We start from the raw sequence: 144,179 nt of genomic DNA, 5'->3' as shown, positions 1-144,179 counted from the left end.
CTCCATCCAGCGTGTTCCCCATGAGGTCTGGAGTCCAACTGACCTGACACTGTACACAGTATCGCCACCTGAGGGCGCTGTCGTCCCTCCCACAACCTAATCCAAGATGGGGGTCTGGGGAAAAATGGTGGCAACTGATACAAACCTTTAATGAAGTCACTTGTTAGACTTGAGCCAGCAGGATGGCAGTATCTGGTAACGACATTGGAGGAGGTAAAGGCAGACCCAGCAGCTCTGGGACCTCAGTCTCGCTCAGTTAACCACCACCAGCAGCAGCAGCAGCAGCAGCAGAAGAAGAAGAAGAACCAGTCACAATACAACACAGCCCTGCAGAACAGGAAGAAACGGAAAAGTAAGTCCCTGCTATCACATCTTGGTTTGTGGTTAGCATTATTAATATTGTTGGTTTTTTTAGGTCTTGGTCCATATGTGATGCTTCCTCGTCTTTGTTCAGGAGTAGGCCGCGATGCATCCAAGCCCACAGGGTAGCGTGCCAACTTGCCGACGTCTGCCACATCCAGACCTGTAGCAACCTCGGCTGCCATCTTGTCGAGATCTGCACTGAGCTCTGGACCCCCAGCATGTCTGAACTTGTAGCAACCATGTGGGATCCTGTAGCGGACATAGCCCACTTGCTGGAGCAAGAGAATGAGCTGTTGTTGTTTGTCCCACTCATAGATTTGTGTGACGAGGGCATGTTATCTGCTCCGAACACATCGAATGTTGCTGGTGGTCTTAAACAACAGCAAGATGAAGGGCAGTACTGGTCACCAACATACGACCCATCCCTGCGGAACATCACAGTGTTAGTAAACAGAGTGCAGATGCTGCGGATAAGAAGGCATCTAGTGTACCCATGCTTTTCAGTTCTACATACAGTTTAACTCACAGTGGAACGAAAAGTGTAAATGTTGGTATAGAAGCACACCATGACTGGTGCTTGCAAGCGAGAATATAAATTGAAAATGCATCTAAGGGTGTTAAAGTTCGAATTTCTGAGTTCGACTGGGAGAAAAAATGTCGTGCAGAGCGCTACATCAATCAGCAGACGACTACAGAGTATTATCCAACTCGGCCCTCCCTCCCCCCCAGAGATTCACCTTACTGGTATGACACTATTACAACAGTGTATGATGATTCTGCATTAACTGATAAGGTAGAGGCTATTGAGGGGAAAATAGATGTACAGCATGCCTCAGTTATGAACTTCTACAGTCTGGATGCTGCACTATGTCTTGCATTGGAGAGATTGAATTGTTGGCTGCCGAGCGTAGACTCTGCATACAGTGATGTAAACTTCCTACGTGAGCATAGTGTACATGATGATTTGGAGCAGTACCTTTGTTTGCACATTAAGCTGAACCAAAAGAGAGACAGATTAAATGTGCGTGTGAAAAACCCGAGCACTGTGAGGCAACCATTAGCTTGAGGGAGATACGTGCGGAATTTACTGCATATCGAAAAGCTTTGTTTGAGAAATACTGTACAGGTGCGAAGAAGAAGATAAAGAAAGAGTCTGATGATTTTTTTTGAAATACTATATCCGATGTATGATGTTTAAATAAATGATGGATGTATATATAATCTCAGACTGTGTGATTTATTTCAAACCTCTCTCATTAAAGTCCAAGTATTATGCCTATTAATATCATTATTTTTCAGCGCTACACCTATAATAATGCACCAGCAGCAGACAGTTACCCCAAACATGTCTTCACCACTCATTGACAAAATCAATGATCAATTTATTCTTCATGGGTGAAATATACACAGCCGATTTCTCCGTGTAACCAAAACAGCTCAGTTGGTTAAGGGATGGAGCTACAGTGGCTACACATATTATTACCGTCCCTTCAAGTGTATCTTTCTATATATGCCAATTACTTGTGAGTATCTGGCGTAGTTAGTATCATGTCCGGGTGGGTGAAACATCGTCATCACAAGGGCTTCATTGTCGGTGACTGGTCCTGTGAAGATGCAGAAGAAGACCTGAAGATAAAGAAGAAAGTTTCTCACATCCAGCACACGACCCGCTGCACAGGTTGCTACTGCAAACCCTCGTTTCCGCTCCTCACTAATATTGAAGAAAAAGTGCCACTTTAGTAATTTTGCATTTGAAAGTCCGGATGGGAACAACTGAAACGCCCAGTGAAGCAGTTAATAAAGAAGTGACGCAGAAACCTGGTTCATTCATACACTGCCGCAGAAAACATGTACACCCCATATGAGGATTCCAATTCAGTCAATATCTATCGTTACAACAGTACATATGGAGTGCATGAAATGATTACATTTACAGATCAATAGCACAAGCGGTTCTGTAGTACCAAGTACTGACCTATATTGAAACACCCGTATTAGTACATGGTGTAGACTCCACGGGAGGCAGTGCAGTCCTGCAGTTCCTGCTGAAGTACAGAAGATAACTTACGACAAACTTCACGAGAGAATAACTGTACTGTGAATCAGATCGATTGGTGCTCACACGCCGAGCAGCAGGCAGGCACGACAAAAACAGTGCTTACATAAGAAGCGTCCTGCCAAATTGAAACTGTGTGGCGGACCGAGACTCGAACTCGGGACCTTTGCCTTTCGCGGGCAAGTGCCCTACCAACTGAACTACCCAAGCACGACTCACGCTCCGTCCTCATAGATTTACTTCAGCCAGTACCTCGTCTCCTACCTTCCAAACTTTACAGAAGCTCTCCTGCGAACCTTGCAGAACTAGCACACCTGAAAGAAAGAATATTGCGGATACATGGCTTAGCCAAAGCCTGGGGGATGGTTCCAGGATGAGATTTTCACTCTGCAGCGGAGTTTTAATCTGCCAGGAAGTTTCATATCAGCGCACACTCCGCTAAAAATCTCATTCTGTGAGTGCGCACATAAGTTTTCTGCCAAAGCCTTCTCCAGAAAGGAAGTAAAGAACATACACATCTATACACACAAATCTCTCTCTCTCACACACACACACACACATGACTGCTCTCTCCAGCTGTTCTAGCCAGAATCTTTTTTAAAGAGGGAAGAAAAGTGAGCAATAAATAATTATCGGAGGGAGGAATTTAGGACATGAGACACTGCACCGACAATAAGGTCAGTCACGTAGGCGTGTGTTTCGCGAGATCGAGAGCGTTGATACAGTGTGACTCCGATGTCTGAGCGTTTGCGGTTTGGAAGGCAATCAAAAATACAGGAGAGCATAAAAGTAAACAGCGCAATCATAATTCAAGCATGCAAAATAAAGTAGTGCTTGGACGGTTCCAGTTACGAAAGAAATGCAATTCCCTTAAACTTTAGATTACTACCGGATCTATTAGTACAACCGTCAACGACGCAAGGTGGCGTTTTTGATGAAACAACTACGTCTCCACACAAAGTACCAGATGCTATTTGGGATACGGCCGCAAAAGTCGATAAATAACTCCATCGGTCGAAACTGGGTGACGTTACAGGGAAGTATCACTGAGGTGAACATGGAGACATAAATGCGGCGAACTTAATGTTTTGGGCTATTTGATATGGCGAACGTCGTCTTCAAGTTAATGATGTCATAGCAACTCCTTTTTTTTTACCTCCAGGGGAGTAACAGTCAAGAAATATTACATAATGTTATGTTGTCGGTGTAACAGTCCAGTTAAATAGCCCCAAATTGGTTATAGAATGTCAAAGAAAATGAAATTTTGACAAACTTTTTTCAGAGCACTGCTCTGCTAAATAGGCTAAAATATTCATGTAAAATATATTATACATATTCACACTTAATCATGATTTAGTATGTAATACCGATTCGTCGACGTTAAAATACATTTATTTATATTTTTAGGTAGTAAAGAACAGATGATGAGCGCACAAAGAAGAAAGCTTTCTGGGGCTAAAAACAGAAAAAGAGCTGAAGACAAAATGGAAGAAGTAAATAAAGCGGTTTCTAAGATGAGAAGATATCTTCACGAAGCTCCATTGACACTTCCATTACTATGATTTCAGGTATTTCGAATAATTCTTGTAATTAGGATATTCAAGATAATTCGACTGAGCAGTCGAAGCTTCGGGACTCAAATGATGGTAAAAAGTCTTCATAGTCGGTATTATCTCAGCAGAAATATGACGTTGAGCATCTAGTCACTTACTGCAATCAAATAGCAAAGACAAAATTATACTCAGATATAATAGGTTCAAGTACATGGCCGGATCACGGAAAAGTTACAGACCTACAAAGATCATTCTTTCAGCAAACAAGCTGCATTAGTAAATGATAAACAGCCAAAGAACATAGAGTTTAGGTCCTTTTAACACAACGGTAGGCATCTAACACGTCACATCTGGTTCAGAACAATGGTAAACAGGGAAAATATTAGAAGATCCTGACTTGTTTTTTCGAAAATGAGAAATACAGTTTACTGAACTGCCTGCAATGTACAGGCCAGCGCTTCTACATCAGCCTTGTGTACAGAGAGTCTCATTAATTGGAGAAAGGCTTCAGAAAGATTACCTGCGCATGAAGCATCACAAATACATAAGGAATGCTTTGTCAAATGGAAATCCATCTGCTGTTAACGAAATCGTGTCAGGGCATCGATCGCGACACTGAACGATTAATTCACTATGAGAAAGAAAAAAAAATGGAGTAATATTCTACATGTAGTAATGGACGTTTCATGTATCTTGCTACAAACTTTTTCGACGCTATAAAGGAACACTGAGTGATCTCACTGACAATGTTCCTCAGTCTAGCCAGTCTAGCCAAATGCAATCCTACTCCAGTTCGACAACGTAAAAAAAGGACAGGTATCCTATTTGTAGAATACAATACAAAATTAAATCAGCGATATAATGGCAAACAAAGTTCAAAATGATATTATCAATGAGATCAACTATTTCATCATCGTGTTTGACTACTCCAGATGTATCTCAAGGAGAACAAATGAGGCATGTGATTCATTATGTAAAAATAATAGAAACTGAACTGAAATGAAAGAAGGCCTTATTGATTTTATAAAAGTTGACGAAAAGATAGGGGAAAATATCACACAACCATTTCTATAAAAACTGGAAGCCGACGGTTTGCCTGTGCAAAGATGTCTTCGGCAGTCTAATATGGCCGGCATATTCAGTATAAGGGAGTCGAATCCAGAGTTACGGAAGTCAACGATTTGTACCATGTCTAGCACACTAAGTCTTGTGGGCATGCATTCAGCGTCGTCATGTCCAAAACCAATTAGCCTATTTGGGCTTGTTCAATGTTTCTAGAGCAAAGAGTCTACATGAAAATTTCGCCTTTCTCAGTGGCGACGCGTATATAAATATGCCGACTGAGGACTAGCAGAAAAATGGAGCCGATTTAGCATGAAAATATTCGAAAGACTTAAATGTAGTTGATTTCTGACAGGAACTCGCCACATTTGAAAAGCTGGTAATCGAAATTAATGAAAAATCAAGTGCATTTGACCTGCTACAGTATCTGTGCAAACATGACTTACAAGAAGCGATTCATAATGTTTGTACAGCTTTAAGGTTATACTACGCACTACCGACGACATCTGCAAGATGTGAGCGAAGCTTCGGCAAACTTAAAATTAGAACGTATCAGAGTTCAATAACGAGTCAAGAACGTCTATTTGGTCATTGAAAATAAAACTGCATATGAGACGAACTTCGATGAGCATTCTTTCCCAGAAACAAAAGCACGCCATGTAAAGCTGTAACAAAATTAGAGAAAAAAATTCTGATATCTGCGCGACTGTTGTCTTTACTGATACTATGTTTCCTAATTTAATTCTATGTCACACACACGAAAAAATTATTAGATAACAGGTAACAGAGTGGAAATTTATTGAAGGGTTCTTATTCTGGGACTCACAAGGAATTCCACCTAGTATATAATTGTCAGTATTTTAAAACTGTGTATCTCAAATGTGTCAGGAATTGGGTTCCTGTATCAAGTACTGCCCTGCATCGGAAATGTAGATCCTGGGCTGATCAGACGTGGTAATATACGAACAAATTGTTCAAATGGCTATGAGCACTATGGGACTTAACATCTGAGATCATCAGTCCCCTAGAACTTAGAACTACTTAAACCTGTAGACATTACACACATCCATGCCCGAGGCAGGATTCGAACCTGCGACCGTTGTGGTCGCGCGGTTCCAGACTGAAGTGCCTGGAACGGCTCGTCCACACCTGCTGGCAATATACGAACACACAGCGGGCAAAGGCACACAACATTACGCATCGAGTTGCCTCGATCACCACCTGGTACCGCGAGGACAAAGTATTGTACCAACTTGCCCGTCATTCGGGGATGAGATTCATCAGGAACTAAAATAAAAACTACTATTAATACACACTGTCAGTCATCGAGGTCTCTCCACTCGTGCCCTCTAATCAAAACACAGTTCATTGATGCGCATGATAAACCAACTCAATGAACACGTAACTAATATGGTGCTCCCAACTAAGGGGGGGGGGGGGGGGGAACAGAGCTCCTCAAGGTAGTCAGTGATCCGGCAATTAAATACAGCGCAGTGCTATGCATTGAATTATCGCCCCCCCTCCCCCGCCCCAAAGTTGAGTCTGGTGATGGAGAGACTAGTATCCATTGTCTTTGGGGGGATAATGGTGTAATAACGTGGAGCACATCAATGGCCGAGTGGTTTCGTAAATCCACCTTGAGTGGTATATTGGGTCGGTTTTCCAAGATGGAAGTCAATGGCTCAGCGAAGGCAGCAGAATTCTACACCTGGACATCCATATACATGTCTACGATCCAGTAAATGGAGGATCTAGCTATATCAAGCTTCTTAAAGATATAGCTAATAAGCACACATGCATTAACGTCGAAAATAGAAAAGATCAGGCTTGTTTTGCATGGTCAGTCCTGGCTTGCGAAAGAAAGTACAATTACAGAGCTAATCCTGAGCGTCCCAGTACATACAATGTAGGTGATAATATTCATTCGTCAAGATCCAGGACATACCTAAATTTGAGGCATAGAATACCGGCCTATCGGTACACGTTTATTGCCTGGAGAAGACGAAAAGCAAGTCAGATGAGCTAGACAGGCATATCGTAGTTGGCAGCCTCCATTTCTCAAAATTTGCCGGTGACCAAGAGCTGCATGTAAATATGCTGCTATTCTCTGAAGGTGACAATTATCACTATGTTTGGATCAAGGACATGTCCTGGCTCCTTTTCACCCAACTATCAAAAGATACCTATGAAAAGCATATTCTTTTAAGGTGCCACAATTATTTCTCTTCAGAGGAGTTATTAGCTACACATCTATTAAACTGTACCTCCAAGGATGAGTACGTGTTATTATGACCACTGAGGAGAAAAATTCATAAAGAATGCTCACCACCAGGAGGGATGTCCGTTTGTAGTGTAAGCCGACTTTGAGTGCCTCCTCGCTCCTGTGACCCACTGTGAAGGCGACCCTACGACCTCACACACCACCTTTACAGAGAAACACGTACCATATGTGGCAGTGTACCAAATTGTATCGTCATATGACTCCAACCTTAACCGATACAAATCTTACATCGGGGACAATCCTGCGGTTTGGTTGCTCTCTCAGCTTGAAAAATTTTCACAGGAGGTTGATCAGCTTTACAGCGGCAACGTTCCCATGACGAAATCGAAGGAGAATGAAGATTTGTATAATAACGCCACTGTTTGTCATATTTGTGGGCTGCCTTTAGACAGAATAGCAGAAACTCCTCATAGGGACCATTGTTATCTTACGGGGAAATTCCGTGGCGCATGAAATTTGAAGTACCAGTTACCTAGACACATACCTGTTTTCTTCCACAATTTAAGTGGGTATGACAATCACTTTCTAGTTGAGCACTTGGTCATTTCGGTTTGGAGAAAGATCAAGTCAGTGTCCTACCTGAGAGCGTCGAGAAGTATATTTCATTCTCCAAATAAATGAAGCCAAGAATTGCGCTCCGCTTCCTTGATACGCTACGTTTTATGCAGGCACCACTACAGAAACTTGTCGAGACTCTACCTCTGGGGGATATGCATATCACTCGATCTGCATTTCCCGACATGGAAAAATTTCAACTTACGACTAGGAAGGGGTTTTCCCACATGAGAATGTGGATAGTATGACCAACTACCCGACATAACTGCATTCTCCAGCAACCTCACAGGCGACGCCATAACGAATGCAGAGTATGAGCATGCTGGGAATGTCTGGCGGGAATTCAATATTTCCACTTTAGGAGAGTACGCACGGCTTTACATGTACACAGACGTGCGCTTGCTTGTGGACGTTTTCGAGAAGTTCCAGAGTCTACGTATGACCACATATTCTCTGGCTCCCGCCTTTTATTACATAGCACCAGGGTTATCTTGGGACATAATCCTCAAGAAACCGAAGTGCAGCATCGAATTATTGACTGATCCTGACATGCTTTTTTTCTGTGAGCAAGGGATCCGTGGGGGACTTTGCCAATGTGTCCATAGGCATGCAAAAGCAAATAACTCACGGATGGGTGACAGGTTCAACGCATCCCTTGATTCAAGTTATATAATGTACCTCGATGTGAATAACTTATACAGGCATGCCATGGAGCAACCACTGCCGATTTCCGAGTTTCGGTGGCTGTCCGAAGATGAATGCAAGGGATTAGGTGGAAAAATCATGGGGGGTATGGCAGCTGATTCTGATGTAGGGTATATGGTGGAGGAAGAACTCACATACCCTATTAGTTTGCGTGATGCGCATACCGATTTGCCGCTGTGTCCAGAGGAACGAGTTCCGCGAGGAGGTTCCACATCGAAACTGATGACAACGCTGGGGATAATCGGAAGTATATAATTCACTATCATAACCTCCAGCAATGCCTCAGTTTAGGTATGGAGCTGGTTAAAATCACCCGGGCCATCTCCTTCAAGCAGTTCCCCTGGTTATACGAGACAGAGAGCTTCCGCAACGTGTGACTTTGAGAAAGATTTTTATAAATTAATGAATAATTCAATTTTCTATAAAACTGTGGAGAATTTGAGGGGGTGACGTGAAATTTTGATTAGAACCGAATGGGATGGGCGTTATGGCGTAATAAAATGCATTGACAGACCACATTTTAAGTGGGTCACCATATTCAATAAGAACTTTGTTGCTGTGGAGATGGCAAAGACTGCAGCAGTTTACTAAACCTATTTATGTGGGGATGTGCATACTAGACCTGTCCAAACTCCACATGTGCTGCTTTCATTATGAGTTCGCGAAAACTCAGTTCGCAGATCCTAAATTACTTTATATGGATACAGATAGCGTCATCTACTGGGTGAAGAACTGCAATCCATATGAAGTAATTAGGTACCATGGTAATGAATTCGACACGTCTTTTTATGCAGCCGATAATCTTTATGGAATTGCTCCGCAGAACAAGAAGATTATCGGTCTCATGAAGGACGAGTCGAATGGATTGCCGATTGTGGAGTTTGTAGGCCTTTGGTCAAAAATGTATGCATATCGCACGTTGGAAGGTGCAACCCAGAGGTGGGCTAAGGGTGTGCATCGCATAGCATCGAGAGCTCTATCTATCGAAGACTATTTGCAATGCCTATGTGGAGGTGTTCACGGGGCTGCACTCCAGCCACCGCATAAGGTACGGCAACACAGTATTCGATCGATAGTGTACGAGGTGTATACTGTACTACAGTTTAAAATCGGTCTGTCGCCTCATGACAATAAAAGGGTCATCTGTGATGACGGGACTAAAACTCGCCCATACACTACTGACTTGTAGGGATAGAAGGGGTGGGGGACTCAGAGAGAGAGAGAGAGAGAGAGAGAGAGAGAGAGAGAGAGAGAGAGAGAGAGCATCTGCAGGGTAGTAATATGACGCTTTTATCATAGTGTAAATATTGGATGAGAGTGTTTTGCATTGTGTATCAGTTTGCATGCTTCTATATATGTCTGAGTGTGCGAAACTGTGTTAAGATTGTGCGTGTGTCTAAATTATATATATATATATAATGAGTGAGTAAAAAACATAAATTTGACCAGTTCACTTGTACCTTTTATAATGAAGAAGAAAAAAATAAAAATTTCGTAGTCTGTATCTGCTTCGATCTGAGTTCTTGTTATAGAGATTAGATTTTAGTTTGTAAGCTTCACCTGCCACTAGCCATCTAGTCAGAAGTAGTTTTAAGGATGTGAGTTCCACCAATTGAATTCTATATATATCTTCAATTGTTCATTGTAGTGGGAAAAAATGTTTATATAAAAACTTACTTGAGAGAAATATATATATGTTCACATGCTTGTTGTAGTGGAAAAAATGTTTAGACCCACTTAATTGAATGAAATCTATTTTCAACTGCTTGTCATAGTGGAAAATGTTTTAGAGCCACCCACTTCAAACAAATATTTTTTTTAGTTTTTTTAGTTTAACTTCAGTTAAAACTTCACTAGCGATAGTATTTGCCTTGTAAGATAGTGTAATTACGTTCTAGTACCTCTGCATTAGTTGTAAAATTTTGTATGTATCATTTATCTGAGCAGAATGCTCATATTTCTCAATAATGTAAAGTCTGAGAAAACGTATCTTCAAACAGCATAACGTTGATATTTTTCGTCAAAAACAAATAATGTATCTGTAAACTCATATATAAATGTGAAGACTAAATCATGTTACTGTAAATTGATATGTGTCAAACACTGTTAAAAAAAATCTGAATTCCATAATAAATTCACTTATTTTATTGTAAAAATGCTGAATTTTGCCATTATTATTTCACCCTCAATCATGATCATTCTTTTTTATTAAAAATATATATATGATAAATGTACTTTTTGTATACAAAACGTGGATACAGCCACATTGCACTGCAGAGAGATCTGTAAGGTTTTACTGCTTTAAAGACACAAATGAATTCTGAATGAAGCGTCCTGGACTTAGTCCGCCAGTCGCAAACACGCAGCACTCCTCAGCACTTTCTTTCAGCCCCTGATGCCGGCAGCTGCGTGGCTGGTATCTGACGCATCGCCACGCAGTTGAGGTGAAAGCTGGTCTATAATTGACTCAGGTAACGTTACTCAGCACGTCAAGACTGTGGTATGCGCCTCAGACAGTTCCATTGGAATTCGCTTCATATACAATATCCGCCAATAAACTTACATTCTACAGACGTTGGGTGTCATAGAAAGAAAGAAAAAACAAATTTTATAAATCATTAGTTATGTATAATCCAAGCTGAAAGTAATTTTACATTCTCGTATGCAGATACAAAAGCACTTTTTTCGTAAATGTTCTTGAGTAAATGGATAGATGGACATATGTAAAATTCCAGGTCTTGAATAGAAGCAAATTTAAATATTCGACACAGCCAGGTAATCTTCGCATCACCTTTAATGTAGATGACTGTCTCCTTGTGATCAAATACTCTGAGCACTCGTGCCAAATCTTTATAAGAGTTGCCAGGGTCATCCCAGTGAATTCCATGATAAAATTGTGTTAGCCACATTGCACTTCTACATACACTAAGCTATATTGCACTTTTATATATGGAGGAAGTCTTGTAAGTTCTGGCTATACCAACCGTTATTCAGTTTGCGAGTTTTGTCAATAACGAGAAACCTGTATTGTGAGTGGTTCCAACAATCAGCACATATCTTTACAAATTCATTGTATGACATGTCAGTGCCTATGTGAGCATGGTAAATGTGCTTTAAATTGAGATTGTCTTGTTTGAAGGCCATAATTAGGTTGGTGTTATCCCTCACCAACTGTTTTGGGATCCTGGAATACGTCTGACTCAGATAAAATACATCAACACCAATATGACGGCCAAAGCAGAAATATTTATAGAACTTTTCAATAGCTACATCATCAAATATGAAGACGGTGTTAGGCTTCTCCTGTTCAGGTGGGGAGATGTCGTCGCTTTCACTGAAGGCTCTGTACATTACACCATCTACTCCATCTAATATTTTATTCAGTAACTGGTACTTGGGTTGAAAGAGTGTTTTGGAGAAGACGAAAAGGTGCTCGAAGCAGACTCCATCTATGTGTGTTAACAGAGCCAAGAGGACATTTGTCTTACCACAGTTGGATGGACCTACAATTATAGCTCGTATGCTGTCAGGAAGGAGTGCTCCATTCTTGTTGGTCTTCTGGTCTTGGTCATCACAGGACAAGTCACCTACAAAAAAGTCCTTGCAGCGAGGGTGTTTCACCTAGCCTGCCGTGATACCTACTGTGCTAGGTCGAGGCGTGCAATAGACTTTTATATGGTAAACAATATGTGTGTGTGGCCCCTATAGCACAGTCACCTTACCAACTGAGTTACAACAGCTACATGATATAATAAACTAAAAGACATGTATTTGAAGGTTGTCATACAAATGAAGGTAGGTGCCATTTTGTTTTAACAAATAAAAACACAAAAACAATTTTAAGATTATAAATATATTTATTTATAAAATGATTTACAAATATGATCAGCATGAGAAAAAATTACTCGATTCTTTTTCAAACGGTGCAGCAGAAGTACAGTATTTGGAAAATAGCTGCTTCTTGTACACTTCAGATTCAACACATATATCTCGTAATCTTATCAGTGAATTGCAATAGTCTGGTATTCCATCAGTAAATTTGAGTTCGATAGTTTCAACACTTATTTGAGGAATAGCACAAGACTTGGGCAGGTGTTATACACATACTAAAACAATTTTCTGTATCATCTATGTGGATGCTACATGTGTGAAGCCAGTTAATGATGTCACAGTACACTGCCTGAACATGTGGGCACCATCTATTTAGTCTCTCTATCGTACCAGTTACAGCCATGTTTAAATTGTAATACACTCCTGGAAATTGAAATAAGAACACCGTGAATTCATTGTCCCAGGAAGGGGAAACTTTATTGACACATTCCTGGGGTCAGATACATCACATGATCACACTGACAGAACCACAGGCACATAGACACAGGCAACAGAGCATGCACAATGTCGGCACTAGTACAGTGTATATCCACCTTTCGCAGCAATGCAGGCTGCTATTCTCCCATGGAGACGATCGTAGAGATGCTGGATGTAGTCCTGTGGAACGGCTTGCCATGCCATTTCCACCTGGCGCCTCAGTTGGACCAGCGTTCGTGCTGGACGTGCAGACCGCGTGAGACGACGCTTCATCCAGTCCCAAACATGCTCAATGGGGGACAGATCCGGAGATCTTGCTGGCCAGGGTAGTTGACTTACACCTTCTAGAGCACGTTGGGTGGCACGGGATACATGCGGACGTGCATTGTCCTGTTGGAACAGCAAGTTCCCTTGCCGGTCTAGGAATGGTAGAACGATGGGTTCGATGACGGTTTGGATGTACCGTGCACTATTCAGTGTCCCCTCGACGATCACCAGTGGTGTACGGCCAGTGTAGGAGATCGCTCCCCACACCATGATGCCGGGTGTTGGCCCTGTGTGCCTCGGTCGTATGCAGTCCTGATTGTGGCGCTCACCTGCACGGCGCCAAACACGCATACGACCATCATTGGCACCAAGGCAGAAGCGACTCTCATCGCTGAAGACGACACGTCTCCATTCGTCCCTCCATTCACGCCTGTCGCGACACCACTGGAGGCGGGCTGCACGATGTTGGGGCGTGAGCGGAAGACGGCCTAACGGTGTGCGGGACCGTAGCCCAGCTTCATGGAGACGGTTGCGAATGGTCCTCGCCGATACCCCAGGAGCAACAGTGTCCCTAATTTGCTGGGAAGTGGCGGTGCGGTCCCCTACGGCACTGCGTAGGATCCTACGGTTTTGGCGTGCATCCGTGCGTCGCTGCGGTCCGGTCCCAGGTCGACGGGCACGTGCACCTTCCGCCGACCACTGGCGACAACATCGATGTACTGTGGAGACCTCACGCCCCACGTGTTGAGCAATTCGGCGGTACGTCCACCCGGCCTCCCGCATGCCCACTATACGCCCTCGCTCAAAGTCCGTCAACTGCACATACGGTTCACGTCCACGCTGTCGCGGCATGCTACCAGTGTTAAAGACTGCGATGGAGCTCCGTATGCTACGGCAAATTGGCTGACACTGACGGCGGCGGTGCACAAATGCTGCGCAGCTAGCGCCATTCGACGGCCAACACCGCGGTTCCTGGTGTGTCCGCTGTGCCGTGCGTGTGATCATTGCTTGTACAGCCCTCTCGCAGTGTCCGGAGCAAGTATGGTGGGTCTGACACACCGGTGTCAATGTGTTCTTTTTTCCATTTCCAGGAGTGTAGTTATCAACAGTGGGGTGCTGCATGAAAATACTGTAACCGTCAGCACTTTTAACTTTTCGTGTAGCATCATCATACATTGATAGAATACTCACAGCTAGAGTGCTGCAGTACATGTCCTGGTAGGAGAGGGATGAATAATATCTGGTAGACATATGATTCTTGATGTGTGTTTCTAAATGACACAGTTCATCCCACACGTAGTCAGAAAATTTCACTTTAATATTATTGAGCACATTTTCCAGCACTAACATAGTTAGCAGGCTACCGCATTGTGAAACTTCAAGTCCTACATGAATACGCTTTGAACCACTAACTGTTAACACATAGCTTGAGGCGAATAGTAAAGGTTGAGGTGCACTGGCATTCGGTATCTTCTCATCCGCGACATCCACATCAGTGTGGTTAGCCTGCTGTTCTTGCAACAATGGCGGCATGTCTCTTGTGATATGATCAGTGGATGGTGCGTATGAAGTAGCCCAGTACTGTGAAGCCCCGTCAAGCGCAGCCTCTGCACTGACGTTAACACCTCGCTATCCTGCTCCAGCATGCTAAGAAGCTGCACTGCAGGATCCTGCGTGGACGAGTCCAAGGCCTTCATGTGTTTAGACCGGGACTGGTTGGGCCTGCTGATGCTGACTTCACAGGTGCAGCTGTTGCAGCACAAAGACGAATATTGATAAGAATCATGTGATGTTGATGGAGAAATAAAAATAATTTTGGAACTTAGTTTTCTGCTGCTTCCTCCTCCTATTCTGATGTGATGGTGACTGACGCTTCATCTTGACTGAGTGACTGACTGGAAAATAGATCAAGGAGTGCTCCATATATAGAAACCAACTATATCATGATGCTGTGTTCCTATTGGCTGAATGACGCGAACACGTGACCTATCGAAGTGACCTCTAGTGGAGAACTCATGAGCTAGATCAGTTCACTGCTTTGCTGGATCGGAGGCACTCATCTCTTGTGGGCTGGGAGCTTATACGTAGGCTTTAGAAAAGGCAGACAGTTCTAACAGTAGCAGATGTTTCCATGAGATGGGTTATGCATTTTTAAAGCATCTTGCTGCAAAGAATTTATTTGGAGGACAGAATTCTTGTTCTTGTTCTTATGTTCCAGCATTAATGAGCGCTTCCATTCCACATGTAGCAGGCTATGGGGGCAGTTCTTGGCTGTAAGCTTGCAAACTACACTACTGTTAAACTCATAGCGGTCAAACACCAATAACTCATCGGTAGAACACATTCTGCAGGATGTCTTCAATGGTATATACAGAGTATACGAATATGCTTAGACCGAAGCGAATTGGCATCAACTTGACATCTCTTGCGTTTTGGGAGAGTGAATGCTTGATGGTGAATATGACTGCAGTTTGCGCATGTGCATGGCCATGTGCTGGTTACGAGATGCATCCTGGCTCCATCCCTCTGCATTGGCAAAATCTGATTAACAGAATACTTTTGCTCATTCCCCGACACTCGTCCATCATCATACTCTTCCATACCTGATGTTGTGATGTGTGGCTACAGTCCTCCATTGAATGTCTACATGTAATGCAGTTATTGTAAGCTGCTCTATCGCCCACATTCATCTCAATGATCTAACACATGGTGAAGGTTTGACAACGGCAGTTCAGCAAAGACTGAATGTGTAGGAGCATTTAAGGTCATAACAGTAGTTGAGTGGATGTGGCCTAATTGGCTTTCTTCCCACCAAAATCCGCCATCTTGAATAACGTTACAGCAGCGCTCTCTGTTGGCAGTGGTATGAACTAACACAGTTGAACTCCGGACCTTGTAGCGAACACACGTGGCATGGTATAAATAATAATAATATATAATAATAAAAGATAATAACTGATAATAACTGATAATAAATAATAATAATAAATGGTAGTAAATGATAATAATAAAGGCAAGTACAGTTTTCGAGACATTATCCTGTTGGAGTTTGAACTTCCCGCCGTTTTCTAGGGGGTGGGGGGTTAGGTTAGTGGACATTGCCCAATTGGTCTATTTTCCTGCCATTTTCGTGGTGTGAGGCACTATCCTGCTGGAATTTGAATTTCCTGCCAATTTTTTTCTGGAGCGTTAGGTTAGTGGAGGTAGCCCAATTGACCTATCTTCCCGCCAAAATCCGCCATCTTGTATGACGTCATGCACTGTTGCCAAGTCTACATGACACCATCTTGGACGACGTCATCGCCGCCATCTTGAATAAATTTGGCAACAATGGAATGTGGGGTAGCACACAGGTAGTCCCACTACCGCTCTAGCCCTACCATCGGCTCTTGCCAAGTGAAATTGGGACTCGTCTGACCGATACGGTCACGAGCCTAGGAGAGGCGCTGCAAGCAGTGTCGTGTTGTCAGCAAAGGCACTCGCGTCGGTTGTCTGCTGCCATAGCCCAATGACGCTAAATTTCGTGTCACTGTTCTAATGGATAAGTTCGTCATACGGCCAACATTCTTTTATGCGGTTATTTCAAGGAGTGTAGCTTGTCTTTTAGCAGTGACAACTCTACATAAACACTGCTTCTTTCGGTCGTTAAGTGAAGGCAGTCGGCCGCTGCGTTATCCGAGACGAGAGGCATTGCCTGAAATTTGGTACCCTAGGCACACTCTTGAACCGTAATCATATCTTGAACCGTAATCATATCGGAAACCTTTCCACATGAATCGCCTGTGTACAAATGACAGGTCCGCCAATGCTCTGCCCTTTTACACCATGCGTACACAATATTACCCCCATCTGTATATGTGCATATCGCTATCCCATTACATCAGTCACCTCAGCGTATTAAGTCCTTTAGTGGGACAGTAGTGGTACTCTCACACTTCCTTAGAACACTTCCAACATTGTTTCGGTGTCATCACCGTACAGGACAAGCGACGAGTGTCTGCGTATCTAGGTGTCCTCATCCACTGCGTAAACGTGGTTAAAAGTTACCTATGACTGTATTTCCTGTGGTGGTAGTACAACAAAATACAGAATATCTTCTTCGTTTCCTCAGCGTAAAGTTAACCTAAGTCATGTGCGCCATTTGTCTGTAAGTCCAAGTAAACGTTATTCTGTGTGTTATCGTATCGCCGACCGGAGTGGCTGAGCGGTTCTGGACACTACACTCTGGAACCGCGCGACAGGTACAGTCGCAGGTTCCAATCCTGCCTCGGGCATGGATGTGTATGATGTCCTTAGGTTAGTTAGGTTTAAGTGGTTCCACGTTCTAGGGGACTGATGACCTTAGAAGTTAAGTCCCATAGTGCTCAGAGCCATTTGAACCATTTGTTATCGTATCTTAAATGTTTCTGTATCGTGGTCTCTGACACAGAACTTGGCGGCTAGCTCAGCATCTGCCTAAACGACCGTGGCCAGTATGTCAGCCCAACATCGTTAACCTGACGCACGAATTCGATGAGGATCTTGCTCACCTCCGTGTCTCACAAGCAGCGTCTGTTCTTTAGAACATGCCCGAAGAAACAGACACCATATTTAATTAAGGCGATGACGGCCCACGATGTCTTCAGTGCAGATGCACACCAAGCTTGACCTCTTACGGGAATCGGCGAGGTACTTCGCGTAATTAGGCTAATGAGCAGCGGTTCTACATCAGTAGTGTGTGGTATAAAATTGAGAATCTGGGTCTGACGGGAGGCGTTAGATTAGTACATGCAGTGGCGGTGACCACTGTGTCCGGATGGTATAGTGGTCAGCGCATCTGCCTACTAAGCAGGAGACCCGGCTTCGAATCCCTGTCCGGCAGAAATTTCCAACTTGTCCCATTGATTTAAATCAATGCCTACTGCCAGCTAATGTCTAATTCCTCATTCCGCGCGGAGTGGCCGCGCGGTTTCAGGCGCCATGTCACGGATTCCACGGCTCCTCCCACCGGAGGTTCGAGTCCTCCCTCAGGCATGGGTGTGCGTGGTGTTCTTAGCGTAAGTTAGGTTAAGTTGGTTCAAACAGTGTGTAAATCTAGGGACCGATGATCTCAGCAGTTTGGTCCCTTAGGAATTCACACACATTTGTTCTAATTCCTTTGTGTCTTAAGAAACTAGTGTGCTGCGCATTACGCGCTACGCTATACGAGCATATCGGATAATATACTGACTGTAAAGCCTTTGAAGGAGATGTAAACATGGAGTCCACCTGGTTTGCGTTTTCCACAGCTCTTGTGATATGTCAGGAGCGCTAGTTCGGTGTTTTTAGAAACCATGTTGATTGCTATGGAGACGGCCGTTGGGGTCATTGAAGGTGTGAGTGGTATAGTGCGGTAGTTCTGCGGACATAACTCAGGAGTCCTTTCGTACACGGGTGTGACATGAATTCTGCTCTAAACGCTGGAAACTGTTCGTGAGTAGTAGCGGAATGTTATGAGTAACAGGCGATTTACATAAATACTAACTGTCGGCGGAATGCGCTTGGTATCGTTTAGGAGAAGTAAACTACATCTCTACTGATCAGCACGGATTCCCTAAACAGTGGTCTTGTGAGATTAGCTCGCTGTCTTAATGTATAAGAACCAGAGGTCAGTAGATAATGGAACTTTGCTTGGTGCTGTGCTCCATGGCTTCGATTTCTTGGCTTCAGTATAGCATAATTTTCCCACTATCCGCTGATACAATAGACGAGCTTTGTGACTGGAGTCAGAAATTCCTTCGATATAGAACTCAACACATAGTCTTTGTCAAATGCAGAGGTAACTAGGGGTATGCCACAACAGACTGTTATAGGGCCGTTCATGTTCATGATACACAAGGTGGTCTACAGGCAGGGGACCAGCCGTTAATCAAAAATAGGTGATGAAGAGGAATTTAAATCTAAGCAGTATGAGATGGGGAAAACCTGGGAGGCTATGGTACCAACATGGCGTCCCATTTTGGACGCCGCCATTTTGGATGCAACTCGTAATTTTCAAATGGAAGGAATAGGTCCTCTGACATACCAAACAGAAAATTACACAAGAGAAAGAACGATGTCTTCCAACTCTCCATAGACTTTCACAAGGTGTCCATACTTAAAGTTCCAGTTCCAAAACATGTAGAGAGAGAACTATTGTCCACAATGACGCCAAATTTGAACAGCATCTTACTGACGCAGGGGAATACAAAAATTAACGAAAATTTCGCCTTTAGATGGCGCTGTAAGCGTCAGAACATCCACCCCAACAAACGCGAGGCACATGGCTGTTCCTCAGTTTGCGTCCGACACGTCCAACTGACTGTCTCCATCAAGAATCGCTGGATGCTAGTAAAGCTGTTCTACAAGAACGGTGACTGTATGCCAGTAGACATGTAGAAGCTCCGGACACTCAGGGGTGTAAAAAAAGGCATTGGTCCGATGTCTGCTAAGGGTCTCGAGAAAATGATTGTTGTTGTTGTTGTTGTGGTCTTCAGTCGTGAGACTGGTTTGATGCAGCTCTCCATGCTACTCTATCCTGTGCAAGCTTCTTCATCTCCCAGTACTTACTGCAACCTACATCCTTCTGAATCTGCTTAGTATATTCATCTCTTGCTCTCCCTCTACGATTTTTACCCTCCACGCTGCCCTCCAATGCTAAATTTGTGATTCCTTGATGCCTCAAAACTTGTCCTACCAACCGATCCCTTCTTATAGTCAAGTTGTGCCACAAACTTCTCTTCTCCCCAATCCTATTCAATACCTCCTCATTAGTTACGTGATCTACCCACCTTATCTTCAGCATTCTTCTGTAGCACCACATTTCGAAAGCTTCTATTCTCTTCTTGTCAAAACTAGTTATCGTCCATGTTTCACTTCCATACATGGCTACACTCCATACAAATACTTTCAGAAACGACTTCCTGACACTTAAATCTATACTCGATGTTAACAAATTTCTCTTCTTCAGAAACGATTTCCTTGCCATTGCCAGTCTACATTTTATATCCTCTCTACTTCGACCATCATCAGTTATTTTACTCCCTAAATAGCAAAACTCCTTTACTACTTAATGTGTCTCATTTCCTAATCTAATTCCCTCAGCATCACCCGATTTACACTCCTGGAAATGGAAAAAAGAACACATTGACACCGGTGTGTCAGACCCACCATACTTGCTCCGGACACTGCGAGAGGGCTGTACAAGCAATGATCACACGCACGGCACAGCGGACACACCAGGAACCGCGGTGTTGGCCGTCGAATGGCGCTAGCTGCGCAGCATTTGTGCACCGCCGCCGTCAGTGTCAGCCAGTTTGCCGTGGCATACCGAGCTCCATCGCAGTCTTTAACACTGGTAGCATGCCGCGACAGCGTGGACGTGAACCGTATGTGCAGTTGACGGACTTTGAGCGAGGGCGTATAGTGGGCATGCGGGAGGCCGGGTGGACGTACCGCCGAATTGCTCAACACGTGGGGCGTGAGGTCTCCACAGTACATCGATGTTGTCGCCAGTGGTCGGCGGAAGGTACACGTGCCCGTCGACCTGGGACCGGACCGCAGCGACGCACGGATGCACGCCAAGACCGTAGGATCCTACGCAGTGCCGTAGGGGATCGCACCGCCACTTCCCAGCAAATTAGGGACACTGTTGCTCCTGGGGTATCGGCGAGGACCATTCGCAACCGTCTCCATGAAGCTGGGCTACGGTCCCGCACACCGTTAGGCCGTCTTCCGCTCACGCCCCAACATCGTGCAGCCCGCCTCCAGTGGTGTCGCGACAGGCGTGAATGGAGGGACGAATGGAGACGTGTCGTCTTCAGCGATGAGAGTCGCTTCTGCCTTGGTGCCAATGATGGTCGTATGCGTGTTTGGCGCCGTGCAGGTGAGCGCCACAATCAGGACTGCATACGACCGAGGCACACAGGGCCAACACCCGGCATCGTGGTGTGGGGAGCGATCTCCTACACTGGCCGTACACCACTAGTGATCTCCGGATCTGTCCCCCATTGAGCATGTTTGGGACTGGATGAAGCGTCGTCTCACGCGGTCTGCACGTCCAGCACGAACGCTGGTCCAACTGAGGCGCCAGGTGGAAATGGCATGGCAAGCCGTTCCACAGGACTACATCCAGCATCTCTACGATCGTCTCCATGGGAGAATAGCAGCCTGCATTGCTGCGAAAGGTGGATATACACTGTACTAGTGCCGACATTGTGCATGCTCTGTTGCCTGTGTCTCTGTGCCTATGGTTCTGTCAGTGTGATCATGTGATGTATCTGACCCCAGGAATGTGTCAATAAAGTTTCCCCTTCCTGGGACAATGAATTCACGGTGTTCTTATTTCAATTTCCAGGAGTGTATTTTGACTACATTCCATTATCCTCGTTTTGCTTGTGTTGATGTTCATCTTATACCCTCCCTTCAAGACACTGTCCATTCCGTTCAACTGCTCTTCCAAGTCCTTTGCTGTCTCTGACAGAATTACGATGTCATCGGTGAACCTCAAAGTTTTTACTTCTCCATAAATTTTAATACCTACTCCGAATTTTTCTTTTGTTTCCTTTGCTGCTTGCTCAATATACAGATTGAATAACATCGGGCAGAGGCTACAACCTTGTATCACTCCTTTCCCAACCACTGCTTCCCTTTCATGCCCTTCGACTCTTATAACTGCCATCTGGTTTCTGTACAAATTGTAAATAGCCTTTCGCTCCCTGTATTTTACCCCTGCCACCTTCAGAATTTGAAAGAGAGTATTCCAGTTAACGTTGTCAAAAGCTTTCTCGAAGTCTACAAATGCTAGAAACGTAGGTTTGCCTTTTCTTAATCTTTCTTCTAAGATAAGTCGTAAGGTTAGTATTGCCTCACGTGTTCCAACATTTCTACGGAATCCAAACTGATCTTCCCCGAGGTCCGCTTCTACCAGTTTTTCCATTCGTCTGTCAAGAATTCGCGTTAGTATTTTGCAGCTGTGACTTATTAAACTGATAGTTCGGTAGTTTTCACATCTGTCAACACCTGCTTTCTTTGGGATTGGAATTATTCTATTCTTCTTGAAGTCTGAGGGTATTTCGCCTGTCTCATACATCTTGCTCACCAGACGGTAGAGTTTTGTCATGACTGGTTCTCCCAAGGCCGTCAGTAGTTCTAATGGAACGTTGTTTACTCTCGGGGCCTTGTTTCGACTCAGGTCTTTCAGTGCTCTGTCAAATTCTTCACGCAGTATCTTACCTCCCAATTCATCTTCATCTACATCCTCTTCCATTTCCATAATACTGTCCTCAAGTACATCGCCCTTGTATAAACCCTCTATGTACTCCTTCCACCTTTCTGACTTCCCTTCTTTGTTTACAACTGGGTTGCCATCTGAGCTCTTGATATTCATACAAGTGGTTCTCTTCTCTCAAAAGGTCTCTTTAATTTTCCTGTAGGCAGTATCTATCTTACCTCTAGTGAGACAAGCCTCTACATCCTTACATTTGTCCTCTAGCCATCGCTGCTTAGCCATTTTGCACTTCCTGTCGATATCATTTTTGAGACGTTTGTATTCCTTTTTGCCTGCTTCATTTACTGCATTTTTATGTTTTCTCCTTTCATCAATTAAATTCAACATTTCTTCTGTTACCCAAGGATTTCTATTAGCCCTCGTCTTTTTACCTACTTGATCGTCTGCTGCCTTCACTACTTCATCCCTCAGAGCTACCCATTCTTCTTCCACTGTATTTCTTTCCCCCATTCCTGTCAATTGTTCCCTTATGCTCTCCCTGAAACTCTGTACAACCTCTGGTTTAGGCAGTTTACCCAGGTCCCATCTCCTTAAATTCCCACCTTTTTGCAGTTTCGTCAGTTTTAATCTACGGTTCATAACCAATAGATTGCGGTCAGAATCAACATCTGCCCCTGGAAATGTCTTACAATTTAAAACCTGGTTCCTCAATCTCTGTCTTACCATTATATAATATATCTGATACCTTCTAGTATCTCCAGGATTCTTCCAGGTATACAACCTTCTTTTATGATTCTTGAACCAAGTGTTAGCTATGATTAAGTTATGCTCTCTGCAAAATTCTATAAGGCGGCTTCCTCTTTCATTTCTTCCCCCCAATCCATATTCACCTACTGTGTTTCCTTCTCTCCCTTTTCCTACTGACGAATTCCAGTCACCCATGACTATTAAATTTTCGTCTCCCTTCACTACCTGAATAATTTCTTTTATCTCGTCATACCATTCATCAATTTCTTCATCATCTGCAGAGCTAGTTGGCATATAAACTTGTACTACTGTAGTAGGCATGGGCTTTGTGTCTATCTTGGCCACACTAATGCGTTCACTATGCTGTTTGTAGTAGCTAACCCGCACTCCTATTTTTTTATTCATTATTAAACCTACTCCTGCATTACCCCTATTTGATTTTGTATTTATAACCCTGTAATCACCAGACCAAAAGTCTTGTCCCTCCCGCCACCGAACTTCACTAATTCCCACTATATCTAACTTTAACCTATCCATTTCCCTTTTTAAATTTTCTAACCTACCTGCCCGATTAAGGGATCTGACATTCCACGCTCCGATCCGTACAACGCCAGTTTTCTTTCTCCTGATAACGACGTCCTCAAGAGTAGTCCCCGCCCGGAGATCCGAATGGGGGACTATTTTACCTCCGGAATATTTTACCCAAGAGGACGCCATCATCATTTAATCATACAGTAAAGCTGCATGTCCTCGGGAAAAAATACGGCTGTAGTTTCCCCTTGCTTTCAGCCGTTCGCAGTACCAGTTAATGTTACAAGGCCAGATCAGTCAATCATCCAGACTGTTGCCCCTGCAACTACTGAAAAGGCTGCTGCCCCTCTTCAGGAACCACATGTTTGTCTGGCCTCTCAACAGATACCCCTCCGTTGTGGTTGCACCTACGGTACGGCCATCTGTATCGCTGAGGCACGCAAGCCTCCCCACCAACGGCAAGGTCCATGGTTCATGGGGGGGAGAAAATGATTAAAAAATTCAAAAAGACAGGTAACAGGAGTCGCAGGACTCGTCTCCTCGAAAAAATACGGCTTTATGATAAACGATACCGTCGACCAGTACCAAAAAGTCCTCTTTGCAGAATGAAGTGATACCGGATGATGTGCGTGCGGATTTTCCGTTGCCCATATTCCGCAATTCTTCCTATTGACATATGTTTCAGATGGAAATGGGCTTCGTCCGTCCACAGAATGTTCAATGGCCGTTCATTGTCCACTCTCCTGGGAGCAAGAAATTCAAGAGCTGACATCTGTCTTTCTGACAGGACAGCAGCAAACATCTCCTGAAGATAGGTAATTTTTTATGGATGGAATTGCAGGATGTTTCGTAAGATTTTATGCACCGTGCTCGCAGGCATGTCCAACGTTCCTACAGTTCCTAGTGCACTTCATATTTGCACACCACCGCTCGACCCTTCCTGCAGTACTGTGGCCACATCCTCGCCGGACTGCTTTCCTCCTCAAAAGAAATTGTCTTTTCGAATTTTGTAGTCATTTTCTCAAGACCCTCGACAGACAGCGGACCAGTCCCTTTTTTCGTACCCTTGAGTGTCCGGAACTTCTGCAGGTCAACTGCCGCTCGGTCACTATCCTTGTAGCATTACCAGCAGACCGCGACCCTCCAAGGAGACAGTGACGTTTGGCGTTCAAATGGTTCAAATGGCTCTGAACACTATGGGACTTAACATCTGTGGTCATCAGTCCCCTAGAACTTAGAACTACTTAAACCTAACTAACCTAAGGACATCACACACACCCATGCCCGATGCAGGATTCGAACCTGCGACCGTAGCGGTCACGCGGTTCCAGTCTCAAGCGCCTAGAACCGCTCGGCCACACCGGCCGGCGACGTTGGGCGCCTCGTACGCAGTCTGAGGAACAGCCGTGTGCCGTGCATTTGTTGCGGTGCATATTCTGAGGCTTACAGTGTCATCTTATGGTCAAATTTTCCTTAAATTCTTTTCCAAGACGTTTCCGGCTGCATCAACAACACGCTGTTCAAATTTTTACGTCATTCTGAAAAGCGGTTCTTTTTCTAGAGCGTTTTGAAGCTAGATCTTTATTTATGGACACCTTGTATAAGGCTATGAAGAAATGACAAGCACTATAGTTTCCCTCAAGTAATTTTCTGCTTGGCACATCAGAGGACCCCTTCTTTCAATTTCAAAATTACGAGCTGCGTCCAACAGGGCGGCGCCCAAAATGGGAGGCCATATTGGTACCATAGAATCTCCTGTTTATACCCTTTTTTTGATTAGACGGCTGGTCCCATGCCTATGGCCGACACTGTATATCGTGAACTTTAACGATTCTCTAGCAATCAGTTGACGCACTACCCGAAGTTGTGAGTCTTTTAGCACAAAGTCATTCCAACCCTTCAACAGAGTGGATGAGCGGGTAGGATCACATTGCCAGCCTGTGAAGCGACTGCTGTAGAGGTATTTCGGAAATGCTAGAATTATCAGCCGTCATCGCTCTACAGCTTCACTGTCCGTATCACCTGATCGTACGAGTAAGTCATGTGATGATGTGTTCAATGCTCCAATTACAAACGTAACTGAATTGAAGGCACGCATTGCGCAACGTATTCTTAATGTGACCGCCAAGATACTCCAATCTGCAGCGGAACATGCTGTTTCTTGATTTCAGATTGTGGCAGAAAACGGTGGGCAAACGCATTGCGCAGGAAACTGCCGTAAATAGTATGTACATAGTATGTAAGGTAAGGAATGAGGAGGTGCTCCGCACAAGTGCAGAGTAAAAGAATATACGGAAATCACTGACATAATGATAGGACATCTGTTAAGACGTCAAAGAATACCTTACATGTTACTAGAAGGACTGTAGAGGTCAAAAACTGAAAAGAAAACATTGGGATACAACCCACAAACAATTCAGGACGTAGTTTGCAGGTGTTACTCTGAGATGGAAAGATTGGCACAAGAGAGGATTTCGTGGCGGACTGCAGCAAACCAGTTAAAATATTAGTGAAAAACAAAAAAAAAAAAAAAAAGAAAGGCACGCAAATCGACAGTTAGGCTATGTGCGTACGGGAGTTCTCGTCGGCCAAGTTCAGCCGTTTTGCCGCCACTTCGACAGAAGAGACGAACAATAGAAATACAACTACCGTTAAGATGTAGATACACCGGTTTTTCGTTGACTGTAGACGCTTTCGCTATGGAATTGCCAGCCGCTAACGACCTAGTGGACTAACGCGTCAACCTGTTACACTACTGGCCATTAAAATTGTTACACCACGAACGTGACGTGCTACAGACGCGCAATTTAACCGACAGGAAGAAGATGCTGTGATATGTAAATCATTAGCTTTTCAGAGCATTCACACAAGGCTGGCGCCGGTGGCGACACCTACAACGTGCTGACATGAGGAAAGTTTCCAACCGATTTCTCATACACAAACGGCAGTTGACCGGCGTTGCCTGGTGAAACGTTGTTGTGATGCCTCGTGTAAGGAGGAGAAATGCGTACCATCACGTTTCCGACTTTGATAAAGTCGGATTGTAGCCTATCGCGATTGCGGTTTATAGTATCGCGACATTGCTGCTCGCGTTGGTCGAGATCCAATGACTGTTAGCAGAATATGGAATCGGTGGGTTTAGGAGGGTAATACGGAACGCCGTAGTGGATCCCAACGGCCTCGTATCACTAGCATTCGAGATGACAGGCATCAGATGGGGACGCTTGCAAGGCAACAACCATCTGCACGAACAGTTCGACGACGTTGGCAGCAGCATGGACCATCAGCTCGGAGACCATGGCTGCGGTTACCCTTGACGCTGCATCACAGACAGGAGCGCCTGCGATGGTGTACTCAAACACGAACCTGGGTGCACGAATGGCAAAACGTCATTTTTTTCGGATGAGTCCAGGTTCTGTTTACAGCATCATGATCGTCGCATCCGTGTTTGGCGACATCGCGGTGAACGCACATTGGAAGCGTTATTCGTCATCGCTATACTGGCGTATCACCCGGCGTGATGGTATGGGGTGCCATTGGTTACACGTCTCTGTCACCTCTTGTTCGCATTGACGGCTCTTTGAACAGATGACGTTACATTTCAGATGTGTTACGACCCGTGGCTCTACCCTTCATTCGATCCCTGCGAAACCCTACATTTCAGCAGGATAATGCACGACCGCATGTTGCAGGTCCTGTACGGGCCTTTCTGGTTACAGAAAATGTTCGACTGCTGCCCTGGCCAGCAGATTCTCCAGATCTGTCACCAATTGAAAACGTCTGGTCGATGGTGGCCGAGCAACTGGCTCGTCACAATACGCCAGTCACTACTCTTGATGAACTGTGGTATCGTGTTGAAGCTGCCTGGGCAGCTGTACCTCTACACGCCTTCCAAGCTGTGTTTGACTCAATGTCCAGGCGTATCAAGGCCGTTATTACGGGCAGAGGAGATTGTTCTGGGTACTGATTTCTCAAGATCTATGCACCCAAATTGCGTGTAAATGTAATCACATGTCAGTTCTAGTATTTGTCCAATGAATGCCTGTTTATCATCTGCATTTAATCTTGGTGTAGCAATTTTAATGGCCAGTAGTGTGGAATTATCAGCCGTCATCACCCTACAGCTCGGCTGTCCATATCACATGACCTTAATTCATATGATGATGTGTTCAATGCTCAAATTACAGACGTAGCTGAATTGAAGGCACGCATTGCGCGGCGTATTCTTAACGTGACTGCCGAGATACTCCAATCTGTAGCGGAACATGCTATTTCTTGATTTCAGATTGTGGCAGAAAACGGTGGGCAACCGCATCGCGCAGGAAACTGCGGTAAATGGTACGTAAATGGCATGCTGGATAACAGCGGAAGTGGAATGACCACAAGAAGCCAATCTGCTCAGAAGAATTAGGGGAACATAAGTCTAGGCGTCTGTCATACTCCACGGATCAATAATTGAGGAGTGGGTATTTTACCAAGCTATATCTTCATAGAAAGAAAGTTTCACTTCCTGGCACATTAAAACTGTGTCTCGGACAGAGACTCGAACTCGAGAGACTCCGCTGCAGAGTGAAAATTTCATTCTGGAGATCCCCTAGGCTGTGGCTAAGCCAAGTCTCCGCAATATCCTTTCTTCCAGGAGTGCTAGTTCTCCAAGTTTCGCGGAAGAGCTTCTTTGAAGTTTGGAAGGTAGGAGACGAGGTACTGGCGGAAGTAAAGCTATGAGGGCGTGTCGTGAGTCATTCTTGGGTAACTCAGCCGATAGCCGGCACGGTAGCTCAGCGTGTTCGGTCAGAGGGCCGATTGTCCTGTGTAATAAAATAACAAGACCAAACAAAACGAACAACACCAAACAAAATATATTTAAAAAAGTCGGTAGAGCACTTTCCTGCGAAAGGCAAAGGTCCCGAGTTCGAGTCCCGATCCGACACATAGTTTTAATCTGCCAGGAATTTTTATCTCTTTATGTTTCACCAATTAAGTTCTCAACAAAACATTATTACATTCTCGTTCATATACTTAAGAAGAACTGTAACGTCTGAAAGATGTGGAAAACAAAGTGGAAACAATTATTCATCCCTTCATCCTGGGTGCTTTTCATTGGACACAGCGTCGATTACGTGTACGCCTTCTGCGAGAGTTTATCACCTCCTAACGCCACGAAGTATGTACTGTGTAAGTCTGCCAAGGTCACCCTATGGTGGCTGTCTCCCTTTATCAGTTAAGGTTCTTGGCGAGTCTACGGTGGAACAGGACGACAACGAACACGTCTGTCAAGCATGTTCCACACATGCTGGATAGGGTTTAGGTCGAGCCTCACTGCTGGTCATTCCATTACTTCAGTGTCCATGATTCGCAAAGAAATTCCTGGTGACACACGCTAGATGGGCCCTGGTATCAGAAGGAATTAAGTGCCACTATCGCATACAGCACCCACCACGTGGTCCAGCGCGATCTGATCGATGTACTGTCGGGCGGTAAGGCCACCGTGGACAACAATAAGATCCGTAAAGCTGTCAACACTGACGCCTTACCACACTATCACAGAATCTTAGTCGAATACATCGATTTCCTGAAAAACGTTTGGTAGGTGCCACTCACTACAGAGTCTACGCACGAACACGACCATCTACATCTACATTTATACTCCGCAAGCCACCCAACGGTGTGTGGCGGAGGGCACTTTGCGTGCCACTGTCATTACCTCCCTTTCCTGTTCCAGTCGCGTATGCTTCGCGGGAAGAACGACTGCCGGAAAGCCTCTGTACGCGCGCTCGAATCTCTCTAATTTTACATTCGTGATCTCCTCGGCAGGTTTAAGTAGGGGGAAGCAATATATTCGATACCTCATCCAGAAATGCACCCTCTCGAAACCTGGACAGCAAGCTACACCGCGATGCAGAGCGCCTTTCTTGCAGAGTCTGCCACTTCAGTTTCCTAAACATCTCCGTAATGCTATCACGCTTACGAGATAACCCTGTGACGAAACACGCCACTCTTCTTTGGATCTTCTCTATCTCCTCCGTCAACCCGACCTGGTACAGATCCCACACTGATGAGCAATACTCAAGCATAGGTCGAACGAGTGTTTCGTAAGCCACCTTCTATGTTGATGGACTACATTTTCGAAGGACTCACCCAATGAATCTCAACCTGGCACCAGCCTTACCAACAATTAATTTTATATGATCATTCCACTTCAAATCGTTCCGTACGCTTACTCCCAGATATTTTACAGAAGTAACTGCTACCACTGTTTGTTCCACTGTCATATAATCATACAATAAAGGATCCTTCTTTCTATGTATTTGCAATACATTATATTTGTCTATGTTAAGGGTCAATTGCACCAAGTGCCTATCCGCTGCAGATCTTCCTGCATTTCGCTGCAATTTTCTAATGCTGCAACTTCTCTGAATACTACAGCATCATCCGCGAAAAGCTGAATGGAACTTCCGACACTATCTACTAGGTCATTTATATATATTGTGAAAAGCAATGGTCCCATAACACTTGAAACCCTCTGACTCAAAAATCCCTACAAAAGAATGGCCCTGACTAACAATAACCTATGCCTTTCATGAATGACTTACCTCACAAAAATCTTCGTTACTCAAACTACTGCAATACAGCGTGCGCCAATACTGCCAGCTGAATAAAAGATTCTAACTACTGATAGGCATTGTTAGCAAATGAAAGATTTTGATGAAGAACAAACAATGTACTTACCTTAATAGTGTTCAAAAGTCATAATATATATCAGTTCATGATATCCAGTATTACAAATTTACTCTTTCTGGCGCACACACGTCCAGATCGTCCGCTCTTAAAATTCTGTCATCTCTCTCCCCACGTCCACGACTGCTGGCGGCCCACCTCCAACTGCGCAACGCTACGCGCTGTTAACAGCCAACTGCCCAACACTACAATAGCAAATTCCAACAATGCAAACCAGCCACAGACTTCACACAGCACAGCCAATGATTTTCATACAGAGCGCTACGTGGCGTCACCAACATAAAAACCTAAACAGCCTACTTACACACTCTCCTGTGGCACGCCAGAGGTTACTTTAACGTCTGTAGATGTCTCTCCGTTGAGAACAACATGCTGTGTTCTGTTTGCTAAAAACTCTTCAATCCAGCCACACAGCTGGTCTGATATTCCGTAGGCTCTTACTTTTTTATCAGGCGACAGTGCGGAACTGTAGCGTACGCCTTCCGGAAGTCAAGGAAATTGGCATCTACCTGGGAGCCTGTATCTAATATTCTCTGGGTCTCATGAACAAATAAAGCGAGTTGGGTCTCACACGATCGCTGTTTCCGGAACCCATGTTGATTCCTTCAGAGTAGGACCTTCACCTTGCGTAGGAGGAAATGTGGACTGTTCTGTGAACAACATGTTTCACCTCTGACTAAGTTGCCAGTTAATATGTAAATGGCACAACTGAAGCCGAGCTGCGAGATGATGTAGCGTCAAGTGAGGTACTCTAACAGGACGTCTGGATCGTAAGGTCCTTTCTCGTAACCTGATCCTTACAGTCTGATCCGCCACTACGGCTCCAGTGACCTTTCTGAGATCGTACTGCAGTGCTATGGCGGTAACCTTACGACGCTGCAACGCAGAGATGGCCAGATATCGGTCTACACGTGGGACTGTCATGTGTCGGAGATCTTGTCGAATTAGCCTTGTGTACTCACCTGTCTCCCTGTAGCATGTCCACAGCCTATGGATGACAGATGGAGAGAGAATGGCATCTGCTACAACAGTACAGGAAGTCCATTCTTCTTAGATCAAACAGACTGCCCTTGCAACTTGCACTTGATTAAGACGTCGCATGGCATGCACTTGGATACAATGTCCACAACTGATAAGTGGCGCCTATGTACCTCACTAGAGAACACTGGTGCATCAGTACTCAGTTCCTTCTGTGCGTCATCTGATACTGTACTGCATAATACATCCGTTGTTGTTGTGGTCTTCAGTCCTGAGACGTTTGATGCAGCTCTCCACGCTACTCTATCCTGTGCAAGCTTCCTCATCTCCCAGTACCTACTGCAACCTACATCCTTCTGAATCTGCTTAGTGCATTCATCTCTTGGTCCCCCTCTACGATTTTTACCCTCCACGCTGCCCTCCAATACTAAATTTGTGATCCCTTGATGCCTCAGAACATGTCCTACCAACCGATCCCTTCTTCTAGTCAAGTTGTGCCACAAACTCCTCTTCTCCCCAATCCTATTCAGTACCTCCTCATTCGTTATGTGATCTACCCATCTAATCTTCAGCATTCTTCTGTAGCACCACATTTCGAAAGCTTCTATACTCTTCTTGTCCAAACTATTTATCTTCCATGTTTCACTTCCATACATGGCTACACTCCATACATATACTTTCAGAAACGACTGCCTGACACTTAAATCTATACTCGAAGTTAACAAATTTCTCTTCTTCAGAAACGCTCTCCTTGCCATTGCCAGTCTACATTTTATATCCTCTCTACTTCGACCATCATCAGTTATTTTGTTCCCCAAATAACAAAACTCCTTTACTACTTTAAGTGTCTCATTTCCTAATCTAATTCCCTCAGCATCACCCGACTTAATTAGACTACATTCCCTTACTCTCGTTTTGCTTTTGTTGATGTTCATCATATATCCTCCTTTCACGACAATGTCCATTCCGTTCAACTGCTCTTCCAAGTTCTTTGCTGTCTCTGACAGAATTACAATGTCATCGGCGAACCTCAAAGTAGCCGATAGACGATGAATGTCTGGTTGTTGTAAGCATAGCTCTCGGACTATGCAATAATACCACAGGTACCACCTGTTTTCTAAAAAGATTTAACATGCCAGACGCAGACACACGAGCTCCCCTAATTCTTTTGCTCCCCTAATTCTTTTGAGTAGTGTAATTATGTGGAAAGCAGATACCAATAAAATTTCATTGGAAAAATTCTAAAGAAACGTAAATCAGCCAAAAAACTGGTAGCTTGCATAATCGTATTCTTCCGGCTGGCTCTTGAGTAGTGCTGCTTAGCCTGAGACCGTTACCCAGTATGATTCGTAGTGGTGATACAAAAGACGAAGAGGATGTGGTGTTACACCTTGCCTGCCCCCTGCTTCCGCTAACAAAGGGCACCCAATGAAGGTGACGCCATACCGTGTGGCCTCGGAAACATGACTCCATTCTACTTCCAGGTGTGAGTGAAGTAGCCACTTTGAACATTGATTAAATGAAGCTAATCGTGCGTATGTAGGTGAGCAGATAGTGCAGTACTACAATCTTAACAATGGGAAGAACCCAAATTCAAGTCCACAAGTGCGATGTATTCTACATTCAAGATTTACAAGGCAACATAACACTTAATTCAAAAGGGTTCAAATGGCTCTGAGCACTATGGGACATAACATCTGAGGTCATCAGTCCCTAGAACTTAGAACTACTTAAACCTAACTAACCGACGGACATCACACACATCCATGCCCGAGGCAGGATTCGAACCTGCGACCGTAGCGGTCGCGTGGTTCCAGACTGTAGCGCCTAGAACCGCTCGGCCACCCCGGCCAGCAAAACTTATATTAAGTACTGAAATATAAAGGAAAGCGTGCGCTACTGGTCAATGTCAAGCTCACAGGTAATCAAGCATCAGTTGTAATAAAAATTACAGAAATGCAGTCGTAGCCCCTCTAACGTTGAGGAGAGAGAGAGAGAGAGAGAGAGAGAGAGAGAGAGAGAGAGAGAGAGAGATACTAGCTGTGAGGAACAACAGCGTAGCATGATGGCGCGTTACCTAGACTGTAGGTCTTAGCGTCTCGCCGTGTTGAACTGACGGCGACTGGCAGTCGTAAACGAGGTCCCCTATGATGCACACGGACGCTACGTGTTACCTACGCCAAGCTACCGATAAACGTGAGACTGAGTGACCCTGCTGGGTCGTACTTAAGAGCTTGGTCCCAGCAAGAGAGCAGCGGACTGTCTGGGTGGGCACTATTTTCCACTGCCACCCTAAATGGTCGTTCCTACACAAAACTATGTGCCTTACCAGCGAGTTCCGTAGGAACCCTCCAGATGTGTTAGGTTGCCGTTACCTGACTGGTCCTAATCGCCAACTGTCCTCCAGGAACGTTTCCCGAAGCTCGTGGCGTCCTTCTTCAAAGCAGAGTCACCGCCATCTTTGTGATCACGAATAATCATAGTTTGAAATGCATTGTCTTAAAATTTACCTGTCCCAAAATTATCCCTACACGGAGAGAAGTAACTTCTGTCTCAGTCTCGTCTCGTGGACGCACAGAAGAGGCCGGCTTTAGAGCTAAATTCCCTAAGCGAATTATCACAAGGAGCAGCACGTTTCGTCACGGGTTTGTTTAGTTAAGAGCCACATGGAAATCAGTGCCAGATTCTGTAAGAATAGTATTGTGCATCACGGAGACGTATAAATGCCAAGAACGTATGCTCCGTGAGGAGACGGGCAACATATTACTACCGAGCGAGGTGGCGCAGTAGTTAGCACATTGAACTGGCATTTGGGAGGACGACAGTTCAAACCCGCCTCCGGCCGTTCTGACTCAGGTTTTCCGTGATTTTCATAAATCGCTTGAGGCAAATGTCGAGATGGTTCCTTAGAAAGGGCACGGCTGACTTCCTTCCCAGTCCTTTCCTAATTCGATGTGACCGATGACCTCGCTGTTTGGTCCCCTCCCCAAAATCAACTAGTCAACCAAACAACATATTACATCTTAGCATGTTCATTCAAGCAGACACGGTAATGGGAAAATCAGGGAATCTGGAACTTAAACGGAGCCTTACCGACATTCGTTGTTCCTGTGCACCATTCGCCAATGGAACAGAAAAGACAGGAACTGAAAGTAGCCTCCGCCAAACACCGAATGGTGGCTTGCGAATACATACACTTTTTGTTTAAAAAAGTATCTGGACACCCCTGTGTAGGGCGGAACTGACCATTAGATGTAGGCGGACCCGCCAGTACCGTGCTATCGGCGGAAAAACTGTAACAGCAAAATCGGTCGGTCGGCAGAGTTCAGCGATTTCGAACCTGGAATAGTTATTGGATGTCACCTGCGTAACAGATTCATCAGGGATATTACAAACCCTTCTAAAGTTGCCCAACTCTATTGTTGGTGGCACGATTGTGAAATGGAAACGTGCAGGAACAACAGGCCTCACGTACTGATGGACAGAGACCGTAGAGGAATGCAGGGGGTCGTCGTAAGCACTCCCATGAAACCACCCTCCACATGAGTTCCACGGCGCTACCAGCAGTCCGCTAGTACAATGAATGTACGTAGGAAAAGAATGGAGTACAATGGTGTAAGATTCTCAGTACCCACACATTTATGCAGTCATTTATGACACGTGAGGTGGTGTGAAGACGTTACTCGGCAGTGGATGACTGGAAGTGAGTGACTTGGAGTTATGAATCACGCTGGAGCCTCTGACAATCCGATGGAAGGGTCTGACGAACGCCTGGACAACGTGGTCTGCCGTCGTGTTTAGTGCCGACAGTGAAGTATGGAAGAGATGGTTTTGTATAGGGGTATTTTTCGTGGTTAGGTTGTGTCCCCTTATTGTGCTTAAGAAAATGCTAAACACGGATGGATGTGAACACCTTTTACAGCACTGTGACTGTACAGCAGAGGGACAGTTCAGAGACGATGACTGATTTTTGTGAGCACGACAAAGGTCTGTCATAAAGCAGCATTTGTGAGACAGTGGTTTGTGCGCAACGATTCTCCTGAAATAAATTGGTCTGTTAAGAGTCTCTATCTGAAGCCAATGGAACTCCTTTGGGACGAGTTAGAACGTAGACTTCGCTCCAGGCCCTAGGAGGAAGGATGGGCTCCCATTCCTCCACAGACCTGGAGATATTTGGCAGGTAGTGTCCCAAGCAAACTAAGCCGTAACAAACCCAGTATTAATGTGTCCGGATACTTTTGTTAGCCGCTACGGTCGCAGGTTCGAATCCTGCCCCGGGCATGGATGTGTGTGATGTCCTTAGGTTAGTTAGGTTTAAGTAGTTCTAGGGGACTGATGACCTCAGATATTAAGTCCCAAAGTGCTCAGAGCCATTTGAACTTTTGCTAGACAGTGAATGTATAGATGCAGATGTAGTTCAGTGTTAGCAGTTTTCGCTGGTATGGGTATCAGTTTAAGATATCTTCTTAAAATTGTGTGGCACAGCTTCGTAGAAGATGTTCTGTTGCAAATTAACCACACGAAGCTGTTGACCGCTTGGTGTCATTATTTTACAACAAACTGTCTTTAATGCAAATTGTGCCACACCGTTTTAAGAAAATGTCTGAAACTGATATCAAACTATTACAAACTTGATTTGGTTATTTTAGGACAAAAAATTAGAAATTTGTGGTAAGGTGTTATGGGACCTGCTGAGGTCATCGGTCCCTAAGCTAACACACTACTTAATCCAACAAACTAAACCGCGCGGGGTAGCCGTACGGTCTCAGGCATCATGTCACGGTTTGCGCAGCTGCCCCCGTCGGAGGCTCGAGTCCTCCATCGAGCATTGGTGTGTGTGTGTTGTCCTTAGCGTAAGTTAGTTTAAGTTAGTTTAAGTTAGATTAAGTAGTGTGTAAGCCTAGGGGACCGATGACCTCAGCAGTTTGGTCCCATAGGAACTTACCACAAATTTCCAATGTTTCACTTAAACTAATGCTAAGGACGACACACACAGCCATGCCCGAGGGAGGACTCGAACCTCCGACGGGGGCAGCTGCGCAAACCGTGACATGACGCCTGAGACCGCGCGCCTATTTTAGGACACAATGAATTTCAGGTATCTTTATAGTGTTACTGCAGTGATACAAATATGCCTTGATTTTTATTTTTGAAGGAATGAGTGAAGGCAGAATTTAGAATTTAGACTTCCAATAACATTTTGTTTATTTTGATCCCTGTGTCCTACGGTAGATACTGAAATTTTTATGCATTGCTCTTGCGTTAGCCAAATCTTTGATTAAGACTGTAGATCCAGTGAAATCAAACGATCACCTCATTATTCACATTTACTGAAAGTTCGCAGATGACATCCTACTTGTTGATACTAGATCTTTTAAACGGTAGTCAAGGTCTTCCGTAACATATGTGGAAACAGTTTGTCAGTGGTCCTCACAACAGCGTTAATGGGTTCTCTGAACTGTTCCAGCATTCTTGGCAGTGGGGTACGTAAACGCGGAGTTTAATGGAAGTTCGTGTTAAGTTCTAAGTTCTATGCGACCAAACTGCTGAGGTCATCGGTCCCTAGGCTTACACGCTACTTAATATAACTTAACCTACGCTAAGAACAACACACACATCCATGCCCGAGGGAGGACTCGAACCTCCGCCGAGGAAGGGGGGGGGGGGGGGCGCTCGGACCGTGAAAATGCACCCCAGACTGCTCGGCTAACCTGTGCCGCGCGGGCGCCTCGTTTAATGTTTCCCCAAAGGAAAAGGTCGCAAGATGTCAGGTCAGGCGATCTTGGGGGCTAAGGGAACAGAGCCATACCATCCTCATTACTACGGCCAATCCAGAGATGCGGATATTCGTTGTTTAGGTAGCGACGAACATCAATGCTCCAATGACGGGGTGTCCCTTCTTGTTGGTAGATGAAATTCTTGGAATCAGCGATCAATTGTGGAAACAACCACAACTGCAACCTATCAAGGTAAATGGTACGGGTCACAGTCCTCTCACAGAAGAAAATCGATCCGTACAGCTTCGTCTATGAAACTGCTAGATAACAGTCTTCCGCGAATCTCGTTCATGCGCCAAAATTTCATGAGGATGTTAAGTGCCCCACACTCACACTGTGGTAATTAACATTTCCACATAAATGGAAGGCTGATTCGTCGCTAAATTTCATTGTGGAAGCTAAATATTCGTCCTCGAGTGATTCCTGCATTGTGATTTCAGTTGTAGCACGAGCTGCAGACGACACGGTATGAAATGTAAGCGTCGTCGCAAAACGTTCCACGCAGTTTACTGCGATATTCCAAGTTCGTGGCTTCTACGATCTTTTGATTTTTTTTGGACTATGTACTAAACTTTCCCTCGGCCTCCCCACGGTTGCATCTGGCACATCTGTTTCTGTTTACAGAGGTAACCAGTGTCCATAAATTGTCGATACCAACTTCAAAATGCTCTATTTACATGGCGATTCTTTCCCATACTTCCCTCTGAAAGCACGCTGCAGTGTTATGACTCAAACATCTCTCAAGTTCTAACACACAAAATCTCTTCCTTGGCTTGTTGCACTGCGCTCGTAAAGCCTACAGGCGAGCACAATACGAACGCTGTGAGTTTACTGTTCCTGCATCAGTCGTATTTGGAAAATACAGACCTCTGAAAACGAATGAATCATTTATAGTAGCCCTGTAACACTGACGTTCCAAAATGAGAGTAAGCATAAACCACTACATTTCACGTTCGTTAAGGAGAAGAAAGAGGAATTTGCACTTTAGGAAATGAACTAAGCAGACGAAACGAGAGCATAAGAGCAGACGGGTAAATACTACGTAGAAGAAGGCTTTCATCACTATAACAAATTTTATGGTGTCAATCACAACGCTAGAACTGTAGATAAAGTTTGGACAGTAGTATTGTGTGGGAATGAATGATTCCCCTCGGAAAATCGGTACATAGAATGTAGAAGGACATGAATTTTACTGCCGTTGAAGGAGGTATTAAGCGGATAGTTAATGAAGTGGCAGGTAAAAATAGCCTATGAGTGAGGTCAGTTACAAATGTTTGTTAGAATTTCTTTGCACATTATTTATAATTATAGCTACGACGAACCAAATTGCACTTCTCATAGGCTGTTTGTACATTTTTCGAGTGGGTCATGGAAAGCACTGAAAATGTTAAGTATCTATTTTCGAAAATCATCTTGCTCTGGCTATATCCCTCAATGATTCGGGTTATTGTTGCAGAAGAAAACTTCCTTTTTTTACCAATAAATAATTGACATTTGCAGTGTTTTGCATGATCTAATTGAAAATCGGTTAGCAACGCGAAACGTGTTACGGAATCGTATGACGTTTATGGTACGCTTGGAATTGCTTGAATTAAAGTTGAAGATAGGACATGTTGGTACTGCACTATGATTCGTACACGTGGAAACTGATGACGCTGTAGAAGGAAAACATTGTAATGACAAAAGGGACTGAAATATGTGGCAGAGATGTACGTAGAAGAAATGTCAACACTGTTTTAACTACTAGCAATACACAGTTACGCAATTTGTTACAGCGATCAGAACACTCGCTCTAAATTAAAATGAGCGTTGAAAAAACTAATTGTAAGCGGTTTTTAACTATCCAGGAAGTTATTCGGTTTGACAACAAATAACGGTAATTTCGAATTCTTTTGCTGCTATTAATAAGTTTCACTCGGATCCTGGAAAGGAACGAGGAAACTAGCGTTCATGTTGGTGGAACACCTACAGCAAATTATTTACACACTTGACAAATGCTCCAATATTAGCATCGCACAGCGTTCCAAGAATGTTAAGTGATAAACATGTATTTAATCTAATACAATTATTTTTGAAAACATTGGAGAAAGTCTGCGATCACAATGTAATTCAGTATTTGAAATGTTACATATCTCGCGAGGCACGTTTATTAAAACGTGACCAGTTTCGATCATCGCATTATCATCTTCAGACCACCAACCATACTGATTGACAGTGCTGTGCTTGGAGCAGGAACCATTGAATGACAATAGTCAACTGCTCATGACTATCGTCATTCAGCGGTTCCTGCTCCAGGCACAGCCATTGTCCACCAGTATGGTTGAAGGTGTGAAGATATTCATGTGGTGATCGAAACCGGTCACCTTTTAATAAACGTGCCTTACGATCTAGACTGTTTCATAATTTCAAATATGACAGTTACTATTGTTACGTGCTTAGTTAGGAATAGCAGTGATCGTCTACGATGAAAATAAACGTGTTGCAGAAAGGACTGCACAATTTCACTCAGACTGGTACAAAAAATACAGTATTCACTTCCATAGGTTACCCAAAGATGCCTCAATTTGCCTGTGCGTGTTATTGTTTTATGTCTCCAGCAGAGAGGAAAAGCTGCCAGACATGAGGATTGTAATGAATTCTGTTCGGTGTTTTTCTTGAAGCAAAAAAGACTTTCTGAAAAGTAACATTAGCAGCGACATTAAACTAAGTAACTGTAAGAGGCTACGATTACATCTGTGTGGTTCCCTAAAACTAACTGAAAGACGTTTCCTCGCTCGTTTTCTTTATCAGACCTACGGATTTCCTCTATCTATATTGTGTCAATCCTGATTAAACACGAATCAATGGATGACCATAAAGAAATTTGTATTTATATGTGATATGCTCTCTTCTATTGTATAACGAACACACATCGCACGAAGGTTAAATTTATTAATCATGATAACCGTTTGAAGTTTCATTATAAGACAGCATAGCTCAAGCAGCTCAAGCGACTCAAGGCTAGAAGTCCTACGTACGAAGCCAGCAGTATGAACTTTATAGTAGCAATATTTGGTCTCCACTAACAATGGACGTTCCAGACAATAACCAGTTTCAACTGATAGGGTTTATCTTGTAGGGGGAGGGGGCAGTACACCTTTAACAAAGCATGACGCTGGATTCACATGCAGATATATGATTACCTAGTCACAGGACAAATAAGAGTAGTAAACAGAGGTACAGGGTGGTTATAATAAACTTTCGCTACTTGCAAGGACCCTCATGAAAAACGATTGGTTGCAGGACAATGATACTTTGTGGAAACATTTGTAAGGACATGCGGAAGAGAAGTAAAGAATAAATTATTGAAAGATACAAATTTTAATTTCCACGAGAGTGCGTAACATTTGTCAACTGAGTGCTATTTTTACGTTCATGGTTACAAACGGTGCTCAGTATGACATCTTCCGCGTCCACGACAGCCCGGATACCATTCACAATTGTTCGCAGCACTTTTGGAACGGTGGACTATAGAATGTTTAGTTATCATGACTCAGCTCATGCACTGCTTGAAAATCTCACATTGCGTCCAGCATTCTCAGCCATTGTAACAGTAACCTCAACAGTTTGTGGCGCAATTGGCCGTCGGCCTCTCCGAGCTAATTCGAACTTAAGAATCACGTTCTTCAAACCCGGTGCGGAAAGAGGACTCTCCGTACTGATTTAATGCGTAGATACTCGGGAAAAGCAGCAGCACTATTGCTTTTGTTTTGATAAAATGCACACTGATACTATTGTTTCAACCCTACGTCGCCATACCACTACGGGGGCCTAACGGTAAATCATGGTACTAACTACGGACAACGCGAATTCTGTAGCGCATAGTATGAACATCATTCCTATAAAGGTGGGTACCCGTTTTCCATCTACAATGGCTGAAGTAGCGGAAGTCTAATTATAACTAACCTGTATTATACCCCTGGTCATTGGTGCCACATTGGGCTTTCTAAATTTTGAAGAATATCACACCTTTGTATAGAAGGTGATGTTATGAACCTTCAGGGATCATGGAAGAGGTGAATGGTATCAATATGAGGTAGAGAACATGGTCCGTAAACAACCGAGTCGAAAGCTATAAGCAAAACTCGTTCTGTTATCTCTGACAGAGGGATATACGTGCCGGCACCGCTATTGCTAAAATCTTAGGCTAGGCAACTGTCAGAGGAGGCAGTATGGACCAAAACAAGGGCAAAATGTCTAGTAAACATGGACTGTAAAATGCATACCTTAAGAGCTACTAGCACTTGTTCATCTTCGCTACTGTGAAACACATTCTTCCTACTGAAGAAGTGCTCATAGCTCTTACGGTATGCGTTTTAGTGCCCATGTTTACTAGACTTTTTTTCTTATTTTGGTCCACACTACCAACTCTGAAAGCTGCCTACACTGCAGCCTTAGCAACGTCGGTACCGCTAGGTCAGTGTGCGATTTGCAGGGGGGGATGGGGGGGATTTCCCCCCCCCCCTCTGCATCAGACCATCCCCTCCTCTGGTTTTCGTTCATGCGTCCCAACCTGGGATGTTTATTTCCCAGACAGTGGGGTAAAACTTTACATATAATTTAAATTTATGGAGCCGAACACTGAAAGTTTTTAATAAGTCTCACTATTAATACTATTAATATGTTCTAGTTTTCTATCATCAGAAAAAGTACAGCTTTTCACAAATGTGCCTCTACTTTTTGAATTCCCCTCGTATACCTGTATGTAGACGATTTTGTAAATAAGCTTTACCAATAATGTACTTTTAAAAATATAACAAGGAATGGCTTTTCTGATAGTGCATACGCGTGAATAGTGAGTTTTGGCATTAACATCTATTTATAAATAGCTGTTTAACCATGCGTAACGCCACGGTCCAAGCTAGTAACATACTTAATTCTAATAACCCCCTAAGACATCCCCCCCACTGGTAAAAGCACAAATCGCACCCTGCGGTAGGTGTATTCCACTGTCAGAGATATCAGAACGATTTCCCCATATAACGACTCTGCCATTTCCGGACCAGCGTCCCTTATATCAAATAATACATTCACCCGCCCCCATAATCCCTGAAAGTTCTTAACGTCACGAAACCGCCGTTTAATATTAAGGACTTGGAGGGAGACCTAGATATCTATCTGTACATTATGGACTCTGGAGCAATGAACAAGTATATTAATGTATTTAGAAAACTAGAAAAAAGTAAAAGTTATTATCGGGTCAAACAACTCGCACAGATGAAATCTCAATAATGAACATATTGGGAATGTGGTTTCCCTTCTTCTCGAGGCCTCTTTTTAAGCGTTCATTTAAAATAATGGAGATATCTTAAGAATTTCTATAAGTAACGGATTGAAGTATGGGACAGAAACGCTAGCCGTTAAGCACTTTCTCGTAGCGGGTTGTTCAGTAAAGCACTATATCCCGGGCGGAGTTGCTAACGAGTTAAAGTAGACGGTACTTTTGTACGACATTCTCTCTCGGTACTGAGGCAAGTTTCAGTAGCAGTTAGAAAGTTAACTCGTAAGTACTGGCGTATTTAGTCTCCCATCAACGTGAATTGAAAGTACGACAGCTTGCTAAAACATGTAGCCAGTGAAGCTCAGCTACGGCAATTAACGTGAGCGGTAGCTTCCAGATTACCTGCAGAGAAAGCCACAAATAGTCATCCGCGGCTGTTGCCTTGTGCATATGCCGACACTGCACTAACGCCGGTAGTACCAGTTCTTTTCTCAGACCTTGCCTTTCTCCTCCTCCTTCCCCTCAGTCACCCCCACTACCACTCCCAAAAGACCGAAGGCACCGATAGCAACCTACGTATTAAAAGATCCGATAGTCTAAACAGATTAAGACGTCTCATCCGAAAATAAGCGAAGCAGCGTACACAAAACCAGCCGTAAGCGAAAATTCCCGTAGGGATTACTCACGTAATGCAAGACTAATTTCGTAGTGTCCGGGAAGCGAGCGGAACGGCGCAGCCTGGTCCCTCTCGCGGACGGTTATTAGCCTCGCGCGAGGCGGTCGCGGGCCGTGGCAAGTGCGGGCGGAGTAGTGCTTCGCGGCGCGGCCGCAGCCGGCGGCGGCGCTGGCGTCGCGCTTTGGCCCTGCCCTTCACAACGGCCCGCCTTCAGCCTGCTGTACTGGGCTAGCACGCACGTGAGCCTCGCGTGCCAAGTGGCTAGGCATAGGGCCAACAGCCGAGGAACGCCTGACCGCTGCCGTCTGCGCCTCGCTGCCTGCAAGGTCGATTACGTCCTGACTCAGTCGCTAGGCCTGCTGCCGAGATCTCGCCACTGCAAACAAGTGTGCACAGCTTTGGAGATTCACCATTAGCGAACAGGCAGCAATACTTCGTTTATTTTCAGCACCGCAAACACGTCCCTTAGAGCTCAATGGGTAGCGGAAATACGAGGACTTTGAGACTTCGTTACGTTTCCCATGCTCTTGGAAAAGAGCATTAGTGAGTACCTAAATTTTAACTACAAAGTTTTTTCAGCCAGTACTCACACATATCGTTAATAATAGTGGCTATACCGGTTTCAACCAACTTGTCATTTATTAACTGAAGATATAAAGTCTGTACAACGAGAGATCATATCTGCCACTTTTCATAAATTGTCCGCTAGTCTTGGCCTTCATAAATCACACGCGAGATTTTCATACTCTCGCACATTATGCGCAGACTATCAGGCCTGCAGAAAAAAAGATCAGGGTCTTTTTGTAGGAAACCTGATTTTGTACTGTGATATGTTTTCGCTGAAGGCCACGGGTTTCGGGTTATTCAAGAAAAACGTACAAAAGTGCAAATGCAAGTGCACCCCCACACTCATCCCTCACCAGTCAAGATTTCTAGTATGTCGTTCATGGCACTCTTCAGACCGGGTTGACCTCTTCCCCAAACCAAACAACCAACCCTCAGACCACTGTACAAAAATTTCCGACTACACGAACTGTTCTCGAGATTTGAACTTTTTGTTGACTGAGCTACTTCGCTACCAGCATAGTCCGTTATTTCGTTAATATTATTAGCTTAGCCTAGCCCGTGAGGGAACAAAAAGAGAAACAACTTCTGTAAACATTGCGTTAAAACTAATTATGTTGACAGTTCGATTCAAACTTTGCTCTTACAAGCACAGTAATTTCGTAGACAGAAGGCCTGACGAATGCAATGATGTAATTGTTTATTTTATGCGTTAAAATTCACAAAATCGTTATATAAAATTTACGCAAACGTCAGTTTTACAAGTTGATCGACTAAACCTGTGGCATAATGTCAGTCAATGAATGAAAACCAAAGAAGGTCGAATGTGGGAAATAACTAGGAATACTGACCGGTGGGAGTTGACTGTTGGATTAGTGGTGCGTTAGACGCTCACATGTCTAAGTTTTTCTTGAATAACTTGAAAACTATGGTCTCTAGGGAAAACATATCCCTTACAAAATTTAACTACACCAAATTTCCTATAAAAAGTCCCGCTCATTTTTTTTCTCTAGGGCGAACAGTTTGTGCATAGCAAACGAGAAAGTACGAAAAAATCTCGCACAGATATAATATTGGGCGTTGCATAAAACGACAGCGGTAGGGGCAGCTGAATCACGCTGTATAATGCACAGTATCCCCGGTTTTGGCTTTCCAACATCAACAGCTCTGCTAAGACACAGTGAAAAACAACCTATAAAATATAATACGCACAATATGGAATAAGCCAAAGTCTACATAAAAATCCCATAACTCTTGTGTAACATAACATGGCTGTCAGCCATAACATCTACATTCATACTCCGCAAGCCACCCGACTGTGTGTGGCGGAGCGTACTTTGAGTACCTCTGTCGGTTCTCCCTTCTATTCCAGTCTCGTAGTGTTCATGGAAAGAAAGATTTTCGGTGTGTCGGCGGGCTCTAATCTCTCTGATTTTATCCTCAAGGTCTCTTCGCGAGATATACGTAAGAGGGAGAAATATACTGCTTGACTCCTCGGTGAAGGTATGTTCTCGAAACTTCAACAAAAGCCCGTACCGAGCTACTGAGCGTCCTCTTGCAGAGTCTTCCACTGGAGTTTATCTATCATCTCCGTAACGCTTTCGCGATTACTAAATGATCCTGTAACGAAGCGCGCTGCTCTCCGTTGGATCTTCTCTATCTCTTCTATCAACCCTACCTGGTACGGATCCCACACCGGTGAGTAGTATTCAAGCAGTGGGCGAAAAAGTGTACTGTAACCTACTTCCCTTGTTTTCGGATTGCATTTCCTTAGGATTCTTCCAATGAATCTGTCTGGCATCTGCTTTACCGACGATTAATTTTATATAGTCATTCCATTTCAAATCACTCCTAATGCCTACTCCCCCCCCCCCCCCCCCCATGAACCATGGACCTTGCCGTTGGTGGGGAGGCTTGCGTGCCTCAGCGATACAGATGGCCGTACCGTAGGTGCAACCACAACGGAGGGGTATCTGTTGAGAGGCCAGACAAACGTGTGGTTCCTGAAGAGGGGCAGCAGCCTTTTCAGTAGTTGCAGGGGCAACAGTCTGGATGATTGACTGATCTGCCCTTGTAACATTAACCAAAACGGCCTTGCTGTGCTGGTACTGCGAACGGCTGAAAGCAAGGGGAAACTACAGCCGTAATTTTTCCCGAGGACATACAGCTTTACTGTATGATTAAATGATGATGGCGTCCTCTTGGGTAAAATATTCCGGAGGTAAAATTGTCCCCCATTCGGATCTCCGGGCGGGGACTACTCAAGAGGACGTCGTTATCAGGAGAAAGAAAACTGGCGTTCTACGGATCGGAGCGTGGAATGTCAGATCCCTTAATCGGGCAGGTAGGTTAGAAAATTTAAAAAGCGAAATGGATAGGTTAAAGTTAGATATAGTGGGAATTAGTGAAGTTCGGTGGCAGGAGGAACACGACTTTTGGTCAGGTGATTACAGGGTTATAAATACAAAATCAAATAGGGGTAATGCAGGAGTAGGTTTTATAATGAATAAAGAAATAGGAGTGCGGGTTAGCTACTACAAACAGCATAGTGAACGCATTATTGTGGCCAAGATAGACACAAAGCCCATGCCTACTACAGTAGTACAAGTTTATATGCCAACTAGCTCTGTAGATGATGAAGAAATTGATGAAATGTATGACGAGATAAAAGAAATTATTCAGGTAGTGAAGGGAGACGAAAATTTAATAGTCATGGGCGACTGGAATTCGTCAGTAGGAAAAGGGAGAGAAGGAAACATAGTAGGTGAATATGGATTGGGGGGAAGAAATGAAAGAGGAAGCCGCCTTGTAGAATTTTGCACAGAGCATAACTTAATCATAGCTAACACTTGGTTCAAGAATCATAAAAGAAGGTTGTATACCTGGAAGAATCCTGGAGATACTAGAAGGTATCAGATAGATTATATAATGGTAAGACAGAGATTTAGGAACCGGGTTTTAAATTGTAAGACATTTCCAGGGGCAGATGTGGATTCTGACCACAATATATTGGTTATGACCTGCAGATTGAAACTGAAGAAACTGTAAAAAGGTGGGAATTTAAGGAGATGGGACCTGGATAAACTGAAAGAACCAGAGGTTGTAGAGAGTTTCAGGGAGAGCATAAGGGGACAACTGACAGGAATGGGGGAAAGAAATACAGTAGAAGAAGAATGGGTAGCTCTGAGGGATGAAGTAGTGAAGGCAGCAGACGATCAAGTAGGTAAAAAGACGAGGGCTAATAGAAAACCTTGGGAAACAGAAGAAATATTGAATTTAATTGATGAAAGGAGAAAACATAAAAATGCAGTAAATGAAGCAGGCAAAAAGGAATACAAACGTCTCAAAAATGAGATCGACAGGAAGTGCAAAATGGCTAAGCAGGGATGGCTAGAGGACAAATGTAAGGATGTAGAGGCTTGTCTCACTAGGGGTAAGATAGATACTGCCTACAGGAAAATTAAGAAGACCTTTGGAGAGAAGAGAACCACTTGTATGAATATCAAGAGCTCAGATGGCAACCCAGTTCTAAGCAAAGAAGGGAAGGCAGAAAGGTCGAAGGAGTATATAGAGGGTTTATACAAGGGCGATGTATTTGAGGACAATATTATAGAAATGGAAGAGGATGTAGATGAAGATGAAATGGGAGATAAGATACTGCGTGAAGAGTTTGACAGAGCACTGAAAGACCTGAGTCGAAACAAGGCCCCGGGAGTAGACAACACTCCATTAGAACTACTGATGGCCTTGGGAGAGCCAGTCATGACAAAACTCTACCGTCTGGTGAGCAAGATGTATGAGACAGGCAAAATACCCACAGACTTCAAGAAGAATATAATAATTCCAATCCCAAAGAAAGCAGGTGTTGACAGATGTGAAAAATACCGAACTATCAGTTTAATAAGTCACAGCTGCAAAATACTAACACGAATTCTTTACAGACGAATGGAAAAACTGGTAGAAGCGGACCTCGGGGAAGATCAGTTTGGATTCCGTAGAAATGTTGGAACACGTGAGGCAATACTAACCTTACGACTTATCTTAGAAGAAAGATTAAGGAAAGGCAAACCTACGTTTCTAGCATTTGTAGACTTAGAGAAAGCTTTTGACAACGTTAACTGGAATACTCTCTTTCAAATTCTGAAGGTGGCAGGGGTAAAATACAGGGAGCGAACGGCTATTTACAATTTGTACAGAAACCAGATGGCAGTTATAAGAGTCGAGGGGCATGAAAGGGAAGCAGTGGTTGGGAAAGGAGTCAGACAGGGTTGTAACCTCTCCCCGATGTTATTCAATCTGTATATTGAGCAAGCAGTAAAGGAAACAAAAGAAAAATTCGGAGTAGGTATTAAAATTCATGGAGAAGAAGTAAAAACTTTGAGGTTCACCGATGACATTGTAATTCTGTCAGAGACAGCAAAGGACTTGGAAGAGCAGTTGAACGGAATGGACAGTGTCTTGAAAGGAGGATATAAGATGAACATCAACAAAAGCAAAACGAGGATAATGGAATGTAGTCAAATTAAATCGGGTGATGCTGAGGGGATTAGATTAGGAAATGAGACACTTAAAGTAGTAAAGGAGTTTTGCTATTTAGGGAGTAGAATAACTGATGATGGTCGAAGTAGAGAGGATATAAAATGTAGACTGGCAATGGCAAGGAAATCGTTTCTGAAGAAGAGAAATTTGTTAACATCGAGTATAGATTTAAGTGTCAGGAAGTCGTTTCTGAAAGTATTTGTATGGAGTGTAGCCATGTATGGAAGTGAAACATGGACGATAACCAGTTTGGACAAGAAGAGAATAGAAGCTTTCGAAATGTGGTGCTACAGAAAAATGCTGAAGATAAGGTGGGTAGATCACGTAACTAATGAGGAGGTATTGAATAGGATTGGGGAGAAGAGAAGTTTGTGGCACAACTTGACTAGAAGAAGGGATCGGTTGGTAGGACATGTTTTGAGGCATCAAGGGATCACAAATTTAGCATTGGAGGGCAGCGTGGAGGGTAAAAATCGTAGAGGGAGACCAAGAGATGAATACACTAAGCAGATTCAGAAGGATGTAGGTTGCAGTAGGTACTGGGAGATGAAGAAGCTTGCGCAGGATAGAGTAGCATGGAGAGCTGCATCAATCCAGTCTCAGGACTGAAGACCACAACAACAACAACAACAACAATGCCTACTCCCAGATAATTTATGGAATTAACTGCTTCCAATTGCTGACCATAGCATTAAGACTATTCTGATACGAGTATAATCGTCAACTGCTTTGCACATTCAGGTACAAGATCAAGTGCTAACAAACGGCTTGACGACGCCCTACACTTTTGTGAAACCGAGTCACAGCCAGTGGAGGGGAGAGTCAATAGTTCAAAAGCTCTCTAAGCCTGATGACTCATATACAGTTGACAGTTGCAATGACCGTAGTGTAGTTTGAAATGTGGTACTACAAAAGAATGCTGAGGTCAAATGGGTAGACAACGTAACAAATAAGGAGGTGCTGACTAAAACTATAGAGAAAAGAAATTTGGGGCATAACTTGACTAAAAGAAGCGATCGGTTGATAGGGCTCATTCTGAGACAGCAAAGAATCGTCCGTTTAGTGTTGGATGGAATCGGAATGGGGGGGGGGGGGGAGGGGGGATTGTAGGGGGGAGTTTAACAGACGAGTACAGTATGCAGGTTCAAATAGAAGTCGTTTGCAGTAGTTATTCGGAGATCAAGAGGCGTGCATAGAATAGAGTTGCGTGGAGAGCTGCATCAAGCCAGCCATCGGACTGAAGACCACAACAACAATGTAGTTCGGACAAGAGACTGATATCCGAAAACTGTTTTATGAGCAGCAAAGATCCCAGTTAACTACGTATTTTTGAATTAGGTTTTATTTACCTGTAAACATTATTGTTGTTGTAGTCTTCAGTCCGAAAACCGGTTCGATGGAGCTCTCCAAGCTAGTCTATCCTTGCAAGCCTCTTCATCTCCGAATAACTACTGCGACTTACATGTATTTGAAACTGCTTACTCTATGCAATGCTTAGTCTCCTTCTACAATCCCTCCCCCCCCCCCCTCCTCCCTGCCTCCTCCCACTCCACCTAACACTGCCTTCCATTACCTAGTTGACCATTCCTTGATGCCTGAGCATGTTTACCATCAACCGAGCCACTTTTTAATTCAAGTTGTGCCATAAATTTATTTTCTCTGCAGTTCGATTCAGTATTTCCTCATTAGTTATTAGACGTATTATATTCTCTTTTTGTCCGGACTGTTTGTCGTCCAAGTTAAATTTCCATACAAGATTACACTCTACACAAATATCTTCAGAAAAGACTTCCTAACTTTTAAATTACTATCTCCAGTTTGGCCATTATCTGTTATTTAGCTGCCCAGTTAGTGAAACTTGTCTGCCGCTTTTAGTGCCTTATTTCGTGATGTAATTATATCAGAATTACAGGAAAGTAGTGTTTCGCTTTTGTTAGTGTTCATCTTGTAACCTCTATTCAAGACCCAATCCATATGATTAGCTGCTACTGCGGGTTCTTTGCCGTTTCAGACAGAATTACAGGGCAATCGGGAAATACAAAAAAATTATATTTCTTCAAAAATGGTTCAGATGTCTCTGAGCACTATGGGAATTAACAACTGAGGTCATCAGTCCCCTAGAACTTCGAACTGCTTAAACCTAACTAACCTAAGGACATCACTCACATCCACTCCCGAAGCAGGATTCGAACCTGCGACCGTAGCGGTCGCAAGGTTCCAGACTGAAGGGCCTAGAACCACTTGACCATATATTTTTTCTCCTTCAGCTTTAATATTCCATTTTCCAATTTCTTCTTGGTTCGCTACCCACGTAGCTCAATGTATAGATTGAATAACATCGGGAGTAGGCTACAACTTTATCTCACGCCCTTTTCAAATGCTTTTCTTTCAAGTCCTTCGAATATTTAAATGCGGTATGGTTTCTGAACAAGTTGTACGTAACCTTCCGCTACCTGTATTTAACCCCTACTTTCTTCAGGATTTCAAAGAGTGTGTACTATTTAAATCTGTCAAACGCCTTCTATAAATCTAGAGCTGATATAAAAGAAGGGTCGTCTTCCTCCGGTCTATCCACTGAGATGCGTAATACGATTAGTATGGCCCCACGTGTTCCTAGCCTACATTTTTACCGAATCCAAACGGATCTTCCCCAACGTAAGGCATCTGCCAGTTTTTGTATTCTTCGGTTAATAATTTGTGCCAGTGTTTGACAAGCATGACTTATCAAATTGATGGTTCGGTAATATTCACGCTTGCTTTCTTTGGGATTGGAATTGTTATATTCTTGTTGAAGTCTGAGGACATTTCTCCTGTCTCGTATATCTTAAAAACCAAGTAGAATGGTTTTGTCATAGCTGGCTCTCCTGAGAGTCTGTAATTCGGAGGAAACGTCGTCAACACCAGAGGCCTTGTTTTGACTTTAAGTCTTTCAGTGCTCCTTCAATTCTTCTTGCAGTATCATATATCTCATCCCATCTTCATCTACTTCCTATTCGTTTTCTACAACATTATCTTCAAATTCACTTTCAGTATAGCCCTTCTATAAATTCCATCTGTAAGTAGGCTGTTTATATGTTTGTATGTTGGTAGCGCTATGTAGCGCTCTGTATTAAATTTCTGACTGCGCTGTCCGCAGTCTGTAACAGACTCTCTGTGGCTGGTCGGATTTGCAGTTGGAGGTGAATCGTCAGCAGTGATGGAAGTTGGAGGTGAACAGCCAGTAGTGATGGAAGTTAGATGTGAGTAGTCAGTAGTAATGGTGGTTAAAGGTTAATAATTAGCAGTGTTGGTGGTTTGCAGTGTTAGCGTGAGCGGACGATCTGGACGTGTGTCCGTCATGGAAATGTAATTTATCGACGATTATATAATTTTTGTAACTGGATGTCATGGACGATTATATAATTTTTAACTGGTTGACACATTATTAAGGTAAATACACTCCTGGAAATTGAAATAAGAACACCGTGAATTCATTGTCCCAGGAAGGGGAAACTTTATTGACACATTCCTGGGGTCAGATACATCACATGATCACACTGACAGAACCACAGGCACATAGACACAGGCAACAGAGCATGCACAATGTCGGCACTAGTACAGTGTATATCCACCTTTCGCAGCAATGCAGGCTGCTATTCTCCCATGGAGACGATCGTAGAGATGCTGGATGTAGTCCTGTGGAACGGCTTGCCATGCCATTTCCACCTGGCGCCTCAGTTGGACCAGCGTTCGTGCTGGACGTGCAGACCGCGTGAGACGACGCTTCATCCAGTCCCAAACATGCTCAATGGGGGACAGATCCGGAGATCTTGCTGGCCAGGGTAGTTGACTTACACCTTCTAGAGCACGTTGGGTGGCACGGGATACATGCGGACGTGCATTGTCCTGTTGGAACAGCAAGTTCCCTTGCCGGTCTAGGAATGGTAGAACGATGGGTTCGATGACGGTTTGGATGTACCGTGCACTATTCAGTGTCCCATCGACGATCACCAGTGGTGTACGGCCAGTGTAGGCGATCGCTCCCCACACCATGATGCCGGGTGTTGGCCCTGTGTGCCTCGGTCGTATGCAGTCCTGATTGTGGCGCTCACCTGCACGGCGCCAAACACGCATACGACCATCATTGGCACCAAGGCAGAAGCGACTCTCATCGCTGAAGACGACACGTCTCCATTCGTCCCTCCATTCACGCCTGTCGCGACACCACTGGAGGCGGGCTACACGATGTTGGGGCGTGAGCGGAAGACGGCCTAACGGTGTGTGGGACCGGAGCCCAGCTTCATGGAGACGGTTGCGAATGGTCCTCGCCGATACCCCAGGAGCAACAGTGTCCCTAATTTGCTGGGAAGTGGCGGTGCGGTCCCCTACGGCACTGCGTAGGATCCTACGGTTTTGGCGTGCATCCGTGCGTCGCTGCGGTCCGGTCCCAGGTCGACGGGCACGTGCACCTTCCGCCGACCACTGGCGACAACATCGATGTACTGTGGAGACCTCACGCCCCACGTGTTGAGCAATTCGGCGGTACGTCCACCCGGCCTCCCGCATGCCCACTATACGCCCTCGCTCAAAGTCCGTCAACTGCACATACGGTTCACGTCCACGCTGTCGCGGCATGCTACCAGTGTTAAAGACTGCGATGGAGCTCCGTATGCCACGGCAAACTGGCTGACACTGACGGCGGCGGTGCACAAATGCTGCGCAGCTAGCGCCATTCGACGGCCAACACCGCGGGTCCTGGTGTGTCCGCTGTGCCGTGCGTGTGATCATTGCTTGTACAGCCCTCTCGCAGTGTCCGGAGCAAGTATGGTGGGTCTGACACACCGGTGTCAATGTGTTCTTTTTTCCATTTCCAGGAGTGTACATTGTTTGCTCTGCAACAAAATCTTTCCTTTGCTAACCACATGCCTATCAGTAGTTAGTTCATTTGCTGCACTTTTATATTTTCTCCTTTTGTTGTGTATGACTTTGTACAAGATGGCAAGAGAGGTGGGCTATAAAGTGATGCAGCAACTGTCGTCGTAGGACAGCTGGACAGGAGCAGAAGCTTTATTTAGCTGGCGGTATTGGTGCTTGCGGCATTGCTGTAGTTCGGGCAATGAAGATTTTTGTGAGGTATGTGACTTATGAAATGTATAGGTTATTGTTAGGATTTCTACTAATTCAGGGCCATTCTTTTGTATTAATTATTTGAAGCCAGGTTATCAATTTTAAAGCAGTCAGATCGTGTTATCATTGAATATTATTAGTAATTAATGAATACCATAAGTCTGAGCTGTATTGATCAGGGCAAATTATGTAGGTCAGTGTTGAAACGATAAAGACAAGCAGGTTTACAGTACTTCAGTTTCACTCAGTAGTTTAAGAATATTGAATAAGCAAACAGCAGTTTAAGTACAAACTTAATAAAGAAGTTTAATCTTCTCAGTTATTTCAGTGTAAGTAAGTAAGCAATTATTTAATAAAGCAGTTTCACATCTTTCAGCTTTCCCTCATTTTCTTAGTACTAGCTTGCCATCATAGCTTTTTATATTCATACAGCAACTTCTCTTTGCTCCAAATATATCTTTTCCTGTAGGCAACATCTATCTTTCCCCGTCAGGTATGGTTCTAGAGCCTTGCATTTGTCCTCTAGCCATTTCTGCTCAGCATTTTACACTTCCTGTAAATCTCAGTTTGTAGACCTCTGTCTTCCCTGTTGCCCACTTCATTTGCTGCACTTTTATATTTTCTCCTTTTCTTGTGTATGACTTTGCACAAGATGGCAAGAGAGGTGGGCTATAAAGTGATGCAGTAACTGTCGTCGTAGGACGGATGGACAGGAGCAGAAATGATTAGCGAACAAGCTAATAGAGTGTACAGAAGATATTACTTATCTTGTATTTATCCAGGCGAACGAAAACTCATTCCAAATAACGCAGCTAGAAATAAGAGTCCAAGTACCAATGTCAACAAGGAAGATGCATTCTGTACTAAAGCAGGAATGATGGAGTCGGAGCTGCAACAAGGCGATATCTGTGTAGCATCACATAGCGAAGAAGGTTCAAGTGCGAGTGGGCCGTCTGGCTGCCCTCCTATATTGCGATGGCAGAGGGCGCTCGTAATCCAGAGCCACTGGAGGTGTGGCTCAGTGGGTGTTCTCTATTGGCTCCGCCTGATTTCGCACGACCACTGCCCACGTTGACGCCCGATACCACACCTTTCGTTAGTAAAATTAATCAATTCCTGTCTTATTCTAGGATTCATTCTCTGTTTCCATTACTATTTCATCTATTTCTTCTGTCTCATTCGATAGCTTGTATTGCTTTTTTTGACGCTCTTACCAGCCTCTGGTCGAGTTTCTTAATTTCCTATATTTCTGCAATTCTTTCAGTTATAATCTGCAGTTTCTACGCAATAAATTGTTAGAGTCCACATCTCTCAGTCGAAATGCTTTGATTTGGGGCAAACTTTTATCAAGTGACTTCAACTTTTATTCCTTTTCCGCAGGCAACGTCCTCCTATCGTTTTTCGTTCTTTCCCTTTTTCTGCTGTCGAATTCGAGTTAAAATCATAATTACATTTTCATTTCCTTTCATCTTATTTCTTGTTCACCTTTATCCTCTATCTACACAGGATCAGCATCTTTGTCTGGATTTGGCAGTATTAGCAGATAGAGGATGGTCGGATCCCTTTCTGTCGTCATCTCTTCCCTCCAGGGACGGAATGTGTGTACCCCATCTGGCTGCTTCTACTGTTACCCCACGTGAAAGTGTGAGAACGTTTTCAAAATGTTTGCGAAACGTGTAACTGAGGCAGAACACGGGTATTAGTCCGGCATTCACCCAGTCGGACGGGGAAACCGCCTAAAAACCACAGCCAGGCTCACCGACGCTCGTAATTAATCTGCCACTGATTCGATCTGGGACCAGTGCACTTTTCCGGAACAGGGAAGCGCTGATCTAAGGCGCCCAGCTATGCGTGGCAGGTCGTTTCGTCGCCCTTAACTGCCTGACTCATTTATTTTACTTTATCGAGCATTCTTTCAATCTCTTCCTCCTCTATGGAGCTAGCTGACCATTTTAAGGTATCAAATATTTCGCACTCTGGTCCGTAGAAAGCATATTTCGTTTTTCTTGATGACAACGTTCTTCAGAGTAGTCCATCTTCCTCGTCTTTGGAGGTCTGAATGAAGGTTATTTTATCACCGAAATATTTTACCTAAACGGATGTCATCATCGTTAAGCCGCACAGTGTAGCTGCATGCTCTCATACTTATTTTGCAGTAAGATCGATGCTTTAATATTACACGTTCTTGCCCTACTTTTACACATATATCTTGTTAGTAACAGCAATTCTAAAAAACTGTGGCTGCCACAGATGCAAATCGAAATACGTCAAAGGAATTAAACAACTTTTCATAGGCAAGGACAGGAAATCTATAATTATAGTTACCATACTACCAAGAAAACTTTATGTGTTAAAAATGTCAAGACGCAGTGTAATAACGAGCTAATATCATGTGCCTAATTTATTTTAACTTCTGTGTTTACAGTTACGAAAAAATCGGTAATGTGCTGCCAGTCAATTCACTGAATTCATATACATTTCGAGCAATGTTCCTCCGTAGATAATATTGATGTGACAGTCTGAGTCATTTATCCATATTTCCTAATTACTGTGCTTATATCAGTATTAGTGTAGAGTGGTTTTTTTGTTAATTGCAATGTCTCTGATTCGTGGTTGCCCTCCCCAGAAAATTGTTTGTACTACCAGTAGACCTACATATGACACGGAATTTGAATACACTGAAGTGACGAAAGTCAAGCGATTGCAACATGCACATATATAGATAGTCGGTAGTATCGTGTACACATGGTAAACAGGGACGGGGAATTCAAAATGTTGACATCCACTGTATCAAGAAAGTGCCGTTAACGACCGAGAGCAGCGGCGTTTGCGTAGAATTGTCAGCACTAACCGACATGCAAAAATGTGTGGAATAACCGCAAAAATCAGTGTGCGACGTTCGTCGAAAGTGTCTGTTCGGAGAGTGCGGTGAAATATGGCGTTAAGGGGCTATAACAGCAGACGACCAATGTGAGTGCCTTTGCTAACACCACGACGTCGCCTTCGGCGTCTCTCATCGGCTCGTGACCATGTTGGTTGGCCCCTAGACGACTGGAAAACCGTGGTCTGGTCACACGAGTCCCGATTTCAGTTGGTAAGAGCTGGTAGTAGGTTTCGAGTGCGGTGCAGACGCCACGAAGCGATGGACCTAAATTGTCAACAAGGCACTGTGCAAGACGGTGGTGGCTCGATAATGGTGTGGGTTGCTCTTTTATGGTATGGACTGAGTTCTCTGGTCCAACTGAACTGGTCATTCACTAGAAATGGCTACGTTCGTCTACATGGAGATCATTTGTAGCCATTCATGGACATCATGCGCCCAAACAGCGATGAAATATTTATGGATGACAATAGCTATGTCACTAGGCCACAGTTGTTCATAGTTCGCTTGAAGAACATTCTGAACCATTCGAGCAAATGATTTGGCCACCCAGATCATCCATCGTGAGTCCTATCGAAAATTTAAGGGACATAATCGGAAGGTCAGTTTGTGCACCAAACCCTGCGCCGCTAACACTTTCGCACTTATGGACGACTATGGAAGGCTATATATTTATGCAGGGGACTTCCAACGACATGTCGAGTACATGCCACGCCGAGCTGCTGCACTACATGAGGCAAAAGTAGATCCGACTCCGTATTAGGAGGTATCTCATGATCTTTGTCACCTCAGTGTATGTGCAAATAACATTTTTGTTTCCTTTTTTCCGGGTAACATTAGTTCTGTAATAGTGATCACTTACTCATAAAAGGCACAATATAAATCAGCAAAATGTAAAATACTGGTCATCTCTATTGTTGTTGTTGTGGTTTTCAGTCCAGAGACCGGTTTCATGCAGCTCTCCATGCTACTGTATCCTGTGCAAGCTGCTTCATCTCCCAGTACGTACTGCAGCCTACATCCTTCTGAATCTGCTTAGTGTATTCATCTCTTGGTCTTTCTCTACGATTTTTACCCTCCACGCTGCCCTCCAATACTAAATTGGTGATCCCTCCATGCCTCGGAACATGTCCTACCAACCGATCCCTTCTTCTAGTCAAGTTGTGCCACAAATTTCTCTTCTCCCCAACCCTGTTCAGTACCTCCTCATTAGTTACGTGGGCTACCCGTCTAATCTTCAGCATTCTTCTGTAGCACCACATTTCGAAAGCTTCTATTCTCTTCTTGTCCAAACAATTTATCGTCCATGTTTCACTTCCATACATGGCTACATTCCATACAAATAGTTTCAGAAACGACTTCCTGACACTTAAATCTATACTCAATGTTAACAAATTTCCTTGTCATTGCCAGTCTACATTTTGCATCCTCTCTACTTCGACTATCATCAGTTATTTTGTTCCCCAAATAGCAAAACTCATTTACTACTTAAAGTGTCTCATTTCCTAATTTAATTCCCTCAGCATCACCAGATATAATTTGACTACATTCCACTATCCTCCTTTTGCTCTTGTTGATGTTCACCTTATACCCTCCTTTCGAGACACTGTCAATTCCGTTCAACTGCTCTTGCAAGTCCTTTGCTGTCTCTGACAGAATTACAATGTCATCGGCGAACCTCAAAGTTTTTATTTCTTCTCCATGGATTTTAATTCCTACTCCAAATTTTTCTTTTGTTTCCTTTACTACTTGCTCAATATACAGATTGAACAACATTGGGGATAGGCGACAACCCTGTCTCACTCCCTTCCCAACCACTGCTTACCTTTCATGCCCCTCGACTCTTATAACTGCCATCTGGTTTCTGTACAAATTGTAAATAGCCTTTCGCTCGCTGTATTTTACATCTGCCACCTTCCCTATTAAAAACAGAAAAAAATTAAAGAATAATTTTCAAAGGGCATTTGGATTCAGTCGGTTAAAATAACTTTGTGACTGACGCTTCAGCAAGTCGAATAGTGGAGACTTGACCGCCAGTCAATCCCAACCGAGTGTCACAAACTGGCTGATTTGCCTGTTCTGAAAGTTGGACACGCATTCGTGAGGACGACGATTGAAAACCCCGACCGGCCCTCCAGATTTAAGTTTTCCGTGATTACCCTAAATCATCCAGGCAAATGTCCGGATGATTCCTTTGAAAACGGCACGGCCAATTTCCTTCCCCAAACTCTCGTAATCTGAGCTTGTGTTCCGTATCTAATGACCACCCTGTCGGCCTGTCGACGATATGTTAACCTCCAATATTCCTTCATTTTTTTCTGTAGGCACACGCAGTGCCTCGTCAGGTGTGGCTGCGTGCAACAGGTTACTCCACCCCCTCGCTTCTTCAATCCGTCACCACAAAATAATTTTTTTCAAGCTATATACTCCACGATATTTCAAGTGCGCACTTGCCAGTCAAATAATCGATAAAATATAATCGACAGGCACGAATCACTATTCCAAATTCAGTGTTTTTGGATCCTTTCACTTCGTGTTACTGGGAAGCCATTTCACAAAGCTACTCAAGAAAAGGAATAGTGTAGTCAAGTGTTTTTCTTAAAAATATATTTTAGTCAGGTATCTTTCTCTCAAAAAAATTATTTACATCTACATCTACATGGATACTCTGCAAATCATACTTAAGTGCCTGGCAGTGGGTTCATCGAAACACCTTCACAATTCTCTGTTGTTCCAATCTCGTATAGCTCGCGGAAAGAAGGTCTCTGTCAACAAAATATTTTCGCATTCGGAGGAGAAAGTTGGTTATTGGAATTTCGTGAGAAGATTCCGTCGCAACGAAAAGCGCCTTTCTTTTAATGATGTCGAGCCCAAATCCTGTATCATTTCTGTGACTCTCTCTCGCATATTTCGCAATAATACAAAATGCGCTGCCTTTCTTTGAACTTTTTCGATGTACTCCATCAGTCCTATCTGGTAAGGATCCCACACCGCGCACCAGTATTCTGAAAGAGGACGGACAAGCGTAGTGTAGGCAGTCTCCTTAGTAGGTCTGTTACATTTTATAAGTGTCCTGCCAATAAAACGCAGTCTTTGGTTAGCCTTCCCCATAACATTTTCTATGTGTTCCTTCCAATTTATGATGTTCGTAATTGTAATACTTAGGTATTTCGTTGAAATTACGGCTTTTAGATTTTACTGATATATCGTGTAACAAAAGTTTAACGAGTTCCTTTTAGCACTCATGCGGATGACCTCACACTTTTTCGTTATTTAGGGTCAACTGCCACTTTTCGCACCATCTTTTCTAAATCGTTTTACAGTTTATTTTGATCTTCTGATGACTTTATTAGTCGATAAACGACAGCGTCATCGGCAAACAAAACGGCTGCTCAGAAAATCGGTATTAAGGAAGTTTTTAATAGGGTTGGGAACAACTTTTTATGGCTACTTGTAAGTCCCCAGATCTAGTTCCCCACCCTCTCCAAACTATCGTATAGGCTCCCTTGATGCCACCTGAGCATAAAATATTAAAAAGAGAACTCTAGATACCAAATGTACTTTCTTAAGAAGATTGTGAAACATGTAGAGGAAATTCGTGGTACTTTTGAACAGTATCTGTCTGTGCTGGTGATTTAATGACACTCGAAAATGGCAGAACGCTTACGGGCAAACATCGTATCTGCGAGATCACTTCATAGTCCTGTTCTATCGTAAGGTCTTAAATGACTTTTAACACGTCTGTTTCATTGAGCTCCAAATACTTCTCACATAAACCGTGCTGGCTAATTAACGGTTACGTATCTCAGCGTCCCAAGTTACTACTGTCATGTCGCCGTTCTGTTGTTTTCGTTCCAAAGAACAACAGCAGCAAAGACATGCCAGTGGCGGCTGCCAACGACCGCTGAAGACACCCTGCGGGCAGAGCGTTATCGAAGACTTTTCTCCACCACGACTGATAAGCCAGCTGCTATCGCCTGCTGTTTGAGACTTTCCATTGCAATATTTGAAATCGTAGCTGCGCTCGCTAATACCAAGATTACTTTGGCTACTTACGATCATATTACAATCTTATGCTCGTTCGATGTGACTATCTGTTAGCTATATTTTCTAACTAGTCAGCAACTCAGGCCAGTTTCCTTGCAGACTTAAATATGTTCTAGTAACATTCCTCTATAAAACAGGAGATAAGTAATACACATGTAATTTCGTATTCATTTCCGTCCTTCCATTTTTCTCAAGAGTGTTTAGGAAAAAAAGTCATGTAAGAGGTCACGATTGAAGTTGTGGCGATATAAACAAGAGAAGTTAACTCTTCGGTGTACTGTGGCTTGCTCAAAGCCTTTATCTGTGTGGATCACAAAATTCTACTTGACAAAATAAAACTTCGTTCAAAATGGTTCAAATGGCTCTGAGCACTATGGGACTTAATATCTGAGGTCATCAGTCCCCTAGAACTAAAACTACTTAAACCTAACTAACATAAGGACATCACACACATTCATGCCTGAGGCAGGATTCGAACCTGCGACCGTAGCGGTCGCGCGGTTCCGGACTGCAGCGCCTAGAACCGCTCGGCCACAACGGCCGGCTAAAACTTCGTGTCTCACCATCATAACAGGAACGAGTGGGTTACACAGACATACATGACTTATAATTAAACTCAGACTGGGGAAATATAACATGTGTGTCTGTGTGTGTGTGTGTGTGTGCGTGTGGTGGGGGGAGGGGAAACAAGGGTCGGTGCTGGGTCTGTTCTCAACCTACATAAATGATCTTCCATAGACTTTAAAGGACAGCTCAAAAAATGTAATGTTTGCAGATAACAGATACATAATAATAAGTTCCAAACTTAATAAACTTAATTCTTCCAAAGGAAGGCCAGATGATTGCTGAATAGGCTTACAAGTGGTTCACGGCAGACAATTTCAAGTCTTCATCTCACAAAGACTCCTATTATGAAATTTCAAACAAAGAAGAATGACTTGCTTCTCAAATGAGCGGACATTTTAAACATTTGAATACACAGTGCTGATGTTCCACAATAATACGAGGTGCGTCCAATAAGTAATGCAACACCTGTTTCTCTGAAAGTAGGTTGGGTTTATTCAGCAGTCCAATATTAGTCCCCACTCTTTTGGCTGCAAAACCCTATTTCTTAACATAATCTCCGTTCAATGCGACGGACTTACGCCACGTTCCTGGTTCAAATGGCTCTGAGCACTATGGGACTTAACATCTGTGGTCATCAGTCCCCTAGAACTTAGAACTACTTAAACCTAACTAACCTAAGGACATCACACACATCCATTCCCGAGGCAGGATTCGAACCTGCGACCGTAGTGGTCACGCGGTTCCAGACTGAAGCGCCTAGAACCGCACGGCCACACCGGCCGGCCCACGTTCCTGGGAGGGCCTGTATGCCCACATGGTAACACTCTACTGGTCGACCTCGGAGCCAGCGTGTTGCTGCATCAATGACCTTCCCATCATCCATGTAACTCTTCATGCAGAGTACATCCTTCACTGGCCCAAACAGTTGGAAATAGGAAGATGCATAGGTGGACCCCAGCGATCAAACACCTTTGAGTACCCCAATTGGTGGATGTGTGTGTGAGCACTACTAACAGAGACGTCCAGTTGTGCCACGAGTTGTTTGGTTGTGATCCGTCGACCACCTCAAATGAGCGTGTCCACACGTTCCAACACTGCAGAAGTCACAGCTGTGTGCGGCTGGCTGGCAAGCGGGTGATCGGACAGTTTCGCGTGACCTTGTTCCGGTGATGACAGACGCCTCGCCCAACCACCCACCGTACTTTTGTTCACTGACAGGTCTCCGTAGACTTCAGCAAGCACCTATGAATACTGTGATGCTCTGGTCCATCGAAAGAAACTCAATGATAACTCTCTGCTTGGAACCCACCTCCGTTAGAGACGCCATTTTGAAGGCCAGCTATCGGAACTTCATAGAAGTGTAGGGGCTGAAGCGGGACTATTCGACGATGTACCACCATAAATTTCCTATTTTTTCATCCGAAACTGGCTGAGGCAAAAATGTGTTGCATTAATTATTCAACACCTCTCATATTTATTTAATAGTTCAGTATGAACCATGTTTCAGCATCCTAGGCCATCATTAGATAACTTAATACTAAACAGATATTCGACACAAATTCAATGAGAGTTCATAACTCTACGAAGATTGTTTTCCCACTGTTTACGATTATATATCGATACAAAAGAACCACAAACATAATGTAATAACCAAAGAAGCTCTGAACAAATGAATCTTATATTACAGTATACTCAAAGATAAATCATGCGCTGGACGGAACTGTGGGATTCTGCCCACTCGTGACTTATAGGGTGCCTAGGAAGCTGTTTTCTCGGATAGCTAGACAACATACAAGCAAATCATATTAATGGAGTTTATTACAGAAACTGAATTGACAATACTTAACTTTCGTTTGTACAATGCCATGTCGCAAGCAACTGGCGACATGTGAATAATCAGTGTCCTTTGATACATACAATCCCCACGAAACAATTAATATGGATCGCAAGTCACGTCTCGTCTTCTAGTGCAGCTCTTCTAGTCGTCTCTGCTAGTGCGCCTTCCAGTGACCGACTTCTAGTGCGGCCGCGGCAAGGCGGCGCGTCGCTTTTATTGTCTTCGTGTAGAGGCCGCTCCTGTCGTGGTGACGTCCTAGTCAGCGTGCTATTGGCTGCCGTCATCTCACAGCCCTCTCTGCTATTTCGTTCTTGATCTTCGTGCCGGTGCTTGTCGTTACGGCCGGAACACACACGATGCAAAATTCCTTAGGATCCAGCTAGGTAACAATGGAACCAACGTATAAATAAACTAATAACGACACTTAAATTTGCTAGCTGTTGCCTTTAGAAGCATCTCTCACTGAGTTGACTTGAATGTGTTGCGTTCGTTTGCAAATTTCCACTTCTTGTTTTTTTTTTTTTTTTACGGCTTTACCTTCAGGGTCAATACACTTTAGGTAAATAAACAGTAGGATCGAGCTGTACTTCCCTCCTCACACACACACACACACACACACACTAAAACCACGAATCTTGCCAGATTTGTGTGGCTTACGTACGTCTACGCTACAGTTGGCAACCGTGTAGATAGCTGTACGAATGCAGTTGTACCGCAGGTGGAACCACATTGGAGGTGTGTCTGTGGGAGGCCAGATAAACGTATGCTTCCTGAAGAGGGGCAACAGCTTTTTCAATAGTAGCAGGGCAACAATCTGGATCACAGACTGATATAGTCTTGTAACATTACCTAACATGGCCTTCCTTTCGTGGATCTCCTAAAGGCTGAAAGGAAACTGCAGCCATTACATTTCCTGAAAACATGGATAGATTAACAGTGCTGACATCCTCCTTGGCAAAATGTACCGGAGGTAAAATAGTCCCCATTGGTGTCTCTGGGTGGGGACTACTCAGTTGCATGTCACCAGGAAACAAATCATGCATTGTATGGGCCAAGGCTTGATACATTAGATCTCATAATCAGGTTAGAGAATTTACAAAGGGATTTGGACAGCTTGAAGTTAGATGCAATGGGAATAGTCTAGAAAGAATAGGAGTTTTGCTGGGGTCCATAAAGGGTGATTATGAACAGAAAATCAAATATGAGTAATGCGTTATTAAATGAATAAGAAAATAGAAATTCAGGCAAGCTAGGATGAACAGTATAGTGAACTTACTACAGTAACCAAGGTGGGCACAAAACCAACACACACTATAGTAGTGCTAGTTCATATACCTACTAGCCCGGAAGATGATGAAGGTATAGAAAAACCTGATTAAAAGCATCCAGATAAGCCTATGTAATGCGGAGTTGATCACTAGATGCCACGAGAAAAAGATTTGTCAGTGTAAAAGGAGCAGAGGGTATTGTGTTGTCAGTAGAAAAGCAGCAACAGCTCACTGACTTAAAACGTGGTCATTGGATGTCGGACATTATCTCTTCGCGTCCGTGATATCCCTTGTCACAGATGTCCTCTGGTTGATCCTAAGGAACAGTCACTTCGAAGTAAATACCTAAAGCCCAAAAGCAGAAGTAGCCAAATAATCTGAAAGATTTCCTGACTACACTATATTTGTGACAAGACGTGTACTTACACGGTTCTTTTCATGATCCTCCAGCTATAAGCTTTGAATTTGTTATTAAGATCTGTCAGATCAATATTAATGACAAAAGCAAATCAAAGTGCCAAGTCTTACAGAAGGATTTATCAAAATATAACATTAATATTGTCGCAGTTCAATCTGTCAAACCTCCAGCTATCTCTTAGCTTCCAAAGGTCATTCCAATTTCACAGCATACCACCAGATACCCGTATTCAGAGGATTTTAACAATCACCGTAAACAATGGAAGTATAATGAGAATCATGAAAATGGTGGAGTTGTAAATTGGGCATAAGACAATAACTTATATTTCGTATTTGATACAAAGGTTAAAGAAACATTTGTATCAGCAGCATGCAGGCAAGGTGTAATCCTGATCTTTGATTTATAACAGCTAATGAGAATATATTACCTCTTCAAAGTTCCCAGTTTGCATTACAAGACTTCCCACATAGTACCATTCAGTCTTGATTGAAATAGGGACAAGTATCCCACTGCAGCTATTCCAAAACTGTCCCATGACATGTTTAACAATTCTATATGCAGATCCGACTAGCAAAACTACATCGAATTATCTTCCTGCATGAAAATTGCAAGGAACAATAACGGATTCCAACGACTGAAATTCTAATTAGCTCTATCCCAGATTGTTTTGGTATCGTGAAGGATTCCTGTAATGTGCTGCAGCCTGGGGATTTCAGCTGGCTGGTGAAAGGTGAGAGTCACTAGGGGAACCGCATAAGTCATAAAAATATTTCTGCTCAAGAGCGGTTTGCCAACAGAACATAGCTGGGGCGACAAGTGGGAGTGGCCCAGCCTGTTATTAAGTTTCATTGTGCGCGAAGCACAGAGAAAGCCTTTTAGCAAAGACAAAATCTGAAGGACAGGGAAAAAGACGACCAGCTAGTGTGGGACGCAGTCAATAGGCCCGAAGCATGTCAGCTGGAATATTTGTTCAAAATTTAGTAAGGAGATGCCCGATTGGTTCATAGCAATTATTTCGGTACTGGGGGAGTCTTCCCGAGTGTGAGTACGTGCACACTGGCCTAAACTAGAAATCTGTTACATAGGGAGAACCCTGTTCCAAGGGAGAAATGTACTGCATTGCTTAACCACGACAAAACCCGTAAGAGTGGGGAATTTGTTAGCATGTTTATTAAATTAGCGTCAGTCAAATCTCGCAAAGTCTGTTGCAGTTGGCCGGCAAGACTCCAGTGTTGGCAGAGCCAGGTAAGTTTTGTAGAGGAGAATAAAAAGACAGTTTGTCTGGGAGTGTTGCAGAACAGACTTCTGCACAGGGCTCGATACAGAAAGTTCTGTCATAGAGCTGCAGAGGAGAACTCAGGCGACGGAGCTGAATTTATAATCGTTAACCATTACTGCAGCCACCCTCTGTTCTCATACATCAATAGAGTAGTAAGCAACGGCCATATTTGCATTCACCGAGGTGAGACAAGTGCATAGTCTTTTATCTTGCAGCAAGCATTCGTTTTGCTAGCTGCACCCACTATGCACGTAAACAAGCTTACTACTGTTTGTTTGTACCTTTCTGCGGCTTTTGCTTGGGTCATTAATGTTGTGTCGTCTACTGTGGGAGTCAGAAACGACACAAACAAGAAAGGAGAGAAACTGCGATGGCCAGTGGTACGAATCCAAAATGATTCGAACGTAACACTTGCAGATTAATAGAGCACTTTATTTCTAAAAAGGATAGAAACGTAACTTAAATTCTCGTTGTGAGGTGACTTGATGTGCTTCCTGTGCCTCCTACGTACAATTACTTTTACACACTATTACTACGCGCAGAATGCAGGCTAAGTATTGTCTTCCTATTACTCAGTACTGATGCTCTCGAAGTCTGCGACCGAACCGAGCCCATCCAGCGGTGGGCGGCTGATTAAGTCAGCGCTGACAGGGGGCGCTGAACTCTGTCTTCCTGAAGGTGTGACGCTCTCCGCTCTTTCCATTGGCGCGCGGGTCAGCGTCTTCTTCATGCTGTTTTGCAACGCTGCACTGGTCGTTGTGCAGTCGGTGCTTTAGGACTCCACAGTTAACTTATTCTAGAATCATTGGTCACATTTGTTAACATAGTTTTATATCGTTTTCTGTTATGTGACATTGTTTTCTTTTATTTCACATGATCTATCGCTGTTGGCCACTGGCGATACCTGCTGTAGCATCTCACTGGTATGCCAAATGCTCAACCGAAACCTCGCATTATCATCCTTCTTACGACTTAGATGGGACTTAAGAAAAGCAAAGATTGATGTATTTGCTAAAAATCTGGACTAATGTGTGGAATTGATTCGAATAACTATGAAACTATAAGAGGCTTGTTGAAGCTATAATAAGTGAAGCAACAAGGTAATCCTTAGGGGATATTACAAACAATATGTTACAGGTTCGAATAAAACTAATGACAAACAGCATGATGAATTGCTACAAAATGGTGACCCAGAAACAGCAGCCAGACGTACTAGGTGGTCAGACTGGTGGGGCATCCAGTTTTCAAACGTCAAGTAGAGAAGCTTGAGCATTACTAAGGAAGTTGGCTGAAAACAGAATAAAAGTACGGAACAACGCTCATATATCAGCTGATATGATTGCATCATCTTTACTGTCTACACCCAGAACACCAAGGGGAAAAACTCATACGTTAGAAGCAAACTTATATTGCTAAAAAAAGGGAGTTACGCAAAAAGATGGCTGGTCGATTTCTTCTCTGATATTACGATAACTGTTTCAACCCCAAAATAAACGAGGCAGTCAAAAGTCATAGCAGCACTCAAACTTGGCAGGTCATAAGCCCAGCCAAAGAATTATCGCCCAATCGCACCATTGAGCTCCATTTATAAGTTCATTGAAAGAATTCTACACAATCGGATCAGTCCAGTGCTTTCCAGAAAGAACATTATTGTTCATCAATCTGTATGCTGACCAGGACAGTGCTTTGCTGATGAAGCCTTAGCTTTAACAACATATAGTGAAGCTGGCTATCAAACGAAGCAGAAAACTTCGGTTTCTTTCGTTGATGATACATTTTGCAGGCATTATTACAACTTATTGCATGCAAACGAACAACATACAGCATATTAGATGGAAGGATTTTATTTAACTACAGGAAAAGACATCAGCTGTCCAAAATCATTGAATAGCGGCTTACTACAGGGATCCATCCTTGCTCCTCTCTTGTTTAATTTGTACACAGGGTGGTAAGAAAAAGTCTGATAAGCTTGTAAGGAGGTTGTAGTGGAGGATGTGCTAAAAAGTAATGGTTAAGAAAAAAAATTACTTTGGGCTGTTTCCAAATTAATTAGCATCACGCCGTTTGGGCTAGCAAATTCGAGCGCTCCGCCAGAGACAGTTGCCAAACGTGTTCTTAGGTTGGTTTCCTAAAACCAGACAAGAGAGGTAAACAAAAATTGGACATGGAACCGTAGTAAGGGTAGAACCCGAGCCAGAGACTGCGCAGTCTCGTGCTCCCCAATCTACGCAATGAGAACAACTGACGCTAATTGTATCTGGCTGCCTGCTTTAATTTACACGTACATTGGCCTGATTGGCTAACTTCAATGCTAATTAACTCGGAATCGGAGTAAAGTATCTAATTTTTTTCTTAGCAATTATTTCTCAGCACATCCTACCCGCAACACCATTAGAATCTTCTCAAACTGTTTCTATCCACACTGAATATCTGATAATACTCCAGCACAGTCCAGAAAGTTTGCCTGTGTGGATGACTGGGCAATAGCTACCCAACACAAAACCAGCTGAGGAAGTCCTAGCTTCTGATCCAGACATCTAAAGCCTAGACCTCGGTAAATGGATGTTACACAATCTAACTCAAATAAAACGGAAGTTGCTCCTACTGTCCAGTAGAGTGGCACACAGAAGCCTCGACTTCTGCTCTGACAGAGGCAAACTACGTCATGATATGCATCCAAAATATCTTGGGTTCGCGTTAGACAGAACGCTTTATTTTAAGGAGTACTTGACAAGAGCATCTGTTAAGCTCAAAAGCAGGAACAACCTTCTCCAATAGCTCTTCGGTCTTAGATGGCGATCGTCAGACTTAACAGTCTACATGTAAAAAAAGATAGTTGTACAAATTAAGGAATCCATGTGCATTGTTTGTTGGTAAATCCACTCTACTCCCACATATTGGTTGCCTACCTTGAGTCACACACCACTTACTGATATCAGACGGAAGAGTGCGCTACTACACTGAATACTGGAAGATTATTGATAACGCTGACATCCAGTGTTGTACGACGTATTCCCTGAGGAGCGAGAAAGAGTAAGGTCATTTCTTACCACGTCCTGGATTCTTACAAAAACTGAATTCAGTGCAACCGATGAATGGAAACGCTGCAGGCAACGGAAATGTTCTTCCACAATGCCTCAGACCCCCTGGATCTGACCAACTTCGAGCAATTTGGACAACACTGAACCCCATCCGAAAGAGGCTTGGAAGATGTGTATATACTCTCCATAAGTGAGGCAGATCTACATCACCATTTTGTGACAATGTTACGGAACGACATACAATAGCTCATGTTGCATCAGCGTCCCTAAAAGAATCCTTTCAAAGATTTCCTGACAGTGACGAGGTGTGTGATAAACTATATAAAATACCTTGATATTAGCCTAGAGCAGTTGTTGTTTGTATTATTGATGCTGGAGAGTCCTCCTTCTTAACTGCGTGGTAACGTGCTTGCCTACCGAGCAGAGGGCCCGGATTCGATTCCCGGCAGGTTTGGAGATTTTCTCCGCTCGTGGACTGGGCGTTGTGGTGCCCTCGTCACCATCTCATTATCACTGATACTCCAGTCACCCAATGTGGTTTCACCTTAAATAAGATTTGCAACTCGGCGGCCGCACTCCCCTTGGTGGGACCCCCGGCCATTAATGTCGCACGATCATTTCATTTTTTTATGCTGGAGAACTGTGTTGAAATATGTATATGTAGTAGTAATTTTTGTACATGTATAGTTATTCTTGTGTTTTAAAAACTTTTACTGTATACCTTACGATAAATAAATAAATTAAGTTGATGTCACCTAGGAAACAACCGCAGCTACACCAAGACCAGCAACCCCACGTACTGACGGTCAGCATTGCTGCGGCTGCTTGTAAAAAATCACATGAAATCAGCGGAAGAAATCATTCGCGATTCCAAAGTGCTCTCAGCAGTCCAGCTGCTGGGCCTAAGAAAGAAAGGGGTCCAATGGTCCAGCACCTTCTCGTAAGCCACACATTTCCGTGTACACAGCGAAGTCGCTGGACAGGGGATGGACGGAAAAGCGTGGAGTGACGAATCACGCTGTAACCTGTGGCAATTCGATGTGTTATACCAGCAATAAAGTACGGAGGAGGTGGTCTTGGAGTATGGATGCGTTTTTCGTGGTCCTCTTATTGTTCTTAAGAAACTGCCAAATGTGGAGGTGTATGAACGTTTTACAGCATGGTGTATTGTGTATAGTCAAGGAAGAATTCGGAGATGATGAGTATTTGTATCAGAAAAACAATGCACCCTGTCATAAAGCAGCAGAGGTGAGACAATGGCTTATGGACAAACCCAATGGAAGATCTGTGGGATGACGTAGAACGTCGGTTTCGCTCCAGACCCCAGATTCCTTCCGCTGATTTCATGCGATATTTTACAACCACTCTCAGCAATCTCTACTGTCTTTGCCCGTCAGTACGTCAGATCAGATTGACCTTGGTTCAGCTGCAGTTATTTCTTTACGATTCCGCTTCACAGTCTCATCACCAACAGTCCACTCGGCCAACTCTAGAAGGCTTTAAATGTTACTGATCGATTTATTACTCAGGTGTTATCTTCTTCTTCTTCTTCTTCTTCTTCTTCTTCTTGCGTTAGGGCCTCTGTAGGACCACGGGTAGCCCCTTCGTGGACTGGATTTTCCTCTTCTTCTCCCAGAATCTCTTCATTATCTCTCTTCTTCTCTCCCGCTCTTCTTCCAAGATCTTCAGTGTCCTTTTCTCCTGTCGGCTCCACTGGCGACACTCTAATCTTTTCCTGTATTCTTCTCTCTCATTGATCTCCGGCATATTGGTCGGTGTATATTTGTTCCTCCAATTTTCCTTTCCTTCGACCTATTCCAACCAGTCCTTCCGAAGTTCAACAACCCACTTGGTTCCTGTCTTTCCCCTTGTCCTTCCTGTTCTCTCCCACACTCTCTTCGTTATTCTGTCCATACTCATCCTAGCTACATGTCCAGCAAACCTTGCCCTTTTGAGTCTGATTTCCCCGGATATTGTTCTCATGTTCCCGTACAATTCTTCCCTAGGTATTCGCATCCTCCTCTCTCCACCTCTTTTAGGACCTAGTATTTTTCTCAGTATTTTTCTCTGTTATTTCTCTAGATGTTCTGCCCCATTTCTTTCTAGTGTCATCGTCTCAGCAGCATATAATACTGCATTCCTCACCGTTGCCTTGTAGTGGCTTATCTTTGCCTCTGTGGCTATTTCTTTTTATTGTATATCTCTCTCGTCATACAGAAGGCTGACCTCATCTTCTTTATCCTCTCTGTTATTCCTCCTTGCTTCTCAGGTATTATCCAATTATTAGACCATGTTCGTCACTTGAGCTCTCCTGACCGACCGATTCTGCTGTTACTGTCTCACTAATGACTATTCGAAACTCCCCGTCTCCTTTCATGTTGACAGACCCACCTGCAGTGACAGCTCACGGTCAATTCCACATTACTCATGGGTGTGCCAGTACTTTTGATCAGATAGTCTACCTTGTGATCCTCCAGCGAGATTATGCGTATGAGCCTAAGTATTTGGGGTACTGTACCATGAAACAAGTGATCCAAGGACATTATCTCCAGGCAACAGGGCCTACAGGCTGCATACCAAAACATAGTAACAATACAGGAGGTTTTACAAAACGATGCTCACGCAAGCATAAATATTGACGTATGATGAATGTAATAACCATTACGCTCGTTTTTCAAGACAAGCAAATAGTACACTGGAGAAACGAGATGTTGTCTCTAAGGAAGTTACCAGCGCTCTGACAGCGTGAACACGTCAGTTAATTCAGTCTCTATCACGTGTATGCGTAATCTCATAATCTTTCTGAGTACATTATAACTCTTATCAGATCTCTGCCAATGGAAGATGAATTATTATAGTCTTACTCGTAAGTATCGATAACATCTCACGTAAGGTGCAAAGAAGACAAAAGATCGTGCCCTTATCGATTCAGGCTATCAGACACCCATTGAACATCCTCATTAACAGACCAAAAAGAAACTGCAATCAAAACAATAAGACATAACAGAGATTGGAATATATCCGGCAAATAATTGAGGACGTAGGTTGCAAGTGGTGCTCAGGGATGAAGAGGTCGGCACAGGAGAGTAATTCGTGGCGGGCCGCATCAAACCAGTCCGAAGACTGATGACGCAAGAAAAAAAAAAGTTTTACGTCTCTGGTGTTCAATCTATACGCCGACGAGGCAGTGATGGAAATAAAAGAAAGGTTCAGGAGTGGGGTTAAAATTCAAGATGAAAGGATACCAGTATTAATATTCGCTGATAGCTTTTCTATTCTCAGTGAGGTCTGTTGAATAGAATGAGCAGTCTAATGAGTACAAATATGGACTGACAATAAATCGAAGAAAAACAAAAGTAATGAGAAATAGCAGAAATGAGATCAACAAGAAACTTAACATCAGTATTGGCAGTCACAAAGTAGATGAATTTAAGGAATTCTGCAACCTAGACAGCAAAATAGCCCATGATGCACGGAGCAAAGAAGACATAAAAATAGACTAGCAATGGAAAAAATGGCATTCCTGGCCAACAGAAGTCTGCTAGTATCAAACATAGATCTTAACTTACGAAAGAAATTTCTGAGACTATACGTTTGGAGCACAGCATGGTATGGCTCTGAGACATGGACTGTGGGAAAGCGAGAATAGAAGAAAATACGAGTTGAAGCATTTGAGATGTGGTGCTAAAGACGAATGTTGAAAATTGGGTGAACTGATAAGGTAAGGAATGAGGAGGTGCTCCGCACAAGTGCAGAGTAAAAGAATATACGGAAATCACTGACATAATGATAGGACATCTGTTAAGACGTCAAAGAATACCTTACATGTTACTAGAAGGACTGTAGAGGTCAAAAACTGGAAAGAAAACATTGGGATACAACCCACAAACAATTCAGGACGTAGTTTGCAAGTGTTACTCTGAGATGGAAAGATTGGCACAAGAGAGGATTTCGTGGCGGACTGCAGCAAACCAGTTAAAATATTAGTGAAAAAAAAAAAAGAAAGGCACGCAAATCGACAGTTAGGCTATGTGCGTACGGGAGTTCTCGTCGGCCAAGTTCAGCCGTTTTGCCGCCACTTCGACAGAAGAGACGAACAATAGAAATACAACTACCGTTAAGATGTGGACACGCCGGATTTTGGTTGACTGTAGACGCTTTCGCTATGGAATTGCCAGCCTCTAACGACCTAGTGGACCAACGCGTCAACATGTTACACTACTGGCCATTAAAATTGCTACACCACGAAGATGACATGCTACAGTCGCGAAATTTAACCGACAGGAAGAAGATGCTGTGATATGCAAATTATTAGCTTTTCAGAGCATTGACACAAGGTTGGCGCCGGTGGCGACACCTACACAGTACTGAAAATGTTTCAAATGGCTCTGAGTACTATAGGGCTTAACTTCTGAGGTCATCAGTCCCCTAGAACTTAGAACTACGTAAACCTAACTAACATCACACACATCCATGCCCGAGGCAGGATTCGAATCTGCAACCGTAGCGGTCGCGCAGTTCCACGCTATAGCGCCTAGAACCGCTCGGCCACTACGGCCGGTCACAGTACTGACATAAGGAACGTTTCCAACCGATTTCTCAAACACAAACAGCAGCTGACCGGTGTTGCCTGGTGAAACGTTGTTGTGATGCCTCGTGTAAGGAGAAGAAATGCGTACCATTACGTTTCCGACTTTGATAAAGGTCGGATTGTGGCCTATCGCGATTGCGGTTTATCGTATCGCGACATTGCTGCTCGCGTTGGTCGAGATCCAATGACTGTTAGCAGAATATGGAATCGGTGGGTTCAGGAGGGTAATACGGAACGTCGTGCTGGATTCCAACGGCCTCGTATCACTAGCAGTCGAGATGACAGGCATCTTATCCGCATGGCTGTAACGGATCGTGCAGCCACGTCTCGATCCCTGAGTCAACAGATGGGGACGTTTCCAAGACAACAACCATCTGCACGAACAATTCGACGACGTTTGCAGCAGCATGGACTATCAGCTCGGAGACCATGGCTGCGGTTACCCTTAACGCTGCATCACAGACAGGAGCGCCTGCGACGGTGTACTGAACGACGAACCTGGGTGCACGAATGGCAAATGTCATTTTTTCGGATGAATCCAGGTTCTGTTTACAGCATCATGATGGTCGCATCCGTGTTTGGCGACATCGCGGTGGACGCACATTGGAAGCGTGTATTCGTCATCGCCATACTGGCGTATCACCCGGCGTGATGGTATGGTGTGCCATTGGTTACACGTCTCGGTCACCTCTTGTTCGCATTGACAGTACTTTGAACAGCGGACGTTACATTTCAGATGTGTTACGACCTGTGGCTCTACCCTTCATGCTACGGTCGCAGGTTCGAATCCTGCCTCGGGCATGGATGTGTGTGATGTCCTTAGGTTCGTTAGGTTTAAGTAGTTCTAAGTTCTAGGGGACTGATAACCACAGCAGTTGAGTCCCATAGTGCTCAGAGCCATTTGTTCTACCCTTCATTCGATTCCTGCGAAACCCTACATTTCAACAGGATAATGCACGATCGTATGTTGCAGGTCCTGTATGGGCCTTTGTGGATACAGAAAATGTTCGACTGCTGCCCTGGCCAGCATATTCTCCAGATCTCTCACCAATTGCTAACGTCTGTTCAATGGTGGCCTGGCAACTGGCTCGTCACAATCCGCCAGTCACTACTCTTGATGGACTGTGGTATCGTGTTGAAGTTGCATGGGCAGCTGTGTTTGACTCAATGGCCAGGCGTATCAAGGCCGTTATTACGGACAGAGGTGGTTGTTCTGGGTACTGATTTCTCAGGATCTATGCACTCAAAATGTGTGAAAATGTAATCACATGTCAGTTCTAGTATAATATATTTGTCCAATGAATACCCGATCATGATAAATCTGCATTTCTTCTTGGTGTTGCAATTTAAATGGCCAATAGTGTAAATCGGATGTGGCAGATAGGAATCCTGCCTCGGGCATGAAGTTTTGGGTTAGTCCCTGTGTGTAACGCAGATCGCGAAACAGCGGCGTGGCAGTAATAACACACGAGTGGAAGCCACGTGGCTATGTGTTTTCGAAATATACAGTTCCGGCTTGCGTCGATGCGTCCCTTTAATTCATCGGCTGTTCGCGAGCTCCTGGTGCAACGTATTCTTTGTTGCCTACACCGTTGAACCGTTAAGAAATTCTTTCCAGAACTTTCATGTACTCGACCACTGTTGAAGTGCATACGCATCACACAGGTGACAGAAGTTATGGGATACCTGCTAATATCGTGTCAGGCCTCCTTTTGTCTGGATTAGTACAGCAAGTCGACGTGGCATGGACTCAACAAGTGGCTGGAAGTCACCAGCAGATATATTCATCCATGTTGCCTCTACAACCATCCATAATATTGCGAAAGTATTGCCGGTACAAGATGATGTGCACAAACTGACCTCTCGAATATGCCTCGTAAATGTTCGATGAGTTTCCAGTCAGGCGATCTGGGTGGACAAATCATTCATCAGAATTGTCCAGAATGTTCTTCGAACCAATCGCGAACAACTGTGGCCTGGTGACATGATGTCATTGTTTGGGTATATGAAGTTCACGAATGGCTGCAGATTGTCCCCAAGTAGCCTAACACAGCCATTACCAGTCAATGATCGGTTCAGCTGGACTAGACGACACAGTCAATTCCATGTAAACGCAGCCCACTCCATTATGGAGCCATCACCAGCTTGCCAGAACCTTGTCGACTACTTGGGTCCATGGCTTCATGCGGTGTGCGCCACGCTAGAGCCCTACCATCAACTCTTCCAAAATGTCGTCTAGCGCCCAACCGACATGGTCACTTGCCCAGGAGAGATGCTGCAGGCGATACCATGCTATTAGTAATGGCTGCTGCCATAGCCCGTGAACATCAAATTTCGCCGCTCCGACCTAAGGGATAGTTCGTCGCACGTCCCACATTGATTTCTGGGTTATTTCAACAATTTTGCCTGTCTGTTAGCACTGACAGCTCTACACAAATGCTGCTGCTCTCGGTCGTTAAGTGAAGACCGTCGACCACTGCGTCGTCCGTGGTGAGAGGCTGTGGCTGAAATTTGGTAATGTCAGCACACTCTTCACACTGTGGCTCACGGAATACTGAATTGGCTAACGACTTCCGATATAATTTACGTCGTGCGGCCATAATCATGTCGGAAACATTTTCATATGAATCAGGTGAGTACGAATGACAACTCCGCCAGTGTCCTGCTCTTTTATACATTGTGTGCGCGATTCTACCGCCATCTGTATTTATGCGTATCGCTATCCCTTGACTTCCGTCACCTTAGTGCAAAGCGTCTGCTCGGTTCGTCCTGTGGCAAATAAAGCAACCTTGCATCGCACTGGTCGAGTGTTCGCCGCACGTTGAGAAAATCCGCCGTCTTTCTTCTGCTGTTCTCTATCGCACATACTCTGCAACATGAAAACCCCGTTACGACCTCAAGAAACTCGACGTACTCCAGTATTCCACTGTGACATTTGCGTTCACGACCTACGCGTGTCCGCTTTATGTCCTTCTTTCCAAATGACACAGACACCTCCTAATAGCGGGTTGGGATTTATTGTCGACTCATGGCCTATTTATAACACAAATTACAATCTATGGGATCTTCGCCCTCTTACATTTTCTTGTTAATTACATTAGTTGTTTTCCACTTTCGGTGTCCTTGCCCTTTGTCACGTACAAACGAATAATGACGTGGAATATTCTGTAGCCTAAGCCGTTAGTTCGCAGTACCTCCTATCCAGTCTCCAGGCTTTTCCGCGTGTAAGATTAGCCACCGTTAGCGCAACTTCCTCTCGCCCAAGGAGATGTGCCACATTTCCTGCATCCTACAAGACCACAAACGGACTATCTACATATACTGTTGACGTACACCACCTTAAGATTGTCTGCCTTGTAGGTCGAGCGACCACAGTAATATTTTTCCATCCTTTGAACAGAAAATCTACATTCCATGAGCTATTCCATAGACATATCGCAACAAGAGAACTTGTTTTGAACTCTGTGAGAGCAGTTACATAACTCCGAGTCATTTACTGCATATAACTATTTGGTTTCTGATAATTTAATACTATGGTGCCCTGGTCAACGAAACAATGAAATGACAAAAAATGGGAAGGAGCATGCAGCTTTGCATCCAAGACAGATATAGTCAGCAAAATCCAAAAAATCGGGGAAGGAGGAGCGTTCTTTATGCGAGCTTTCTCAACCACTGAGCATTCTCAACCACTTAGATAAAATAGTCATATTTGGACCTCCTTTTCGTCAAAAGTCTAACAATCGATGTTGGAAATCAAATCCTCTTTCAGTGCAAATGTTACGGACTCGCAAAACTGCACACCGATATCCTTAACATCATTTTGCTGCAAAATTCTTGAAAATATTCTCAGTTCGAATATAATATACATTTCCTTGAGAATGAAAAGCTTCTGTTTACAAATCAACACGGATTTAGAAAGCGCCTCTCGTGCTAAAATCAGCTTGCAGTTTTATCACACGATACCCCGCGAACCACAGATAAAGAGCAACCGGCAGGTTCCTCATTCCCAGATTTCCAGAAATACCGGGTGATCAAAAAGTCAGTATAAATTTGAAAACTGAATAAATCACGGAATAATGTAGATAGAGAGGTACAAATTGACACACATGCTTGGAATGACATGGGGTTTTATTAGAACCGAAAAAATACAAAAGTTCAAAAAATGTCCGACAAATGGCGCTTCATCTGATCAGAATAGCAATAATTAGCATAACAAAGTAAGACAAAGCAAAGATGATGTTCTTTACAGGAAATGCTCAATATGTGCACCATCAATTCTCAACAACAGCTGTAGTCGAGGAATAATGTTGTGAACAGCACTGTAAAGCATGTCCGGAGTTATGGTGAGGCATTGGCGTCGGATGTTGTCTTTCAGCATCCCTAGAGATGTCGGTCGATCACGATACACTTGCGACTTCAGGTAACCCCAAAGCCAATAATCGCACAGACTGAGGTCTGGGGACCTGGGAGGCCATGAATGACGAAATTGGCGGCTGAGCACACGATCATCACCAAACGACGCGCGCAAGAGACCTTTCACGCGTCTAGCAATATGGGGTGGTTCTAATAAAACCCCATGTCATTCCGAGCATGTGTATCAATTTTTACCTCTTTATCTACAGTATTCCGTGGTTTATTAAGTTTTCAAATGTATACTGACTTTTTGATCAGCCGGTACATAAATCATCTGACGGATAAGCCGAGCAGAAATCTGAGGCTGTTTGCTAATGACGCTGTGGTATACGGAAAAAGTGTCGGTGTTGACAGACTGTAAAAGGATACAGGATGACTTAGAATTTCTGTTTGCTATGATGAATGGCGTGTTGCTTTAAATGTAGAAACATGTAAGTTAAAGCAGAGTAGTAGGAAAAATACTCCTTTAATGTTCGAGTGCACTATTTACGTTGCTTTGGTTGGTACAGTCACTTCGATTAAATATCTAGGAGTAACGTCGCAAAACGATATGAAATGGAAAGAGCATGCAAGGGCGGTAGTGGGAAGGCGAACGGTCGACTTTGGTTAATTGGGAGGATTTTAGGAAAGTGTGGTTCACCTGTAGAGAAGACAGCGGACAGAACACTAGTGCAACCCATTCTTGAGTACTGCTCGAGTGTTTGAGATCCCCACGCAGACGGGTTAACGGAAAACATTGAAAGAATTCAGAGGCGGGCTGCTAGATTTGATACCGCTAGGTTAGATCAACGAGTGTAGCAGAGTTGCTTTGGGAACTGAAATGAGGATCCCTGGAGGGATGACGATGTTGTTTCCGCGAAACACTACTGAGAAAGTTTTGAGAACCGGCGTTTGGAGTTGACTGCAGGACGATTCTGTTGCCGCCAGCAAACATTTCACGTAAAGAGTCCGAAGTCAAGATAAATTAGGGGTTTTGCGGAGACACACAGACAGTCGTCTTTGCCTGGCTACATATGCAAGTCGAACAGGAAAGAAAATGGCTAGTACTGGTACAAGGTGCCTCCCACCATGCACCATTTGGTGGCTTGCAGAGTACGTGTGTAGATTTAGATGTAGAAGTACGAAGCTCTATCAGTTTGGCATAAAAAAGGAAGACTGGGTGTTTCACATGCCGTCGACGACGAGGTCACTAGAAACAGAGTGCAGCCTCCGATTTGAGAAGAAAGGGGAAACAAAGTGGCCATATCCTATGTAAAGGAACCATCCCAGGATTTGATTAAGAACACAGGGAAAACACGGAAAACCTGAATCTAGATGAAAGGGAATTTGAAGCTCTATCTATCCGGGTCCATTGTCTTACCGATGCCTTACTTCTCTTGGTTTGGTCTTTGAGATCGTGTCAGTGCTGCATGTGATGTCTTGACCTGGTTCAAAGGAAAGGAAGACACAAAAACATAAAAGAGAAATACAAATGTTCAGTGTATAGGACTTTATACGAGCATTTTTAAAAATTCGTTAACTAACTGTATCTAGTAGGGAAGTCGAATTTCCGTAATAAATTCGGTCTGGTAGGTAACTAGACGTTAGATCTAACTACAATAATATACACTGAAGAGCCAGGGAAACTGGTACAACTGCCTAATATCGTGTACGGCCCCCGCGAGCACGCAGAAGTGCCGCAGCACGACGTGGTATGGGCTCGACTAATGTCCGAAGTTGTGCTGGAGGTAACTGACACCATGAATCCTGCAGGGCTATCCATAAATCCGTAAGAGTACGAGGGAGTAGAATCTCTTCTGAACAGCAACTTGCAAGACATCATAGATTAGCTCAATAATGTTCATGTCTGGCGAATTTTCTGGCCAGCGGAAGTGTTTAAACTCAGAAGAGTGCTCCTGGAGCCACTCTGTAGCAATTCTGGACGTGTGGAGTGTCTCATTGTCCTGCTGGAATTGCTCAAGTCCGGCGGAACGCATAAAAGACATGAATCGATGCAGTTGATCAGACAGCATGCTTACGTACGTGACACTTGTCAGAGTCGTATCTAGACGTAACAGGAGTCCCATAGCACTCCAACTGCACACGCCCCACACCATTACAGAGCCTCCATCAGCTTGAATATCCCCTGCTGACACGCAGGGTCCATGGATTCATGAGGTCGTCTCCATACCCGTACACGTCCATCCGTTGTATACAATTTGAAACGAGACTCGTCCGACCAGGAAACACGTTACCAGTCATCAACAGCCCGATGTCGGTGTTGGTGGGTCCAGGCGAGGCGTAAAGCTTTGTGTCGTGCAATCATCAAGTGTACATGCAACCGGTGGTGGCGTGTTTGTCGCTGTTAGTAGTAGTTTATCCTGTAGTGAAGTAGAAGTGGATAGTTCCTGTGAATTATTACGGGTGGAGGTTACACTCAACAACCGAGCTAGGTTAATAATTGGCTCCTTTTACCGACCTCCCGACTCAGCAGCATTAGTGGCAGAACAACTGAGAGAAAATTTGGAATACATTTCACATAAATTTTCTCAGCATGTTATAGTCTTAGGTGAAGATTTCAATTTACCAGATATAGACTGGGACACTCAGATGTTTAGGACGGGTGGTAGGGACAGAGCATCGAGTGACCTTATACTGAGTGCACTATCCGAAAATTACCTGGAGCAATTAAACAGAGAACCGACTCATGGAGATAACATCTTGGACCTACTGATAACAAACAGACCCGAACTTTTCGACTCTGTAAGTGCAGAACAGGGAATTAGTGATCATAAGGCCGTTGCAGCATCCCCGATGTCAAAGTTAGCGTAAGGAGGGCTATGCGTGAAGCGTTCAGTGAATTCGAAAGTAAAATTCTATGTACCGACTTGACAGAAAATCCTAGGAAGTTCTGGTCTTACGTTAAATCAGTAAGTGGCTCGAAACAGCATATCCAGGCACTCTGGGATGATGATGGCATTGAAACAGAGGATGACACGCGTAAAGCTGAAATACTAAACACCTTTTTCCAAAGCTGTTTCACAGAGGAAGACCGCACTTCAGTTCCTTCTATAAATCCTAGCACAAACGAAAAAATGGCTGACATCGAAATAAGTGTCCAAGGAATAGAAAAGCAACTGGAATCACTCAACAGAGGAAAGTCCACTGGACCTGACGGGATACCAATTCGATTCTCCACAGAGTACGCGAAAGAACTTGCCTCCCCCCCCCACCCCCTTTTAACAGCCGTGTACCGCAAGTCTCTAGAGGAACGGAAGGTTCCAAATGATTGGAAAAGAGCACAGGTAGTTCCAGTCTTCAAGAAGGGTCTCGAGCAGATGCGTAAAACTATAGGCCTATATCTCTGACGTCGATCTGTTGTAGAATTTTAGAACATGTTTTTTTGCTCGCGTATCATGTCGTTTTTGGAAACCCAGAATCTACTCTGTAGGAATCAACATGGATTCCGGAAGCAGCGATCGTGTGAGACCCAACTCGCTTTATTTGTTCATGAGACCCAGAAAATATTAGATACAGGCTCCCAGGTAGATGCTATTTTCCTTGACTTCCGGAAGGCGTTCGATACAGTTCCGCACTGTCGCCTGATAAACAAAGTAAGAGCCTACGGAATATCAGACCAGCTGTGTGGCTGGATTGAAGAGTTTTTAGCAAACAGAACACAGCATGTTGTTATCAATGGAGAGACGTCTACAGACGTTAAGGCAACCTCTGGCGTGCCACAGGGGAGTGTTATGGGACCATTGCTTAGATAGTGTAGGAAGTTCCATGCGGCTTTTCGCGGATGATGCTGTAGTATACAGAGAAGTTGCAGCATTAGAAAATTGTAGCGAAATGCAGGAAGATCTGCAGCGGATAGGCATTTGGTGCAGGGAGTGGCAACTGACCCTTAACATAGACAAATGTAATGTATTGCGAATACATAGAAAGAAGGACACTTTATTGTATGATTATATGATAGCGGAACAAACACTGGTAGCAGTTACTTCTGTAAAATATCTGGGAGTATGCGTACGGAACGATTTGAAGTGGAATGATCATATAAAATTAATTGTTGGTAAGGCGGGTACCAGGTTGAGATTCATTGGGAGAGTCCTTAGAAAACGTAGTCCATCAACAAAGGAGGTGGCTTACAAAACACTCGTTCGACCTATACTTGAGTATTTCTCATCAGTGTGGGATCCGTACCAGATCGGGCTGACGGTGGAGATAGAGAAGATCCAAAGAAGAGCGGCGCGTTTCGTCACAGGGTTATTTGGTAACCGTGATAGCGTTACGGAGACGTTTAGCAAACTCAAGTGGCAGACTCTGCAAGAGAGGCGCTCTGCATCGCGGTGTAGCTTGCTGTCCAGGTTTCGAGAGGGTGCGTTTCTGGATGAGGTATCGAATATATTGCTTCCCCCTACTTATACCTCGAGAGAAGATCACGAATGTAAAATTAGAGAGATTCGAGCGCGCACGGTGGCTTTCAGACAGTCGTTCTTCCCGCGAACCATACGCGACTGGAACAGGAAAGGGAGGTATGACAGTGGCACGTAAAGTGCCCTCCGCCACACACCGTTGGGTGGCTTGCGGAAAAATGTAGATGTAGATGTAGATGTACACTAGAGGACCATCGGCTCCGAAAGCCCTTATCGTTGATGTTTCGTTGAATGGTTCGCAGGCTGGCACTTCTTGATGGCCGGCATTGAAATCTGCAGCAATTTGAGGAAGGGTTGCACTTCTGTCACGTTGAACGATTCTCCTCAGTCGTGGTTGGTGCTGTTACTGCAGGATCTTTTTCCGGCCGCAGCGATGTTGGAGATTTGTTGTTTTACCGGATTCCTTATATTGACTGTACATTCGGGAAATGGTTTTACGGCAAAATCACCACTTCATCGCTATTGTGTCCAATCGCTCGTGCGCCGATTGTAACACCACGTTCAGAGTCCCTTCCAGTGTAGCAGCAGTAAGCGATCTAACAACTCCGCCAGACACTTGTCTTAGGCCTTGCCGATCGCAGCGTCGTATTCTGCCTGTTCGCAGATCTCTGTATTTGAATACACAAGCCTATATCAGTTTCTTTGGCTCTCTGTGTGTGATATTGAGGTTGAATCTCTTCTGTCCTCGTTTGTTTACAAATAAATTTGTTTTTGGATGGGGTCCGCCCTGAACAAAACACAATTGTATCTTTTCTTCTATTTTTCAGACATGTTTCGCTGAAGTTCAGCATCATCAATGGGCTTTTATTTTCTTTCTGTTGATCAGGGAAAATCCTCTACTACTTGTACACATATAAATTTGAGTTTTTAGGACAGTATTTACAAATTTGAAAGACAGACAAATATATGTATATATACCTTTCTTACCACATGCTGTGGTTCTCCTGGGGTTTTATGGTTTTCATCGCATTTGTTTTGTTTCACAGTATGTCATCCGCAATCATATGGAACTTAATGTAGAAAAGTTATATTTTCTCCGAATTTTTGCAACTAGGTTGCTATGGTTAGGCCCAGAAATAAGTAATTCTATGTGTTTTAAGTACGTAGATGAAGCTTTGTGAATTATTTATTTTTTCCCTAGTATGTAGTTTTGTGTGTGTGTGTGTGTGTGTGTGTGTGTGTGTGCGTGTGGGGCGGGAGGTAGTTGGGTGGAGGAGATTGTGTTGGTTGGGTGGGTGGGTAGGTGGATGGGGGGCGGGGGTGGAGGGTTGGGCAGATGTTAATGGGTTGGTGTTATCTGATAGTTATTTGATGGCACAAAAAGGAATTATTTTGCAGAGAACTGTATATTCATTTATTACTTGTTTTCCTTCAACTATGACTTTTTGCATTCGATAGTTTTCTTTAATTATTAGTTTCTGTGGGGGCTGTTGCTGCAGTTGAAAATTGTCAAGTCAGTGTTGACTTTTGTTGGAGTGTATTTCATTTCCATAAGGTGTTCAGCAAATGTACAATGATAGATGGTACTTTCTAATACTCTTTTGTGTATCTGGTATTTAAGTTTCTTCTTGTCTGTCTTATATAAATGGTTTTGCAGTCCTGGCAGATCAGTTGGTAAATACTAGATGTGTTGTGTTTCCCTGTGCTTGCATTGGCTGCGCTTAGTTTTCCCTGTATTTAGTTGTGTGTCCTGTGGGCAATTTCTAGCCCTTGTTTTCTGAGTATGTTGCCTATTCTGTGGGCTGCTTTGTTGCTGTAAGTGAGAATCTACCATCTGCTTGTTGTTATGGGTGTTTTTTGTTCATGTGTCCTTGCGTGTAACTTAAGTTACTTAAATGTAGAACTGTAGGTAAAAGTGTTACTATTCACGATCGAATGTTATTTTACTGTATAGTAGCAGCTACTTAATTGTGACACTTAACAAGTGTCTAAACTACTGTCACATATACGTGCATTAAATAAAATACACTAATTGTTATCTGTCAAAAATAATAATATCAATATTATTTTCACTTTTTATTTGTGTTCGAAATTAACGACTTTTGTCTGTGTCTGTTGCCGTTTGCAAAAGAACACCATGCTATTTTCAACAGGATATACGTCACTGCCACTGAATAAAGTGACAGGTGTATCCTGTTTAGAAAAGGAGCATCTGTCGAACTTTCACAAGAATGCTCTTTGCTCTGATGGCTTTATCTTGCACCTACCTTATTCAGATATTCCCTGTATTTGCTTCCAGTATGCTTTGGAAGAAATACTCAAGACCTCTTGCACATCTAATTGAATCAATGTCGTTAATTTCACCAAGGTTACCCACATAATTACCTCATCCATTCATTACCTGCTGCAGCTCGCTCACCTCATGTCATAGTCCTGTCGTCCAGCGTGAATATGATTGATGAATTGAGTTTGGAGATGCTAACCAAGCATAAGTCCATCAGAAATTCTGGTCGTGATGCGGAGATAAATATAGACTCATACCTCAACAATACGGACGCTAATAAGCAGTGGCTGTTTTGGCACTGGGCAGGGCAAAAACGTTCACTCAGAATTTAACAAAATATGAAGTCTAGATTTACGGGCTGTAAAGGCAAACTTCCTGTTTCCAGTCTTGAAACAGATAATATCACCCAAATTTTCGCTACGATTTTATTGATGCAACAGAGATCATAATGGAGACAAATCCCCTAAAATCAGATAAGTTCTGGTGCAATACATCATACTCCATAGTTATCAGTATTACTTGCTTGACAGAAACAAAACAGATACTGATAATAACGCTGTTACGCGAGATTCACAAGCCGGTGTCTAACAACGGAAATCTGCAGGTTCGAGAACTGGCTGTTATAAAGGAAACTGTAAAAAACCATCCAGGGAAAATGACTATCTTTTATTTCCAGTCACAACGATTCCAACAGCAACAGTAGGGATATTATCAGATGAGAAGTTTCATGCTTAAGCATCTGTCAAAATTTTTTAAACATTCTGTTGAATGTAATGTATAGTCGTACCATACTCGATGTAGTTCGTCTCACACAACATTCCGAAGACATCTACCGAGCCTAAATGTGGAAATGCTTGAGACAGACTATGTTGACTGGGGCATAAGATGTTTCCATATTTGCCAGAGTATGTTTAAAATTGACTGACACATCCCTAAGCACGAATTTTCCACTTGAAAATAACAGTTCGGTTGACATTGGCACTGGTAGCCAGTGGAAATGCAGATAGTAATCTAAGGCGAAAACGTTATTCAAAAAATATTACACCACTCTGAGATCGTCTAAATAAATGGTAATTACCTTAATATTACGTGAGAGACACTATATCAGTAATGAGAAAAGATACCATGTGGCCAAAACATTCTTGTTCCAAAGATGTCGACAACGAAAGCGTGAAGGATCTATTACCACTATCACTGTATCACGAGGCATTTCTGATGATAGGACCTACCCTCGTTATCGTCACAGACTCATTGACTGTGTGTGCTCCAGCATTGTCCCGCAGAAAATAACCGCAGGTCTTTTCTCAATCGTTAGAGCCATTGTGTCATGCACGGTATTCTTTAATTCCGGCGGTACGCGAAAAGCCTACAAACTTAGCCGTTTCGGAAATGCTTCCACCCATGGCCCGAAAGTCAATGATTATGCCCTGTTGGACGTCAGACAAACCGCTTCGTTTCCACATTACGACGACTGCACTGTTTCCCGCGTCCCCCTTGCACGCTTTGTACACCCACCACTGCTAGTGCTGCCATCTGGCGTCCGTAAGTGGCTATTGCATGTTAACGTCATAGGCGGTGGAGACATTAACGCGACTGGACCGTGTGTTTAGGTTTACAGGTTTCTTGGCCGTCATTGATGATTTGGCCTCATTATTTTTCCCTTCTACGACTTCACCCACTCGATGTCAAGTCTCTCTTTGCTACAATCTTCTTCAGGAGTCTTCTGACTTAACAATACAGAAACTTACGCATGACTCCTGAAGAAGATCCTGTCTAAGAGATCGAAACGACGAGTTGTTGAAGATGGAAACGACGCAGCTTGATAAGCCAGAAGACTTTACTTTCTCTGAACACACAGTATATTGTACCTTCTACCTGGAAAATATGTGTTGACTTGTCAATCTCTCACTATCTCCCGCTGGTTTGAAACAGTACCGAACTTACGTTGTTTCCGTTCCGTAGACAAGTTGTACCACATTCTACACCTGTTTGTTTTTGGATCGCATGTCTCTAAGAAAACCACTGAAGACGTTCATTGTGGATCCAGACGGGAAATAAGGGCAGCGAATGGGAAGCTGAATGTAATTCAGTGTGTTCTAGCCTTTTATATGTTGCGGGCAGTAATAACTCATCGCACGCATCTGTTGTGTGATTATGGTGACTGAGCTGACACTATTTACTGTTATTTCTGGAACTACAGTGGTCAACAACAGGGCTTTCAACCTAGGCGCCGTACACTTGATAGAATAAATACATCTTCCGCGAGTAGCCTTGACTCTTCGGAACAAACAAGAGGGCAACCTGCCTTATCAGTCCTCCGACTGCTGTTATCATTCGCCGTATCTGTCTCTTCTAGACAGCACATCGTGTAAGTAGTGTTACGATGTACACTATACACGTGATCTGGTAAGGAAACGCTGAAGTAGTAGTCTGGCTTTGAAGCGTGATGAGTGTTTCATGTGCTTCCATTCATTTCAGCCTGTTTTTCCAAACCGGTCTTAGTCCATCAATTGTTTCTGTCATGGAGGTCAATCATCGGTCACCTTATAGACAGTCATATACATTCGAATGACGGACGTAAGCGAAAGGTCCAGGAGCGGGATTAAAATTCAGAATGAAAGGATATCTGTGATAAGATTCACTGATGACATTGCTGTACACAGTGAAAGTGAATAAGAAGTACAGGGTCTGTTGAATGGAATGAGTGCAGAACGTGGACTGAGAGTAAAACTATGAAGGACGAAGGTAATGAAGAGCAGCAGAAATGAGATTAAACTCAACATCAAGACTGGGGACTGCAAGTAGAAGGAATTCTCCTACGCTGGAAGCAAAATAACGTTTGACGGACGAAACAAGGCGGATACAAAAAGCGGCCTAGCACAGGCAAAGAGCCCATTCTTTGGTAAAAGAAATTACTACTGTCAAACAAAGGCCTTAATTTGTTAAAGAAATTTCTCTGATTATACGGTTGGAGCACAGCAATTTACGACAGTGAATCATGGAGTGTGGGGGAACCGGAAATGAAGGGAACGGAAGTGTTTGAGATGTAGTGCTATATAAGTATTTTGTTAATTAGATGGGCCTGTAAGATAGGGAATGAAGAAAAGGACACATAGTACAAGTCCTATTCCGGGATGAAGAGGTTGGCTTAAGAGAGAAATTACTAGCGAGCCTCATCGAACCAGTCAGAAGACTAGAATAATACACTCCTGGAAATGGAAAAAAGAACACATTGACACCGGTGTGTCAGACCCACCATACTTGCTCCGGACACTGCGAGAGGGCTGTACAAGCAATGATCACACGCACGGCACAGCGGACACACCAGGAACCGCGGTGTTGGCCGTCGAATGGCGCTAGCTGCGCAGCATTTGTGCACCGCCGCCGCCAGTGTCAGCCAGTTTGCCGTGGCATACGGAGCTCCATCGCAGTCTTTAACACTGGTAGCATGCCGCGACAGCATGGACGTGAACCGTATGTGCAGTTGACGGACTTTGAGCGAGGGCGTATAGTGGGCATGCGGGAGGCCGGGTGGACGTACCGCCGAATTGCTCAACACGTGGGGCGTGAGGTCTCCACAGTACATCGATGTTGTCGCCAGTGGTCGGCGGAAGGTGCACGTGCCCGTCGACCTGGGACCGGACCGCAGCAACGCACGGATGCACGCCAAGACCGTAGGATCCTACGCAGTGCCGTAGGGGACCGCACCGCCACTTCCCAGCAAATTAGGGACACTGTTGCTCCTGGGGTATCGGCGAGGACCATTCGCAACCGTCTCCATGAAGCTGGGCTACGGTCCCGCACACCGTTAGGCCGTCCTCCGCTCACGCCCCAACATCGTGCAGCCCGCCTCCAGTGGTGTCGCGACAGGCGTGAATGGAGGGACGAATGGAGACGTGTCGTCTTCAGCGATGAGAGTCGCTTCTGCCTTGGTGCCAATGATGGTCGTATGCGTGTTTGGCGCCGTGCAGGTGAGCGCCACAATCAGGACTGCATACGACCGAGGCACACAGGACCAACACCCGGCATCATGGTGTGGGGAGCGATCTCCTACACTGGCCGTACACCACTGGTGATCGTCGAGGGGACACTGAATAGTGCACGGTACATCCAAACCGTCATCGAACCCATCGTTCTACCATTCCTAGACCGGCAAGGGAACTTGCTGTTCCAACAGGACAACGCACGTCCGCATGTATCCCGTGCCACCCAACGTGCTCTAGAAGGTGTAAGTCAACTACCCTGGCCAGCAAGATCTCCGGATCTATCCCCCATTGAGCATGTTTGGGACTGGATGAAGCGTCGTCTCACGCGGTCTGCACGTCCAGCACGAACGCTGGTCCAACTGAGGCGCCAGGTGGAAATGGCATGGCAAGCCGTTCCACAGGACTACATCCAGCATCTCTACGATCGTCTCCATGGGAGAATAGCAGCCTGCATTGCTGCGAAAGGTGGATATACACTGTACTAGTGCCGACATTGTGCATGCTCTGTTGCCTGTGTCTATGTGCCTGTGGTTCTGTCAGTGTGATCATGTGATGTATCTGACCCCAGGAATGTGTCAATAAAGTTTCCCCTTCCTGGGACAATGAATTCACGGTGTTCTTATTTCAATTTCCAGGAGTGTATTATATTATATCGTTCAACCTCTGGTAAAATAACTTTTGTAAGATCTTCAAATGATATACTGCTGACGATAATGATGAACAGGTGCCACAGACCTTACAGCAGTAGCGCAAAGGTGAGTCATCAGTAACAGGATTTATTGTGTTGCCACGTTTTTCAGTAAATGCTAATATGCTTATCTTCTTCTGTTCATATTTGCCTATTTGACTGCAGGGTCATAACCTGTATAAATATATAGTCGATATTTGTTGACGAGTTCATGGCCAAAAGAATGGCCTTTATACCGATATTTTCAAGGAATTCAGTCATATTTCTTGAACAGTATGTTGGAAATGTTTCAGAACTAGTTTAATCACGATATAATGAGTATGCAAACACTATTCAAGACATATAAGCTGAGAGAACCTGAAACCAGATAAATTCCATATTCCGCAACTACATAGCTGGTAAAACCGGATATGGCTCCCAAGTTTACTTGGCTATGGTCTCTGTGAGATGGTTCAAGAATACTGGCAGGAGATCCCATTCCTAAAAACCAGCTCTACGAAGAACCAATGACAACTAGCACATGCGGGAAAAGTATCTCAGATCTGCACCAGTGGCTGCTAACAGCATTACTCCCAAAATCAGCAAAGAAGTTAAGCATATTCTACATGATACCTCCCACACCAGTACGACCAGTAAATGGTCTCTTTTCACAGCCACAATAATCTCTGAATACGAATATGTGTACAGCGTCGTTCGGCAACCTATACGGGATTGATCTGTGAGGACACATACACTCACAATGACCACCTGTTCAGTACCATGTTGATCACCTTTGGAACGCAATACTTCACCCACTCAGCGTGGATTAGACAAATGTTTGATAGGTTTCCAGCACCAAATGGCTACATACAAGTCACGCAACTCCAGTAAATTTCAGGCCTGTCTTTTGTGGGGACGGGGCTGGCTCTCGACAGCGTCGCAGATGTCTTCCCCAGGTTCAGGTCAGTCAAATATGGTAGCTCAAACCACTAAACCACTGTAACAAGGTTGGGCCTTCTGCCACGGACGGTTATCCTGCTGGGAGATGCCATCGCCGCCAGGGAGGACACAAAGCATGGAGGGGTGCAAGTGATCTGCAATAATGTTCACGTCGGCCACCTATGTCAAGTTGCTGTCCCATGGAAGCCCAGGTGTCCCCTACAGCATTATATTTCCCCCGCCGATTTCATCTACGATATTGTGTCTTTTACTGCAAGCTCTTTAGTTTTCAGGTCGCTGGAGAAGATAGTATGGTCAGAAACAAGAAAAAGAAGTCCAGTAAATATGGGCTCTAAAATGTATATCTTAAGAGCTAGGGGCACTTGTACACAGGTGCTCATACCTCTTGAGGTACGCATTTTAGGGCCTTCGTTTATTGGACATTTATTTCTTGTTTTAGTTCATACCATCTCCTCCAAAAATACGGAAACGAAAGAGCTTGCAATAGAAGAGATGTGTTTACAGTATCCCTACTGGCACGTCTTAAACTTGCCTACCCTACAATCTTAGCAATAACAGGTGCGATACACGTATACTGAAGCGTCAAAGAAACTGGTATAGGCATGCATGTACTAATACAGATATATGTAAACAGGCAGAATATGGCACTGCAGTCGGCAACGCCTATATAAGACAGCAAGAGTCTGGCTCAGTTTTTAGATCGGTTACTACTGCTACAATGGCAGGTTATCAAGATTTAAGTGAGTTTGGACGTGGTGTTATAGTCGGCACACGAGCGATGGGACACAGCATCTCCGAGATAGGGGTAAAGTGAGGATTTTCACGTATGACCATTTCACGAGAGTAGCGAAAATATCAGGAATCCGGTAAAACATCAAATCTCCGACATCGCTGCGGTCGGAAAAAAATCCTGTAAGAACAGGACTAACGTCGACTGAAGAGAATCGTTCAACGTTACAGAAGTGCAACCCTTCCGCAAATTGCTGCAGTTTTCAATCCTGGGCCATCAACAAGTGTCAGCTTGCGAACCATCGATATGGGCTTTCGGAGCCGAAGGCCCTCTAGTGTACCCCTGATGACTGGACAACGCCAAGCTTTACGCCTCACATGGGTCCGTTAACACCGACATTGTGCTGTTGATGAGTGGAAACATGTTGCTTGGTCGCACGACTCTCGTTTCAAATTGTATCGAGCGGATAGACGTGTACGGGTATGGAGACAACCTGATGAATCCATGGACGCTGCATGTCAGCAGGGGACTGTTCAAGCTGGTGGAGGCTCTGTAATGGTGTGGAGCAAGTGCAGTTGGAGTGATGTGGGACTCCTGATAAATCTAGATACGACTTTGACAGGTGACACGTACGTAAGCATCCTGTATAATCACCTGCATCCATTCATGCCCACCGTGCATTCCGACGGACTTCAGCGATTCCAGCAGGGCAATGCGACACCATACAGAATTGCTGTAGTGGCTCCAGGAACACTCTTCTGAGGTTAAACACTTCCGCCGGCCACTGAACTCCCAGACATGAACATTATTGAGCATATCTGGGATGCCTTGCAACGAGCTGTTCAGAAGAGATCTCCACCCCCTCGAACTGTTACGGATTTATGGACAGCCCTCCAGGATTCATGGTGTCAGTTCCCTCCAGAACTACTTGTGTCGAGTCCATACCACGTCGTGTTGCGACATTTCTGCGTGCTCGCGGGGGCCCTTCACGATATTAGGCAGGTATACCAGTTTCTTTGAGTCTTCAGTGTAAATCTTTAGTATGTATATATTTCTACATTCTCTACGTTCAAATCTATTGTTAGCTACCGACGCTGCCAATATAGCAACAAAGACATTACTATTTGATATTAGACAGAATAAATTAACATTTGAATTCTCTGTTCGTGAACGGCATCTGTTCTTCGCTCCTGTGTCCACTAAAGAGCCACACAGTATGCAAAGGAAGACATAACGCAGCAGCCAGAACTCATGCCAGAAGATATTACTCTGTCTCCAGAATGAGATTTTCACTCTGCAGCGGAGTGTGCGCTGATATGAAACTTCCTGGCAGGTTAAAACTGTGTGCCGGACCGAGTCTCGAACTCGGGACCTTTGCCTTTCGCGGGCAAGTGCAAGAGCACAAGTTTTAACCTGCCAGGAAGTTTCATTACTCTGTCTCTACAAGAGTCTCGTATCAAGGCAGCCGTTAAATGACATCAGGTGATCTTCTGGCGCAGTACACGTCATTCTATCTACCCTATTGCATACCAGGACAAGCAACTCTGACATTTTACTCTTTCCCTTATCATGCGTGGACGCGTTACACTTCTGAACTGAAACCGTGGTAGAACAGAAACGGAACATTTCCCGACGTGGTTTCCTATTTATGTACTCATTTCCCTCGACAAGTCCTGGAAGTTCGTAACAGGAATTTTCGAACATCCTGTATGTGCCTGATGACACACACACACACACACACACACACACACACACACACTTGGAGACCCTAGCATACGTAATTACTCTAAAGCTTCGATTCCCAATCTACCTGCAAACTGAAACTCCTTGAGGCCGCTCCAAACTTTAGCAGACTTTACAAATAACATAATCCGCTTAGAGTGTTATTAAAGTTATTTGTTACGGCTATTGTGCCACTCTCAAGTAAAAGCTCTTTATGAAGTGTGTCAATGCATATTCACTCCTGCAGGCATTGTTTGGGACTTATCACACGCTTAATCAGGAGTGTGGGTGCGAAGTAGGTTGAAATTCTGTTGAGACGGGCCTCCCAAACGAAACAAGAATGGACAAAACAACAGCACGCCCTATCTGAGATAATGTGCATTATCTCCGCATCAGCGTTCTATACCACATCGTAAACGGGTTCCTTGCACTGCGTAATTACTCCATCTTTCATAGTTATATGGCGAGTTGAATATGCGCGCTCAGATAGTATGCAAAGACGTAGGGCAAACAGTACCTTTACGCTTTATCGCTTGTGGATCTCGATATTCGTAGTTGTAAACTAAGTGCTTTCCATTTATCCACAGTTCTTGGTGATGACAGATTAAACAGAACGTGGCAACGTTTGCGATGTATTTTATTATAAATGGTCCCCGTAACGCATTAATGAAGGCATTGGAATGTTAGTGAGAAACAATGGATAACAAAAAAAGGAAGAACAATATCGTTGGTGGTGATATATCTTTTGTTCCAAAATGTTCCCTGGTAAAATTACCTCCAAGAACAAATGAAACTATCCTCGTAATAACGAAAAATTAAAGTAAGCAAGAAAATCAGACAAGAAAAAGCTAATAAAATGTTTCTGATATTTTTTTAAATTTTGGTAATATGGAGACTGTGGAAATGAAAACTGAAAATGTCTGGTAGATTTCCGAGGTAGTGTCAACACCCGCCAAGTAATTGGCAGCGGGAAGAAAATTTTTCGTTTGATTCTTGAAGCTAGAAAAAGTGTCATTACACATTTCGTAATGTGATGAGAAGTATCTGAACTATAAACACAGTGGCAAAATTCAGTTTCTATAAAAACATATTTTGCCGGGAAAGCTACTGGCTTTGCTGCAGGAAGAGAGAAAAGATTCCCAACATGAATAAAAGTGAAAGGAGACAGATAATACTGACAAGATAAGTAGATGATGTAACTCTGTCGCTTAACGTAGAGATTAATTATTAACTGGAATACATACACTGTTTACTAAACTAAGATGGTGAGGAAGATGTAAGAGGTAGTCTATCAGAGGGTAATAAAACAGCTTTTAAAATTCAGACAAAATGGCAGTGTTTTCTCGCCTGTGTATAGCTAAAACAAGACGACGATATGGAAGAACTGTGAGGACAAAGAGGAAGACATCCAATTGAAAGCATTTGAGACATTAAAAAATACATATAAAAATAGGCGGTAAGACTGATATACGGAAATGCAAAAAGATCGTTGATGCTGATGCGGAAAACTGGAAAGACCATAGGTAAGCAGTTGGCCGTAAAATTTATTTTTATTGCAAAAGGAAGCGTGGACAGATGCATACTTTTGTGTAACTAAGCTCTTCGCGCAACAAGACGACATTACTTCACAGAAAACGTAATTGAGGCCTAGTAAGACTTAAGGAAATCACTACATATAACGTGGAAAAAGGAATAATAAACAAATTCAGTTGTAAAGTTGTTAAAATATGTAATACATACAATGAAGACGCGGCGAAAGTTCGTCTTATTTTTTTGATTGTTTTTTATGCATCGCCTTCTGAAAACAGACGTCAAATGAGCGACATATTCGTCTTCAAAGAAAAAGAATTCCTTCTTGAAAAAATTCCATTATTTCGCAAACGTAAACATTTTTGTGTGAGAATATATATTCTAGTTGAACTTACCGATGTTTTTGTCATCAGATTGTAATATCTAGAAATTCACTGTGGAGAAGTTATCAGAATCATGCTACATATAGTCTATAGTAGCACGAACATGTGCTGCAACTACTGAACTAGATTATTGGTTATGTTGTCAAATGAGGAGATCACAATAGCGAGCATGAAAAACGAAAAAAATTCAAGAAATTATCAGTTGAAAAAATAAATATTTCATACAAAAATTTTGCTGACAATATATATAAAACAATTAAAAGCCTCTTGGGGTAGGTTCCCTTAGAAAGACAGCAATTGGTCCAAATATCAAACTTCACTGAAAATTTTTGCGGTCGAAAAACATCTCGCTTTCCAACAGAAGCATAACTTGCACATGATTTCAATACATTACGTAGTCTACGACGTTCTTTCGAAACAACGGTGCTTCTTGTACAGAAAACTGCACAGCTGCCACTGCATCTTGAGTCACTGCAGGATATTAGCGCGCATTGATTCTTGCATCAGATTTGAGGTTCTGACCGATCGCGTATTTGCTTAATTATATCGATGGTTGTGCGTACCAGCACAACCGTTGGGCTTAATCTGTTCGCTACACAACCGTACTGCTGGACGCCTTCATACGGAATGCGGGTATCGTCGCGGTGTAGCACGACTCCCTCTGTAGGTACTGTATCGATACATCGAATCAGCTGTCGACCAACAGGAATGAATTTCACATGATGTTACCTAGGAGTACGGGAGCCAGTCGCGCTTTACACAAGCAAAATACCTGACATCTCTTATGGAGGCTCATGTGAATTAATTAGGTGTTGGTGCAGGAACTTCTGCACGTCTTTCATAAAAGATCTTTGGTAAATGTTAGAGACGTGCCGTAACTTATAACGTTTCATGTTGGCGAAGTTATTTTCAGTGTGGCATGGAAGGAAGGAATGCAGCGTATGGCTTAACATCCCATCGACGACGATGCCATAAGAGACGCTGGAGAAACTCAGATAGGCGGGAGGAAGAGGAAGCACGAAATCGGCAGCGTGATATTCATGGACACTACCTCAGCGTTCGCCTTAATAGATTTAGGGAAACTACGCAAACCAAAACCTGAATGACGACGCGTGGATCTGAACCCCAGTCCCTCCAAAGGCAAGTGCAGAGTCGGAATCACAAGCGGCGGCAACATGATCTTTTCACTCTGAGCGCAGTAACGAACCTCACTGACTTCTTGCCGAATAGTGAATCTGTGTCTTGCTCGTAAAGTATTTCAGAGACTTATCTACTAGAAACTTTATCCGTGAAAGGAGTACGGCGATTAATATCTTCAATAACTGGCACAGTTTCAATCTGTGAGGAATGTTTAAACTAACACAGGTGCTACATGATGATCTCTCACTCTAATGAAACATACATTCAAATCCTAAGAATTAAAAAGGGTTAGTACATGCAAGAGATAAAACAATGGGTGCAGTGGGACAAAAAATAAATTTTGTGTTGGTAAATAGGGAAATAATTTATCTATAAGGCACAGTCATTAATGTAACTGACAATTATTATAATCACACATTAGGTGTAGGTCTACTGTAATTCAATGGTCATCAAGGTTTGCTTTGTGATTAATATGTTGTAAGAACAATGTAGAAGCTTTCTTTATGCTACGTACATTCATATAATCTGTCTAATGTAGTGTAGTGTTTATTCATTATCACAAATTGTGCAAAAAAACTAAAATAATAATTCGTAAAGCTAAAGAAAGTCTGCTGCCGGTCCCTTTTCAAAGCGTTTCTTTCCCTTTTTTTTTTTTTTTTTTTTTTTTAACACAACCGGTCGCGCTTACGTTCATTTTCGGATGTTACATTCAATTTCGTCTTTACACATTAAAGAATTTACAGTATTCTAAGTGGAATTAGTGTGAAAATATAGAAATATGGTGCTTCAGATGACTACTAGGGAATCAAATACCCAATTAACATTTGGAAAGCCGATGCACGTTGAACTCGCAACGTTGAATGTGTAAAGACGAAACTGAATGTAATCACCTGATGACGGACTTCAGCCCGAAACCGGTCGCGTTTTAAATAAACCGCCTTCAAAAGTGACTGGTAGCGTATTTTCTTCAACATTACCCTTTAAAGGAGCAGCCTCCGAGTTCAGTACTGTCGGTTATGGGTAATAGTAATACAGTAATAATGTTTTAAGTGTTATCCCCCATGTCTATCTGCTTGTAGGATACTTAACATATTTAGCACGATCACCAGTTCGTAAGAAACAAATGTTAGAGGAAGAAAACACTATTTTTGTTCGCTACTCAACCTTAAATGTGAAATTATGCTACCGAGCAGCCACAAAAGAATCCATTAAAATGACATACGTAATGGTATTAATAGAGGAATCGCCTGGATGAAACGATCAGAAACACAAGTAATTTTTAGAGATAACCGTAATTTTTCGAAACTGGACAAACTTCCCAGTAATGACTAATACGTGATTCTCGACCGCTGTTGATGTTGTGGAAGACGTGCTACTATGTAACAATGAATACGGTCTAAAGATGTGCCAAAGTACCTAAAAGAAATCATTAATCCTGAAATAACACACAACGATCGACGGAGTGCAAAAAGCGTTTTTATCTGTCCAAGCTCTTTCGTATAAAAACGAGGAAGACATTTATCAAGACAGTTACTTGGCGTGTCTAAAACTAAGGGCATAGTGAGAAATTAGACACGAGAGAACTGTGGATAACGGGACGAGCCGCAAGCCGAAACCAGACTGCAAGAATATTTAATGAGCAGCTTCTAAGAGATATCGAAAAAAAATGCTCTGATTAATTCGATGCCAAGAAGAAGAGATAAATTTATGGACCCTTCTTAAGGAGGAGAACAAACTCTGGGGAGAACGTGCAGGAGCTCCGTAATACACATTATTATAAAAGCATTAGCACAGGAACTACAGAAAGCGTATGTTTGTATGTGTGCGCACGCGCTTGTGTTTATGTGTGTGTGTGTGTGTGTGTGTGTGTGTGTGTGTGTGTGCGTGTGTGTGTTGAGAGAGAGAGAGAGAGAGAGAGGACAGATTTCTCACTATGTGTACGAAATTCACATCGGTCTGAATAGATATTCGCAGCATAAAATCAAAAGCAATACTAGAAAAATGAATATTCAGTAGATCTGCATGTATTACAGTTACTTCTATTACAGGTAATTCCTTCGTTATAAAACGAGGACTGAACTTACAATCATGACAAGTTTTTAAGACGATTTAGTTCAAATGGTTCAAATGGCTCTGAGCACTATGGGACTTAACTTCTGAGGTCATCAGTACCCTAGAACTTAGAACTACTTAAACCTAACTAATCTAACAACATCACACACATCCATGCCCGAGGCAGGATTCGAACCTGCGACCGTAGCGGTCGCCCGGTTCCAGACTGTAGCGCCTAGAACCGCTCGGCCACTCCGGCCGGCGCGATTTAGTTCTTCAGTAAATGCATACAGGGAAAAACAAGAAACTATAGTTTCAGTGAAATCTGTGATCGATTTCCTTACGTTAATACGTATTTTATTGTCACTAACTCTAGTTTACGTAATAATATTTGAGAAAAGTTTTATTTATTAACACTACGTACCACCCGATGTCGCCAAATTATCAATTACGGTCCGTAATGACTATATACGGATACAGGAAACCAACTGCAACGGTTGGACGATCTCTGTATTGTAAACAATAAATTATGATGTAATGAATAGGCACTAATTTAGTAGAGGTAGAAAGTAACGTATGATATATATTCGAAATCAATGCCTTTTCATTATCTTGTAATTTATTATTTACTGGATGGAGATTGTCGGGAGTTGTATTTGTTTCACTTTTTTCCTGACAGATTTGAAGACAGTCACTAAGGACCAAAAAAATATAATCCTACGGCAATTTTTTGTAATCGTGGACTGGAAATAAAGGAATAAATTTTATACTTGCTGAATCTCTGTTTTCATTCGCGACTATGTCGCAGCTTAAAAAACCACGAAACGTTATTCACTCTCAGATTATCGTATGTCTGTTTCGCGAAAAACACGTGATAGTAACAAGGACTGTTATAACACATCTTTAGTACTCGTAAATCTCGTTCGTAGTGTAATACGACTGCCTGCGCTGAATTCCCTGCGGCATCTGTCAACAGAATGTCGTGATGGCTACAAGCAGCTCTGTGAGCCTGCTATCGATAGGTCGAATCTCAACAGCAACCGATTTACGGAAATAAAGAGCTTACATAACGGTCTACGCGGATAGAGTTAAACAGTTTTCTGCAGCGAATATGCTGGTGCATAGCGAGTGACGCTCAGGTTTGATCTGGAGCGTAAGACAACTCGTCGCCAGCAAGGGCGTTATTGATACAGAGTCTGCTGCCTACGCACTGTGATCAGGCGCCCGGTCGCGGGGTCGAAAATTAGCGAGCGCGAGCCCGCCTCGCTCGCGGACGAATCGATAAAAGCACTCTCTGTCGAGGCGACAGAGTTAACTCGGCGGAGCGGCGCTGCTGCAGTCGAACCGGGCGGACTGCAAAGGTCGCTCTCCTCCGGCGCACCATATCGACGGCGAGATGTGACGGCGACGGCCGCCGCTTTGAGGATGCACTGCCCCTCGACTCCACGTCTGCCTTTTTGCCTGCCGGATTGCTCGGCTGTGTACGTGCGACGCCGCCGCTGCTCGGCTCACGCCATGCCCGCCGTCGGCCCGGTCACGTGTCCCGCCAGTCGATAGCTGAATCGAGCGCGGCGCGCGCGTACGTCATAGTGGACGTGCGTCACGTGTTTGGCGCCCGTCTAAATGGAAATGCAACGTCGCGTATCCCCAGACCCGGACCCCTCGCGCCAGTGAGTAGGCGCAGGCTGTTCGTCGCAACGGAAGCAGTATACTAAGACTGCTGGAATAAACGGCTACCCCAGATAACGTTCATACGTGTACACTGCAGTGGTTACTTTTCGCATGCCAATCCGAAAAAAATGCGTTAAAAATTTACCTTATTTTACTTCGCGCTGTTTATAAATCACGTACGCAATGTTCTTATATGATTTTGAAGCCAAATGCTGAAATTTACGTGTTACTGCATGTCGTTATTCCGTGTCCGGGAGAAGAGTCGTCCGCTTGACCAGGTCACACTTAAAAACAAATGAACGTGTTAACCAATTCGTGACATTTCAATACCGTATCATTTACAGGCAGATTACCAAATTACATAACTTCCTAATTTTTGTTTATAGAGAATACTTTACGGCACTGGCCCCAAACGTAGCTTGCATTTACCGCGAATCTCTGGACCAGTACGAAGTCCCAGGCAACTGGGAAGAAAACGCAGGTTACTACTGTAGCACAGAAGTGTAAAAGAACGGACCCGCGTAATTCCAGATCAATGTTTTAACATTGGTTTGCTGCAAAGTTCTTGAACGTATCCTGACTTCAAATATAATAAATTTCCTTGAGACAGAGAGGCTTCTGCCCACAAATCAGGAAAGCATCACAAGACTTGCTTTGCCCTTTCCCCTCACGATATCCTGCGAGCCATGGACGAAGGGCAAAGGGCAAATTCGACATGTCTAGACTTTCGGAAAGCATTCAACACACTGTGCCCCACTGCAGGCAGTTAATGAAGTTCTGTGCATACGGAATAGGTTCTCAGACGTGAGAGTGGCTCGAAAATTTCTTAAGTAATAGAACCCTGTACGTAGTCTTCGATGGAGAATACTCGCCGGAGACACGGCTTTTGTCAAGAGTGCCCCAGGAAAGAGTGACAGGCCGCCCTTGTTCTCTATACACATAAGTGGTCTGACGGATACGATGAGCAACACATCGCGATTGTTTGCAGTTGATGCTGTAATAAATGTAGATGATTGCAGATGATTAGGAGAAACACAGCAATATATCCGGATACAGTAGTAGTGCTGCAGAGTTGCATTGCTTGACACAGATACGTCGATTAAATATGTAGGAGTAGCCTTGCAGAGCGGTATAAAATGGAATGAGCAAGTGGTGGTAGGGATGGCGAATGGTCGACATAGGGTTTATTGGGGGAATTTTAGGAAAATGTAGCACATCTATATAGGAGACCGAGTGTAGAACACCAGGGCGAACCTTCCTTGAGTACTGCTCGAGTTTTTGGGATTCCCATCAGATCGGATTAGAGGACATCCAACCAATTCAGAGGCGTGTTACCGGTAGCTTCGACCAACACGCGAGTGTTACGGAGATGCTTCGTGACCTCAAATGGGATCCCTGGAGGGAAGACGGCACTCTTTTCGCGAAATACTATTGATAAAATTTAGAGAACCCCCATTTGCAACTGACTGCAGAATGATTCTACAGCTGCCAACGTACATTTCGTGTAAAGACCGCGAAGTCAAGATAAAGGAAATTAAGGCTCCTATGGAGGCACATAGACAGTCGCTTTACACCTATTTCCGAGTGGAAATGGAAAAAGAATGACTATTTCTTTTTTAGCAATGGTATAAGATACTCTCCATCATACAGAATACGTAGACCTAGATGTAGACGAACATAATGACAGTAAAGTTACTAGTTTCTCAAAACTAGTTACATATGAAGGGCTTATTTCAATAGTGCTACAAGTCCATTACCTCCACTTTTCTGCCTATATTGCTTCTGAAATTAATGATCCAAACAAACAGAAAGAAAGGTTCATCTCTAGCAAGAAGCCATATGCTTTAATGTTTCTGGTATCTCAACTGCAGATTTTTCAGCGGGCATTTAACTTTAGGACTCTGTATCTCTAAATGGACTTGTACCACTATTGAAATAAGCCCTTCATATACAAGAAAGAAGATTGCACGGCGGCTTACTGACCGACAGAAAGCTTATCGTGGCTATTAATGGCACCCAAGATAACGTCGAACAAAAAAAAAAAAAAAAAAAACAAAAAAAAACAAAAGAAAGTGCCAGCGACAAGTGAAACGAACTCGCTTTTTATCGGAAGTGGAATCATGTCTACGGTCACATACGGGCAAACAGCGCGAGTTTCCAATTTTCCGTGGAAAACTGGGAAATAATTTTAGTTTAAGAGGCGTTAAATTTGAATACGTCAAATTTTGCAGGTAAACAGTACACGGAATACGTAAGTTCGCGAAATTAGCGTAGTAAGATGTACTAAGACGTCTGGCGCAGAAAGAAAAATTAATTAAAGTGTTCTTTGGGATATTATAGCTCTTAATGACCTTCTCTGCAAAGAAAACTTTCAGAAATTTTTTGCCTTGCGCAAGCCAAAAATTATTTATTTTTATTTTACCTGCACGGATTTCATCGCTTTGTGGGCTGTCTCCAGTTTCCTTTTTATATTATTGTTCCAGAAAAATTATAGTGCTATGATAAGTACTTGTGGAATTGCCATGAATTCGCAAGTCATTATCGCGCGACAAAAAAATATACGTTTCAGCAGTTTATGTGCTATCTTCAGCAATTCGAATTTATCATTGCGACTGGAAACTTTTATCCCGCGATAACAGTTTGTAAAATAAAAGAAACCTCCGAGAGTTGCATTCATGTGACAAAAAGACTGAAGCGTAATACTAAATAAAAAACGCTGAAGATGACACATAAACTGCTGAAACAAGTATAGGGAAAAAAGAAATACATAAAAACTAAACAAAAACTTTTAAGGCAACATAGTAATTTAAGAAAAGCCGTAGCATCAGGTGTAATTATTTCCGGTGCTTAAAATTATCGTCATTTTTTACATTTTCCGTCGTTCCTCAGTTGCTGCCATATTCTTTCAATGTGGTACGTCTAATGAAACTAAATGAAGAGCTGTTTTTATTGTGCCATAAGCGTTTCTCTTCCTTTACTTGTTAATTATCTTCAGTGGCAATTTGTGATATTATTAGTGCAATGGGAAGTCTTGGATTTGTATTTAAATGGTTTGTATATCCAGACCGCCCAGTTTTCGGCGTTTTGTGAATACATTTCAACTTTACACATCACTTACTGAACGTAGGTCCTAATAAGATCTCAGATTAACAGTGAAGATGCTTCGGAAATAATTAAAAAAAAAAAAGCGAAACGCGTATGGCACTATGAAAACAGCCTTTCATTTAATTACGTTAGACGAAACACGTCCTAATAACTTAAATTTATGTTTGAATTTTAGACCTAAGCTGAGTGTAGGTAACAAATGGATCTGACTTATATAAAATAAAAACAATTCACTCTAAAATGATTTTGTTTTCTCTTAACTCAGCCACTGTGTCTGCCGCGCTGACTAACTGTATTTTTGACCAGGCACTGGTTGCATAACTTTATGCTAGCTGTCATTACTTCTATTGTATCTTCACGGTATCTACGGGAGAGCTCGTTATCGACAGATCAAGCCATAACATCGTTCAACTTACGGTAAGAGACCTTACGTAACATTTATTGCCACGAGGCAACATTTTTATGACCTGATCTATACGCGGAGAGCAGCCAGTGATTTTATGTGGCCGTTACGTTGTTCATCTTTAAAACAGTTTACTAGTGTGTGATGTATGACCACACTTGATACAATGGGCTGTGTGATCCTTATGTGGCATTGCTGCCTCGTTAAGTTGTCACCGTTTCGAGCTTTGTGGTACGTTGACGCTGGCTGAAATAAGCATCTGAGCCGAATGTTTTGGTGTAGGATGTGAATATTTATGAAGACTGCAAAAAAGTGAAGGTTAAATAACGATAAACTTCAGTCTTTGAGGTGTAAGCACAAAGAAGATTGACTTCCGAACAAATAGGTTAGCTGCATAGCATAGCAGTAAAACGCCAGAACTTTCTTTACAAAAGAAAGAAAGAAAAAAAGAACTTAGCTGTAGAGTATCATAGTATTCGCTTTCAAAACTGGTTCTTGGAATTTTCTATGTTATTTTTCAAGAATTGAGGAGTCTTTCTTTATGTCTGCGCCGATTATGTAATATTTCTACTAGGCCTCCCCCACCCTAGCCCCTACCCCTACCTGTTTCCTGCCTTCATCCCTCCTTCCATCCATGCCCCCCTCTCAACCTCCCTCCCTCCCTCTTATCAAGTCAAGCAAGACCGTTACGATTCGCGTTGCACTTCCTTGTATACGATCGATATGCACTACCAATCCAATCTCGTTTGGATCCTATACATTTGAGCGATACTCATTTAACTGTAGAGGTGTTTGATAAACAATATCTTTTGCACGTGACCTACAGTTTCCTTGTATCCTATCAACGAATAGAAGCTTGCTTTAAGGGGGCCACACCCTGCCTGTCTAACCCATGTTAATTTAGGCAAGTATTTGACCCATTTCTGAAAATACTATTTGATGCATGACCTTAATATTTTTAGTGTATGTTACATGATGCTAAAAGAGTCAACTGTACTAAAATCTACTTAATCCATTTTTATGAAATACATTTTTAAATTTATTAGCAAAAAATAGTAAGTTTTTCTGCAGGAAATATTTTTTGTGAACTTCCTAGTGGGGGAATATTAATCATTGTAGTGGCTTTTTATGTTATGCAGAGTCTCTGAAAATGTCATTCATTTATCTATGATAGTTTCTGATATAATGGGACATATGTACTGAAAATTTTAGTTTGCGATAAGTTGACTTTAAAGAAAAAACTTTTGAAATTTGTTACTTACAGTTAATTAAAATTGTCCTGCTGCATATGATGGCCCTTCTTCCTCTAGCAGGTCTTCCAGCTCCTTTTTCACCTTCCTGGATGTTTGTCTTGCTTTCTTGGCTATATTAGATGCAGATCTGTCTGCATCGGCAATCCTCATCTTATCGCAATGTTGCAGCCCAGTGGTCACATTTTCACCAGGATTAATTCCCAGCTTTTTCAGTACCCATCATTTTCCAATATTATCACAAGTGAATGTAATAACAGCATCATGAACTCCTAGTTTCATTGTATGCATGCCTACAAATACAGTTTTGGGAAGGCGGTTCCAAATTATGCTGTTGAAACATTCATTTGGGTTCTGTGTCTGCCCATGCAGACATTTCCTTAGAAGGTCAGGATGAGCCAAGTCTCTGTAAATAGGTTTAATTGCTGTAATAACAGCAGCAGGAAGGGAATGCTGGTGAGAATAAGATTCTTCAGTTGCTGAGCCCTATTGTATTTGCACCACGAATTTTCTCCTGATGGACACAATCTGTGACATGGCTTATCATCAGTAGAGGACTTATAGAAGAATATGGCCCAAACATCTCTCTTCATTGCCTCCAGATTTTCTTTATTTCTCCTAATTGCCTGCCCATAGTATACCTGCATGTTTTCTATTTCAGTTTTAGTTAACCGAGCCTGTCCGGTCAACAATTTTTCATCTTCTAATTTTTTTCCTGTCATATCAAAAGTTAGTTTTCTCAGCCTTGTTCCCAAACGTCAAGAATTTTCAATCTTCTAATTTTTTTCCTCTCATATCAACAGTTACTTTTCTCAGCCTTGTGGCACATAAACACACGTGGTAGGAAAATGCTCTTTAAATGCTCGAAAAAAAAATTTTCGGCAAAATCCTTTTCAGAGTACTTAAATAAAGCCTTAATCTATCGTAATATGATGAAAACCGAAAACAAACTTTTTCGACCTGAACCACGGTGTGTTCCCTTTAACTGTGTCTGAAACTAAGCGGTAGTTCTAGTTCACGTCGACAGATATCGTTCCTTACTGTATTTGGACGCGACTGGGTTCCTGTTTATTGTTTGTGTGTGTGGCAAGATGGCTAGGTGTGTCAGACCGATATTGCAGAAGCAACTCAGTCTATCCCGATATTTTGTTTCTGTCACCACTTCAGTCATCTCTGACACTGATTTGTATACTCTACAAATTCTGAGACGACGCAAATAAAGTGGTGATGAGACATTACAATGCCTGTTTGATAATAACGGCCTAGCTCAAAGCGGTAGGACGGCAGCTTCGACTTCTGTGAACGTAAGTCTCACTCTATATGCCCTTCCTTGTATGTGAATTACAGCACCATCTCCAAACAGTCTCAGACGGCTGCTCAAACTGTCTCTTAAATCATTTATGTAGACTACAAGCAGGAGAGGGTTATAACATTTCCTTGGGGAGCACCAGATATCAGACTTTCCGTAAATTACTATGAACTGTTGCCTCAAAGGAAATCACATATGATACTCCACAGGCTGCAATCTGATTAGAAGCCGCTTCTGAGGAATGGGATCAAAAGTCTTTTGGAAATATAGAAATACTGAATCAGTTTGAGTTTTCCTGTCGGTAGCACTCATTATTTATGTGAATAAAGAGCTAGTTGTGTTTCAAGAGAATGATATTTTCTGAATCCGTATTTGCCATCTATCAATAAATCGTTTCCTTCGAGGTAGTTCATAATGTTCGAACACAGGATATGCTGACCCCTTGTAACAATCACCATCAGTCAGGTCTATTTTTAGGTTTTCGTGCCTCAGTCTGTAAAAACGGAACCCTAATAGAATCGCTTTGTTGCCCGTATGTCTATCTGTTTGTTTATCCGACTGTTGAGAACCCTCTTTTTGAGAAACGAGTAGAAATATCTAGTTCAATTTTATGTAACCTATTGAGGGCTACGAACACTTGGCTGAGTAAAGATCGTAAGCATCTATGTCAGTTCAGTCAAAAGATACGGCCATTTATCTCACATTTTTATATTCGAAAACTCTCTCGTCAAAACCCGTAGGGTACTTCCCACTGACCTAGAACCATGAATATTGGCAAGAAATGAGGTTTTATAGTGCAAGTAAACGAAAAAAATCTGGAAATTGTTAATTTGTAATTATGTAACAGGAAAAATATTTTTTGTCATTTTTTTATGTGTCTGTTTGTCTGTCCGTCTGTTGAGACTCCTTTTTCTCGTGAACTGGCTGGCATACCAAATTCAGCTTTATGTCACTTACTAAGGCCTACGGTCATTTGGCAGTGTAAGAAATTTAAGCTTGTAAGTCAATGCAGTCAGAAGACTCGGCCATTTATGTCATGTATTTCGATACTAGCAAACTTCATTATCAAAACGTAAATGGTACTTCCCTTTGGCAAGAAACAAAGTTTCACAGTACCAGTAAAGTAATCAAAAATCTGAAGGTTGTTAACTTATAATTATATCACATAAAAATATCTTTTTGCCGTCAGAACATACATTGCATTAATCATCCGTCAAACGCATAACAGATGCTAGCTTTTGCAAATGCAAAATGTAGGTTGTAGTAATGTTTCAGTAAGTAAATAAAAATTCTGTATTAAATCTTCTATATATCTACGTATATACTGAAGAGCCAAAGAAACTGATACACCTGCCTAATATCGTGTAGGCCCCCCGCAAGTATTCAGAAGTGAAATGAAATGATCGTATGGCATTTATTGTCTGGGATATCCCCTTCGGGGTTCGGCCACCGTGTTATATACTGTTCATGTCTAGAGAGTTTGGTGGCCAGCGGAAGTGTTTAAACTCAGAAGAGTGTTCCTGGAGCCACTCTGTAGCAATTCTGGATGTGTGGGGTATCGCATTGTCCTGCTGAAATTGCCCAAGTCCGTCGGAATGCACAATGGACATGAATGGATGCTGGTGATCAGACGGGACGCTTACGTCAAGATTCGCATCTAGACGTATCAGGGGTCCCATATCACTCCAACTGCACACGTCCCACACCATTACAGAGCCTCCACCAGTTTGAACAGTCCCCTGCTGACATGCAGTGTCCACGGACTCATGAGGTTCTCCCGATAGCCGTACACGACCATCAGCTCGATACTATCTGAAGCATGTTTCCAGTCATCAGCCGTCCAACGTCAGTGTTGACGGGCCCAGGTGAGTAGTAAAGCTTTGTGTCGTGCAGTCATCAAAGGGTACAAGATTGGGCCTTCGGCTCTGAAAGCCCGTATTGATGATGTTTCGTTGAATGGTTCGCACGCTGACACTTGTTGATGGCTAGCATTGAAATCTGCAGCAATTTTCGGAAGGGTTGCACTTCTGTCACGTTGAAACGTTCTCTTTAGTCATCGTTGGTCCCATACTTGTGCAATCTTTCTCCGGTCGCAGCGATGTCGAGGATTTCATGTTATAGCGGATTCCTGATATTCACGGTACACTCTTGAAATGGTTGTACGGGAAAATCCCCACTTCATCGCTACCTCGGAGATGCTCGTGCGCCATCTATAACATCACATTCAAACTCACTTAAATCTTGATAACCTGGGCCGGCCGAAGTGGCCGTGCGGTTAAAGACGCTGCAGTCTGGAACCGCAAGACCGCTCCGGTCGCAGGTTCGAATCCTGCCTCGGGCATGGTTGTTTGTGATGTCCTTAGGTTAGTTAGGTTTAACTAGTTCTAAGTTCTAGGGGACTAATGACCTCAGCAGTTGAGTCCCATAGTGCTCAGAGCCATTTTTTTGATAACCTGCGATTGTTACCAGCACTAACCGAATTAACAATTGCGCCACCGCTGTATTCTGTTTACATCTCTGTATTTGAATACGCGTGCCTATACCAGTATCTTTGGCTCTTCAGTTATATGTAAACTGAAGACCCCTCCTCGCTTCTCTTTGTATGTCTGGGCTAACCTGAGGAACTACCTTGGAGATTTTGATACCGACTTGGAATTTTCGGGACCGATATGTTGCCAGTATCTATATCGAAAACAGGTAAAAGTCGTTGAGATTCTCGATTCCCAGGATGGATAAACTATATACACAGGGTGGCCTTTACTTTGATATGTTGCAGTTGTGTTGTCCCCCAACTGACTGCTGATTCCGAGAATTTCATCTCCCAACGAGATGTAGCCACTCATTGAAGTATCGATGTGCGTCGCTTCCTTAACGACGAACTTTCGCATCGCTGGATTGGCGTAGTAGTGAAGATGTGGCTCTGTTCACTTGCCCCCCCCACCCTCCCCCCTCTCCTTGGTCGCCTGATGTTTTCCTTTGGGGATACATTATAGATCGTGCTTAAGTAGCCCAACCGCCAAGAACAATGGGGCAGCTCAGAGAATACTTCAATGCTGCCCTGAAAACCACTGATAGGAGTTTCTATATAACGAACTTGAGTACAGTTAGACGTGTGTCGGGTGACCAGAGGGACACTAATTGAAGAGTGTAAAATGCAAACTTCGTTAGTTATAGGTTCTATTCATACATCAGTCATATTTGTACATGTAACACTTTGGAAAATACAGACCTCTGAAAACGAATGAATCGTTTATATTAGCCATGTATGTCTATCGGTGATACCGATAAAAATATGTAAACTCAGAAAAGAAAATGTAAGAAGAAAACATTTGATTTTAGTTAGTCACAGGAAGAAACTGGGCTTAGAAGTGAATGTAGAACAATAGGTCATCTGTAACTTTTGAATTAAATAAAGGGACGGAATCATAAGCGTGAATTATTATTTTTGAAACATATACTGTGTTCGAGCATTATGAACTACCTCGAAGGAAACGATTTATTGACAGATGGCCAATACGGATTCAGAAAATATCATTGTCTTGAAACACAACTAACTCTTTATTCGCATACATAATGAGTGCTACCGACAGGAATACTCAAACTGATTCAATATTTCTACATTTCCAAAAGACTTTTGATCCCATTCCTCAGAAGCGGCTTCTGATCAGATTGCAGCCTGTGCAGTATCATATGTGATTCCCTTTAAGGCCACAGTTCATAGTAATTGACAGAAAGTCTTTAAGTAAAACAGAAGTGATATCTAGTGCTCCCCAAGGAAATGTTATAACCCTCTGCTGTTTCTAATCTACATAAATGATTTAAGAAACAGTCTGAGTAGCTGTCTGAGACTGTTTGGAGATGGTGTTGTAATTTGCTTGCACCATCTAATAAAATCATCAGAAGATTATAACCAATTGCAAAATGATTTAGACAAGTTATCTGTATGATGTGGAAAGTGGCAATTGACCCTACATAAAGGAGTCCGATTCATTTCGATTACGCGATAAGTCATACAAGTATAAAGGCTGTCAATTCAATTACATACCTGAGAATTACAACTACGAACAAATTGAAGTGGTTCGATTGAGCCGTATGTGGCTCGTGTTCCGGCCATCGTGTATTTTACACACTGATTTAACGTACTTCCACCTCACTACATTAATTTAAATTACTACTGTCACTGAGTTGCTGCTTTGCCTGACCGTGAGCGGCGTTAGCAGCGCGTATCGATATATCCCCTCTCGTAGTATCTTTGCTTCACTGCTACGAGGTGCATTCAAGTTCTAAGGCCTCCGATTTTTTTTCTAATTAACTACTCACCCGAAATCGATGAAACTGGCGTTACTTCTCAACGTAATCGCCCTGCAGACGTACACATTTTTCACAACGGTGACGCAATGATTCCATGGCAGCGGCGAAGGCTTCTTTAGGAGTCTGTTTTGACCACTGGAAAATCGATGAGGTAATAGCAGCACGGCTGGTGAATGTGCGGCCACGGAGAGTGTCTTTAATTGTTGGAAAAAGCCAAAAGTCACTAGGAGCCAGGTCAGGTGAGTAGGGAGCATGAGGAATCACTTCAAAGTTGTTATCACGAAGAAACTGTTGCGTAACATTAGCTCGATGTGCGGGTGCGTTGTCTTGGTGAAACAGCACACGCGCAGCCCTTCCCGTACGTTTTTCTTGCAGTGCAGGAAGGAATTTGTTCTTCAAAACATTTTCGTAGGATGCACCTGTTACCGTAGTGCCCTTCGGAACGCAATGGGTAAGGATTACGCCCTCGCTGTCCCAGAACATGGACACCATCATTTTTTCAGCACTGGCGGTTACCCGAATTTTTTTTTTGGTGGCGGTGAATCTGTGTGCTTCCATTGAGCTGACTGGCGCTTTGTTTCTGGATTGAAAAATGGCATCCACGTCTCATCCATTGTCACAACCGACGAAAAGAAAGTCCCATTCATGCTGTCATTGCGCGTCAACATTGCTTGGCAACATGCCACACGGGCAGCCATGTGGTCGTCTGTCAGCATTCGTGGCACCAACCTGGATGACACGTTTCGCATTTTCAGGTCGTCATGCAGGATCGTGTGCACAGAACCCACAGAAATGCCCACTCTGGAGGCGATCTGTTCAACAGTCATTCGGCGATCCCCCCAAAACAATTCTCTCCACTTTCTCAATCATGTCGTCAGACCTGCTTCTTGTGCGAGCCGGAGGTTGTTTCGGTTTGTTGTCACACGATGTTCTGCCTTCATTAAACTGTCACACGCACGAACGCACTTTCGACACATCCATAACTCCATCACCACATGTCTCCTTCATCTGTCGATGAATTTCAATTGGTTTCACACCACGCAAATTCGGAAAACGTATGATTGCACGCTGTTCAAGTAAGGAAAACGTCGCCATTTTAAGTATTTAAAACAGTTCTCATTCTCGCCGCTGGCGGTAAAATTCCATCTGCCTTATGGTGCTGCCATCTCTGGGACGTATTGACAATGAACGCGGCCTCATTTTAAAACAATGCGCATGTTTCTATCTCTTTCAGGTCCGAAGAAAAAAAATCGGAGGCCTTAGAACTTGAATGCACCTCGTATTACTTCCCAGTCGTTGCCTGTCGAAGGGAGTTCCGGTCGCGAGTTCGGGCTGTCAGTCAGTTGGAAAGTGTCTAGAGCGCAGTCCGGACCTGCCAGTCGGGAGTTGCAATGTGGCACTAGTGCAGTCGGGTTGGAGCAGCAGCGAGTTCTGCGTCTGGCTCGCCCTACCCCTGCCGCCACGCATCACTTGAGCCGGGCCACGGTCTTGGTGGATCGTCGGTCGGTCGTCCTACCGCACGACGCGCTTTGGCTCGCCGATCGTTCATGAGTCGGCTGTGCGTGTGTAGATCGACTCCTGATTTTTCTTCGTGTGTGTTTAGTTAGTGTTGGGTATCGTTCAGGTCCTCGTGCAAGTGTTTGTCAGGTGGTGTGTGTAGTTGGCGTTTACTTCCACTGACGACTATTTTAGATGTTGCCGGCAGTGGTTCGCTGTTGGGGAGGTTTTCCTGTGAGCAACACAGAGTGTTTCTATTGCTGAAATTTAGCCACCATGCGGTGCAATTAACTTATTGGTTGACTACAACTCAAGTGCACCAGCGGAATTTGTTGCCTTGTTGCCGTTAGTGTTCTGGTTACCTGCCCTGGCCGCTAATGTAGTTTTTAGGCAGTGTCTTCTTCTCACCTGTTGTTGCTGCCCAATATGGTGTGTAGTTTTGGCAGCTCAGTTCACATACGCGTTTGTTTGGGGATAGTGATACTTGTAAATTTTTGGGGCCTTGAATTCTCGTGTACTCCGTCGTGGCAAACAAGCGGTTGGTCGGTCGGTCCGTCCGTGACTGCCCCTTGGTTGGGTTTGCACGAATTAAGTGTAGTTGGACTCACCACCTGTCTCGCCTAAGTGGACGAGGGCAGGCCGATCCGCTGGAGACTCCTGAGCGTCGTTCTGTTAATTATCTTTTTGGCAGTGTTAATGTTGTTGTAATTTAACTGTATTTTATATTTTTAATTTGGCAAGATTAGTTGTGGGCCTTCAGCCCTGGAGACATGTTCTCAGAATTTCCTTCAACTCTAAACGTTATCGCCTGCTGCTCTTGAAAGGTTATTGTAATTTCCTCTGAAAGATTTTACAAGTTGTTGTGGGCCTTCCGCCGTTGGTGTTGCAAAAAGGAAATTTTTAAACTAAATGTATTGTTTTATGGATTGTTGCAATATATATTTTCTTAATTTGCAGAATTTAACTTTGCGGCCTTCAGCCATCTTATTGCATTTGTTCATCTCTTTCTGTGCAACTTGTGGGCCATCAGCCCTGTTAGCATCTTAAAACATTGTGGCCTTCTGCCTTCAGTAATCATAGTATATTTGGAATTTTGAAGATTTAATCCGGCGGCCTTCAGCTTCTCCACATGCTGATATCATATATGTATACGATTTATCTTACTCGTATATTTAACTGTGTGTCATGTCTTTTCAAAATTGAACTTATTCTAAAGCATCTGTTTGGAGGCCTTCAGCTGCGAAGCAAATCCATCGAAATTACATCTGCTCGAGTGCGCTAGCAATAAATTCCTTAGTCATACACCTCTTACAGCATATTAATTGCTCCCACGTACGTCTCGCGTGGCGACCACGTAGGGAGTCTGAGAAATTACAGTCCATACGGATGTTTACGGGAAATCATCCATTCCGCGCCCCACTCACGAATGATAGCCCCAAACTGTAAAAGCTTGCAGAGTATGATTGTAAATGTAGAAATACAGCGATGAGACAAAACATTATGGTCACTGCCCTCTGCGAGACTACAAGCCATCTGGTGGCGTAGCGGGCAGGTGATTCGGTGAGGAAAGTGCGTAATTAGAGCAGCGATGAATAGTGAATCATTCTAGCGACGTTCTGGGTGGACTGAAATTACTAGAATCCGCTAACAGAAGCGACAAAGAGCACACTGTTATGCCCCAGAACCTGGGCACTAGCATCTCGGAAACGGTGAAGGTCGTCGATTGTTCACGCGTTATGTTCGTGAGCATCTATGGAAAACGGGTGACGGACGGTGAAACAACGACTAGTCGACAAGCTACAGGAAGTCCACATCTCATCACAGAAGGAGTAGTCGGTCACTTGTCCACTCTTTAAAGCAGGATACGTGGCGATCTGTGGCATCTCACGAGAATACAGTGGTGGGGTAAGTAAAACAGTTTTAGAACACACTTTCCAGAAGGTATGGTTGAATATGAGGCTCCACAGCAGGTGATCCGGACGTGTTACAACGGTGAGCCAGCGTCGACAGCAGTTACGATTGCACTGGGCACGAGATCATCGAGATTGGACCGTGGACCAATGAAAACGTGTCGCCTGGTCGGGTGAATAATGTTTCTCATTTTACTTACTTTTAAGGGCTTCTCCACTCTTCAGCAGCTGCCCTCTGTTACCGTTTGCCAGCTTTCACGATCATGGCAGTCATCCTCTTTCAGACCTCTCTTCCTCACCATTCAAATAACTCCCTCTCACCACGTCAACCTCGGCCCCCCAAGCTTCCTTCTTCCTGGAGGCGACCACTTCATAACTGAGCGGTGACGTTCGTAGAGTCATGCCATCTGCTCCGTTCACCGCCACCGCCAACTATCACGGTAAAAATGTTCTGAAGATTGTAACATTATGTCCTAAACCGGTAATCATTATAAATAAATGTTTTATTGGGTTCGAGGCTGTTTTTAATCCCTTTTTAGAGTACTTTTATGCAGACTGCTGTTTCTCCACGAGAAATCTTCTCAAAAATCACTCATTCCAGAATTGCTTTTGGCCATCGTCCTTGCTCCATTCGCCATACTGGCCGTACCATTGAAGACCTCTATTCTCAGTTGTCTGCTTGACTGGTTGTTCCGTATCTATTAGCTCCCTAATTTACTCATTTCTTCTCCGCTCTGCCCTGGGTACCTGACCGCCCTACTTATTCCATCCATCTCTGCTGCCTGTACACTGTCGCTCTCTCAGGGTCCATTCTTCCGCACCATATGTTAGTACACTTCCCATTATTGCTTGCAAATTCCTCTTCTTTGTTGCTTTTGACATTTCCCTGCTCCACAGAATTCCATTTAGCATTTTAGTAGCTCCTCTTGCCTGCTGGATCCTGCGTTCCACACATTCCCGAGGAATGAATAATAGATCCTAGTATTCAAACTGCTTCACAGCTCTACTTCCGTGCGGCAGTACTATATTCCTTCCATTTCCTCCCACTACTATTCTGTTTTGCTCATATTTATTCCAAGGCTGCCTCGTTCAGATGCTTCCATTAACTTCTTTATAATAAATTTGATTTCATCTCTCCTTGATCATCGGCAAATAATAATGCATAGATAGTACCATGCTAGAAAGGAATTCCAATACCTCCGCATGATTGATTCCACCGTTCCAATATCTGCTGCATTTATATTTCAAACAGGATCAGCGATATACTGCAGCCCTGTCCAAGTCCTTCCGATGTTTGGAATGTCACACTCAACTTTGTCCCTACTTTAACTACTGCGCACAATTGGTGGCATAATCTCCGAATTAGGGACATTTATTTCTTATTGAAAGACTAAAATAATGATCGCATCCGGATATGCTGTCATCAAGGGGAACGGCTGCTTAAAACATGCACCTCGCCAAGAACGCAGGCTAAAGGGGTAGCATGCTATGGGGACATTCACCTGGGCTTCCATGACGGCTGTGGACTTTTTTCTTTGGGTCATCAGTATTTTGACTGGTTTGACGCGGTCCGCCACGAATTCCTCTCCTGTGCCAACCTCTTCATCTTAGAGTAGCACTTGAAACTTACGTCCTCAGTTATTTGCTGGATGTATTCCAATCTCTGTAATTATGTCTATCATTGTTGCTTTTTAACTGCAGTGGATTATTCACAACAGACTTTCGAGGGAATAAATATACTGAGGGGCAGTAGTCAAACTATGCAACTCCTTGAACAGATGTCTGCGAGAAGATCGTGGGTAAACACCACACATTATTCTTACAGCACATTCGTGTGCAATGAATGCTTTCTTTCAAGATGTGGTATCCAGAACATTATTCTATACGACATTATTGAATGAAAATGTGCAAATCTTACTGATTTGTTTCTCCCGAAGATCTGCAATGATTCAAGTGCAAATGTGGCTGAACTAAATTGTTTTGGGAGTTACAAAATGTGCTTCTTCCAGTTTTTCGTTAATATGGTCACTTAAAAATTTTGAAGTTTTCACCCTATTTATTATTTCCTCACCACGTGATACACTTATCATCGGTATAGTACCTATAGATGTGCAGAACTGAATATGTTGTGTCTTTCAAATTTAGTGTGAGACTATTCACAGGAAAATTCTTTACCATTTCTACTATCTCTTGTATGTATGCTTGGGCTGATTACAATCCTAGTATCCGCAAAAACAACTAAATCTGCTTGTTTTATATTAGACGGAAAATCGTTTACATGTCTGACGAACAGTAGTGTACCTAAAATTGAGCCTTGGGGAACCCTATACGTGATTTCTATCCAGTCAGGAGAATCTTGCCTAAAGAGATTGATTAAATGACAAAGTTCAACTTTCTGCATTCTTTTAGTTGGATATGACGTATATATTTGTTGGCTGTATTATTAAATCGATAAAACCTCAATTTATCTACGAGAACATTGTAAGTCACGCAATCAAATTCCTTAGTTAGGTCTGAAAAAATATCAGCCGGTGCTGTTTTGTTATTTAATGCTTGTGTATGAATGTGTAAATGTCATTCTCAGTTGAACGTTTCTTCTGAAATCCAAACTCGATTTGCTGAGGATATTATTATTGCTCATGAGGGATACTGTTCTAGAATACATTAGCACCTCAAAAATTTTGGAAAATGACATCAGTAGTGAAGCAGATCGGTAGTTGTTGACATCTGTCATATTTCTTAAACAGGGGTTTAACAATGACACATTTCAATAGCTCTGCAAAAATGCCTTCAATTAGTGATGCGTTACATATTCCAGATAAGACGGGCCTTATTACTCGTATATGGGAACAAATCCTTAGTACTCTGTTGGGAACACCATGAAATGCAGACGAGTTTTATTTTTGGGAGAATATATCTTTTTCTTATTGTCAGAGGCAGAAGTTAATGATACATTCATATGACCGAATTTTATGAAAGTTGCTTTTTAGACATACTGCCGTGATTTTTGATTTTTCTTTTGAATTGTTTGTCCCTATATTTTCTACTATATTTAAGAAATGATGATTAAATACATTCGCTACCTGCGACTCCCGATCTAAAGCCTCTCGATTCAATTCAATAGTGATCTTATTCTGTTCCGTCTCTTGTTTCACTACATTCCATAGTGCCCTTTGTCGGAGTTATTGATTTGTGATATAATGCACATGTTCCTTGATTTTTAACTTCATTTCTTAGTAATTTTCAGCCGTCTTTGTAGAGAGCAACTAATGCACGATCCCTGCTTGTCCTTGCCAACAGACACATTTCCCTTATCCTTTGACGAGGTCATTTAATCCCTCTTGTGACTATTTAACGTTCTCTCTGACTAGCTTATACTGAAAGCTATTTTCAAGTAACGATGAATTTATTATCCAATAGATTAAATTTTTTGTCAGCATATGATTCATTATTAATTTTATCCCAGGTCATTTCTTGTAATCTATTCTCGAAAGCATTTGTTGCTAAGTCGTTGATCATTCTGACTTCCACCGTGGAGTATCAATACTGTAGGGCACTATCTTATTTCTCCCAACTAACTGTATATCAGGATCAGAGTGAGCATTCGTTACTCGATGTACAATTATTTTCTTACTTTGAGTTTAATCAAAGAATGAATCTCAGTTAGGAGGCTACTGTCTTTATCCACGCGATGTGAAATTAATTACTGAGATAAAATTGTAGGATCCAAATAAAGTTTCCAAATAATTTTTCCTATCAGAACCCTTTAGAAAATCTACACTGAAATCACCTCAGGCTATTAGCTGTTTGCTGATGCCTGACAGGTAGCACAGTAAGGAATCCAAATTCCCCATAAACTTCTAAATTTCCCAGTGACGGTCTACATACAGTTACAATTAGAAGTTAACTACGTTTCAGTATTAATTCACAAGCACACACTTCTGTGTGCTGATCACTACCAAATCTACTTGTCTTAGTATGGCCGTGCGGTTAAAGGCGCTGCAGTCTGGAACCGCAAGACCGCTACGGTCGCAGGTTCGAATCCTGCCTCGGGCATGGATGTTTGTGATGTCCTTAGGTTAGTTAGGTTTAACTAGGTCTAAGTTCTAGGGGACTAATGACCTCAGCAGTTGAGTCCCATAGTGCTCAGAGCCACTTGAACCATTTGTCTTAGTAGTTTTGAACCTATGATCTATCATAATATATGTAACAAGTCCTCCTTTTCCCATTATAGTTCTGTAAGAGTGAGATGCTAGAGTGTAATATTTTTTATTATGTACAGTCAAAATGGAAGGGTATTCGTCAATCATGAGCAGTCGTCTTACATTGCAATACCGTTAGTATTGTAGTTAAAGGCCACCAACGTCACGGAGAGAGACCAGAAAAATAGTGTGTTAATATTTTTTTCAGTTTATCGAAAACACTGGCTAAAGAATTCGTTGGAGAAGCCGAAAGAAGGTTCGTAAGCTAGATAAAGAATATCATAACAGGGCATTGCTTTAAAGAACACTTTCATTTGCATAGGAAACAGGGGAGGCATTAGCGGAAATAGTGCGGTAGAAAATCGCAAATAATGCGATAGAAAATAGCAAGTAATGCGGAAGATATACTATGTGATCAAAAATACCCGGACACCCCCAAAAACATACGTTTTTCGTATTAGGCGCTTTGTGCTGCCACCTACTGCCAGATACTCCGTATCAGAGACCTCACTAGTCATTAGAGACCGTGAAAGGGCAGAATGGGGCGCTCCGTGGAACTCGCGGACTTCGAATGTGGTCTGGTGACTGGGTGTCACTTGTGTCATACGTATGTACGAGAGATTTCCGCACTCCTAAACATCCCTAGGTCCACAGTTTCCGATGTGATAGTAAGTGGAAACGTGAAGGGATACGTACAGCACAAAAGCGCACAGGCCGACCTGGTCTGTTGACTGACAGAGACCGCTGGCAGTTGAAGAGGGTCGTAATGTGTAATAAGCAGACATCTATCCAGACCACCACACACGAATTTCAAACGGCATCAGGGTCGACTGCAAGTACTATGACAGTTAGGTGGGACGTGAGAAAACTTGGATCTCATGTTTGAGCGGCTGCTCGTAAGCCACACATCAGGCCGGTAAATGCCAAACGACGCCTGGTTTGGTGTAAGGAGTGTAAACAGTGGGCGACTGAACAGTGGAAAAACGTTGTGTGGAGTGACGAATCACAGTACACAATGTGGCGATCCGACGGCAAGGTGTGGGTATGGCGAATGCCCGGTGAACGCCATCTGCCAGCGTGTGTACTGCTAACAGTAAAATTCGGAGGCAGTGGTGTTATGGTGTGGTCATGTTTTTCATGGAGGGGGCTTGCACCACTTCTTGTTTTGCGTCGCACTATCACAGCACAGGCCTACATTGATGTTTTCAGCACTTTCTTGCTTCCCACTGTTGAAGAGCAATTCGAGGATGGCGATTGCATCACTTAACACGATCGAGCACCTGTTCATAATGCACGGCCTGAGGCGCAGTGGTTACACGACAATAACATCACTGTAATGGACTAGCCTGCACAGAGCCGTGACCTGAATCCTATGTTTCAGAACGCCGACTTCCTGCCAGGCCTCACGACCGAGATCGGTACCTCTCCACAGAGCAGCACTCCGTGAAGAATGGGCTGCCATTCCCCAAGAAACCTTCCGGGACGCGACTGAACGTATGCCTGCGAGAGTGGAAGCTGTCATCAAGGCTAAGGGTGGGCCAACACCATACTGAATTCCAGCATTACCGATGGAGGCATCCACGAGCTTGTAAATCATTTTCAGCCAGGTGTCCGGATGCTTTGTAATTGCAACACAAAGAAGGAGTTGTACGACATAAACCTAAGTCAGTAGGTATGTTTCTACATCTGAAGGATGATATCTATTACAGTTTCACGCCAGCCGCATAAGAGCGGCACTACAAGCGCCACTACAGGGATGCAAATACGGGTTGCTTTAAATACACGCTGTAACGGTCGTAAGCATTATTTACATTTGAGACTGGCAGTGGTTCGTTAATGCTAGCCAAGAATGCAATTAGGGCGACAATGACGCCATTATCAACACCTCACTGAGTATGATGGAATTCATGCAACTGGGCTGTGAGAAGCTGGATGTTCCTATCTTGTTATTGCAGGAAGATTCGGTAGGAGTGTAGACTCTATACGTGTTAGCTGGCAGCGATGGTCACGAGAATCTACAGTCGTAAGATGACCGGGTTTCGGACGGCCACTTAGCACTACCGGGGGACAAGACCACTGTGTTCGGTGTACGGCTCCGTCACATCGTACTGCATCTGCAGCTGCAGGTTGAGCATCAGTGGGCACCACAGTAATACAACGAACTGTTACTTCAAGGACACCTCAGACGCCCTTTAGCGTCCATTCCACTGGGCCCAAACCACCTCCGTTTGCGACTTCATTGGTGTCAACACATAGGTCATTGGAGGGCAGGTTGGAGGTCTGTTGTGTTTTCCGATGAAAGCTGCTTCTGACTGAGTGCCAGTGATAGTCGTGTGTTGGTTAGAGGGGGGATACTTGAGGCCCTGCAACCACCCTGTCTGCGTGTTAGACATACTGGACCTACACCTGGAGTTATGGTCCGGAGTGCGATTTCTTATGACAGTAGGAGCACTCTCGTGGTTATTCGTCCTGTTGTGCTACCATTTCCAGGGGGTTATTTCCAACAGGATAATGCTCGCCCACATTCCGTTATTGTAACCCAACGTGCTGCTCAGAGTGTTGGTCTTCTCGATCACCTGAGCTGTCTCCAGTTGAGCGCATGTGGGACATCATCGGACGACAACTCCACCGTTATCCACAAACAGCATTAATCCTCCCGTTGTGGCCGAGCGGTTCTAGGCGCTTCAGTCTGGAACCGCGCAACCGCTACGGTCGCAGGTTCGAATCCTTCCTCGGGTATGGATGTGTGTGATGTCCTTAGTTAGGTTTAAGTAGTTCTACGTTCTAGGGGACTGATGACCTCATATGTTAAGTCCCATAGTGCTCAGAGCCATTTGAACCACTTTGTGCAACAGACATGAAACTTCATTCCACAAACTGACAGCATGCAACATTCTAGCGGTTACGCCTGTTATTAATGTACCAGCATTTTACATTTGCAATGGCTTATATCGCGCTCGCATTAACCTGTGACCTTTCAATGTTAATCACTTAAATATGCTACGTAGACTAATGCATTCCCGAAATTTCAATGCTCCACATTAATTTTTTTTTATGTCTCGATTTTTTATCGCCAGTCTGCAACGCATTGATAGTGGGAATATTGGTCCAAAAAGTTTCCAGACTGGGTTAATAAAAAAAGGAGAGAAAAGTTAAGGTGGTAGCTTAGTGTTTCAGATGTTGCACATAGTCTTCACCCACTTGAGTACAACGCACAAAACGTTTATAAGACCGCTTGAAACTGTCGAAAAGTCCTTTTGGGTCTTGTTCAACTTGCACATCACTTTGACTTGAATGTCGATCATGTCGCCAAAGCGTTGACCCTACACGTGAATTTCTGCATCTTACAGTTTCGTGTTAGGTTCGAATTGGTAAACCAAGTCTCATAGCGCTTAATGATTTTTTCTAGGAAAGAAGTGTCTACGTTTTGCCTTTTAATCAAGCTGCAGGTGTTGACACGTTTTTTGTTTGTTCTTTTTTTTGGGAGGGCGAGGAAATTTTGCACACACTTTTGTCTTCTTCAAAACATACTGTAGAATGTCTTGAATAACTGATTTAGAGATGTTACTCTATAGCGATTAGTGACACAAACAACGTTGACACGGTGCCTGATCAGAACTGACGGCTCGAACGCACATCTGCTGTTTTCAGTTGTTAGTACAAACTGCAAGCTGCCACCATAACCAATGCGATGACGCCGAAGCTGCAAGCTGCCACCGTGGTTAATGCAATGACATCGCTTATGCAGCAGGAATAAAGTCAGTCTTGGAGCTTTTTGGACGGACGGTGTATTTATCATCATCAGCCATTAGACATCCGCTGCCGCATAAATGCCTCTTCTAGACTTTTCCATGCATCTTCACCTATAAACGTCCATATCGCTGCTGTATGTTTTCCAATGTTATCAAGTCCCCTTAAATTTAATTGTCATCTCGTTCTTTTCTCATCACATGGAGTAAAGCAAACAGTTTTCTCGTTCGATCTACCATACATTCGTCTGGCTACTTGCCCCTCCCACATCCATTTTGTTTAAAGTTATAATTGCAACTTCCTCTCCAGGTGTTTCATGTTCCATTTGTTTGTTCCTCTATGCCTGCTAATAATTCCCATCACGCATTCCATCATTTCTCGTTGAATTTTTTAATGGTTTTCACATTGAAAGTGCATGTCTTATTATCAGAAGGCAAAACTGTTACGACACACTAACAGCAACCATTCCTTATCAAACACACTGAAAGGGAAAAATTGAGGTGGATAATTTGCCAAGATAGACTGTGGTTCTAGACGGTACCTATCTTGTATTTGTCCACATAAAATCGTTTAGTTATTGCTGTCTTGGAAATGAAATCAGACTACGACACTCAAGTGCACAGGTTTAGTGTTGCTCCACATCACTTTGAAATCCGTAATTATTATCCCAAAGACGAGATAATGGATATCTCTAAAAATAAAAACGTAGGTACAAGGAAAGTAACATCATCCACACAATTTCGGAGATTGGAAGAGCCAACAAGCGTGAGAATTATCGCACGATCAGCTTAACAGCTCATGCATCCAAGTTGCTTACAAGAATAATATACATAACAACGGAAAAAAATCGAGGATCTGTTAGATGACAATCAGTTTGGCATTAGGAAAGGTAAAGCCACCAGAGAGGCGGTTCCAACGTTGCAGTTGATAATGGAAGCAGCCCTACAGAAAAATCAGGACAAGTTCATAGGATTTGTCGTCCTGGAAAAAGCGTTCGACAATGTGAAATGGTGCAAGATGTTCGAAATTTTTCGAAAGATAAGGGGAAGCTATAGGGAAATACGGGTAATACACTATCGGTACAAGAACCAAGAGGGAACAATAAGAGTGAGAGACTAAGAACAAAGTGAACGGATTGAAAAGCGTGTGAGACAGGGATGTGGTCTTTCGCCCCTACTGTTCGGTCTACACACCGGAGATGCAATGACGGAAATAAAAGAGGTTCAAGAGTGGAACTGAAATTCAAAGGGAAAAGATATCAATGATAAAATACACTGATGACATTGCTATCCCCAGTGAAAGTGAAGAAGATCCTTTGAATGGAATGAACATTCTGATGAGTCCAGAAGACGGACTGAGTGTAACCGAAGAAAGATGAAAGTAATGGGAAGTGGCAGAAGTGAGAGCACCGAGAGACTTAAATTCAGGATTGGTTATCACGAAGTAGATGGAGTTACTGAATTCTGCTACCTCGGCAGCAAATTAAGTCATGACGGAGACATTCCTGGCAAAAGGAAGTCTGCTAGTACAAAACATGGGCCTTAATTTGAGGAAGAAATTCCTGAGAATGTACGTGTGGAGCACAGCATTATGTGTTAGTGAGACGTGGACTGTGGGAAAACCGGAATAGAAGAGAATAGGAGCATTTGAGATGTGGTGCTACAGGCGAATGGACTGATAAGGTAAGGAATGAGGAGGTTCCCTGCAGAATCGGGGAGGAAAGTATATCGAAAACACAGACAAAAAGAAGGGACGAGACGACAGGTCATCTGTTAAGATACCAGAGAACAACTTCCATGGCAGTAGACCGAGTTGTAGAGGGTAAAGACTGTCGAGGAAGACATAGATTGGAACAAATCCAGCAAGAGAGGAATTTGTGGCGTGCCGCATCTGTCCAACAGAAGACTGATGTCTCAAAAAGAAAAAAAAAAAGGTTATCTGCCAGTTTATGAAGGATGTTCTTCAACTACTTTCAAACGAATTATTATTTGTAATTTATTTTGCAAATTGTAAATCTAGTTGCATTGCATGAAAACAATATTAGTTATGTCACTGTGATTGCTGTTGTCAGTTCCAGTCGTAAAAGTACAGGGACTATCTTGTTTTGATAGATTGTTTATTTACTGTTGTTAGGGCTTACTTTTAGATAGATTATTTACTGTTGTTAGCACTTTCTGTTAGTAGACTATCAACAGACAAATTTGAAGCAGAAGCGATGCGTTCATCGAGGTAACACCCAATGTTATTTGTCGAGTGGCGAGCAGAAATCTACTTGAGTTCACTGTGTCCCCTCGCAGACTGCACAGATTTTATATCGAATTACCAAATCACTTGTGCCCAAATACTCGTATTCGTTCAGCTACCTTTGCCGGTCTCATCCGGTTTTTACTGTATATTCCTATCTTATCAACCAAGAAGCGTATCACCTAGTTTGTTTGCAGGCACGTTACTTCTCTGCGTTCTCCTCTGCACGCCACTCCTCGGACAAGGCAGAAATGTTAGCTCTGCTTCACGCTAGGGTAGTAGTTAGTTAGCTGCATGTTCCACAGGGTCAGCTGCGCAATTTCTATCGGAATGATGTGGAGCGATTGAGTTTACAGGCTGGGTACACAGGACGCATTTGCGTGTAAAACTGCATGCTGGCAGTGTACTAAACAGCAAAATGACCCAAATGTAATAAAAGGCTACTGTTACTTTTCCTACTATCTTATAAAGTGCGTTCTATTGACAGAACACTTAGAAGATGCAACAGGACTACCAAAGAGACTGCGTACACTACGCTTGTGCGTCTTCTTCTAGAGTGCTGTTGCGCGGTATGGTATCCATATCAGACAGGATTGACGGAAGACGTCGAAAACGTTCAAGGAAGGGCAGCTCATTTTGTATTATCGCGAAATAGGGGAGGAACTGCCACGGATAACATACGAGCGTTTATGTGGCCATCACTAACAAATTCAGGTTTCACTGCGCCAAGATCTTTATACGAAATTTCTGCTCCAAAAGAGAAAATATTTTGTTGATACTGATCTAAGTAGGGAGAAATGATCATGGCAATAAAACAAATCATAGCTTGCATGGAAAGATTTCCGTGAAACAATAGAGAAATAGCCTGAAGGTGGTTCGATGAATCCTCTACTAGGGTCTTAGGTGTGAACTGCAGAGTAGTCATGTAGATGTAGATATTTTGCCCTTCAAAAAATGGTTCTGAGCACTATGGGACTCAACTGCTGAGGTCATTAGTCCCCTAGAACTTAGAACTAGTTAAACCTAACTAACCTAATGACATCACAAACATCCATGCCCGAGGCAGGATTCGAACCTGCGACCGTAGCGGTCTTGCGGTTCCAGGCTGCAGCGCCTTTAACCGCACGGCCACTTCGGCCGGCTATTTTGCCCTTGTCCGAATTCTTTTATCATTGGGCAAATGATCAAATACTTTTCAAGTTGCATATTGATCTCCATTTTTAGGTACAGAAAACGTTCGTAATAAGCAGCAGACCATTTTACAGGCTTTTCTCTCTTTATGTAGTAGCTTTCGATGTAATCCACAACATGCTATGGGTGGACACATTCCTTTCCCCGCCGTTTTTCTTGCTTAGTGATTGATCACTTCAGGGAATTATATCAAAAGTGATTGGAAGTTGTAACCTTTCTGAACAAAAATGAATAATATGTTGAACATTGTGAACTATGACTGTACTGGACTGAACTGGTTTCCTATTTTTAACTTTGTGTGTGTCTGCGTTGTAACGCAGAAAAATGGAAGTGGTTACGCCTACGAAAACGGTGTCTCATAACATGAGTCCCCAAAACTATGGGAAATCGTACAACTGTATCTGAATAAGTTTTTTATCAAAATAATCAGAAAACCTAAAACTGTATGCTAAAGAAACTGTCCTGTGAAATTCTTGAGCCGTGCATGGCTCGCCATTCCACCATTTGGTATTTTACACCCTGTTGTAACGTATTTCCATCTCAACACGTTACTGGCGGTACTGAGTTGCTGTTTTGCCTGACCGTCATGGGCGCCAGTAGCGGGTATCGATATATCCCCTCTGATAGGATCTTTGCTCTGCTTCTATTATTTCCCGGTTGTCGTCTGTCGTGGAACCCCCCACCCCTCTTCTGGATCCTCATCTTCCATTGGCTCCTTTCCCCCCTGCCCCCTTCACTTTTCCTCTCCTTCCCCCCCTTTTTCTCCCGTCATCTGACCAGTTTCCCCCCACCTGCTCTCGGGTGTGGTATGTCATATTCGTGCCAACGTTTTAGTGCAGTGTTTAAGTGAGTGTTCAGCGTTGTGCGTCTTTCCACAGTGTTGCGAACAGAAATCATGCTGTCGCTGGGTGTGCATTTTATATCTTTTGCGAACAGAACCCAGACTGTCGCCGTGTTAATTGTCCGTCTATTATTTTTCTGCTTCCTGTGTATTTTATTAGCATCATCAACCCTCTGTTTTATGTTTTAAGCTCCAGAATTTTCTGCCATTTTACCTTTAACTCCACGATTTTATCGCCAACTGTTATTATTTTTTATTATCTTCATCTTTTTACAACAAATTCTGTAGGCTGAAGAGCGGCGTAATAAGCTGCTGCCAGCCCGCCCCCTTTAGGGAGAACCGAAACTCAATAAAGGAAAAAAGAAAATCTGTCGTGGAGTCAGTTGGAACGTGCGAGGAGGAGAGTTCACGGTGGCAGTTCGGGTCGTGTGTTGGGCCCTAGCAGTCAGTTGCAACGCGTCTGGAGCGCAGCCCAGGCCAGCCAGTCGCCGGCTTGCAGCAGCAGTGAGCCCTGCGTGGACATCGCCCGCCCGACCGTTGCCGCCACGCATCACTTAAACCGGGCCTGACTTTCGGTGGATTGTTGGTCGGTCGGTTGGTCTGAGGACATCTCCGTGCGGTTTAGGCGACTGGGCCGCTGGCGGTCTCTGCGCAGTGTCGGAGTTTGTCTGGAGCTGTCCGATCGGTACGAACATCGTCGCTCGCTGACCCAGGACGTGAAAGTTGAGTGGTTTTGAGCATTACAGTGTTGGTTCCGGCGTTGCTGTTGTGGAGGTTTTCCTGTGAGCAACAACGAGTGAAGTGTTCGAGATATCAAATCAAATGGCTCCGAGCACTATGGAACTTAACGTCGATGGTCGTCAGTCCCCTAGAACTTAGAACTACTTAAACCTAACTAACCTAAGGACATCACACACATCCATGCCCGAGGCAGGATTCGAACCTGCAACCATAGCGGTCACGCGGTTCCTGACAATTGCCTAGAACCGCTCGGCCACATCGGTCGGCTGTTGAAGATATCCGCCGTCAGGTGGAATTGATCAAATTAATTCATCCATAGTCAAGTGCACCAGCGGAGTTTTCTGCCTTTTGGCCCTTAGTGTGTAGTTCTGGCAGCTCAGTTCACGTACGCGTTTGTTTGGGGATAGTGATACTTGCAATTTTTTTGGTGGGCCTTGTATTCTCGCGTACCCCGTCGTGGCAAGCAAGCGGTTGGTCGGTCGGTCCGTGACTGTCCCTTGGTTGGGTTCACATCAGTTAAGTGTAGTGGAACTCACCACCTGTTTCGGCTAAGTGAACGAGGGCAGACCGATCCACTGGAGAAAACTGAGTGCCATTCTCTTAATTATCTTTCTGGCAGTGTTAATGTTTCCAGAATGAGATTTTCACTCTGCAGCGGAGTGTGCGCTGATATGAAACTTCCTGGCAGATTAAAACTGTGTGCCGGACCGAGACTCGAACTCGGGACCTTTGCCTTTCGCGGGCAAGTGCTCTACCAACTGAGCTACCCAAGCACGACTCACGCCCCGTACTCAGAGCTTTACTTCCGCCATTACCTCGTCTCCTACCTTCCAAACTTTACAGAAGCTCTCCTGCGAACCATGCAGAACTAGCACTCCTGAAAGAAAGGATATTGCGGAGATATGGCTTAGCCACAGCCTTGGGGGATGTTTCCAGAATGAGATTTTCACTCTGCAGCGGAGTGTGCGCTGATATGAAACTTCCTAGCAGATTAAAACTGTGTGCCGGACCGAGACTCGAACTCCGGACCTTTGCCTTTCGCGGGCAAGTGCTCTACCAACTGAGCTACCCAAGCACGACTCACGCCCGGTCCTCACAGCTTTACTTCTGCCAGTATCTCGTCTCCTACCTTCCAAACTTTACAGAAGCTCTCCTCGGTCGGGCACACAGTTTTAATCTGCCAGGAAGTTTCATATCAGCGCACACTCCGCTGCAGAGTGAAAATCTCATTCTGGAAACATCCCCCAGGCTGTGGCTAAGCCATGTCTCCGCAGTATCCTTTCTTTCAGGAGTGATAGTTCTGCAAGGTTCGCAGGAGAGCTTCTGTTAAGTTTGGAAGGTAGGAGACGAGATACTGGCAGAATTAAAGCTGTGAGTACGGGGTTATTGTAACTTACTCTGAAAGATTTTATGAGTTATTGTGGGACTTCCGCCGTTGGTGTTGCAAAAAGGAAATTTTTGAACTTAATGTATTGTTTTACCGATTGTTGCAATATATATTTCCTTAACTTGCGAATTTAACTTTGCGGCCTTCAGCCATCTTATTGCGTTTGTTTATCTCTTTCTGTGCATCTTGTGGGCCATCAGCCCTGTTAGCATCTTAAAACATTGTGGCCTTTGCCTTCAGTAATCATCATAGTATATTTGGAATTGTGAAGATTTAATCCGGCGGCCTTCAGCCGCTCCGCATGCTGATCTCATATATGTATACGATTTATCTTATTCATAAATTTAACTGTGCGTCTTGTCTTTTCAAAATTGAACTTATTCTAAAGCATCTGTCTGGAGGCCTTCAGCCGCAAAGCAAAGTGAATTCTTTCAAAAGTGTATTTGTGAACTAAATGATTATAAACTACAATTGTGAAATGAATCCGACCGCAACTCCCTTGACCCTTTCCACAATGCTAATTTCCTGTTAGCCCTGCGTTATTTAGCTGACGTTTCAATTCTGTTTTATGCAGTCAAATGAACAGTACTGCAATGCATGACGTCATGATGTCAACATATGTCACCTGCAGTTTGGGCACAAAAAGCTAACAGAATAAAAATGCTTCATTTCCAAGATGCTACTCCAGGCGGGTGTAAAAATGAATGTGCGCAACGGAGAATAATAAACGATAAAATGATGATTCGGCCCTCGAGCAGAACATTCTCCCTCTCTACCGATTCTTCGGAACGCCGACCAACCATATTTTAGTCTTTTGTCGTCCATCGCGCAAAGTTTGCGAGGAAAAACCTATCCGTACAAAGGTATGCTTCTGAGTAAAAATCCTTGGAAATAGCCCAGCCTGCGTGGTTTCCGAGGTGCCGCTTCTTCGTTCCTCTCACCTCATATGCAGAGTTCCCACTTATCCTCCGGTCCTGCTACAATAGCGGCCGGCCGTCTCCCTGTGGTGCTCCAGAGCTCAGGTGCCACGACGTCCGTCAAGCTATTCCTGTGTTTAAGCAGGACCAACACCTGTGCGGGCTTTCCACCCAGAGCTTGAGTTCTGTCCGCCGTTTCATCTCCACTGGCGTTCCAACCTCTACTAGTATAGGCAATCATTCATTGCGCCATTCTGTTAATAAAGACCCTCCGTCACCTTTCATGCAATAAGCATTAACAATTATTTACAAGGCTTACGTGACAATATCAGCATCCTTTAAATATTCATATATACGATGTACGACCTAATTGTGGTTGTAGTTCACGGCAAAGTATGTGGATGAGTACTTGTAAGGTTTGAAATTATAGTCACCTCACACATGAAATTACGAAACGAATTTTGAAAGAGAATAATAACCAAGAATGTTTCTCAAAAAATATCCTTTGATTCTACGTTATGGAACAACTCTATAGGATTCCAAACACGCGAATGTAACACGGCTCTGTAAGAATGAGACTGTCTGACAATAAATGTAATTTAAACTCAACTTCACCTAAACTGAGCCTGATATTAGTTTTGAAATGCAACATCTTGCTACAAATGATATTGTTGTCTTGACTATAACGTAACTGGTCATAATAAATTTTCATGGCTTACCTGCCGTAACGGAAACTAGGTGACGCTCGAAGTTATTAACATAAAAATACATGACAGCAGCAAACTACCTAAAAGAAGACAGTCTTGCGCTGTGCAATGCAAGCACGTGCAACTATTCTAAGCAGATCATGCTTCACTTGCAATCCCTGTCTTCCGTGAACCAATGCGGTGCAATGCGGCGACACACATTTTTTACAAAACCATCGTCGGGAGATGGTGGAGGATATTGCAACTACTATATGACTGAAAAGAGACTAGCAGTCGAAAACGATGTTGAAATACTGATACCATCCTTAACAATTACAATGATCTTTACAAAACGTACTAAAAATATGACTCTGCCATGAAATTAATTATTGAAATGGTAAAGGAGTGGTAAATCTCTAGCTTCTGAACACAAGCGATGTGAACAGGTAACTTTACTTAATTACGTCTCAGTACTCGTACTAACTGACCCGGACCAACAAGGGAAAAACCTACTAAGATTTTCCATTTTTCAAACACGCAGGCAAGCAATGAAGCAACAACTTACCTGAAAATCTTCACATCTCAAATTAATCTTTATCAAATCATAAACCCAAAATTCAACATCTTATGCATTTATTTCTGTGCTCTGCAAGCTGCTTCCAGGCCGCTCAGTAGTGTGACGAACACCTGGCTCTGAAGAATATTGTCTGAAAGTTGTCCAGAGTACAAATATGAAGTATGACACACCGGATGAAATTATAGAGCTCACATCACATTACTTGAACACCAAAAATAAACTAGAAGCCTTGCAAAGTACGCAGAATATGTTGCTATATTGTTTTGTGCGTTTCTCAGACTAACAATTATGAGAAGAACAGAAATTGCTGAACATCAAAGTTTGAGAAGCTCAATGAAGTGTTTCTCCGAGTTAAAATTGTCATCAGTACATGCATCTAAAACTCTGGAGCATCCAGCTCATTTACTAAACCTTATTGTAGTGCTTTTTTATTTTATTTTATGCAAGTGAATGTATTGTGCCGGCCGGGGTGGCCGAGCGGTTCTAGGCGCTACAGTCTGGAACCCCGCGACTGCAACGGTCGCAGGTTCGAATCTTGCCTCGGGTATGGATGTGTGATGTGCTTAGGTTAGTTAGGTTTAAGTAGTTCTAAGTTCTAGGGGACTGATGACCTCAGAAGTTAAGTCCCATAGTGCTCAGAGCCATTTGAACCATTTTTTTGAATGTATTGTGTTTCTTCGAAGGCAGTATTCAAACAATAAATTATCAGTACTTTGAAACACATTGTTAACGAAAAATGTTGGTGTTGGGACAGCAACCAGCCACAAGTTTACTTTCAGTTCCTTTATTCAGAGGGTACCGTTACCGGTTTCGAATCGTTATAATCTATCTTCAGACGGTTTACATGCTTTCCTTAGAACATGTGGTGCGTTTTTTACAGATTAATTGTCCTAAAATATAAATAATACATAATTATAAGCACGCCACACACAGATGGTTGAGTTACAGATTTTCGTTGAATGTGACTTACGTGAAATGTCGGTTTGAAGTGTTTGTTTTCATAACATTCGTCCAACAGATGTGCATACATTCCCACTGCATTCTTATTGTTGCACACGTAAATTTTTCTAACTGAACACTTTAGATTTGTCACTGAAAAGAATTCTACTGCCGCGCGGGATTAGCTGAGCGGTCTAAGGCACTGCATTCGGGGACTGTGCGGCTGATCCCGGCGGAGGTTCGAGTCTTCCCTCGGGCATGGATGTGTGTGTTTGTCCTTAGGATAATTTAGCTTAAGTAGTGTGTAAGCTTAGGGACTGATGACCTCAGCAGTTAAGTCTCATAAGATTTCACACACATTTGAACATTTTTGAGAATTCTACTATGCACCACATGGTTTGATATATACAAAGAACTTACAAACATATAAGTATCAAAGATGCTAAGATATATCGTAACATTTGAAGATGTCCTCCGTTTGGAAAAGGACAACTGAAATGCTTTTTACTTTAGTACCGAGACATTGATACTGTTACATTAATTATAAAGTTGTTCCTTTTTTTTAGTACTGTATAGATAAAATAGTACATAATTTAATTACATTTACCATCATGAGGAATATAGTAACATATAAATTTGCTACTTGATCTGCAGATAGGTGTAGGAATATTATTTGCTTTGGAGGTTGGAAAATAACCTCAACTAACCAGCACATTTCAAACAAAATAATCTACTACAGAAGATTTGTTGATGATACAATCTTGCTTTTTGATGATACAAACAATGAAATAGATACATTAGCAGCAGATCTAAGCAAAATGCACAAAAAAATTAAATTCACAGTTGAACATGAAACTAATAAAAGCATTAACTTTCTTGACCTGAAGATTTGCAATAGTAACAATAAACATCAATTTAGTATTTACAGAAAACCACCACCACAGATTTCAGTATTGATAACTCATCTTGCCACCCCCACCAACAAAAAATGGCATATTTCAGAAGGATGCTACACCGAATTAAAAAAGTACCAATGAGCGACATAGACCAACAAAATGAAATCAATATAATTAAAACAGTTGATCATAATAATGGATATAAACTCATAATAATAGAAAAACTGCACAACAATATGCAGACAAAAACCACAGATCCACTTCACAGCAGTCACTTCAAGACAATCAGTGTGCCACAGAAGCCAAACCTAAATATGCTACTCTCCCATACATAGGCCCACTATCATACCAAATAGCAAACTTATTTAAAAAGAAAAATTTCACAATCAGCTTTTCCACAACTGAAAGTAAATTTGTAGCTGGTTGTTGTCCCAACACCAACATTTGTCTTCAAAATACAGCCACGGTCTCCAACCATGTCATCATATGACAAAATTACATTGTTAACGATTTCTTCTGATCCTGTAGCACTGTCCAGATTAACTGCAACACATATCTGTTGAATGTATAAGTGGAAGGCCGTTGACGCGTAAGGTGGTCAGAAACATTCTAAACAGCGTGTAAGTGTTTTGCAGGGTAGATAGTGCTCAGAAATAATTGTTAAGAGAAAATTAGATAGGTTGCGCCGTTTCCGAGTTAATTACCAATATAGTTGGCCATCAGGACGTTGGGCTCGCAGATTTAAGCAGCCTGCCAGATATAGTAGAAGTCAGTTATTCTCATAGCGTAGATGATAGCGCACGAGACTTTCTTACAACCGTTCCATCCCAATTATTGTACCTCTCTCTTTTTCGGTTTTCGGACCACTTTCGGCGACACCGACTCTGGCGGGCGGCCTGAATTTGAAGGCGAAAAGGTTCAAAAATGGTTCAAATGGCTCTGAGCACTATGGGACTTAACTTCAGAGGTCATCAGTCCCCTAGAACTTAGAACTACTTAAACCTAACTAACCTAAGGACATCACACACATCCATGCCCGAGGCAGGATTCGAACCTGCGACCGTAGCGGTCGCGCGGTTCCAGACTGTAGCGCCTAGAACCGCTCGGCCACTCCGGCCGGCGAAGGCGAAAAGGCCTGATTGGCTAACATCAATGCTCATTGATTCGAAAACGGCGCAGTGTCTCAAATTTTTTTCTTAATAATTACTTCTCAGTACAATCTACCCTGCATTACCCTTGAAAGCTTTTCAGACTGTTTCTGACCACCTTGTATGTGAAGGGACTTCCACTCAACATAAATCTAGCAGGTACGACATGTTGCGATTATTCTAGACAGTGATACAGCAGCAGAAGAAATCGTTAATAATATATTTCAAAGAATTAATAAGCGATTATCTGAAAATTAACTTCGAAAAAACCACCAGCGTAATGGGAAAAAAGGGACCAAAATGGACCTCGTGGCAGTCAATTCATGATTTCTCCCCAGCTACTATAATTTTCTCCCCTTCCACATTTATTTAGGACCTTGCCTAGATAAGCATCAGCGCAGGCTTGGACTGAACAAGAAACTGGCCTCGACTTCTTTGAAGGGTCATAATAATCGAAAGATTTTATCCCCACTTTTCATTATTGTGAGTTCATTGCTTTAACCGCAGCGCTAATTCTCCCGTCGTGCACATGTGTTTGTACGTATGTATGTATGTCTGCAGGCATCCTATAGAGTCGACCATACAGTACGTCACAGATGCGACCTTTTATGTAATCCAAGTAACTGTTTCAAGGAAGGGGAGGAATTTATTATTGAAATTTTTCCCTTTTATTGCTTACACTTGGCGTGCTTACGGAATTGTACGTCCGCTGCAGTAGCGAATTTCGTATTAAACCAGTCCTTGTGACACTCTTGTAGCACGTCACACTATAGCTGTGACTTCCGCGGTTTACCCTCCGTCGCTTTCGCAGAGCCAAGAACGAAATAACACGCTGGAGTTCTTTCGCGCTGTGCCACAGGTCGATAAAAGGCGGGACTGCCACGTGACCGAAGCGAACGTCGTTCCGGCGGATTCTGCTCTGCCGGCCTCTCTCATCTTCCTTAGCGTGTCACCAGGGGGGTACGTGGCGGAGCTTACTTTTCACTGACCTTTCTATTCGACGTGCGCGCGCAACTTAAACTGATTGAAACGGAGGCACAATTTCATCTCGTGTTGTGGTGACGATCTAAGCGTGAATCTGCAGCTAAATGAACATCGGGAAAGCAGCGACAATGCGGATTCCTCTGTCAAAAAACATAAAAATTTCAGTGAGACAGAACAATATCGTAATTAGTCACGTAGTGCCATGTTGACTGCAAGAAGATGACATATTGTACTTTGCGTTTTGTATATATATTAAACGACTGTATACTTTAGATTTAACTGTTCTTTTTTTTTTTTCATCGACTCACAAAACACTGTTGATGATCAAGGATTGTTGTTGTTGTTGTTGTTGTGGTCTTCAGTCCTAAGATTAGTTTGATGCAGCTCCTCATGCTACTCTATCCTGTGCAAGCTTCTTCATCTCCCAGTACCTATTGCAGCCTACATCCTTCTGAATCTGCTTAGTGTATTCATCTCTTGGTCTCCCTCTACGATTTTTACCCTCCACCCTGCCCTCCAGTACTAAATTGGTGATCCCTTGATGCCTCAGAACATGTCCTACCAACCGATCCCTTCTTCTAGTCAAGTTGTGCCACAAACTCCACTTCTCCCCAATTCTATTCAATACCTCCCCATTAGTTATGTCATCTAACCATCTACTATTCAGCATTCATCTGTAGCACGACATTTCGAAAGCTTACTGAAGAGGGGCAGCAGCCTTTTCAGTAGTTGCAGGGGAAACAGTCTGGATGATTGACTGATCTGGCCTTGTAACACTAACCAAAACAGCCTTGCTATGCTGGTACTGCGAACGGCTGAAAGCAAGGGGAAACTACGGCCGTAATGCATGTAGCTTTAGTGTATAATTAAATGATGATGGCGTCCTCTTGGATAAAATATTCCGGAGGTAAAATAGTCCCCAATTCGGATCTCCGGGCGGGGACTACTCAAGAGGACGTCGTTATCAGGAGAAAGAAAACTGGCGTTCTACGGATCGGAGCGTGGAATGCCAGATCCCTTAATCGGGCAGGTAGGTTAGAAAATTTAAAAAGGGAAATGGATAGGTTAAAGTTAGACATAGTGGGAATTAGTGAAGTTCGGTGGCAGGAGGAACAAGACTTCTGGTCAAAATCAAATTGATGAAATGAATGATGAGATAAAAGAAATTATTCACGTAGTGAAGGAAGACGAAAATTTAATAGTCATGGGTGATTGGAGTTCGACAGTAGGAAAAGAAAGAGAAGGAAACGTAGTAGGTGAATATGGATTGGGGCTAAGAAATGAAAGAGGAAGCCGCCTGGTAGAATTTTGCACAGAGCACAACTTAATCATAGCTAACACTTGGTTCAAGAATCATAAAAGAAGGTTGTATGCATGGAAGAAGCCTGGAGATACTGACAGGATTCAGATAGATTACATAATGGTAAGACAGAGATTTAGGAACCAGCTTTTAAATTGTAAGACATTTCCAGGGGCAGATGTGGACTCTGATCACAATCTATTGGTTATGAACTGTAGATTAAAACTGAAGAAACTGCAAAAAGGTGGGAATTTAAGGAGATGGGACCTGGATAAACTGACTAAACCAGAGGCTGTTCAGAGTTTCAGGGAGAGCGTAAGGGAACAATTGACAGGAATGGGGGAAAGAAATACAGTAGAAGAAGAATGGGTAGCTTTGAGAGATGAAGTAGTGAAGGCAGCAGAGGATCAAGTAGGCAAAAAGACGAGGGCTAGTAGAAATCCTTGGGTAACAGAATAAATATTGAATTTAATTGATGAAAGGAGAAAATAAAAAAGTCCAGTAAATGAAGCAGGCAAAAAGGAATACAAACGTCTCAAAAACGAGATCGACAGGAACTGCAAAATGGCTAAACAGGGATGGTTAAAGGACAAATGTAAGGCTGTAGAGGGTTATCTCACTAGGGAGAGGATAGATACTCCCTACAGGAAAATTAAAGGGACCTTTGGAGAAAAGAGAACCACTTGTATGAATATCAAGAGCTCAGATGGAAACCCAGTTCTAAGCAAAGAAGGGAAAGCAGGAAGGTGGAGGGAGTATATAGGGGGCCTATACAAGGGCTATGTTCTTCAGGACAATATAATGGAAATGGAAGAGGATGTAGATGAAGATGAAATGGGAGATACGATACCACGTGAAGAGTTTGACAGAGCACTGAAAGACCTGAGTCGTACCAAGGCCCCGGGAGTAGACAACATTCCATTAGAACTACTGACGGCCTTGGGAGAGCCAGTCATGACAAAACTGTACCATCTGGTGAGCAAGATGTATGAGACAGGCGAAATACCCACAGAATTCAAGAAGAATATAATAATTCCGATCCCAAAGAAAGCAGGTGCTGACAGATGTGAAAATTACCGAACTATCTGTTTAATAAGTCACGGATGCAAAATACTAACGCGTATTCTCTACAGACGAATGGAAAAACTGGTAGAAGCTGACCTCGGGGAGGATCAGTTTGGATTCCGTAGAAATATTGGAACACGTAAGGCAATACTGACCCTACGACTTATCTTAGAAGCTAGATTAGGGAAAGGCAAACCTACGTTTCTAGCATTTGTAGACTTAGAGAAAGCTTTTGACAATGTTGACTGGAATACTCTCTTTCAAATTCTAAAGGTGGCAGGGGTAAAATACAGGGAGCGAAAGGCTCTTTACAATTTGTACAAATACTTTCAGAAACGACTTCCTGACACTTAAATCAATACTCGATGTTAACAAATTTCTCTTCTTCAGAAACGCTTTCCTTGCCATTGACAGTCTACATTTTATATCCTCTCTACTTCGAACATCATCAGTTATTTTGATCCCCAAATAGCAAAACTCATCAACTACTGTAAGTGTCTCATTTCCTAATCTAATTCCCTCAGCATCACCCGACTTAATTCGACTACATACCATTATCCTCGTTTTGCCTTTGTTGATGTTCATCTTATACCCTCCTTTCAAGGCACTGTCCATTCCGTTCAACTGCTCTTCCAAGTCCTTTGCAGTCTCTGACTGAATTACTATGTCATCGGCGAACCTCAACGTTTTTAATTCTTCTCCATGGATTTTAATACCTACTCCGAACTTTTCTTTTGTTTCCTTTACTGCTTTCTCAATATACAGATTGAATAGCATCGAGGAGAGGCTACAACCCTGTCTCACTCCCTTCCCAACCACTGCTTCCCCTTCATGTCCCTCGGCTCTTATAACTGCCATCTGGTTTCTGTACAAATTGTAAATAGCTTTTCGCTCCCTGTATTTTACCCCTGCCACGTTCAGAATTTGTATGAGAGTATTCCAGTCAACATTATCAAAAGCTTTCTCTAAGTCTACAATTGCTAGAAACGTAGGTTTGCCTTTCCTTAATCTAGCTTCTAAGATAAGTCGTAGGGTCAGTATTGCCTTACGTGTTCCAATATTTCTACGGAATACAAACTGATCTTCCCCGAGATCAGCTTCTACCAGTTTTTCCGATTCGTCTGTAGAGAATACGCGTTAGTATTTTGCATCCGTGACTTATTAAACAGATAGTTCGGTAATTTTCACATCTGTCAGCACCTGCTTTCTTTGGGATCGGAATTATTATATTCTTCTTGAATTCTGAGGGTATTTCGCCTGTCTCATACATCTTGCTCACCAGATGGTAGAGTTTTGTCATGACTGGCTCTCCCAAGGCCGTCAGTAGTTCTAATGGCATGTTGTCTATTCCCGGGGCTTTGTTTCGACTCAGGTCTTTCAGTGCTCTGTCAAACTCTTCACGTGGTATCGTACCTCCCATTTCATCTTCATCTACATCCTCTTCCATTTCCATTATATTGTCCTGAAGAACATAGCCCTTGTATAGGCCCCCTATATACTCCTTCCACCTTTCTGCTTTCCCTTCTTTGCTTAGAACTGGGTTTCCATCTAAGCTCTTGATATTCATACAAGTGGTTCTCTTTTCTCCAAAGGTCTCTTTAATTTTCCTGTAGGGAGTATCTATCTTCTCCCTAGTGAGATAACCCTCTACAGCCTTACATTTGTCCTTTAACCATCCCTGTTTAGCCATTTTGCAGCTCCTGTCGATCTCGTTTTTGAGACGTTTGTATTCCTTTTTGCCTGCTTCATTTACTGGACTTTTTTATTTTCTCCTTTCATCAATTAAATTCAGTATTTATTCTGTTACCCAAGGATTTCTACTAGCCCTCGTCTTTTTACCTACTTGATCCTCTGCTGCCTTCACTACTTCATCTCTCAAAGCTACCCATTCTTCTTCTACTGTATTTCTTTCCCCCATTCCTGTCAATTGTTCCCTTACGCTCTCCCTGAAACTCTGAACAGCCTCTGGTTTAGTCAGTTTATCCAGGTCCCATCTCCTTAAATTCCCACCTTTTTGCAGTTTCTTCAGTTTTAATCTACAGTTCATAACCAATAGATTGTGATCAGCGTCCACATCTGCCCCTGGAAATGTCTTACAATTTAAAAGCTGGTTCCTAAATCTCTGTCTTACCATTATATAATGTGTCTGAAAGCTTCTAGTATCTCCAGGGTTCTTCCATGTATAAAACCTTCTTTCATTATTTGTTCAAATTTTGCACTAAATTTTAAAGATTTCTGTTTTGTTTGATGCCTTTCCCTCTAACTTTAGGGCATGTTCCGTGAAGGCCCTTTGGTTCATAAAATATTATGAAGTGGGAAGAAACTGAAAATGAAAACACAGTCTAACCAGTCACTAGATTATAAATCTTCATTTACATTAACTGGAACAGTGAATGTACTTTCGTGCCATTACTTGTCATAGGGGTGGGAAACTGCCCCTAAAGGCGGAAGAATCAGCAATGATCAAGGGTATGAGGATGCAGAAGGCAATGGAAACCACTGCATTAAAGACACGTAACGTGTATCTACAGGACATGTGGCCTGTAATTGAAGAATTGTCATGATGATCTCTCCATTGGCAAAATATTCCGGAATAGTCCCCCATTCGGATCTCTGGGAGGGGACTGCCAAGGGGGAGGTGACCATGAGAAAAAGATTGAATAATCAGCGAAAGAATATCGTTCTACGAGTCGGGGCATGGAATGTCAGAAGCTCGAACATGGTAGAGAAACTAGAAAATCTGAAGAAAGAAATGCAAATGCTCAATGTAGATGTAGTAGGGGTCAGTGAAGTGAAGTGGAAAGAAGACAAGGATTTCTGGTCAGATGAGTATAGGGTAATATCAACAGCAGCAGAAAATGGTATAACGGGAGTTGGATTCGTTATGAATTGGAAGGTAGAGCAGAGAGTGTGTTACTGTGAACAGTTCAGTGACAGGGTTGTTCTTATCAGAATCGACAGCAAACAAACACCGACAACCATAGTTTAGATATACATGTCGACGTCGCAAGCTGAAGATCAAGCGATAGAGAAAGGTACTGGAATCCAGTTGTAGGGGAAGGAGTAGAAGAAAAGGTTACAGGAGATTACGGGATTGCTACAAGAAATGAGAGAGGAGAAAAACTAATTGAGTTCTGTAGCAAGTTACAGCTAGTAATAGCGAATACTCTGTTCAAGAATCACAAGAAGAAGAGGCATACTTGGAAAAAGCCGGGAGATACAGGAAGATTTCAGTTAGATTACATCATGGTCAGACAGAGATTCCGCAATCAGATACTGAATTGTAAGCTGTACTAAGAAGCAGATACAGACTCAGATCACAAGACAGTAGTGATTGCGCCGGCCGTAGTGGCCGACCGGTTCTGGGCGCTTCAGTGTGGAACCGCGTGACCGCTACGGTCGCATTTTCGAATCCTGCCTCGGGCAAGGATGTGTGTGATGTCCTTAGGTTAGTTAGGTTTAATTACTTCTAAGTTCTAGGGGACTGATGACCTCCGCTGTTAAGTCCCATAGTGCTCAGAGCCATTTGAACCAATAGTAGTGATGAAGAGTAGGCTGAAGTTCAAGACATTAGTCAGGAAGAATCAATACGCAAAGAAGTGGGATACGTAAGTACTAAGGAATGACGAGATAAATTTGAAGTTCTCTAAGGCTATAGATATAGCAATAAGGCAGCGCAGTTGAAGAGGAATGGACATCTCTAGAAAGGGCCATCACGGAAGTTGGGAAGGGAAACATAGGTACAAAGATTGTAACTGCGAAGAAACCAAGGGTAACAGAAGAAATACTTAAATTGATCGATGAAAGAGGAAGTACAAAAATGTTCCGGGCAACTCAGGAATACAGAAAAACAAGTCTCTGAGGACTTAAATAAGTAGGAAGTGCGGGGAAGCTAAGACGAAATGGCTGCAGGAAAAATGTGAATACATCGAAAAAGAAGTGATTGTCGGAAGGACAGATTCAGCGTACAGGAAAGTAAAGACAACCTTTGGTGACGTTAAAAGCAAGGGTGATAACATTAAGAGTGTAACGGGAATTCCATTGTTAAATGCAGAGGATAGGTGGAAAGAATACATTGAAAGCCTCTATGAGGGGAAAGATATGTCTGATGTGATAGAAGAAGAAACAGGAGTCGATTTAGAAGAGATAGGGGATACAGTATTAGAATCAGAATTTATGAGAGCTTTGGAGGACTTAAGATCATTGGTGGAAGTGGTAACAAAACGACTATTCACGTTGGTGTGTAGAATGTATGAGTCTGGCGACATTCCATCTGACTTTCGGAAAAGTATCATCTGCAAATTCCGAATACGGCAAAAGCTGACAAGTGCGAGAATTATAGCACAATCAGCTTACCGTCTCATGCATCCAGGTTGCTTACAAGAATAATGTACAGAAGAATGGAAAAGAAATTTGAGAATGTGCCAGATGACGATCAGTTTGGCTATAGGAAAGGTAAAGGCACGAGAGGGGCAATTCTGACGTTGCGGCTAGTAATAGAAGCAAGGCTAAAGAAAAATAAAGACTCGTTCATAGGATTTCTCGATCTGGAAATAGCATTCGACAATGTAAAATGGTGCAAGATGATCGAAATTCTGAAAAAATTAGGGGTAAGCTATACAAAGAGACGGGTCATATACAATATGTACAACCGCCAAGAGGGAATAATTAGAGTGGACGACCAAGGACGAATTGCTCGTATTAAAAAGGGTGTAAGACAAGGATGTAGCCTTTCATCACTACTGTTCAATCTGTATATCGAGGAAGCAATGATACAAATAAAAGAAAGGTTGAGAACTGGAATTAAACTTCAAGGTGAAAAGATATCAATGATACGACTCGCTGATGACATTGCTATCCTGAGTGAAAGTGAAGAAGAATTACATGAACTGCTGAACGGAATGAACAATTTAATGAGTACAGAGTATGAACTGAGAGTAAATGGAAGAAAGACGAAGGTAATGAGAAATAGTAGAAATGAGAACAGCGAGAAACTTATCGGGATTGATGGTCACGAAGTGGATGACGTTAAGGAATTCTGCTACCTAGGCAGTAAAATAACCAATGACGGACGGAGGAAGGAGGACATCAAAAGCAGGCTAGCAATGGCAAAAAGGGCATTCCGGGCCAAGAGAAGTCCACTAATGTCAAATATCGACCTTAATTTGATGAAGAAATTTCAGAAAATGTACGTCTGGAGTACGGCATTGTATGGTAGTGAAACATGGACTGTGGGAAAACCGGAGCAGAAGAGAGTCGAAGAATTTGAAATGTGGTGTTACTGACTAAAGTTGAAAATTAGGTGGACTGGTAAGGTAAGGAATGAGGAGGTTCTGCGCAGAATCGGAGAGGAAAATAACATGTTGAAAACACTGATCAGAAGAAGGGACAGGATGATAGCACATCTGTTAAGACATGAGGGTATAACTTCCATGGTATTAGAGGGAGCTGTAGAGGGCAAAAGCTGTAGGGGAGACAGAGATTGGAATACATCCAACAAATAATTGAGGACCTAGGTTGCAAGTGGTAGCCTGAGATGAAGAGGTTAACTCAGGAGAGGAATTTGTGGTTGGCCGCGTCAACTAAAAACTGACTGGCCAAGTAGAAGGAGGCGAGGCTTGTCCCAGGAGCCAGTTTGCTAGAGCCGATCACAAGCTTTTGCTCCCAACATCCTCCTCAAATGGCATCTTCTGGAATGCGATTTGTATGTGGAAAGAAATAAGCTGAAGATGTCTACTTTAATTACAAATGATCATGTAACCTTATAGAGTTAATGCTAATTTGTATTTGTAAATGGCTGTATCACATGCAGCAAAATGTCAATTTAAAAAGTCCACCTGAAATGAAACATCTCTATTTTGTGAGCTTCTCCCATAATAATAGTAGTTTATTATTATGTTACAGTAATATGTTCCGAAGTTTAGTTATGTGCACATTCGGATCTCCAGGTGGAAGCTGCTTTACTGCCACAAGTCTTAAGTCTAGCAAAAAAGAGAAATGGAGCTTTCAAATATGCACATGCAATTGTAGTTCGCTAGTTGGAAACTGTTATTTGACAGAAACAGAATGGAAATTAGAGAAACTCAGCTGGAGTAGTGTTGGCTTAAGTGAAGGATGTCATATAGGTCAAAACTGCTGTTGCCAGAATTCAAGAAATCTCCTCTGTTACTATGGTGAATCAAATAAAAAACTAAATTTAGTCGGATTTTTAATAAACAGTACCATTGTAGACAACATAGCAGTATTAGAAGAACTTCAAGCAGAGTTGCACGTTTGGTCCTATAAATATCTAAAAGGTGTAAAATCCAAATAGTTTAAGCATAAGCACCTGCTTCCAGTCATTCTGTTGAAGAGACTGAATCCCTCTATCAGTGCCTGACAGAAACCTGTGAAAACGTGTAAGGCGTCCAGATTTTATGGACTTTACATGAGCTCGGTCCGTAACGACGGTACAATACAGTATGAGATCCTCAGAAAACTATGTTATCAACAAAAAGCGATTGCAGTAATCTCATGTACCGAAAACTAACAAAACAATATCTACCAATATAAGGACAGGGGCATGCATAAATAAGCTAAAGTGAAACGCATTTTGGAGATAAACCGAGCAGGTGGTTAATGGCATTGGAAAACCCCACTTAACAAAATAACGCCTAGCTTCAGTGCAGGAAGGGATAAGGCCAGAACAATACGTTATTCCTTTTAACGTAAATACGGCCAGGACTAAGGGTAACTGGCTGCATGGCTTTAACATGGCTAACGACGACCTGGCAAGAAAAATAAAAATTCACCTCGTTGGCTGAAGCAATACTGGGCGACGTAAACGTGACATGGTTGGGATGGTTCAAATGGCTCTGAGCACTATGGGACTTAACATCTGAGGTCATCAGTTGCCTAGAACTTAGAACTACTTAAACCTGACTAACCTAAGGAAATCACACACATGCATGCCCGAGGCAGGATTCGAACCTGCGACCGTAGCAGTCGCGCGGTTCCAGACTGAAGCGCCTAGAACTGCTCAGTCACAGTGGCCGGCTGACATGGTGGGGAGATCTCCATTATTTAAAAGAATTTTGAGAACTAAAAATTTCTAGATCTCTCTTGTCTCGTGGTGGACCGCACAAGTGTGTGGAAAGTAGCAAGGGCGTTGAGAGCTTTGCATCTACGAAGTGTGGACGATAAGCTTCACGTATCGAGGCGACAGATAGCAAAGAGGTAGTTAATCATTCCTGCGCGAATTTTTGTGGGCAATGAAATTGTGCAAATCTCTACAACCCGTAGCGAGTGTGCAATAGCCACTATTTCGACCAGGGAAATATTAACGTTCTACGGAACACAGGAAAGTTGAGACTGAATTAATTCAGTCAAGGCCAGAGTATGGAATAAGCGTTTCAGATCCAGCATGGAGACAATGCAGTTGCAGACCTCGGTTGGTAACGTACCATCACACAATAGGCCACAGTAAATGTTGAGTCGAGATTTTACTCACTCCAACCTCTGCACGCTTTGACCATCGAATATCAAAAGCTATGATACTAACCTACCCTCATATTGAGTACATGAGAGTTTTTTCACTGGTTTAAAAAGTAGATTTATTCTCCACCAACTAGTGCACTGACCAGCTACGATATCGTAGAAGTAAAATTGATAGATGAAGATTGTGATCATTCTTGCCTGTGATAACATTTTCATTTGTAGAGATAACGATTTAATGATTGCCAATTCTATACGTCCAAAGTTAAATATTTTGTTACTGAGTGTTGAAAGTAATTGAACATGACTGATGTGCATCACTTGACCCCTGAAAGCACAGTTGATACATTATATGTAGAATGAAAAAAGGTGAAACGTCCCCTTTGAACAATTATACACGACTTCCCCTTTGAACAATTATACAAGACTGTGCTTGAACCTGACGCACAATATTTTTTTTAGCGCAACGCAATCTGACTTTCAACACACAATATTTTGTTAGCGCAACGCAATCTGACTTTCAATAATCTCTAGAAGAGAATGGCCCTGACTAACATTAAACTATCTCTTTCACAAATCACTTACCTCACAAAAATCTTCGCTGCTCAAGCTACTGCAATACAGCGAGCGCCACTACTGCCAGCTAAATAAAAGATTCAAACTATGGAAGGCACTAACTACTGATAGGGATAGTTAGCAAATGAAAGATATTAATAGAGAACAAACAATGTATTTACCTTGATATCATGACAAATTACAAAACTCCGCCATCTCTCTCCCCACATCCACCACTGCTGGCGGCTCACCTCCAACTGCGCAACGCTACGCGCTGTTCACAGCCAGCTGCCTAGCACTACAATGGCGAGTATTACAACAATGCAAAGCAGCCACAGACTGCACACAGCACAGCCAGTGATTTTCATACAGAGGTGGCGT

This window comes from Schistocerca nitens, chromosome 7, assembly GCF_023898315.1.
Source record: "Schistocerca nitens isolate TAMUIC-IGC-003100 chromosome 7, iqSchNite1.1, whole genome shotgun sequence".
Lineage (NCBI taxonomy): Eukaryota > Metazoa > Arthropoda > Insecta > Orthoptera > Acrididae > Schistocerca > Schistocerca nitens.
The sequence above is the reverse complement of the archived record's forward strand: the minus strand, read 5'-3'. Positions refer to the sequence as shown.